The sequence below is a fragment of the Saccopteryx bilineata genome, chromosome 9 (assembly GCF_036850765.1).
Source record: "Saccopteryx bilineata isolate mSacBil1 chromosome 9, mSacBil1_pri_phased_curated, whole genome shotgun sequence".
NCBI lineage: Eukaryota > Metazoa > Chordata > Mammalia > Chiroptera > Emballonuridae > Saccopteryx > Saccopteryx bilineata.
Genome location: NC_089498.1, coordinates 42953582 through 43095258, shown reverse-complemented (window position 1 = coordinate 43095258; position 141677 = coordinate 42953582). Strand labels below are relative to the sequence as shown.

At 46.9% G+C, this 141677-nt stretch overlaps 5 protein-coding genes and 1 pseudogene across 6 annotated transcripts; 2 read left to right on the top strand and 4 right to left on the bottom strand.

Moving 5' to 3' along the window:
• The first annotated feature begins 20039 nt into the window (after positions 1 to 20039).
• COX7A1 (cytochrome c oxidase subunit 7A1) lies at positions 20040 to 21763 on the top strand. 2 transcript variants are annotated; one of them, XM_066242601.1, is made up of 4 exons: positions 20040 to 20145; positions 20941 to 21027; positions 21147 to 21231; positions 21631 to 21763. In XM_066242601.1, exons 1-4 carry the CDS (start codon positions 20131 to 20133, stop codon positions 21684 to 21686), a joined length of 243 nt encoding a protein of 80 aa, XP_066098698.1. In that variant the 5' UTR covers positions 20040 to 20130; the 3' UTR covers positions 21687 to 21763. The 2 variants fall into 2 exon arrangements, with proteins under 2 accessions (XP_066098698.1, XP_066098697.1); XM_066242600.1 differs by having other exon boundaries at positions 20123 to 20240.
• Positions 21764 to 22432: 669 nt separating this feature from the next.
• On the bottom strand, positions 22433 to 30178 carry CAPNS1 (calpain small subunit 1). Its single transcript, XM_066242599.1, has 11 exons — positions 29709 to 30178; positions 28656 to 28879; positions 27645 to 27678; positions 27253 to 27342; positions 27029 to 27086; positions 26867 to 26931; positions 24747 to 24815; positions 24568 to 24646; positions 24314 to 24430; positions 23101 to 23159; positions 22433 to 22974 (listed from the first exon to the last, which is right to left on the bottom strand). The coding sequence occupies exons 2-11, from the start codon at positions 28859 to 28861 to the stop codon at positions 22948 to 22950; spliced, it is 804 nt and encodes a 267-aa protein (XP_066098696.1). The 5' UTR covers positions 28862 to 28879; positions 29709 to 30178; the 3' UTR covers positions 22433 to 22947.
• A 10840-nt stretch (positions 30179 to 41018) lies between these two features.
• On the bottom strand, positions 41019 to 58511 carry TBCB (tubulin folding cofactor B). The gene is made up of 6 exons (XM_066244159.1): positions 58261 to 58511; positions 57767 to 57910; positions 54138 to 54234; positions 53261 to 53452; positions 48032 to 48104; positions 41019 to 47852 (listed from the first exon to the last, which is right to left on the bottom strand). Exons 1-6 carry the CDS (start codon positions 58372 to 58374, stop codon positions 47738 to 47740), a joined length of 735 nt encoding a protein of 244 aa, XP_066100256.1. The 5' UTR covers positions 58375 to 58511; the 3' UTR covers positions 41019 to 47737.
• Positions 58512 to 58710: 199 nt separating this feature from the next.
• Positions 58711 to 60636, top strand: POLR2I (RNA polymerase II subunit I). Its single transcript, XM_066244161.1, has 6 exons — positions 58711 to 59089; positions 59168 to 59222; positions 59525 to 59598; positions 59680 to 59754; positions 60258 to 60309; positions 60532 to 60636. The coding sequence occupies exons 1-6, from the start codon at positions 59031 to 59033 to the stop codon at positions 60592 to 60594; spliced, it is 378 nt and encodes a 125-aa protein (XP_066100258.1). The 5' UTR covers positions 58711 to 59030; the 3' UTR covers positions 60595 to 60636.
• A 9570-nt stretch (positions 60637 to 70206) lies between these two features.
• Positions 70207 to 127957, bottom strand: WDR62 (WD repeat domain 62). Its single transcript, XM_066242472.1, has 32 exons — positions 127747 to 127957; positions 125337 to 125428; positions 124341 to 124403; positions 120515 to 120572; positions 120139 to 120309; positions 118696 to 118833; positions 118114 to 118296; positions 116130 to 116290; positions 114593 to 114782; positions 100425 to 100562; positions 97853 to 98031; positions 96392 to 96483; positions 93670 to 93795; positions 86040 to 86107; positions 85838 to 85959; positions 84882 to 84957; positions 83779 to 83890; positions 83621 to 83684; positions 82718 to 82843; positions 81004 to 81137; positions 78940 to 78992; positions 76097 to 76315; positions 74229 to 74353; positions 73845 to 73948; positions 73355 to 73477; positions 72951 to 73085; positions 72558 to 72669; positions 72304 to 72445; positions 72163 to 72223; positions 71326 to 71949; positions 70613 to 70770; positions 70207 to 70521 (listed from the first exon to the last, which is right to left on the bottom strand). Exons 1-32 carry the CDS (start codon positions 127921 to 127923, stop codon positions 70258 to 70260), a joined length of 4590 nt encoding a protein of 1529 aa, XP_066098569.1. The 5' UTR covers positions 127924 to 127957; the 3' UTR covers positions 70207 to 70257.
• On the bottom strand, positions 126566 to 126745 carry LOC136313711 (U2 spliceosomal RNA; annotated as a pseudogene).
• Positions 127958 to 141677: the final 13720 nt, after the last annotated feature.

Genomic DNA, 141677 nt, shown 5'->3' with positions numbered 1-141677 from the left:
TGGGCGCTTCTCCTATGTGCCCTGGCTGGAATCGAACCCGGGTCCCCCACACACCAGGCCGACGCTCTACCGCTGAGCCAACCGGCCAGGGCTTATTTTTTTTTAAATGACCAGATTCCCTCTGTTACATCCATCTAAGACTCACTCTTGACGCTTGTCTCGGTCACGTGATACATCTATCCTTCCCACCCTAAAGGCCAGTCCGTGAAAATATTTTCTGACATTAAACCGGTCCATGGCCCAAAAAAGGTTGGGGACCACTGGGTTAGAGCATCATCCAGAAGCGTGAAGGTTGCCAGTTCAATCCCTGGTCAGGGCACATATAGGAGCAGATTGACGTTCCTGTCACTCTCCTTCCTCTCTCTAAAATCAATAAAATCAACATTTATAAAAAAACCTCCCCTGAACAGTCAGTGGCGCAGTGCATAGAGCATTGGACTGGGATGCCGAGGACCCAGGTTCGAGACCCCAAGGTTGCCAGCTTGAGACGGGCTCATCTGGTTTGAGCAAAAGCTCACCAGCTTGGACCCAAGGTCGCTGGCTTGAGCAAGGGGTCACTCAGTCTGCTGAAGGCCCGCGGTCAAGGCACATATGAAAAAGCAATCAATGAACAACTAAGGCATCGCAATGCGCAACAAAAAACTTAATGACTGATGCTTCTTATCTCTCTCTGTTCCTGTCTGTCCCTGTCTATCCGTCTCTCTGACTCTGTCTCTGTAAAAACAAAAACGACAAGATCCCCAATAATAATTGTAAATGGTTATCATTTGTGAAGATATATAAGTAAAGTTTCTTCTAGTTCAATCTATTAAATTAAGAAGCTAATTTTAAATGGAATGTCTGGAATTTCCTGTTCTGGATTAATTATGTCTTTAGAATTTTGGTATTGTAACTTCAGGAGATGACAACAATGGGGAAAAGAGCTTTGATCCAATCCCAATGTCATTTGGATCAGGGCTTGTGAATCTGAGAAATCTTAAGAAATAGACCCCCTCCGCCCTTGGGGTAGCCAGGCAGTCTCTGGGGCAGAGGGTCCTGTCGTGTCCCAAATGTTACCCATCTTCTCTGACATGCTTAATGTTCCACAAAAGTATCTGCATTTTCTGCATGTGCCACTGCCCACAACGGATTAGAAAGCAATGTTTTATATATCATTTTCTTTAAGTGGTTTAATGATTAGGATGTATAGTTGGAGAGGCTCAGAGCTATGACATTAAACATTGTCACTTTGAGCCCTGGCCAGATAGCTTGGTTAGTTAGAGCATCGGCCCGAAGCACAGAGGTTGCTGGCTGGTCAGAGCACATACAAGAGTAGATCTGTGTTCCTGTCTCTCTCTCTCTCTCTCTCTCTCTCTCTTTCTTTCTTTCCCTACCCCCTTTCTCTCTGGCTAAAATCAATAAATTAAAATATAAAATTTTTAAAAGTTTTTTAAATTGTCATTTTGAATAGTTAATACACATGCACAGGATTAATTTTTATTTTTAAGCAAGAGAGAGAGGGACAGGCAGGCAAGAAGGGAGAGAGATGAGAAACGTCAATTCTTCATTGCAACATCTTGGTTGCTCATTGATTGCTTTCTCATATGTGCCTTGACCAGGGGGCTACAGCAGAGCGAGTGACCCCTTGCTCAAGCCAGCAACCCTGCATTCAAGCTGGTGAGCCCACGCTCAAGCTGGCAAACTCGGAGTTTCACAACTAGGTCCTCCACATCCCAGGCCAACACTCTATCCACTGTACCACTACCTGGTCAAGCTAAAATTTTTAAGTTATAAACTTTGGTATACAGACAAATTTCCATATCATCTCTTCCCCCTTTTCACCCTATTAACTATTATCTAGCAATCACTGATATTAAGGTTTTCTATATACTTTCTGATTTTTATATTTGCATAAGGTTATATATAACATACTCTTTATTTTTTTTTAAATTATACAAATCTCTATACACTTCTATTTTTACTTATCCATACACCATGAAGATTGGACCATATTAATACATTTTTTCTTTTTAACAGCTGCATAGTATTTCATCATGTGTTTCATAATTTTAAACTTTGTCAGTTTCAATTTCCATCATGTTTTGCACTTAAAATCCTATAATAAATATACTTGCATATAAATGTCTAATGGTGGAAGTGCTCGATTAATATATATGTACTTTTTAACTTTATTGTGAAAAAATGTGAACATACATAAAAATACACAGAATATTATAATGTACTCCAGTGCCTCCATCACCAGCTTCGATAATTATCAGCTCATGGCCAGTCTTGTTTCATCCTTACTCTCACTCCTCCCACCTTCATGTATTTTTTTGTTTGGGGGGGGAGGTTTATTTGTATTTTTCTGAAATGAGAAGCAGGGAGGCAGAGAGACAGACTCCTGCATGCACCCTACCGGGATCCACCCGGCATGCCCACCAGGGGGCAATGCTCTGCCCATCTGGGGCATTGCTCTATTGCAACCAGAGCCATTCTAGCACCTGAGGTGTAAGCCATGGAGCCATCCTCAGTGCGTAGCCAACTTTGCTCAGTGGAGCCTTGGCTGTGGGAGGAAAAGAGAAAGGAGAGGGGGAAGAGTGGAGAAGCAGATGGGCGCTTGTCCTGTGTGCCCTGACCAGGAATTGAACCTAGGACATCCACATGCTGAGCCAACTCTACCACTGAGCCAACTGTCCAGGACTCCTTTGTGTTATTTTTGACGTAAATTCCAGACACATTATTTTGTCCATAAATATCTCAGTATGTGTCTCTAAAACATACCACAACTTTAGAAGATTTTCAGTTCTTAAAAAAATTGACAAGTCTGACCTGTGGTGGCGCAGTGGATAAAGCGTCGACCTGGAAATGTTGAGGTCGCCGGTTTGAAACCTTGGGCTTGCCTGGTCAAGGCACATATGGGAGTTGATGTTTCCAGCTCCTCCCACCTTCTCTCTCTCTCTGTCTCTCCTCTCTCTGTCTCTGTCTCTGTCTCTCTGTCTCTGGCTCTCCCTCTCCTCTCTAAAATGAATAAATTAAAAAAAATTGACGATAGCCTGACCAGGCGGTGGCGCAGTGGATAGAGCGTCGGACTGGGATGCGGAAGACCCAGGTTTGAGACCCCCGAGGTCGCCAGCTTGAGCGCGGGCTCATCTGGCTTGAGCAAAAAGCTCACCAGCTTGGACCCAAGGTCGCTGGCTCCAGCAAGGGGTTACTCGGTCTGCTGAAAGCTCACAGGCAAGGCACATATGAGAAAGCAATCAATGAACAACTAAAGTGTCATAACGAAAAACTGATGATTGATGCTTCTCATCTCTCTCTCAGTTCCTGTCTGTCTGTCCCTATCTATCCCTCTCTCTGACTCTCTCTCTGTCCCTGTAAAAAAAACAAACAAATTGAGGATCTTGCCTTATATCTAATAGTGTTTTCTAGTTATTTTATAAATATCAATTTAAAAAACCAAATATCCGATTTGCAGTTGATTGTCATGTCTCTTAAAGTCTCAATCTATGCATTCTCCCTCACCCTTTTCTTGCAGTGTATTTTTTGAAGAAACAAAGTTGTTTGCCTCATAGCATTTCCAGAGCCCGCTTTTTGCTGGCTGCATCCTTGTGGTGTAGTTTAAAATGCTTCTCTATCCTTGGTATTTCCTGTTAAATTGGTAGTTGATATCTAGAAGGCTAATCAGATTGAGATTCAATTTTTTATTAAAAGCACTTATAGGTGGTTAATATTAAATGACATAATATTTAGGTGTCTTTTTTTTTTTACGATTTAGCAACCACTGATCTTCAATTAAGTCTATTCATGAGGAATTGCAAAATGATATTATTCTTTTTTTGATAGCTAGAATACTTTTATGAAGAAAAACTTCCCTTCAACTACCGTTTGGTTACCCATGTTACAGGAAGAATAGACAATATACATGCTTCTCTCTTATATACTCTATTGGTTTTCAAAATAATGAATTAGTTCTGTATGTAGCATTTTGCCGTGGTAACCAGTGAGTTGGGAGTAGGGGTATGAAGTATATCTAATATGTTTAAATCTATTTAACCTCATTGATGTTGAAATTGTTCCATGTTTGGTGTGTGGATGCCTCTTCCATTTGGCTTCTGTATCCCTTTGAGATGACAACAGTCTTTAATCACTTGCTGGCTATCCGCCACAACAAGATATGCCAAGCTCATCTGTTCATTTCCTGCTTCCCACCTTGAAGTAGCCGTTTCCAAGGAGTTCTCTTTCTTTTTGATATATTGGTACTTTCCTAAATGGTATTTGGAAACCACAACTGAATTGGAAGGAGTGCAATCTCACTCTTCTGGTTGGACATTTTTTTAGAAATATATACATTTTAAGCTGTTTTATACACATTGCTCAAGTGCCTTCAGGACGATTATGCATCTATCTGCAATAGAAGAGATCCCATAGCACCTCGTCTTCTAACCCTAGAAAAACATTTATTTCAAACATAAACTATTTGATAAGTGAAAATGGAAAAGTCACTTGTTTCACTTGCATTCCTTTGATTATGATTAATGTAGAGATAACCATTTGTTTACATATTTGTTGACCAATGTTATTGCTTTTAACATGTGCCTAAAACATAGGCGTTCAATAAATATTTGTCAATTGAATAATAAATTGTATGTTCATAGCCTTTGTTCATTTAATATTGGGGCTAAAAGAGTTCTCATTGACAGGAACAAGTGTGTATAGTTTCTAGCACAATTCCTGAAACTCACAAAGTGTTAATTAGATCCCTGCCTTGTTATTTGCATACATTGTCATTTATGTCTTTTTTTCTATGTAAAGAGTTAAGGTGCCGGACCTGTGGTGGCGCAGTGGATAAAGCGTTGACCTGGAATACTGAGGTTGCCGGTTCAAAACCCTGGGCTTGCCCGGTCAAGGCACATATGGGAGTTGAAGCTTCCTGCTCCTCCCCCCTTCTCTCTCTCTTTCTCTCTCTCTCTCTCTCTCTCTCTCTCCTCTAAAATGAATAAATAAATAAAAATTAAAAAAAAAAAAAGAGTTAAGGTAATTGAGAGTCAAAGAGATTAAGTAGCTAGTCCAAGGCTTATTAAGTGTAGAATCCTAATTTCAAGGACAGGGCAACAGACGGTAAAGTTTCATGTATACAGATTTCAGAATGTGTGACTGGAAAGGAAAAATCAGTGTTTTTTCAAATCTATAAAATGCAGTTTACAGTCCTAACAGAATATGGCAGTGCTGGGAACAAAGATGTGAAAGAACTTAAGGATCTTTATAAGTATATTTTTGTTTTGTCCTTATGAAAATTAAAAATGCTCAAATAAAAGAATACAGAAAACAGCCTGACCAGGCAGTGGTGCAGTAGATAGAGTGTTGGGAGTGGGATGCAGAGTCAGGCTGGAATATTTTTATGGTGAGAAAACATAAGTGAGGAACCTGCCCTTTACAAAAAGTGAAAAAATATATATATTAGATAGGAAATTCCAAACTTAGAAGTCACCATGCCTTCAAATCTAGCCGAAGAATTTCATAAGTCCCTTGACCTGTAGTGGCACAATGGATGGAGCATTAACCTGGAATGCCAAGGTCACCTGGTCAAGGCACATATGAGAAGCAACTACTGCGAGTTGATGCTTCCTGCTCCTCCCCTGCCTTTCTCCATCTTTCAAAAAATCAATAAATAGGCCCTGGCCAGTTGGCTCAGCGGTAGAGCGTCAGCCTGGCGTGCGGGGGACCCGGGTTCGATTCCCGGCCAGGGCACATAGGAGAAGCGCCCATTTGCTTCTCCACACACCGCCCCCCCTCCTTCCTCTCTGTCTCTCTCTTCCCCTCCCGCAGCCAAGGCTCCATTGGAGCAAAGATGGCCCGGGCGCTGGGGATGGCTCCTTGGCTTCTGCCCCAGGCGCTAGAGTGGCTCTGGTCGTGGCAGAGCGACGCCCTGGAGGGGCAGAGCATCGCCCCCTGGTGGGCAGAGCATCGCCCCTGGTGGGCGTGCCGGGTGGATCCGGGTCGGGCGCATGCGGGAGTCTGTCTGACTGTCTCTCCCCGTTTCCAGTTTCAGAAAAATACACACAAAAAAATCGATAAATAGCCTGACCAGGCGGTGGCGCAGTGGACAGAGCATCGGACTGGGATGTGGAAGATCCAGGTTCGAGACCCCGAGGTCACCAGCTTGAGCGCAGGCTTATCTGGTTTGAGCAAAGCTCATCAGCTTGGACCCAAGGTCGCTGGCTTGAGCAAGGGGTTACTTGGTCTGCTGAAGGCTCGCGGTCAAGGCATGTATGAGAAAGCAATCAATGAACAATTAAGGTGTTGCAACGTGCAACAAAAACTAATGATTGATGCTTCTTATCTCCCCGTTCCTGTCTGTCTGTCCCTGTCTATCCCTCTCTCTGACTCTCTCTCTGTAAAAATAAAAAAATCGATAAATAAAATGTAAAAAAATTTCATAAGCCATTCCAAAGAATTCACATATTTTAATTTTTGAAATAATGTTTGATATCTTTGTTAGATTCATAAGCAACATTAATGAAGTAACAGCTTACTGTACTGCTCCATCTAGCTGTCCCTCAGGCATCACAAGTGTAATATATAAGACCAGATTTTTAAATTTTAGTCTTCCTACCTATAGCTCCCAAATCCTTTTTTCTTTCATATTTCTAATATTATCTTGTTTAATGATGCCACAGTCTGCCTTGTCTCCCAAGCCAGAAACAGCTGTCAGCTAAGACTTCTGATACCTTACCTTCCACTTTTAAAATATTAGCTTTAGAATCAGATCTAGACTCATCACTAGGTAGGTGATTATAACCGTGGCTCCTAAACTTTAATTTTGGGCTCTTAATAGTACCTCATGGAGTTATGAAAACTTAAATGTGAAGCACCAAGCAGAGATTTCATCACATACTAAGCCGAAACCCAGGACAGGAAAAGTTTTCCATTACATAACAATTCAGTTACTTAAAATAATTTCAGGCATACTTAATTGAGCCATTCTTAGTCCCATTAAGAAATTCATCTCTGGCCCTGGCCGGTTGGCTCAGTGGTAGAGCGTCGGCCTGGCGTGCGGAAGTCCCAGGTTCGATTCCCGGCCAGGGCACACAGGAGAGGCGCCCATCTGCTTCTCCACCCCTCCCCTCTCCTTCCTTTCTGTCTCTTCCCCTCCCGCAGCCGAGGCTCCATTGGAGCAAAGTTGGCCCGGGAGCTGGGGATGGCTCCTTGGCCTCTGCCCCAGGCGCTAGAGTGGCTCTGGTCGCGACAGAGCGACGCCCCAGATGGGCAGAGCATCGCCCCCTGGTGGGCGTGCCGGGTGGATCCCGGTCTGGCGCATGCAGGAGTCTGTCTGACTGCCTCCCCATTTCCAGCTTCAGAAAAATCAAAAAAAAAGAAAAAAAAATCATCTCTGTCCTCTCTTAACAAATAGCCCCATTGCCCATTCAATTCCCCAAGATAAATGCCCAGGGATTATCCTTGGCCTCCTATCCCTGATAATTTTGAACCCACTAGGACATTTCTGGAACACACATAATCATTTCCTAAGTACCATAAGAATGACAGAATTCCTGAGTTGAAATCCAAGTGCTACAATTTTGCTTGCTGTATGACCTTGAACTAGTTTCATAATTTGTTTCTAGGTGGAAGCTTTGTTGTGAGGATATAAATAATACATGCTTAGAACATGTCTGGAACATAGGAAGGGTTGAACACATTTATTTCAACTCAGTTCAACAATATTTATTGAGTAACTATTATGTGCCATGCACTATTCTAGGCACTGGGGATACAGCAGTGAACAAAACAAACAAAAAAGTCCCTAGCAGGATGGCTCAGCAGTAGAGCGTTGGCCTAGCGTGTGAAAGTCCTGGGTTTGATTCCCGGTCAGGGCACACAAGAGAAGTGCCCATCTGCTTCCCCTCCTGCAGCCAAGGCTGCATTGGAGCAAAGTTGTCGTGGGCGCTGAGAATGGCTCCATGGCCTCTACCTCAGGCGCTAGAATGGCTCTGGTTTCAACAGAGCAACGCCCAGAGGGGCAGAGCATCGCTCCCTGGAGGGCATGCCGGGTGGATCCCAGTTGGGCACATGTGGGAGTCTGTATCTTTGCCTCCCCACTTTTCACTTCAGAAAAATACAAAAAAAGAAGAAAAAACCTACTTTCATGGAGGTTGTATTTCCTTTTTGTTTCTTCTATTATTTATTTATTTATTTATTTACGTTTCAGATTTTTTTTTTTCTTTTTGTATTTTTCTGAAGCTGGAAACGGGGAAGCAGTCAGACAGACTCCCGCATGCGCCCGACTGGGATCCACTTGGCATGCCCACCAGGGGGTGATGCTCTGCCCATCTGGGGCATTGCTCTGTTGCAACCAGAGCCAGTCTAGTGCCTGAGGCAGAGGCCATAGAGCCATCCTCAGTGCCCAGGCCATCTTTGCTCCAATGGAGCCTTGGCTGCGGGAGGGGAAGAGAGAGACAGAGAGGAAGGAGAGGGGGAGGGGTGGAGAAGCAGATGGGTTCTTCTCCTGTGTGCTCTGGCCAGGAATCGAACCCGGGACTCCTGCACGCCAGGCTGTTGCTCTACCACTGAGCCAACCGGCCAGGGCTATGTTTCAGATTTTATTCATTCTAGAGAGAAGAGAGAGTGAAAGAGAGAAGGGGGGAGCAGCAGGAAGCATCAACTCCCATATGTGCCTTGATCAGGCAAGCTCAGGGTTTCGAACCAGCGACCTCAGCGGTCCAGGCCGATGTTTTACCCACTGCGCCACCACAGCTCAGGCCATGAGGTTGTATTTCAATAGGGGAAGAGAGACCAACATACTGAGAATATTTTTTAGTGCATTAGAAGCTTGTAAGGTGCACTAAGGTGAGAAAAGGGCAAGGTAAAGGAGATCACAAATGTGAGGGGAGTTATTACTATTTAATATTATTACCAAGCTATTTAATAATTACTTTATATTTATTATATATATTTAACATTATATAATAGTTATTACTATTATTACCAAGTTATTTAATTATTTATATACATTAATTTATAATGTCTCTTATTTATTATTAACTTGTATTGTTATTATTTGTATTGTTATAATTTTAATGTGCCTAATTTAATTTATTTATTTAATTTTTTTTAAATTTTTAAAAAATTTATTCATTTTAGAGAGGAGAGGGAGAGACAGAGACAGAGAGAGAGAGAGGAGAGACAGAGAGAGAGAAGGGGGAGGAGCTGGAAGCATCAACTCCCATATGTGCCTTGACCAGGCAAGCCCAGGGTTTCAAACCGGCGACCTCAGCATTTCCAGGTCAACGCTTTATCCACTGCGCCACCATAGCTAATTTAGCTCTTTTTTTTTTTCTTTTTTTTCTTTTTTTCTTTTTTTTTTTCTGAAGCTGGAAACGGGGAGAGACAGTCAGACAGACTCCCGGGATCCACCCGGCACGCCCACCAGGGGCAATGCTCTGCCCACCAGGGGGCAATGCTCTGCCCCTCCGGGGGCATCGCTCTGTCAGAGCCACTCTAGCGCCTAGGGCAGAGGCCAAGGAGCCATCCCCAGCACCTGGGGCCATTTTTGCTCCAATGGAGCCTTGGCTGCGGGAGGGGAAGAGAGAGACAGAGAGGAAGGAGGGGGGGGGTGGAGAAGCAAATGGGCGCTTCTCCTATGTGCCCTGGCCGGGAATCGAACCCGGGTCCCCCGCACACCAGGCTGACGCTCTACCGCTGAGCCAACCGGCCAGGGCTAATTTAGCTCTTATCTCTTATTCTCCACCAGCACTGGATCTAAAAGAACATATTTATCTCTTTATTATTATGAAATGTTCTTTGTCTCTTGTTAAAGCATTTGTTTTAGTCTATTTTATCTGATTAAAGTATTTTTTATTTTTTGTAACAGAGAGAGAGAGATAGGGACAGACAGACAGGAAGGGAGAGAGATAAGAAGCATCAATTCTTCGTTGCAGCACCCTAGTTGTTCACTGATTGCTTTCTCATATGTGCCTTGACCAGGGGGCTACAGCAGAGTGAATGACTCCTTGCTCAAGCCAGCAACCTTGAGTTCAAGCCAGTGACCTTGGGCTTCAAGCCAGCGACCTTTGGACTCATGTTATGATCCCATGGTCAAGCCAGCGACCCCACTGTCAAGCCAGATGAGCCTGCACTCAAGCTGGCAACCTCGGGCTTTTGAACCTGGGTCCTCCGCATCCCAGTCCAACACTCTATCCACTGCTCCACCACCTGGTCAGGCTGATTAAAGTATTTCTTTCATGGCATCTTTTTATTTCCTTTTGCATGAAATATATTTTTCCCGTTTCTTTAATTTTAGTCTGTGTGTGTGTGTGGTTTCTTTTATTTGTTTTAATGAATTTAGCAAGAGAGGAAGGGGGAGAGAGAGAGACAGTAACATCAATCTGTTCCTATAGCGCCTTGACTTGGGATTGAACCAGCAACCTCTGCCCTTTGGGACAATGCTCTAACCAACTGAGCTATCCAGCCAGTGCTGTTTGTGTGGGTTTTGATCTGAAGTGGGTCTCGTAGAAAGCATATATATGGGTCTTCTTTTCTTACCCACATGGCTACCCTATGTCATTTTATTTATTTATTTTAATTTTTTTTCTTTTCCCTATATCTTTTAATTGGGGCATTTAACCATTTACATTTAAAGTGATTATTGAGCCCTGGCTGAGTAGTTCAGTGGATAGAGTGCCATCCAGGTGCATCAAGGTCATGGGTTCGATCCCTAGGCACATAAGGGAAACAACCAGTAAGCTAACAACTAGATGAAATAGCTAAGAGGAACAAAGAGTTGATGGTTCTCTCTCTCACCCCACCTTCCTTTCTCTTTCTCTAACAATTGAAAAAAAAAAGATTTTGCCTGACCAGGTGGTGGCACAGTGGATAGAGCATCAGACTGGGACATGGAGGACCCAGGTCGCCGGCCTGAGCGCGGGTTCATTTGGATTGAGCGTAGGATCATGGATATGACCCCATGGTCACTGGCTTGGCTTGAGCCCCCTGATCAGGACATGTACAAGGACCCAGCTTGTTGGCTCAGTGGATAGAGCATCAGCCCAGTGTGTGGACATCCCAGGTTCAATCCCTGGTCAGGGCACCCATGAGAAGTGATCATCTGTTTCTTTACCCTTCTGTGGAGGAACAATACATATATGAATTTGAATTCAATTAAACACGAACAATAAGAGTCACAAGAATTGGTTACAGGAATGACTGAGTCACTCAGAGTGGAGTAAGACATCCTGCTTTCCCGAGGCTGCTCAGGTGTGCAATTTCTCCTGAAACCCAGGAGGTAGGGCCAGGAAGTTCTTATTGCTTGACTACTGGCCTAGTTCATTATTCATGGTGCTGAAATGTGGTAGCCTTTCTTTGTTCTAGAGCAGTGGTTCTCAACCTTTCTAATGCCGTGACCCCGCAATACAGTTCCTCATGTTGCGGTGACCCCAAACCAAAAAATAATTTTGGTGGCTACTTCATAACTGTAATTTTGCTACAGTTATGATTCGGAATGTAAATACCTGATATGCATTATGTATTTTCCAATGGCTTTAGGCGACCCCACCGGGTTGTGACCCACAGGTTGAGAACTGCTGTTCTAGAGGCTATGCATGAAGGGCCCTTGTGTAATGGCCTCCAGGCAAAATTCTCCCAAAAGTGGGTAGGGTCCTAGGCCACCCTGGATGCTTAGAGAACTTCTCCTCGTTGAGTGCACAGTGGGCAGCCAACTTTGGAGCCCAGGCTGAAGCTTCTCGGTCTGGTGATGTGTTCCTCCATGGTTTGGTGAGATTTGCACATCCTCATCATTCTCTTTTTCTTAGTCTGTTGCTTTAACTAGCTATTGTACGCCTCTAGAGCCCAGGCTGATGTTTCTCTCTCTGGTGATGTTGTGTAGCTTATTGTTGTATTGATTATACTAAGCTTTTCTTTTCTTTTTTTTTTTAATAATTATTTATTTATTTATTTATTTATTTATTTATTTATTCATTTTAGAGAGGAGAGGGAGAGACAGAGAGAGAGAAGGGGGGGTAGAAGCTGGAAGCATCAACTCCCATATGTACCTTGACCAGGCAAGCCCAAGGTTTCGAACTGGCGACCTCAGCATTTCCAGGTCGACGCTTTATGCACTGCGCCACCACAGGTCAGGCCCTAAGCTTTTCTTTTATTCTTCTTTAGGTTACATAAATTCAAACCTCTTTTGATTTTGCCTTGATTATTTTTATTATTATTATTAATCATAAATTTCTCCCTAAAATCCATCTGTGAGTAATTGCATTTCTGTACCATGCCTACTGCATACACCCCCTTCCCCTCCTTTCCCTCTTCCCCTCTCACAGTCAGTGGCTGGAGTGATTTGAGAGTCAGTCCTAGGTACTGAGAATAGCTGTGTTGGTCCTAGCATCAGCCTTAGGTGCTGAGGATAGCTCGGTTGATTCAAGCATTGGCCCTAGAGTCTGTCTCACTATCTCCACTCCCCTCATTTAAAAAATAAAAATAAATTCTTCCTGGATATGCATACAATATTGGCCATGTATTGCTAATTGTTGAATCTGGATTGTGATAGCCAGATTTATTTACTATTCTAGTCTCTACTTTTGTGTATTTCTTACCTCCTGACCAATTACAGAAAGGAAGATTTTGCATATTTCCTCTACACTTAAAATGCAGTTGTTTATTTAAGTAAACTAACCATTCTCCTTTTTCCTCCCCATGTTTTAATTTCACTTCTTATACATGAGTTATTGGAAGTTAACTTTACAGTTTAGTCTTTGTGTGTGTGTGAGAGAGAGAAAGAAAGAGACAGAGAGAGGGGGACAGATAGTGACAAACAGACAGGAAGGGAGAGATGAGAAGCATCAGTTCTTTGTTGCAGCTCCTTAGTTGTTCATTGATTGCTTTCTCATATGTGCCTTAACTGGGGGGCGGGGGGCTACAGCAGAGTGAATGACCCTTTGCTCAAGACAGAGACCTTGGGCTCAAGCCAACGACCTTGGGCTTCAAGCCAGCCACCAGGGGTTCATGTCTAGGATCCCACACTCAAGCCAGTGACCCCATGCTCAAGCTGGTAAGCCTGCTCTCAAGCTGGCAACCTTGGGGTTTTGACCCTGGGTTCTCTGCATCCCAGTTCGATGCTCTACCCACTTCACCACTGCTTGGTCAGGCTACAGTGTAGTCTCTAAGTAACAATATTCCATTCCTGAAACTGAAGAATAATTCATCTAGCCTGTGATATATACAGTACAAACTTTTGGGACTGTAGGTCTTTTCATTCTGGGGAAAAGTAAAACTTTTCTTGTAAGGATAGGTAAAATATAGAATTGTTTCATTATTGTAAGAGATTTTAAATGTATGTTGATGGGTCCATATGGAAGGTGCCCAGCCCTAGAGGTAGAATGTGTCATTTATTGCCTCTCAGCTCTGTGATAAACAATGAAATTCCCCAACACATTTCTCCTTTAAAGACATTAAGCTTTCTCAGCAGAGGGCACTAGAGTGATATTGCAGGAGGAAGAGGCTTCCTGAAATTTTCATTGCAGACAGAGGTGAGGTATAAGTAGTGTGGGTGTGAGGACTGCCCACAGAACCTGCCCAAACCTCAGCCTGTCAATAATCTTTCCACAGGAACATTCCCAGACTCCCCCCAAAAACCCCCACTCAACCTGCACCCAGCCACCTCCCTCCACTCCCTTAGAAGCTCCCTCTCAACCTGCACAGTCACCTGCTGGATTCCCGCGGCAGTCCCTGTGTGGCCATCAGGCATCCCCAAACTATGGCCCACGGAACGCATGCAGCCCCCTGAGGCTATTTATCCACCCCCGCCACACTTCCGGAAGGGGCACCTCTTTCATTGGTGGTCAGTGAGAGGAGCACTGTATGTGGCAGCCCTCCAATGGTCTGAGGGACAGTGAACTGGCCCCCTGTGTAAAAAGTTTGGGGACCCCGATGCTTATACACCAACCAGTCATTCCTTTGGCAACAGCTCCTCCCAGCCTCCATGATCCACACAGGATCCAGGCTGACAGCCTCTATCCCAGGCTGAAACCAGACTCCTACTTCGTGCCCCTCCACTGGTCGCTGATTGCCGGCTCCCCAGAGTGCTCTCTGGAGGCTTGCCTATTATTTATCCAGCAACTCCTGACCAGCCCCAGTCTGGCTAAATTAGCAAATTTCTCTTCTATCTGGTGCCAAACCACATCTTCTCTAACAGATTTCAACCCCTTCCCAATTTCTCCTTCCTTTGGTACCTTCTTTCAACCTTAGGGTACTGTTGGGTAAACAAGTGTTTTGTTTGTTTTTTCGGTTGCTTGCTTGTATTGGGGCAGTGCCATGTTCTTATAGTCTATGAAAGGCTGTGTATGCTTGCCCTCAGGGCAGCAGACTGCCAATTGTGGATTGCCTGCCCTTTTAGGGACGGGTGATTGTTTGCTATTGTTTCCTAGAGCAGGAATTTTTGCCCCCAGCCTGTTTTGCTGAGAGAGCAGAGAGTCCAGGAGGAAGAAGTCTGGGCTGTGGAACCAGAGTGTAGAGGCAGAGAGAGAGAGAAAGAAGTGCTAAGGCTGGTGGGGGCCTGTGAGCCCCAGAGTCTGGAGAATGAGTCGGGGCTTTGGGAGCCCTGAGAGGGAAGCGGTCTTCTCTGCCTGTTTGCGGGTCCGCCTATACAAGACTCTAATAAACGGAATGGTCCACCACTCTCTGGCTCCACAGTTCTTTAACCGTCTGCCTGAATCCAATGGGAACTTGCATCTGTGTGGCAATGGCTGCGGCCACCAGCCTTATAGTTACCATATAAAGTTTCCTTATATCTTATAGTTACTCTTTTATCACAGTTAATAAATAATTCTTTATACTACACTTCCTTGTTTAACGCAGTAGGTGATTTCTACTTCTTGATTGGACCCAGACCTACCTCTACAGTGGGTATACCATTTTGCTTTTTCATCAACAGTGTGTGAAAGTTACAGTTGTTCCACATCCTCACCAACATTTGGTATGGTCAGTCTTTTTAATTTTGTCCATTCATTAGGCATGTAGTGGTTATCTCATTGTGGTTTTAATATGCATTTTCCTGGTAATTGGTGGTGTGACACTGAGCATCTTACATTGTGAGAGAGAGAGAGAGAGAGAGAGAAGGGACAGAGATGAGAAGCATCAGTTCTTCGTTACAGCACCTTAGTTGTTCATTGATTGCTTTCCCATATGTGCCTTGACTAGAGGGCTACAGCAGACCAAGTGACCCCTTGCTCAAGCCAGCGACCTTGGGCTCAAGCTGGTGAGCCTTGCTCAAACCAGATGAGCCTGTGCTCAAGTCGGCAACCCTAGGGTTTTGAACCTGGGTCCTCCATGTCCCAGTCCGATGCTCTATCCACTGCATCACCGCCTGGTCAGGCTATATATATATATATATATATATATATATATATATATATTTAGAGAGAGAGTCAGAGTCAGGAAGGGAGAGAAATGAGAAGCATCAATTCTTTTGTTGCAGCACCTCAGTTGTTCATTGATTGCTTTCTCATATGTGCCTTGATCGGAGGGCTCCAGCTGAGCCAGTGACCTCTTGCTCAAGCCAGTGATTTGGGGCTCAAACTAGTGACCCAAGGATTTTGAACCTGGGTCTTCACAGTCCCAGGTTGATGCTTTATCCACTGTGCCATCATCTGGTCAGGCAATAAGGAAATATTTAAGACAGTCAAAATCATGATGTTAACTTTTGATGTATTAAGAAATCTGAATCTGAATATTTTGTATTTAAGTATTTGTAAGATAAAATATAAATTGGTGTTTTCAAATAAGTTAAATTGTATAATTCCAATTTAAAATGTGGAATCCATTTAGTGATTAAAACTTACTGTTAGCTGAAATCTTATTATTTATGTACACTATTGGAACAAATAAAATATAAGATTTGCGCCTGACCTATGGTGGCGCAGTGGATAAAGCGTCGACCTGGAAATGCTGAGGTTTCTGGTTCGAAACCCTGGGCTTGCCTGGTCAAGGCACATATGGGAGTTGATGCTTCCAGCTCCTCCCCCCTTCTCTCTCTCTGTCTCTCCCTCTCCTGTCTAAAATGAATAAAGAAAAAATTAAAAAAATATATATATAAGATTTGCCACGTTTATAATTTTATCATTTTCTTTATTTTTTCCCTTTTTTGTTATTTTGACAAATTTTTTCCTTTTTTTTTCTCTCCAGTTTATCATTTTAGATTTGTAAAACTTATATTAAGTATTGAGGAAGGACTCTTCTGATAACTTTGCCTACTATAGTTCATAAATGGAAAATCCTAATATATTCAATTTACAAACATATTTTGAAAATGTTAAGGGAATTGTTCTAAGTCCTTTTTGAAAGAGAATGTTAAAACATTTTAAAATTTTTTATTAATTGATTTTAGAGGTAGGTAGCAGAAGAGAGAGACAAACATCCATCTGTTCTTGTATGTGTCATGATCGGGGATCAACCCTACAACTTTTGTGTATCCAGACGATGGTCTGACCGATTGAGCTACACTGCTCACAAAAATTAGAGGATGTTTCAAAAATGAATATGAAGCTATAAGATATCCCCGAATTTTTTGAGCAGTATATTTGGCTAAGGGAAGATTGTTAAAACCCTTTAAACTAGGCCAGGATTATCGTTGGCTGCTACAACTGTGCTCAACCCTGGCCGCACATCAGAATCAGCTAGAATTAGAATCAGATAGAAATATATAACTTGTTTCTTAATCATTTTACACTAAGTTACAGATATGATACCGTTTTCTTCCCAATACTTCAGCATGTAGTTCCTAAAACATTGTTACATCATAATTGCACCATCATCAAAATTGTTTAATTCACAAACTTTATTTAAAATTCACCCATGGTACCACTAATCAATAGAAAAAAATTGTTCTTAACATTAAAATTTTTTAAATTAATTTTATTTATTTATTTATTTATTTATTTTGTATTTCTCTGAAGCTGGAAACGGGGAGACAGTCAGACAGACTCCCGCATGTGCCTGACCGGGATCCACCTGGCACGCCCACCAGGGGCGACGCTCTGCCCACCAGGGGGCGATGCTCTGCCCCTCCGGGGGGTCACTCTGCCGAGACCAGAGCCACTCTAGCGCCTGGGGCAGAGGCCAAGGAGCCATCCCCAGCGCTCGGGCCATCTCTGCTCCAATGGAGCCTTGACTGCGGGGGGGGGTGGGGGGGGAGAGAGACAGAGAGGAAGGAGGGAGTGGGGGTGGAGAAGCAAATGGGCGCTTCTCCTATGTGCCCTGGCCGGGAATCGAACCCGGGTCCCCCGCACGCCAGGCTGACGCTCTGCCGCTGAGCCAACCAGCCAGGGCCAAAATTAATTTTAGAGAGAAACATTGATTGGTTGTTCCATTTATCCATGCATTCACTGATTGATTCTGGTCTGTGCCCTGAAGGGATTAATCCCACAACCTTGGCATATAGGGAGGAAACTAACCAGCTGAGCTACTCTGCCAGTAAAAAAAAAAAAAAAAAAATTAAGATTTTATTTATTGCCCTGGCCAGTTGGCTCAGCGGTAGAGCATTGGCCCAGCATGTGGATGTCCCAGGTTTAATTCCCAGTCAGGGCACACAGGAGAAGCGGCCATCTGCTTACCCACTCCTCCCCCTCTCCCTTCACTCTCTATCTCTTTCTTCCTCTCGTGCAGTCAGGGCTCTGTTGGAGCGGCCCCAGGTGCTGAGGATGGCTCCATGGCCTTGCCTCAGGCGCTAAAGTAACCCGGGCTGAGCAATGGAGCAACGGCCCCAGATGGGCAGAGCATTGCCCCGTAGGGGACTTGCCAGGTGGATCCTGGTCGGGGCCCATGCAGGAGTCTGTCTCCCCACTTCTCATGTAAGAAAAATAAAATAAAATAAAGTAAAATAAAATATAATAAAATATTTTACTTATTGCCCTTGCTGGATAGCTCAGTTGGTTAGAGCATCATCCTAAAGCACAGAGGTTGCTGGTTCAATCACCAGTCAGGGCACATACAGGAGTAGATCTATGTCCCCCCCCCCCCTTCTCCTCTTGCTAAAATCAATTAAATTTTTTTTATAGCCTGACCTGTGCTGGCACAGTGGATCAAGCGTCAACCTGGAATGCCGAGGTCGCCGGTTCAAAACTCTGGGCTTGCCTGGTCAAGGCACATATGGGAGTAGATGCTTCCTGCTCCTCCCCCCATTCTCTGTCTCTCTTCTCTAAAATAAATTTTTAAAAAATTTTATAAAAAGATTTATTTATTGATTTTACAGGGAGGGGGTATGAGAAGTAGTTACTTCACTCTAGCTGCTCATTGGTTGCTTATTGTATGTGCAAGCCCAGAGTTTCCAACCAGCGACCTCAGTATTCTAGATCGGGGCTGTATCCACTGCACCACCTCAGCCAAGCAGAAACTTTTTTTTGAGAGAAAGAAAGAGAGAAACAGGAATGGACGGGAGGGGAGAAAGATGAGAAGCATCAATTCTTTGTTGCCACATCTTAGTCGTTCATTGATTGCTTTCTCATATGTGCCTTGACAGAAGTGGGGGGCAACCTCCAGCAGAGCCAGTGACCCCTTGTTCAAGCCAACGATCATGGGTCATGTCTATGATCCCATGCTCAAGCCGACACCCATGCTCAAGCTGGTGAGCCCACGCTCAAGCCAGATGAGTCGGTGCTCAAGCCAGCGACCTCGGGATTTTGAACCTGGGTCCTCTGCGTCTCAGGCCAAACCTCTATTTAATGTGCCACCACATGGTCAGGCAGAAAAAAATTTTTTGATTTTTTTTTTTCTAATTCCTGATTCAATCCATGAATTGTGAGGGGTTAGAATTTTCCTTTTTAAATCCCTATCTGGTAGAGATACATATATAAACATGAAATGTATTGGGGTTTGCTTTAAAAAACACCAATACGGGCTCTGGCTGGGTGGTTCAGTGGATAGAATCCACCCTGCACCCCAGAGGGCGCTGCTTGACATATCAGGAGCAATCATTGAGTACACAACTAAATGAAACAAATATTTATAGTTTTCTCTCCCTCAAGTCAATTGAAAAAATTAAACCAATATAAAAAGAGTTGCGTGGGCAGATATATGAAAAACAATTTAGATTTGGCAGGGTAGCTCAGCTGGTTAGAGTGTCCTTGGATATGCCTAGGTTGTGGGTTCAATTTCAGGTCAGGGCACATATAAGAATCAACCAAAAAAAGCACAAATTTAAGTTTCTTTCTTCCTCCCTTTCTCTCTCTAAAATCAATAAAAGAACAAAGGAAAACATTACAATGGTGATAACTGTTAAAAGTAGATGATGTGTCCCAGATGGAGGTTCATTATAACTTTCTCTCTGCTTTCTGTTTGAAATTTTCCATAAAATTTAAATAAACTAAATACAAAAATATTTTATATAGGAACCTTGCTGCTGGAAAATAGTAAAAATAACAGCTATTATCTGTTTCTGCATAAGTTTTTAGCCCCGATGTAACTTTTAACTTAGTTATGCTCTAATATGAGCTCATTTAATGCTTTCAACAAACCTTTAAGTCTTAGTCCCACCCTGGCTGGGTAGCTCAGTTGGTAGACCATCGTCCTGACATGCCAAAGATAAGGGTTGATCCTGGTCAGGGTACATACAAGAAAAAAATCAATGAATGCAAAAATAAGGAGAACCACGGACCAATGTTTCTTTCTCTTCAAGTTAAAAAGGAAAAAAAACAAAACAACCCAGTCCCACGTTACAGATATGGTATCTAAGGCTCAGAGGTGCAATCATTCAGTGTAAGTAGATAGGTCAAATTCGAACCCTATTTTATCTGCGCCCTCACTCGCTCCGCAGTACCAATCCTGGTGGAAGGAGATCCGAGAGTAGGAGTAGAAAATACACTCGCCCCAGTCACAAAAACAAACCAAAAATATTCCCTAGTACCGCTTTCCTTTCTGCTTAAACCAATGGAAATTCCGAATGGTAACAGATGGATGCCTCAACCACTTGGCGCAGGGAGGTGGGAGCGTCACCTTCTTCCGATTGGACGAATGTGGCCGCCTGCTTTGCCGGGTTTCCCGTGACTCCGCCTTGTGTGGCGCGCCCGGGGCGTGGCCTGGGATTCCCGGGGAGGGGAGGCCACTGTGTGTCCTTGGACCGAGAGGGGAGGTGACTCCAGCCGAAGAGGAGGACGCAGAATGAAGGCCATGAGGGTGAGGGCCCCCACGGGCCGGCCGGGGCCCCAACCTGGAAGCCTTAGTCCTAATACAAGACTCCTAAAATGTCCCTGGATTTGGGGCCTTGGAACGTGAGCACCCTTCAGGGTCCGAGTCTCCCTCCTCAACAACCTGGGACCCCCACCCCCACATCCAAGAGCTTCTCAGATAGCCGGGGACCGCTGACGTGGCCCAAAGCCCCGGGCTTGAACTCCTTTCCTTCGTCCAGGGTCCCCCTTAACACCTTGGAGCCAGGTGCTGGGAATGACACCCCTTTCCTCTTCCCGGACTTTTTAGGCTGTCTGGAAACCTGACTGCCTCACATCCCATTAATCCCGGAAACCCGCACTCTAAAAAACTCCTGCGGACCTGAGTCTCTCTTTTGGGTCCGCTCCTCTTCCAGGACCCTCTAGACAGGCTGCTAACCTCCAAGCCAGACCCTCTAGGCATGAGTACCCCCTTCTTCTGGTTTTTTTTTTTTTTAATTTATTGCTTTTTGCAAGTGGGAGGGAGAGAGACAGAGACAGGAACATTGGATCTATTCCTGTATGTGCCCTGACCGGGGATCCAGCCGGCAACCTCTGTGCTTCTGGGCGAGGCTCTAAGCAGCCGGATAAGGCCAGGGCCTTCTGGGCCTTTCATGACAGGACACTCAACCCCATTCCTGATGGCAATTCTGGTCTTGCCTTTAGGAAGCTCTCATGGCATAGACTCGTCCCCTTATACCCCGTCGGACCCACTTCAAGATGCCTCTCCAGGTACCTCTAATACCCATTCCCCCCCACCCCCCAGGTTTCCCAGGCATTGATTCGCTCCTTCAGCTCATCCGCCCGGAACCGCATGGAGAACCGAGTGGCTGAGAAACAGAAACTCTTCCAGGTAGGCTGAGCGGGGAAGAGGCGAGGGAAGGGCGGGGGACGTTAGACCCTGAGGGAGGCGGGGGATACCGTGGTGCCTACAGCCAGCCCCCTTTTCTTATTGGACACCCCCTATATCAGGCGAACAATGACCTCCCGGTGCACTTGAAAGGCGGGGGAACCGACAACATTCTGTACCGATTGACCATGGCGCTGTGTCTGGGAGGTGAGTGCAGGGCCCAGCTGGCCTGAGCTGCAGGAGGTGGGCAGGAGCTGGAAAGCGAGCTGGTTCCTGGGCTGCAGTTTAGGGAGTGGATTGGATTCTGAGCTGGCCACGTTTGGGGAAGGGACTGGAGTCCAGGCTAACAGATAGGGAGGGAGCACCCTAGGGCTTGAGCGTCTGTCCCAGGAGGGACCCAGGCAGGAGCTGGGTAGAAAGTTCAGGGCCTGTCTGGATCAAGAACCAGGGATTCCCCACCAGAAGAGCAGTTTGGGGAGAGAGCTTGAATCATGAACTGGGTTTGGGATCCAGACTGGTGATTGGCAAATCTGAAGAGGGGCTTAGGAGCCCAAGGGATTCGGGGAAACGATCGGAGTCTCATTCTGTACCCCCCTCCCTCCCTAGGCACGGCCTACACCCTCTATTGCCTTGGCTGGGCTTCCTTCCCCCACAAGAAGTGAGACCCAGAAGCCTACAGGACCTGAAGAACTTGAACAAGCATCAATAAATGTGCTGGCTTCCTGGGGGTCCCAGTCCAGCTCTGGCCTCTGTGTGTGCCCCTCAGCCCGTCCTCCCACGAGCAAGCAGTCTGTCCTTTGGACAGCTCGTTGTCCCAGCCTTGAGTACCTCATTCTAGACCAGGCCTATTCCTAGGATGTCACTGCCTCTCAGCCCTCCCAGGGGGGCTCTAGGGGCCCCAGATGGCACCCTTGGGCTGCCCCTCAGGCTTGAGGACCTAGAGTGGTGTCCTCAAGTAGGACAGGGGCTCTGTATCTTCAGCTAGCACCCCCTCTTCCTGCAGAAGCTCAGGGGTGGAAAGGAAGATGCTAAGCATGGTCATGACAAAACAGGCAGAGGCAAGTTAAGGACAAACCCACTCATGCAGAGAGGAGAGCTGGACAAACATGGCCTTGGCGGACAGAACCAGGGTGGCACTGACTCTCCTCCCTGCCCTGGCAGCAGGAGCAGTGTGCCCAGGCCTCTGGGGCCAGTCTCAGCTTCCACAGAATCTCTGAAGCATCTCCACAAGAATGAGGCTATGAGGCTGTAGCTCAAGGGATCCAGTATGAGAAAGACACACAGATCGAGCCTTAGGATAGACATAAAAGCCCACACAACCACCTCCACTCCACCCCCAGGACCCAGGCGCCCTCTGTCCCAGACAGAGCCTGAGTCAGCCCTCAACTCTCAGAACAGGAGGCAGATCTCAGCAGCAACTGGGGTGCATTTATTTATATTTCCTTCAGGACCTGTCAGGCTGGGAGCAGAATACAAAGGCACTGGGGCATGTGGGCCTGTTACGGCCTGGAGTTCAGCTGCCTGGGTGGTTAACTGAACAGGTGTGCCAGGGTGCACTGGGACTGGGTGATCCTCCCAGAACTTGGAGAAGGGCCCTTGGAGCGTGGAAGCAACACAACTTGGCACAGATGCACGAGAAGAGTTATGGAGTGGGTGTGAAATGATTGTGCTGAGGGTGGAGTGACCCATGAGGCAGGATGTGTTAAGAGTGTCTTAGAGCCAGGGGTAACTTGGGGCATGGCAGGTTGGGACATGTTGGGCCCTTGCTGTTGTTTAATAAACTAGGTGCCAATGGCTGGAAGAACAGAAAAGCTGGTGGGTCAGAGCAGGACCCACAAAGACATGACTGCAGACAGGATCAGCCCTGGGAGAAACCGGAGTCCAAGGTGACAAGGTGATGAGGGAAGAGGTCTGGGTTCCCATTCAGGAATACATGGTCAGCTGCAGCCACTGGGGAGAGAAGAGTGCAGAGAGTGAGGAGGAGGGGAATAGGGAGGATAGGAGGGAGCGAGCCCAGGTCAGAGCTGAGAGGAGGTCCCTTGCTATAAACCTGCATCCCAGGATGGGAGTTCTTACCTCCTGGATGTTCACCTGAATTTGGCCACTGCCATCTTTGTCAAGAGATTTGAAAGCACCTAGAGGAGAAGAAGAGGTTTGGGGTGGGTGACTTTTAGGATAAAAATATACACGGGGTGATGATAACAATGCTGAGTACCTTGTACCAAGCACTATATAAAGTGTATTAACTCATTTAATCCAGTTCTGTGAGATAAGTGTCATTTTAAAATTTGGCGCAGAGGATAAAGCGTTGACCTGGAACGCTGAGGTTGCTGGTTCAAAACCCTGCCTGACCAGGCGGTGGCGCAGTGGATAGAACGTAGGACTGGGATGTGGGGGACCCAGGTTCGAGACCCCGAGGTCGCCAGCTTGAGTGTGGGCTCATCTGGTTTGATCAAGGCTCACCAGCTTGAGCCCAAGGTCGCTGGTTTGAGCAAGGGGTTACTCGGTCTCCTGTAGCCCCTCCAGTCAAGGCACATATGAGAAATCAACTCTCCCACTGGGGCTACTTCTTCTCACCCCTAAGGTCTCAGCTAACACATGCCTTCCTCCAGGAAGCCCTCCTTGACCCCCTTAGGCTGCCTCTTTTTTTTTTTTTTTTTTACAGGGACAGAGAGAGAGTCAGAGAGAGGGATAGATAGGGACAGACAGGAATGGAGAGAGATGAGAAGCATCAATCATCAGTTTTTTGTTGCGACACCTTAGTTGTTCATTGATTGCTTTCTCATATGTGCCTTGACGGTGGCCTTCAGCAGACCGAGTAACCCCTTGCTGGAGCCAGCAACCTTGGGTCCAAGCTGGTGAGCCTTGCTCAAACCAGATGAGCCTGCACTCAAGCTGGCAACCTCGGGGTCTCGAACCTGGGTCCTTCTGCATCCCAGTCTGACGCTCTATCCACTGCGCCACCGCCTGGTCAGGCTGCCTCTTGAGTTTAAAGCCCTCAGAGCTTCCCCTATCACAAACCTAAACCCACTGTGCCCTGAGCTTCCCCTCACAGCCCCCCTCTCTGCCCCGAGCTTCCCGTCTCAGCAGTAACCGTTCTGAGCTCACTGTCTGATGATGTGCCGCTCTTCCACTGACTGTGAGTGCGGTGAGGGCACGCTCTGGGGCTGTTTCGGTCACAGCAGTGCCCCCACTATTGCCCACCTCAGGAATAGGCTCAAAGACCATGGCTGATGGAGGCTGGACAAATAAAATCTCCACCTGGGAAGAGAGCTGGGATGTCACTCACGGAACATGGCATCCAGCCTGACCAGGCAGCTGATGAAGTTGTCAAAGTCCATGTTCCCATCCTCATCTGAGTAGCGTCGGATGATCATGTTATAGAGATGCTCATTTAGGTGGAACCCTGACAACGGTTTAGTCTCTCAGGTGTGGAGGCCACATGGCCCAGCCCACTCCCAGCCCCAGAAGGCAGGCTCAGAGCAGCCTAGTGGGGGCTCACCCATCCAGCCCTCAGCCCCACCATGTTCCCACGAGCCATACCTGCTGCCTGAAAGGCCCCCGGGAGTTCACTGCTGCCAATGGTCCCTGAACGGTCCACATCAAACTGTTTGTAGATGGCCTGTGAGGACAGGGAATTGGGGGATCAACTGAGCATCACAGGGCACAGCATCTCCATGACTTAGGAGTCTTCATGGTAGGAATTTCAGGTCACCACACACCTGCCACTTTTTGATGTTGTTCCACAAGTACTTGAACTCCTCGAAACCCAACTTGCCTGTTGTGTCACTCTGGCAGAACGGTGTTAGGAACAACAACCCAATGCACGCATTGTGTACCCTGTGTATACGGCGGCGGCAACAGCTACGCAGGGAAACAGCTAAAACCCAGCTCCTGTCTCACCTGGTCACATCACTTTGGGTGTGCTGCTAGCTCTTTTTTTTTTTTTTTTAATGTTTATTGTATAGATTTTAGAGAGGAAGGGAGAGAGGGAGAGAAAGACTGGAACATCTATGTACTCCTGTATGTGCGCTGACCAAGGACTGAACCGGCAGGCGTCGTCTGCTTCTGGACAACACTCTGATCAACCGAGCCATCTGGCCAGGGCTATTTCTCATTTTATACTTATTTTACTTTATGTTTCCAGATGGTAAGAACTCTCTTTAAACAGTAATTTATTTATTTATTTATTTATTTTGGGGGGGGGGGGAGAGTGAGAGAGAGAAAGAAGGGGGAGGAGCAGGAAGCATCAACTCCCATATGTGCCTTGACCAGGCAAGCCAGGGTTTTGAACCGGCGACCTCAGTGTTTCCAGGTTGATGCTTTATCCACTGCGCCACCACAGGTCAGGCAAGAACTCTCTTTAAACATAACCATGTGGAATTATAATGAACTTTTCCAAACTATACATTTCTCACCTGAGAATAGTTGCTAATTCATTATTTATAAAATTCTTGATAGTAATTCGATTTCCTAAATGTTAGGACATAGAAAAAACAAGGGCATCTTAGAGCTCGAAGAAAATGAGGTGACAGTGGTGAATACCTGCTGGGTTTGTGACCAGAGCAGAATGAGATACTGACAGAAAGCCATTAGCTCAAGAGCTGGCACTTTATAAATTCTCAATAACAAGGGCCAAGATTTACCAGATTATCTACTACACACCAGACAGTTTTAAGCTTCTCAGGGACATCACTTTTCTCACTAAATCCTCAAGACACCAGCCCCACCAATATTATTCCCGTTAGAGACAGAAGCAGGTTCAAGCTGAAAAATCTACCTCCATTAAGATCACAACAGTTAACACATACAGAGACCACTTACTATGTTATACACTGTGCTAAACCTTTTTTTTTTTTTTTTTACAGAGGCAGAGATAGACAGGGACAGACAGACAGGAACGGAGAGGGATGAGAAGCATCAATTATCAGTTTCGCGTTGTGCGCTGCAACTTCTTAGTTGTTCATTGATTGCTTTCTCACATGTGCCCTGACTGTGGGCCTTCAGCAGACAGAGTAACCCCCTGCTGGAGCCAGCGACCTTGGGCCAAGCTGGTGAGCTCTTTGCTCAAGCCAGATGAGCCCGCGCTCAAGCTGGCGACCTTGGGGTCTCGAACCTGGGTCCTTCCGCATCCCAGTCCGACGCTCTATCCACTGCGCCACCACCCGGTCAGGCTGTGCTAAACCTTTTGCATGTAACTCGAATTCGGTATCATCATCCACCCATTTTACAGCTAGGCAAATTGGAGCACAGCGAGGCTCAGTAACCTTGCTTAGGGACAGAGCTAGAATTGTTTAACCCTATGTCATACATGTATGTGATCACATGATGTGAATACATGTATGTATCTGCACTGACCTATGTGCTAAGTGTGCAGTATATCCAAGATCAAATAATGACTGGACCATGTGCAAATAGACATATGTGTTCTTGTGCACTGCCATCACGTATCATCCTATATATAGGTGTGCCCTTGTGTGTGCATGTGGACACACCTATGGCCGTTATAAGCTTGGGTTCTCAAGCCCAAAAGACCTAGAGTTCAAATACCTATCCTGCCACTTACTCTTTATAACTTCAAATGACTGCCTCTCTCTTAGTCTGTTTCTTTACCTACAGAATGGAATATAATAACTATATATCTAACAGGATGGCTGTGAAGTCCATGTAAGTGCCAGCTGTGACAGCTGAAGTTATTACTGATTGCCACATGTCCATTGGTGGATGTGTTCTAATGTATTCCCGTCCACATCTGCAGGAAAGCTATACCCTGGCTCCCACTCATACTCTCAGAAAATTCCTTCTTCGCCCAGTGCCTCCCCAAGACTGTACTCAAGGATACATCCATCACGGCCACCATGCTGCGACACGTGTCAATGCCAAAACCATCAGTCTTCAGGTCAGGGTCTGTAGGGAACATGTTGAAGATCAGAGGCCAGAGGTCATAGCTATCCCAGCTGCTGTACCTCGAAACCTGCCCTGTGTGTTGACCCCAGTCACTCACGTCGGGTCACAACCTTGTTGAGAATGTTCATGAGTTCTGTGGCGCTGACCTCCATGTCCTGCAGGGAAGTTTAGGGTGGATCAGGATGACTGAAAGGGGTCTGGGCATGTCATGAAGGAGGATAGGAACTTTGGGATTGCCATGGTTGAGTGTGTGTGTGCGAGGGCCACCCACGGGAAAGTATGGAAGAGTCAGGACAGGTCTGGGGACCCAGGGTTACTTACATCTCCAGCCAGCTGGACAAAGAGCCTCCGGAACTGCCGGACCTCCTCACTCTCATTGGCCTCGATGTTGGAGTAATGGGTGCGTGGGGGCTGCAGTGGGAGGAGATCTCAGAGAAGGTAGGGGGAGGGGTGGGGAGGCGTGCCCTGGCCAGTACAGCCCTAGATGGTAAAGTCAGAGTGGACTGGGTGGCTTAGTGATCAAAGGAATGAGAGGTGGTCAGTGAATAGGGAGTGGATAATAGCTAAGTTTGAGGACATGACAAGGGAGAGACTTAATGGACGGGATCTCATAAGATGGAGGAGGAGCAGAGCTTCTCCAAAGGGACAAGAAGGGGTGCTAGAAAAGGCCTCGGAGTAGGAAGAAAGGCCTCAGGTTGTGGAGGGCGGCTTACCGGGGGTTCTGGATTATACTGCGCAGCAGCCTCGCTGGAAGGAAACAGAGGAATTAGCACCAAGGAGCGGGGCCTCCAATGGGCAGCACTAGCCCCCACACCCTAACCCCCCAAACCCCAGCCTGCCACCCTCCCTACCTGTTCCCTCCGCCTGCCTTATCTGTTCTTGTCCTCACCTGTCCCTATCCTTGCTGCCCTGGTTGCGCCCACGAGAAAACTCGGGCCGACCTCAAAGTAGGTTCCATTCCCACCAGGTCACACCTGCCCAATGCCAACTTCCTCAACAGACCCAGCCCCTTCAAGGGCTCACTTCATAAAACCTATGCCCCAGCTTCTCGGGGCTCCAAACTCCTCAGATCCCATCTGTCTAGGAACCTACCTCACCGCTAGAGCTTTCTGGCCGCTGGTGTCTTCCCAGCACCCCACCCCAGCTCCATTAGTTCTTGCCCCTTGGAGAGATCATTGCTCAGTGGCCAAGATTATTTAAGCCCCTAATTAGGCTAATTAGACCACCTGTCCTACCTCCAGGACATCTTTCTATTTTAATCCAGCCAGTTCCAGGCCAGGCTGAGCCCTTTCAAGACCATTTCTCCTATCCCAGTAGGCCTTGGCCTCTTCTGGGAACACCTCTTCATTGACCAACCTAGGACGGCCGCGCCGAGCGCATAAGACAAGCCTTGCCCCCATAAAGTGACACCCAGCCTCACTGGCCCCGCCCCCTTAACGTTCGTCTGCAGGTTAGCGGAAGCCGGCGGTGGCCAGTCCCAGGAAGCCCCACCTCCAAAGCCCCGCCAAGACACAACAGATCCACCAGATCGCCAGCCCCCAAGTGCAGCCCAGCCCCCACGAGCTGCAGTCAGCCTCATTAGGGCCCGCCCCTTCAAGGCCAGCTTCCTAGCCCAGGTCCGGCCCAGCCTAATTAAGGCTCCAAGTCAGCCTCCAGGTTACCCATTCTATTCTTGCGGGACAAACCTCCAACACAAGGACCCGCCCCCTTAGGACCCGCCCTACCTGATGGCACTGATGACCCCGCCCAAGATACGCATGGCAGTTCCGCCTCCGGCTCCGCCGCCGCCGCCGCCGCCTCCTCCGCCGCCCCCACCACCGGCTCCGCTGATCAGGCCTCCGAGCACATTCCCCAGGCCGCCGCCCAGACCACCTCCTCCCCCGCCGCCGCCACCACCACCGCCCTTCAAGAACGAGTTAACCAGGAACATGGCTGCGATTCAAGATTCCTAGAGAGAAAAAAGGGGTTAGGTGGCCACCTCGCCCCGAGCCTGCCCCCTCCCCATAAAAACAAGAATTTCAGGCAGTTGGACGTGGAGAAATATGAGGCCTTCAGGAAGGGGCCTATCCTCCGGTTGGGGCTTAAAGTGTCCATTCGGGAGGGGATCTGGGCTTCTGGGAGAGGGCAGTCCTGGGGGGAGGGGTACGATAGGAACGGAGGATCAGGTTAGAAACCCTCTTTGGAATCAAAGCGTCCCCGTCAGGCTTGAGGGGCCCTGGATTGAGTTTACACAAAGGCATCATTAAGGGTAGGGGTCCGGGTCTGGTGGGGTTCTCGGGGGGCCGCAAGTTAGTGTAAGGCATCCTTGATATATCTGGGCGCTCAAATCTGAATGAGCTCCAGAGACCTAGCACTGGACAACAGGTCTCGGGTCCCCGGGGCAGGGTTTTGAAATTTTAGACACTCCCAGCAGCGGGATTACAGTGTCATGTCACTGGTGGGTCTGAGTTCGTGGGAGTAAGCTCCGGGTCTAAGATAACGGAGTTCCCCATTAGAATTGAAGCATGAGTCTAGAATCGTGGTTCTGGGAGCACCACCCCCACCCCAGGGCATAATTTACAGCGCACCTTCCAGATCCAAGGCTTTGTATTTTTAAACCCTGAGACGGAGGGTAGAGTGTCCAGGGCGGTATAATGGGGGCAGGACAGGTCTGGAGGTCCCAATCTGAGATCGGAAATCTTGGGGACCCCTGAAGCCAGGATTTAGGGTCTCGTCGGGTCTGCGGCCCTAAAGGCTGGGATTACGGAGTACAAGGGTAGTCTGGCCCGAAAGCTCACCTCCTCTCTCACACGTCCGCCAACCCGCTCGCCTGCAGCTCCGGAGCTTCTGGCTGCATCCGGCTCGGTAGGGCGGAGCCGGTGACTCAGGCAGCTTGGACCGGGTCAGCCTCTGCGGGACAGCTCAGCCGGCATCCGCGCGGTCCTACGGCCGCCCTGGAACCCGCCTGCGCGAGCGGCTCGGCCTTGCTGACTGGCTGCGCCACCCCGGCTTTGCTCGATGTGCTTCAGGCGCCGGGGACTGAGCTCTGCGTTAATTTCATTGGTCTGAGGTCTTCCAACACCTCTCCAACCCGGGTGAAGACGTCCAGGGACGGGAACTCCAAGGTCGCTGTTTGAATTTTTTCCCCGAAGTCGGGGTCCCCCTGGCTACAGATGCGGTTTTCGGTCTGCCCCAAACGGGCCTCTTGGCCCCTGTCCTGGTCTTGTCGCGACAATTAGAGACCCCGAGTTTTATTTAACTCATGGTCGGGGACAAGAGCCTGCATCCATGGCGGGGACCAAGGCTAGACTAGATTTACCCCGACCTTGCCTCTGCCTCAGGCGCTAGAGTGGCTCTGGCCGGGTGGATCCCGGTCCGGCGCATGCGGGAGTCTGTCTGACTGCCTCCCTGTTTCCAATTCAGAAAAATAAAAAAAATATAAAAATTAAGGAAAAAAAAATTGGAAAGTGGGAACAAAGGTTCCCATGCCCCCTTTACTAAGTTCCTACTATAACTAAGTCATTAATATAGTAGCTGTTCTTCTGTCTGTACCCACGCTGTTCCCTCTTCCTGCAGCCCACCTGGATTCCTCACCTGGTTGACTTGCCTACTCTTAGATAATACTGATAAAAATAACCCTCCTAAACACTTTACATTTATCAGTTCATATGTCTTCATAAGGGTCAATATATTATCTTCATTTTACAAATAAAAAATCTGACTCTAAGATTAAACTCCCTAGCTTGTACTCTTAACCACTACCCTATTGCATTGATTCTTCAATAATATAATTAATATGATAATAGCTCAGATAACATGATCAAAACAGATAAAACCCATAGTCAAGGTTAATGCTACCTGAGGGCTTGTTGGAGTCAGGACAAGGAACTGCTGCTACACCAGCCTTGTCTATAGAGCAGAAACTAACCAGAGAGGCTCTGGCGGCAGGGTCACTTGCCTCAGGTCACAGAGGGTGTCAGGACCAGGTCTGAACCTGGGCTTGGCTGTGCCAAACCTGGTAATGACTAATCCAGATTCCCTTCTGAACACACCCTCCCTACCACACTGAGCGCTTCTGTTCTTTATCCAGGGCTCACTTGCTGCCAGGCCTTCACATGGGCTGTGCCCTCTATGTAGAATACTCCATCTCACTTTTCTGCCAGGTTTTATACCTACTCAGGCTTTGATGTCAGCTCAGGAGTCACCTCTTCTGGGAAGCTCTCCCTGTCTTCCACCCCCATCAGAGACTGGGTGCAGCTTCCAGTTAACATGCTTATAACTTGTACTTTCTCTTAGCACTCACTACCAATTACAATCATTGTTGATAGATAAAATGACTACTCAACTGCCATCCCAGGGCAGGCCCCAAGGAGGAGGAAACAGAACATTCTCATCCCCCACTGTGAGGCTGTAGTTAATTTGCTTGCTATTCTCTCTTAATGGCTTCCTGGCCTTTACTTTGTAATGTAGCAAAAAGTTTACCTTTACAGGAACGTCAGGAAAAGTTTAGGCTGAGGAAGGAGCAGACACTTAGGGGAGTTGAAATCACAGTAGTTGTTTGTAAAAGCCTAGCCACAGTCCCAGAGGTGTCAGGTCCCAGCTGTTCCTGGAAGACACCTGACCCCTTGGCTATCTTCAAGATTTGTGAGTTCATGCTTCCTCATCTCTAGCCCTTCCCTCAAAAACTAAAGAGTAGAAAAAAAAACAAAACCAAAAAACTAAAGAATAGGAGGCTCTGCAGGCACATCAATATCTAAGCAGCCCCTCTCCTGGCACAACTGAGGGCCACTACTCGACTCCAAGGCCCCCTCTAACCCCACCTCAGTGCCTCACCCCTCAGTGCCTCAAGTCTACACAAATAGTGATCTCAGGAAGTTCCTCTCAGATCTCTGACTAACCCCCCCCCCACTCCCCATCTCATTCCACACTACTGTTACCATTTATCACCTGCTAACATCCTGTCTAGTTTACTTATTTCTCGAGTTTCTTGTCTCTATCACCCACTAGAATGTAAGCTCCACAAGGGCAGGGATTTTTCTTTTGTTCACTACTAGTCAATTCTTAGAACAGTGCTCAGCGCATCTTTGGTACACGTATTTGTTGACTGAATGAAATGTTTTGTTTGGATTTTCTCATTGAAGTTTTAGCACTATCAATGAGATAGTACAGAAAGCATTATTAAAATCTTCCACCATCTTCTAGACTCTTTTGAACTCAGGCATGGTTATGTGACTTGCTTTAGCCAATAAAATGTGAGTGGAAGTGTCTCTTTCCAGACTTTCCGGTAGTAGTTACCTGAAAGGGGACGGCCTAGCCCTTAGCTGGTCTGCCTTGGGCCAGCTAGTGGCTTGTGGGTTCTTGACTTTATGCAGGAACGATTTCACAACATAAGTCCAGGTGATTTTGAAAGCACGTTTATTAAAGCTGGGGACAGTGAAACAAAGGAAAGGCTTAGAATAGAAGCAGCAACAGGAGAGCCAAGGTGGGGCTGACTGGGAAGTCAGAGAAAAGGGGGTCTTAGAGACAGGCTCAGGGCCACTGCCCTGGTTGCAAGTCTCATGGGGACCCTCAGAGTTCCTGTGGGGAAAGAAGGGGAAGGGAAAAGTGCGGGCATACTACCAGGAGAGAAAGCACACGCTGGTTCTCTTGAGGGTTTTACAGGCTAGTATGCAGTTTAGGGGAGGTCTTAAGGGAGGATCTCAATAGAATATTTTTTTTTTTTTTTTTAATTTTTTTTTTTTTTTTTTTTACAGGGACAAAGAGAGAGTCAGAGAAAGGGATAGACAGACAGGAACAGACAGAGATGAGAAGCATCAATCATCAGTTTTTTTGTTGCGACATCTTAGTTGTTCATTGATTGCTTTCTCATATGTGCCTTGACCGCGGACCTTCAGCAGACCGAGTAACGCCTTGCTGGAGCCAGCGACCTTAGGTCCAAGCTGGTGAGCTTTTGCTTAAACTAGATGAGCCGGCGCTCAAGCTGGCGACCTCGGGGTCTCGAACCTGGGTCTTCTGCATCCCAGTCCAACGCTCTATCCACTGCGCCACGCCTGGTCAGGCTCAATAGAATATTAATCAGCTTTTCCTGTGTACCCTTACAGTCGTGGTCTCCACTGATTGGCTAGTGCCAAGGCAGTGGGTCATTGGTCATTGCAGCTGGTGTCACCTGCCTGGTTTTGCTGCTCTTTTGGGCTTGGAGCTGAAATACAGCTGAGGCCTAGATGTTACCTCTGAGGAGGAAAAGTCAAGGAGTCTAAGCTGCACGATCAGTGATATGCCAGGGGAAGAAAGGCCGCCCTGGGGGCGAGGTACGGAGGCACCAGTTTTGCCTGTTGCTAGGCACTGGGGGCTTTTAGCTCTGGTGACCTCCTGTATTTGGCTATAAATTACTTGGCCAGTGTGTTCAACTCTCTGTCTCAGTTTCTCCATTTCATTTGCCAAGGAATTTTCCTCGTTTCGAACTATCTTGCCTCAGGAGCATTTAAAAGCCAGTGCAAGATGTTCCATGCTCTCCTCCCCTGCCCAGGCAACCTTGGGAGCTATGCCAGCACAGAGGTGCCACATGAAGGAAGCTTGCCAGATTACTGAGCCATGACACGGAGGACGTGCCTGTTTCATGAGCAAGAAATAAATTTTGAGGTGTTAGTCCACTAAGATCTAGGACTCGTTTGTTAACACAGTGTAACCTAGCCTATTCTGACTGATGCAAGTGGAAATTATGATATGCCCCTGAGGAAACCAGAGATGGAATTACCTGTCTGAGATCACATAGCTGATAAGTGCCAGAGTTAAAATTCAGACCCAGAAGACTGGTTTTGTGGCTCATGCTTTAATGCTCACAATTTCCTGCCTCAATGATGTTAATTTTACAATGCTATCAATAAACTCGAAATAGTCATAACTACCCTTGCAAATGCCTCCTGAGGTCTTGATGAGAACCAGACTGGGATAACTGCTTTACAGGTATGTCTTGCAAGGTCTCTCACAACCCTGAGAAAGGAACTAACATGAGAGGAAGTGTAGGTTCAGAGAGGTGGAGTCAATTGCCCGAGGACATGGCAGAGCCGGGTCTAAACCCAAGCATGGTTGAAGCTAACATGCAATGACTAATACAGATTACTGTCGCTTCAATGATGTCCAGAGAGAATAAACAGACTAGAGAAAGAGATTTATTATAATCAATTGGTTCACATGATTAAGTTGGCTGAGAAGTCACACAATTAGCCATCTGCAAGTTGGAGGTTCAGGAAAGCCAATGGTTTAAATCCTGGTCCACGTGTGAAGGTCCAAGAATGAGGAGAGCCAATGATGTAAGTTCCAGAGTGAAGGCAGGAGAAGATCCATGTTCCAGCTCCAAGGTCAGCATGCAAATTATTTCTTCCTCTACCACTGTCAATTCACCTATTCCTTCTTTTCAGGCCCTCAAAGGATTGGATAAGGCCCACCCACATTGGGGAGGGCAATCTGCTTTACTCAGCCTATTGATTCTAATGCCATTTCCATCTAGAAATACCCTCACAGACACACTCAGAAATACTGTGTAGCTAAATACCTGAGCAACCCACATCCCAGTGAGGCTGACACATAAAATTAACCACCACTTAGCAGTGGATGAAGCATCAGCCTGGAATGCTGAGGTCACTGGTTCGAAACCCTGGGCTTGCCTGGTCAAGGCACATATGGGAGTTGATGCTTTCTGCTCCTCCCTGGCCTTCTCTCTCTCTCCTCTCTAAAAAAACAAACAAACAAACCACCCCTCTGTTCCTGCTCCTCTTCCCAAGCTCCCTTGCTGCCAGGCTCTTACACAGGATGGCTGAGCCATCCCCAGCCATCCTGTGCCTCTGCGGGAACAATCCTCCTACCATTTTACTTTGGAGTCAATCACCTCACCAAGGAAGCCTTTCCTGACCTCCCCATCACAGACTAGAACAGGTCGCCCTGTTATAAGCTCCCAGGACTTCTGGAATTTCTTCTCCAAGACACTCATAACAAACAATGATCCATAATGTTCAATAATATGTCTCCTGGACTGGATTAGGGGCCTTCTGATAGGGCCAGGGCTATCTTAGGCATGGTATGTCCCAGCATCACCCAGCCCAGGACCAGGCATGGAAAACATGGTCAAAAACTTTTAGCTGCCCTGGCTGGTTGGCTCAGCGGTAGAGCGTCAGCCTAGCGTGCGGAGGACCCGGGTTCGATTCCCGGCCAGGGCACACAGGAGAAGCGCCCATTTGCTTCTCCACCCCTCCGCCGCACTTTCCTCTCTGTCTCTCTCTTCCCTTCCCGCAGCCAAGGCTCCATTGGAGCAAAGATGGCCCGGGCGCTGGGGATGGCTCCTTGGCCTCTGCCTCAGGCACTAGAGTGGCTCTGGTCGCAACATGGCGACACCCAGGTTGGGCAGAGCATCGCCCCCTGGTGGGCAGAGTGTCGCCCCTGGTGGGCATGCTGGGTGGATCCCGGTCGGGCGCATGCGGGAGTCTGTCTGACTGTCTCTCCCTGTTTCCAGCTTCAGAAAAAAAAAAAAAAACCAAACTTTTAGCTATCATCATCTTTTGGGGGATTATTATTATTATTATTTTGTATTTTTCTGAAGCTGGAAACGGGGAGGCAGCCAGACAGTCGGTGTCGCTCTGCAGCGACCAGAGCCACTCTAGCGCCTGGGGCAGAGGCCAAGGAGCCATCCCCAGTGCCCGGGCCATCTTTTGCTCCAATGGAGCCTTGGCTGCAGGAGGGGGAGAGAGACAGAGAGGAAGGAGAGGGGGGAGGGGTGGAGAAGCAGATGGGTGCCTTTCCTGTGTGCCCTGGCTGGGAATCGAACCCGGGACTTCCGCACGCCAGGCCAACGCTCTACCACTGAGCCAACCGGCCAGGGCCGGGATTATTATTATTATTTTGAGAGACAGAGACAGGAAGAGGGAGGAGAGAGATGAGAAGCATCAACTTGTAGTTGCTTTAGTTTAGTTGTTTATGGATTGCTCCTCATATGTGCTTTGACTGGGGGGGCTCCAGCTGAGCCAGTGACCTTGGGCTCGAGCCAGAGACCTTGGACTTCAAGCCAGTGACCGTGGGATCATGTTAATGATCCCATGTTCAAGCCAGTAACCCTGTACTCAAGCTGCCAAACCACGCTCCAGCTGGCAACCTCAGGGTTTCGAACCAGGGCCCTAAGCATTCAGGGTCAACGCTCTATCCACTGCCACCACTGGTCAGATTGGGGGATTATTTATACAATTCAGACTTCCTCATCAAAGTGAAAACTCTGTCAAAAGAGTGTGTGTGCTTTCAAATGTTTTTTAAAATTGATTTCAGAGAGAGTAGGAGAGAAATGTCGATTTGTTGTTCTAGTTATGCATTCATTGGTTGATGCTTGTGTGTGTCCTCACCTGCAACTTTGTTGTATCAAATAACACTCTAACCAAACGAGGTACACGGCCAGGGCTAAGAGTGTGTGCTTTCATGATTGTACAGCAAAACTACCGTATCCTTCTAAATCATGATTCAAATGGCTCTTCTCCATAAGCCTGATCAGTCTGATGCTCTGAGTGTTCTTAATGATTTTGTAGACTGTGCAATTTTTCTTTTTGTAGTTATGCTATATTTCATAATTAAAGGTGTTTAAAATATCTATTAGTGCTTACTTATTGTAGAAAACATAAAAAAAATAGCCTGACCAGGTGGCAGTGCAGTGAATAGAGCATTGACCTGAGATGCCGAGGACCCAGGTTCGAAAACCCAAGATCACTGGCTTGAGCTCGGGTTCATCTGGCCTGAGAATGGGCTCACCAGCCAGCTTGAGCACAGAGTCACCAGCTTGAGCATGGGACCCCATAGTCACTGGCTTAAGCCCAAGGTAGTTGCCTTGAGCAAGGGGTCACTGGCTCAGCTGGAGCTCCGTGGTCAAGGCACATGAGAGAGCAATCAATGAACAACTAAAGTGCCACAACTATTAGTTGATGCTTCTCATCTCTCTTCCTCCCTGTCTCTTTCTGGCTCTCTCTCTCTCTCTAAAAAAACCCAATAAAACATATAAAGCAAAACATATTTTAAAAGAAAAAATATAGCCACTTTTCAAGACAACCTCTATATTTTAAATTTTTATTTATTAATTTTGGGGGTGGGAGAGACAGAAACAGTGATGTTTTCTTTTTTAAGATTTTACTTATTGATTTTACAGAGAGAGAGGGTGGGGAGGGAAAAGTATTAAATCATAGTTGCTTCAATTGAGTTGTTCATTGGTTGCTTGTCATATGTGCCTTGATCAGGCAAGCCTAGGGTTTCGAACCGGTGACCTCAGTATTCCAGGTCAATGCTCTATCCACTGCGCCACCATAGGCCAGTGTGATCTATTTCTGTATGTGCACTGACCAGGGATTGAGATGATGCTCTAACCAACCAAGCTATCCAGCCAGGGCAAGGCAACCTCTATTTAGTTATAGTTCCCTTCTGACTTTTTTCTGAGGGAAAAAAAAAAAAAAAAAAAAAAAATATATATATATATATATATATATATATATATATATATATATATTTTTTTATTCATTTTAGAGAGGAGAGAGAGAGAAGGGGGGAGGAGCAGGAAGCATCAACTCCCATATGTGCCTTGCCAGGACAGCCAGGGCCTCGAACCAGCGACCTCAGCATTCTAGGTCACCATTTTATCCACTGTGCCACCACAGGTCAGGTCTATTTTTATATATTTCTGACCATGGAAATTTGCACCCTGCCCATTTTGCAAACACCTTGTATTACCCTGGAATGAGCAGCTATATTGCCTTCAGCTGCTCACCTGTGACCTTACACATCCACTCTTTGCCCCAGAAAGAAACCAAGGAGATAACCTTCACAGAAGAGAGGGCAGAATAAATTAGACACCAAAGCTATGATTTCTCAGTTTATTTACGCCCTGACGGAGCGGAGTAAGTCCGCTTTCCCTCATTCTCCTTCCCACTGACTGGAACATGGATGTGATGGGAGCCATCCATCTTAAACCATGCAGCCCAGGGTACTGCCATCTATAGAAGCACTTTGGGTACCTGACACTAAGATCTTGAGGCCAGCCCTAGACTGCTAACACTCAGACCCTTTATGGGAGAAAGTTCTATTTTGCATAAGCCACTGTTATACTGAGTTCTACTACAGAGTTTATATTAAATCTAACCAATAGTGCCCACTGTATACATTCTGAGCAATTTACCATGTCCCTAAAAATATAATTTTGTGTGTGTTCATAATATTCTATCATCTGAAAGTTACTAGAATTTTTTTCAAACTCCTGGATGTGTGATGGGGATATAGTAAACAAAACTCATAGAGTTTATGTTCTAGCAGAGGGAGACACACAATAAACAAGGAAATAAACAATGTAACCTTTCTTTATTTTCAGATATAGCATGGTCCAAAATATGCAACAAAGATTGGCTAATTGCTACCAAAACTGCTGTCCTGTTGTTCCACGCACAGCTGAACTATAGTTCCCACCATCCATTGCAGTTTTGTGTGGATATGTAATTGACATAAGGCCAATGGCACTACTGTGTCCAATCTCCAAGCCTGACCTTAAAAACCTTCAATAGGTGGTCTCACTTTTTACCACACCCAGCGGCTCAACAGAGGGAACTCTTGAGACCTAATGAGACCTAAAGGGGGGAGGGAGCCACAAGATGGAAGGAGCCTGGGTCTCTGCTAGACTGTGGAGCAGTGACCCCACTGAGCTGCACTGAACTATTTATGAATTTAAAAAGTAAAATTAAGCCACTGAGTTTTAGAGGTTCTTTAGTTAACAGCAGCTAGTATCATTTACCTTAACTAATACACTCCACGAAGAAAGTGTTCTGTGGTAGAGTGATGACAAAAATAGTCTATAATTTTCCACCTTTACCTGTATCCATCCTTGCCCTGTACAATCTGACCTTACAGCTTCTCACATTAAAGGTGGAGTCTGGCCTGACCTGTGGTGGCGCAGTGGATAAAGCGTCGACCTGGAATGCTGAGGTCGCCAGTTCGAAACCCAGGGCTTGCCCAGTCAAGGCACATATGGGAGTTGATGCTTCCTGCTCCTCCCCCTTTCTCTCTCTCTCTCTCTTTCTCGCCCCTTCTCTAAAATAAATAAATAAAATCTTAAAAATATATATTAAAAAAAAAAAAAAAGGTGGAGTCTATGTCCCAGCCCTCTGAAGCTTGAAGCTTGTCTAGAACTGTCATTTACCAACAGAATGAAGTAAAAGACCTACTTCCTGGCCTAGCTCAAGAGGCCTTATGTGCCCTGAACTGTCCTCAGCGTTGGGAAACCATAATTTACATCTTTGCTGATTTGACAGACAAAAGGAGGTATCTTCAAATACCAGTGGGAGTTGCCTGACCTGTGGTGGCGCAGTGGATAAAGCGTTGACCTGGAAATGCTGAGGTCGCCGGTTCAAAACCCTGGGTTTGCCTGGTCAAGGCACATATGGGAGTTGATGCTTCTAGCTCCTCCCCCCTTCTTTCTCTCTTTCTCTCTCTCTCTCTCTCTCTCCCTCCCTCCCTCCCTCTCTCTAAAAATGAATAAAATAAAATTAAAAAAAAAAAAAAAATACCAGTGGGAGTGAACCTGACTCTCATGTATTTTTGGCCAGTGGTGTTTCTTCTATGAATCGTCTTTTCATATTATATGGCGATTTTTATTTATTGGCTTGTGTTGATTTCACATTACTTTATTAATATCTTTGTTCATTAAAGGTGTTAAGCAATTTCTTTTTTTTTTTTGGTATTTTTCTGAAGTTGGAAACGGGGAGGTAGTCAGACTTCCACATGTTCCTGACCGGGATCCACCCGGCATGCCCACCAGGGGGCGATGCTCTGCCCATCTGGGGCGTTGCTCTGCCGTAATCAGAGCCATTCTAGCGCCTGAGGCAGAGGCCACAGAGCCATCCTCAGCGCCCGGGCAAACTTTGTTCCAATGGAGCCTTGGCTGCGGGAGGGGAAGAGAGAGAAAGAGAGGAAGGAGAGGGGGAGGGGTGGAGAAGCAGATGGGCGCTTCTCCTGTGTGCCCTGGCCGGAAATCAAACCCGGGACTCCTGCACGCCAGGCTGACGCTCTACCAACCAGCCAGGGCCAATTTCCTATCATTTTTTGTTGCAAATATATTTCTCTGAGTATTCAATTTTGTCAATGCCCTTTATAGACATATAAAATACTCTGCTTTCACCTGACAAGGCAGTGGCACAGTGGATAGAGTGTTGGACTGGGATGCGGAGGACCCAGGTTCAAAACCCCAAGGTCCCTGGCTTGAGCACAGGCTCACCAGCTTGAGCGTGGGATTACAGACATGACCCCACGGCCGCTGGCTTGAAGCCCAATGTTGCTGGCTTGAACCCAAGGTCACAGCCTTGAGCAAGGGGTCACTTGTTCTGCTGGAGCCCCCCCTCCCGCCCCAGGCAAGGCACATATGAGAAAGCAATCAATGAACAACTAAGGTGCTGCAACAAAGACTTGATGTTCTCATCTCTCACCCTTCCTGTCTGTCTGTCCCTATCTATCCCTCTGTCTCTGTCACAAAAAAACCTGTTTTCTGTACAGCGAAATTCATCAATCTTTTTCTTAGTGGTTTGTTTCACTATGTTGAAGTTCAGGAAGTCTTTCCCTATACAGAGGTCATTCAATATTTGCTATTCAATATAGCTTTTCGCCTTACCGGTGGTGGCACAGTAGATAGAGCATCGACCTGGGATGCTGAGGTCTCAGGATGGAAACCTTGAGGTCGCAGGCTTGAGTATGGGCTCACCAGCTTGAGTGTGGGCTCACCAGCTTGAGGGCGAGGTCACCAGCTTGAAGCCCAAGGTCTCCGGCTTAAGCCCAAGGTCACTGGCTCAGCTGGAACCCCCCAGTCAAGGCAAGTATGAAAAGCAATCAGTGAACAACTAAAGTGCTGCAACTATTGGTTGATGTTTCTCATTTCTCTCCCTTCCTCTGTTTGTCTCTCTCTCTTACTCGCAAAAACTAAAACTAAATAACCTTTAGCTTTTCACAGTGAATACCCTTCCCTCTACACACAGACACACCATTCTTAAACAACTGGAATTTACTTTGGTCTGTCATGTAAGATGAGGTTCCAAATTGTTCTTTTCCTCCAAATAGGAGAGAGAGTAATCCAAATGATATGACACAATGTTTCTATCCTATTACAAATTCTTACATTCTCTAGTCTGGCTACTGTTCTGTTACATTATTCAGTAACTTGTTCTTCTCACTAAAACCGTACTTTATGTAAACACCATAAAAATAGGGATTTTGTCTGTTTTGGCCATGGCTGTAGCCACAGTACCTAGAAAGGTGCCTGCATGTTGCAGGATCTCAATAAATATGTCGAGTGAGTGAATGAATGAATGAGTGGATGGATGGGTGAATAAAGACAATGTGCCAGGCAGGCCCTATGCAGGCATTATGATTGTTTATATTGTAAAAAACATGTAGTCCCTTCTGCTGCAAAGCCCATAGGTAGCCAGAAAACACTTCCTTAATCTTGGTATCAGTCACAAGAATAGATCAGAGGAGAATTTGTAGAATGAGAAAAAAGCAACTGAGTTAGTACCTTAAGGAATGTTCTGTATAGCAAGGTGGGACTGTTTTTAAAACCTGACCATCGAGGTTTTGACATTCCTTGAATCAAAAACTGGGATTTATGTGGCCTCCTCATCAATTGGGTGGGTTTGAGATCACTTTGATCAAAAGACAGCAGCAGGCCTGACCAGGTGGTGGTGCAGTGGATAGAGCGTCGGACTGGGATGCGGAGGAACCAGGTTCGAGACCCCGAAGTCACCAGCTTGAGCGCGGGCTCATCTGGTTGGAGCAAAAACTCACCAGCGTGAACCCAAGGTCGCTGGCTCGAGCAAGGGGTTACTCTGTCTGCTGAAGGCCCACGGTCAAGGCACATATGAGAAAGTAATCAATGAACAACTAAAGTGTCGCAATGCGCAACGAAAAACTAATGATTGATGCTTCTCATCTCTCTGTTCCTGTCTGTCTGTCCCTGTCTATCCCTCTCTCTGTCTCTGGGAAAAAAAAAAAAAAAAAAAGACAGCAGCAGAAGTGATACTATGTGACGTCTGAGGTTGAGTCAGAAAAGACCATGCAGCTTTTCTTTGGTTCTCCTAGAATACTCACTTTGGAGAAAGCCACCTATCACATAAAAAGTCCAACTACTCTAAGACAGACATACTAGAAAGGCCATGTGGAGGTGATCCAGTTAAAGTCCTCACCCAGCTCCTTGCCAATAGCCAGCAAAGTTGCTGAGTCACTTTCGATATCTAGCCTAGTCAAGCCCTGAGATGACTCTAGCCCCAGCCAACTTCTAGCTCAAACAATGAGAGATCCCAAGCCAAGCCCTCCCCAAATATCTACAAAAAAATAAAACTAAATAAATAAAAATTAAAAAATATATATATATGCAAGAAAAATTAAATGGCTGTTTAACTTGCTGAGGTTTAGACAATATTCAATGCAGCAATAATTAATTAGAATCAGGTGCATTAAATATATATTATTGCTAACAAAACCAAAGTTTAATAGCTTAAAATAATACTTATCTCACATTTTCTATGGCTCAAGAATTCAGGAGTGGCCCCCCCTGGTGGTTCTGGCTCAAGATCTCTCAAGAAGATGCAGTCATCTCATGGCTTGACTAGGTATGAGTCAGTTTTCAAGCTGGCCCATTCACAGGGCTGTTGGCAGGAGGCCTGGCTGACTCCTGGCAGGCCTCAGTTTCTCACCGTGTGGAGCCTTCTATAGGGCTGCAGCAGTGTAATCATAACATGGGAAGCTGGCTTTTCTCAGAGCAGGTGATCCAAAAGAGATAGCAAGAATAAAGAAAGAAAACAAGAAAATAAAAGCACACACACACACAAAATAAAGAAAATAACACAAAACAGAAACATATACAAAAAATACAAAAAGGAACTAGTCCTTGGCCAGTTAGCTCAGTCGATTAGAGCATTGTCCCACGATGAAAAGGTTGCAAGTTCGATCCCTGATCAGAGCACACACAGGAAGCAACCAATAAATGCACAACTGAGTGGAACAACAAATGAATGCTTCGAACCTTTCTCCTTCCGTCTCTCTCCCTCCCTCTCTCTGTCTCTCTAAAAATAAAAAAATAACCTTGGTTGGTTGAAGTGTCGTTGGGAAGTGCAGAAGTTGCTGGTTTGATCCCCAGTCAGGGAGCATACAGAAACAGCTTGATGTTCCTATCTCTTTGTCTCTCTCTCCCTGCCTCTCTCTAAATAAAATTTTAAAAAAGAAGCCTGACCAGGTGGTGGCACAGTGAATAGAGCATCACCCTGGGACACTGAGGATCCAGGTTCAAAACCCCAAGTTTACTGGTGTGAGTGCAGGCTCACCAGCTTGAGCACAGGGTCAACAGGTTGAGTGTGGGATCACAGACATGACCCCATGGTCGCTGGCTTGAGCCCAAAGGTCACTGGCTTGACAAAGGGTCACTGTCTCAGCTTGAACTCCACCCTCATCAAAGAAAATATGAGAAGCAATCAATAAACAACTAGAGTGCCGCAACTATGAGTTGATGTTTCTCATCTCTCTCCCTTCTGGTCTGTTTGTCTCTTGCATGTGCAATAAATAAATAAATAAATAAATAAATAAATAAATAAGATAAAGAATAAAAGAAAAGAAAGGATAAAAATACAATGGCCTTATGACCTGGTCTTAGAAGTCACATATCATTGCCCTATTGGTGATGGTGCAATGGACTGAGCATCAGCCCAAGACACCGAGGGCCCAGTTCAAAACCCTGACGTCGTTGAGCACAGGATCATGATCCTAAGGTCACTGGCCTGAAGCCCAAAGTCGCTGGCTTGAGCACGGGGCCACTGGCTCAGCTTGAACAGCCACGCCCACAAGGCATGTATGGGAAGCAATCAATAAACAACTAAAAGGAAGCAACTACAAATTGATGCTTCTCATTTCTCTCTTCTCCCTGTCTTTTTAAAAAGTCACAAAGTCACAAATCATTACTTCTGCCATATTCTATTTGTTAGAAGCAGGCACTACATCAGCCACATTCAAGGGGAGGACACTTTTTGTACCTTTCTGAAGCTGGAAACAGGGAGTCAGTCAGATTCCCGCATGCGCCCGACCGGGATCCACCTGGCATGCCCACCAGGGGGCAATGCTCTGCCCATCTTAGGGCATCGCTCTGCCACAATCAGAGCCACTCCAGCGCCTGAGGCAAAGGCCACAGAGCCATCCTCAGCGCCTGGGCCAACTTTGCTCCAATGGAGCCTTGGCTGCGGGAAGAGAAGAGAGAGACAGAGAGGAAGGAGAGGGGGAGGGGTGGAGAAGCAGATGGGCGCTTCTCCTGTGTGCCCTGACGGGGAATCGAACCCGGGACTCCTGCACGCCAGGCCAACGCTCTACCATTGAGCCAACCGGCCAGGGCCAACGGGAGGACTCTTAAAGAGAAATGTGTCAAAGAATTTGTGGACATATTTTAAAAGCACACAACAGGGGTTGCAAACTGAACCCCGAACTGGACTCTGGCTGAACGTCAGTTGGTAGTTGCCAGCTGGAACACTAGGGATACCACCCTAATGATCCTCACTTTGAAAACTCCTTGACATGGAAGGGGCCTAAGCCTTAGAAGGAAATCCTAATTTTCTGCAGTGTCCTCTGAAGTTATAGATCTGGTGAGAGAGGGCAGTGAATGCTGGACTCACCAAAACCCAAGGTCCTTCTTCACAGTAGTGACTGGGAGAGAGTCCTTTTCTCAAGTTGTTTCTGTAGGTTGCTGAGCTCATTGCTTATGTTTTTCCCCACTGCCAACTTCTCTATAATTAATTGCAACAAATAAGTAGAGCCCACCGAACAGATATCCCATCAGGAATTCCTTCAAGGAGCTAACAAGGGATTACTGCACAGGCAGACACATGCACGGTGAGACTCAAGCTCCCAAGAATGTATGGTGCACATGTGCATATGTCACATACCTGAGGACACAATATTCTTTGCTATAAAGGGCTTCATGCTACTTCTAACCACATAAGATTTCTTTCTTATTTCAAGTACAGTTGACTCTTCAATATGCAGGTTAGGTAGGGGTGCCAATCCCTAATGCAGTTAAAAACCCACATATAACATTTTTTTTAATTTATTCACTTTAGAGAGGAGAGTGAGAGTGAGAAAGAAAGAGAGAGAGAGAGAGAGAGAAGGGGGAAGGAGCAGGAAGTATCAACTCCCATATGTGCCTTGGCCAGACAAGCCCAGGGTTTCAAACCGGCAACCTCAGCGTTCCAGGTGCTAAGGTCAACACTTTATCCACTATGCCACCACAGGTCAGGCCACATATAACTTTTGATTCCTCAAAACCTTTACTACTAATTGCCTACTGTTGACCAGAAGCCTTACCAATAACATAAACAACTGAGTAACACATATTTTATATGTTAAATGTATTATGTACTGTATTCTTACAGTAAATTTTAAAAAGAGCCTGACCAGGCAGTGGCGCAGTGGATAAGAGCGTCAGAATGGGATGTGGAGGACCCAGGTTCGAGACCCCGAGGTTGCCAGCTTGAGCACGGGCTCATTAGCTTGAGCTCAAGGTCGCTGGCTTGAGCAAGGGGTCACTCGGTCTGCTGTAGCCCCCCTGTCAAGGCACATATGAGAAAGCAATCAATGAGCAACTAAGGAACTGCAATGAAAAATTGATGCTTCTCATCTCTCTCCCTTCCTATCTGTCCCTCTCTCTGACTCTCTCTGTCTCTGCCACAAAAAAATAAATAATTTAAAAAGAGGAAAATGTTAAGAAAATAACAAAGAATACATTTACAGTATTTATTGAAAAAATTCCACATATAAGTAGACCACACAGGTCAAAACTGTGTTGTCCGAGGGTCAGCTATATAGATATTTAAATTTAAAACTTTTTTAAAAATGTTTATTGATTTCAGAGAGGAGTGAAGGAGAAAGAGGGAGACAGAAACACTTATCTGTTCCTGTATGTGCCAAGACTAGGGATCGAACCTACAATTTCTGTGCTTCGGGAAGATGCTCTAACCAACCAAGCTGTCCAGCCAGGGCTACATTTAATACTTTTATTCTTTATTTTTGACAGGGACAGAGAGAGAGTCAGAGAGAGGGACAGATAGGGACAGACAGGAAGGGAGAGAGATGAGAAGCATCAATTCTTCACTGCAGCTCCTTAGTTGGTCATTGACTGCTTTCTCATATGTGCCTTGACTGGGAGGCTACAGCAGAGCAAGTGACCCCTTGCTCAAGCTAGCAACCTTGCCTCAAGCCAGCGACCTTCAGGCTCCAGCTACTGACCATGGGGTCATGTCTATGTTCCCATGCTCATGCCAGCAAACCCACGCTCAAGCTGGTGAGCCCACACTCAAGCCAGATGAGCCCGTGCTCAAGCTGGTGACCTCAGGGTTTCAAACCTGGGTCCTCTACGTCCCAGTCTGATGCTCTATCCACTGTGCCACTGCCTGGTGAGGCTTTTCTTTTTTTAAGTGAGAGGAGGATAGTGAGATAAGACTTGTGCTTGCGCCCCAACCAGGATCCACCTCGCAACCTAGTCTCGGGCCAATGCTCAAGTACCAAGCTATTTTTAGCACCTGAGGCTGATGCACTCAGACTAACTGAGCCATCCTCAGTGACTGGGGCTGACGTCGAACCAATCAAGCTACTGGCTGCAGGAGAGGAAGAGGGAGAGAAGGGGGAAAGGAATGGATGGTTGCTTCTTCTGTGTGCCCTGACCAGGAATTGAACCCAGGACATCCATACACTGGACTGACGCTCTATCCACTGACCCACCAGCCAGGGCCTAAATGTAATACTTTCTAAATTTGATTGATATGGGGGTGGGGGGGGGGAGAGGAAAGAGAGAGAAGAAAAAGCATCAACTTGTAGTTGCTTCACATTAGTTTTTCATTGATTGCTTTTTGTACGTGCCTTGACCCAGGACTCAAGCTGAGCCAGTGACCCCTTGCTCAAGCCAGTGACCTTGGGCTCAAGTCTGCAGCACTCAAGTTAGTGATCTCAGGGTTTCAAACCAGGGACCTCAGTGTTACTGGTTGATGCTCTATCCACTGCGCCACTACCAGTCAGGTAAAGGTCAACTATATTAAGTAAACAGGTAAGGTCTCCCTACCCACAGGGACTCTAGCAGAACTACTTGTTGACCCCCAATATCCTTTCTCCCCAGCTCTTATAGTATAGGAACTTCTGATATTTAGATAGGAACATGGCTTCCCAAAATAAAAACTACATTTCCATCTCTTTTGCAGTTACAAGTGGCCATGGGATAAATTCTGGACAATGAAAAAGGAACAAGTTTTGAGTTGTATATATATATATATATATATATATATATATATATATATTCCTAAAGACAAGGGGTATCCTTTCCTCCTCCCCAATCCTGGTGCCGAGAGCAGATGAGGTGGCAATTATGAGGAGAAGATGGAAGAACAACAAGATACACAGAAATAGAAACTGGCCTCTGACTTGGAGGGATCACCATATTAGCTCTTATGATCACATGACACTTTACATGGAGAGAAATAAACTTCAATCTTGTGAAAGCCACTATTATTGTGTGCCTATTTGTTACAGCAGCAGAATATTATATTGACTAATAAAGGACAAAGAAGAGTCTCCTGGGCCTCCAGCTACCAACTAAAGGATAAAGCTTCACCCTTCCCAAGTTCTACTTTGCCCAGCCCCCTATTTCACCCTCACCTACCCAGCTGCCCCCACCTTTCCTATAATCACCGAGTCCTCCCGACACTTCCGAGGTCCAGCAAATTTAATACACAAGTCTGCCCTTTCTTGAGCATCACATCTCATCCAACTCATAGTCCTCCTCAGGGAAATCTCCCACTGTCACAACTGATGGCTTGACGAAGGCACCGTATTTGGCCTGGCATTCAAAGTAGCGTTTCCCATTCACACTGCCGGGAATGATGAAAAAGTCAGTGGTCAGAGAGCTCCCAACATGGCTCCCTCCCCAGATGCTAGGATGGATAAGCTCTCCCCAGTAGTACATGCATGCATTTACACACATATGCGCACATATGCAAGCACAGACACAGGTACAGACACACACAGACACGAGTGGGAACATTTTTACCTGCCATCATTTTTCCCTAGTGGCTCATCATAGCGGATACCAATCCAGTAGCCAGGCTTGAAATCTGTGAGTCCTGCCCAGGAGAGAAATCCAAACAAAACCTTCAGATGCAGCTCATCCCAGATTTGTGCCTGCCTAGAGCCCATCTTGTAGCCCTGGTCAGATAGCTCAGTTAATCAGAGCATCCTCCCAAAGCATAGAGGTTGCCGCTTCGATCCTGGGTCAAGGCATATATAGGAACAGATGTTCCTCTTTCCTCCTCTTTCTCATGCCCTCTCTAAAATCAATAATACAAACATTTTTTTGTGTGTGACAGAGATAGACAAAGACAGAGACAGAGACAGAGAGAGGGACAGACAGGGGCAGACAGACAGGAAGGGAGAGATGAGAAGCATCAATTCTTCGTTGCAGCTCCTTAGTTGATCACTGATTGTTTTCTCATACATGCCTTGACCAGGGGCAAGTGCAGAGCAAGTAATCCCTTGCTCAAGCCAGCGACTTTGGGCTTCAAGCCAGCGACTTTGGGCTTCAAGCCAGCGACCTTAGGGCTCAAACCAGCAACCATGGGGTCATGACTATGATCCCATGCTCAAGCCAGTAACTCCACACTCAAGCTTGTGAGCCCACTCTCAAGCCGGATGAGCCCACGCTCAAGCTGGCAACCTCAGGGTTTCTAACCTGGGTCTTCTGCGTTCCAGGTTGATGCTCTATCCACTGCACCACTGCCTGGTTAGGCAACTCTTTTTAGATTTTATTTATTCATTTTAGAAAGAAGAGAGAAGAGAAAGAGAAGGGAGGAGGAACATGAAGCATCAACTCCCATATGTGCCTTGACTAGGGAAGCCCAGGGTTTCAAACCAGTGACCTCAGCGTTCCAGGTTGATGCTTTATCCACTGCTCCACCACAGGTCAGGCAATAAAATAAACATTTAAAAATAAATAAATAAAGCCTGTCTTATCGAAAACTATATACCTTACTAGGACCACCATCATCTCCTTCCCAGACTGATATGGTAGCCCCCTTCACTGATCTCCCTGTTCCTACCCCTGACCCCCTATTCATTTGACACCCACAGCCAAAGAGGTCTTTGTAAAAATCAAATGGAAATAGCACCACTCTTGACCCAAATTCCTCAAAAGCTTCCCATCTCACTCAACATAAAATCCACAGTTTATGGTCAAATGATTTCTGAGAAGGATACCAGGACAATTCAGTGAGAAAAAAAAAAGAAGAAAAAAAAAAAAAGTCTTTGGCCCTGGCCGGTTGGCTCAGTGGTAGAGCGTTGGCCTGGTGTGCAGGAGTCTCGGGTTTGATTCCCGGCCAGGGCACACAGGAGAAGCTCCCGTTAGCTTCTCCACCCCTCCCCCTCTCCTTCCTCTCTGTCTCTCTCTTCCCCGCAGCCAAGGCTCCATTGGAGCAAAGTTGGCCCGGGCGCTGAGGATGGCTCTGTGGCCTCTGCCTCAGGCACTAGAATGGCTCTGGTTGCAACAGAGCGATGCCCCAGATGGGCAGAACATCACCCCCTGGTGGGCATGCTGGGTGGATCCCAGTCGGGTGCATGCGGGAATCTGTCTGACTGCCTCCCCATTTCCAACTTCAGAAAAAAAAGTCTTTTCACCAAATAATGTTGGCACAACTAGATATCCACATGCAAGAGAATGAAGTTGGAGTCCTACCTCACGCTACACAAAAAGTAACACAAAGTAGGTCATCGAAGACCTAAACATCAGATATGACACTATAAAACTCTTAGAAGAAAATACAGACATAAATCTTTGTGACCTTGAATTAGGCACTGAATTCTTTTTTGTGTGTGTGGCAGAGACAGAGAGAGTCAGAAAGAGGGACAGAGACAGACAGACAGGAATGGAGAGAGATGAGAAATATCAATTCTTCGTTGCAGCTCCTTAGTTGTTCATTGATTGATTTCTCATATTTCTCATATGTGCCTTGATGGGGGGGGGGGCCTACAGCAGACTGACTGACCCTTTGCTCAGCCAGCAACCTTGGGCTCAAGCTGGTAAGCCTTGCTCAAACTAGATGAGCCCGTGCTCAAGCTGGTGACCTTGGGGTCCCGAACCTGGGTCCCCCACATCCCAGTCCAACGCTCTAACCACTGTGACACTGCCTGGTCAGGCTAGGCACTGAATTCTTAGGTTTAATATCAAAAGCACAGCAACAAAAAATGAATTAAACTTCATAAAAATAAAAAACTTTTGTGCTTCAAAGAACACAATCAAGAAAGTGAAAAGACAACCAATCTACACAACGGGAGAAAACATTTCTGAATCATATATTTAATAAGATAATTGTATCTAGAATAAATCTGACTGATGTCCTTATAGGAATAAATTTAAATTTAAACACACAAGGAGACACCAGAGATGGGTATGCACACAGAGAAAAGACATGTCAGGATACAGTGAAGAGGTACCTTCTACAAGCCAATGAGAGGCCTCAGAAGAAACCAGACCTGCCAAGGCCTTGCTTGATCTTGGATGTCCAGAACAATGGTGAGAAATAAATTTCTGTTATTTAAGCCATCCAGTGTATGATCGTTTGTTATGGCAGCCTAATACACAACTCAACAGAAAAAGACAAACAACCTAACTTAAAAACGGGCAGAAAGGGCCTGGCCTGTGGTGGCGCAGTGGATAAGAGTACTGACCTTAGAATGCTGAGGTTGCTGGTTCAAAACCCTGGGCTTGCCCAGTCAAGCAAGGCACATATGACAAGCAAACAATGGACAACTAAAGTGAAGCAACTACAAGTTGATGCTTCTTGTCCTCCCCGACTTTGTAAAATCAATAAATAAAATCTAAAAAAAAAATAAAAATGGGTAAAGAAGGATCTGAATAGACATTTCTCTAAAGAAGATATACAGATTGCCATTAAGTACATGAAAAGATACTCAACATCATTAGCCAGCCATCAAAGAAATGCAAATCAAAACCATAAAGCTTTACCACTTCATGCCCATGAGATTAACTATAATCATAAAGACAAATAATTCTAAGTGTTGGAGAGGATGTGGAGAAACTGGACCTCTCATACATTCTTTTTTTTTTTTAAGCAAGAGAAACAGATATGGACAGACAGGCAGGAAGGGAAAAAGACAAGAAGCATCAATTCTTTGTTGTGGTACCTTAGTTGTTCACTGATGGCTTTCTCATATGTGCCTTTGGGGGGGGGTGCACTACAGCAGAGTGAGTGACCCCTTGCTCAAGCCAGCGACCTTGGGCTTTAAGCCAGTGACCTTTGGGCTCAAGCTAGTTATCACAGGGTCATGTCTATGATCTCACGCTCAAACCAGTGACCCCATGTTCAAGCTGGTGAGCCTGTGCTCAAACCAGCAACCTCAGGGTTTCAAATCTGGGTCTTCTGCATCCCAGTCTGACGCTCTATCCACTGTGCCACCGCAGGCGGACCCCTCACACATTCTGGTGGGAATGTAAAGTGGTGCAGCCACTGTAAACAGGGGCTGTTCCTCAAAAGGTTAAACAGAGTCACCACATGACCCAGCAATTTCACTCTTAGGTACAGAGAAAGGAAAACAATGTCACAACCTGACCAGGTGGCAGTGCAGTGGACAGTATCAATCTGGGATGCTGAGGACCCAGGTTCTAAACCCCGAGGTTGCCGGCTTGAGCGTGGAGTCATAGACATGATCCCATGGTCGCTGGCTTGACCCCAAAGGTCACTGGCTTGAGCCAGGGGTCACTGTCAATGGCTCAGCTTGAGCCCCCTAGTCAAGGCAGGTATCAGAAAGCAATCAATGAAAAAAAAAAATAAAGAAAGCAATCAATGAACCACAAAGATGCCATAACTACCAGCTGATGCTTCTCATCTCTCTCCTTTCTTGTCTGTTTCTCTCTGTCACAAAAAAATAAAAAAGAAATGGAGTACTGACACATGCTATATCATGGATGAACCCTGAAAACATGCTAGGTGAAGGCAGTTGCCCTGGCTGGCTGGCTCAGTGGTAGAGTGTCCCAGCGTGTGGAAGTCCCAGGTTTGATTCCCAGTCAGGGCACACAGGAGAAACGCCCATCTGTTTCTCCACCCCTCTCCCTCCACCATCTCTCTCTCTTTCTCCCACAGCCATGCCTCAACTGGTTCAAGCGAGTTGGCCCCGGGCACTGAGAATGGCTCAGTGGCCTCCACCTCAGATGCTAAAAACTAGCTCAGTTGCTAAGCAATGAAACAATGACCCAGATGGGCAGCCCCCTGGTGGGCTTGCCCGGCGGATCCTGGTCGGGGCACATGCGGGAGTCTGTCTCTGCCTCTCCTCCTCTCAATGAAAGAAAGAAAAAAAAGAAGATAGTCACAAGACTACATAATATAGTATGACTCCACTTATGTGAAACATCCAGAATTGGTAAGTCTATAGTGGCTGTTTAAGACTAAGGGAGATAGGGTTTTAGAAATGAGAAGGGGCAGCTAAAGGTTATGGGGTTCCTTTTTGGGGTGATGAAAATGAGCTAAAATTGATTGTGGTGGTGGTTGCACAATTCTGTGAATATATTAAAAACCATGAATGAATAGCATACACTTCAAATGAGTCAGCCTTATGCTTTATGAATTATATTTCAATAAAGTTGCTATAAAAAAACAATAAAACCCACACTCCTCTCTATAGTCTCCAAGGCTATGCATGGTCCAGCCCTGCCCATGATCCTGACCTCACTTCTTACCTGCCCCCTAGCCATGCTGACTTTCTTTCTCTGCCTCAAACAGGTCAAGCTCGTTTCTGTTCACAGCATCTGCCCTCACTATTACCTCTGGCTAGAACACTCACCCTCCCTTTTCACCTGGCTCACTTCTCTCTTTCCTTCAGAGAGTCCTCCTCCCCTCTCCCCAAGCACTCTGGATTACTCTCCAGAAGTCTGGTACTTCCTCTCAGCTCACACAGCTTCCTAAGCTTCCCTCATCCCTGCTCTGATCACTTCAGCCAGTGCCTTCCCCATCACAGCCCTAAAAATTCTGCCAGTTTCCCCATGTTAGCTCTGACCACCTTCGCCTCAGAACTAATCGCTCCGGCCTCTACCTCCTCTATCACAACCCAGGTTACTCTGCCTCTGCTTCCCAATTCCCTGCCATGAACACTCCGGCCTGTCATTATCAGCTCTGTGACTGCCTCTCCCATTAAATTGAGATCTCCCGAGGGCTCGGTTCCCAGCGCTGCCAACATCAGGCAGAGCAGGGCATAAGGCCTTGGGGCCACGTACCTACATACATGACAGTGCCCCGGCGAGGGGGCTGCCCAGGAGTCTGCACCTCACAGCGGCTTCCCACAGGGATGACACTGGCCTGCGCCTTCTCCTCTGTGAGGCGCTGGCTGATCTCAGCCTTTTGCTGTGCGCGCTCTTCTTCATTGAATCGGCCTAGCTTGCTGCGCTTCAGGAAGGAGCGGACTGAGTCTGCGAGTGGGGAGGGGGATAGGGGTCAGAACAGTACCAGGGTGGGGCCTCTGGCCCGAAGAGAGAACATTCTACTCACACAGGCTAACACTCAGATCAACTCTTCTGTTCCAGGTGTCAAAGGGCTGTCATCCAAGCCCCCCAAGCCCTGGCCTCTCCCCAGGCTCTCTGGGGTCTCCCCACAATCTAGACTAAGAAGATTCGTGTCTCCAGTCTTTCACATCACCCCATCTTCCCACATCCTTCAGTGTCACATTCACCTCCATCCATCCTGAATCCATCTTTCCCACACGTCTGTACTATTCATTCCACATTTTCTGCCATGCTCTGCCCCACACTGGCTGCCCCATGTGACCCTGACCGTGCTCCCCACACCTGATCCCTCACACCCCAGACCTCCCTCTAATGCCCCTTCCACTTTCCCACGCACTCGTCTGTCTGCCCGCCCACATCCCGACACCTCCAGCCCTCATTTGCATCCTATGCCCTTTCTACCCACACTGCTTTCCCATGCCCTCATCTGTCCCCATAGCAACCTCATGGCACCCCTCCACTCTCCCCCTGCCCACACCACCAATTTCCCCTCAATCTCCCTATCTGTTCTGTCTGCCCCCTAACACCACCTCCCCCCTGCACACATTCCTTTTGGCTTCCACAGGCCCCAATTTACCCATGGGCCGCATACCTTCCCTCTGGTTGTAGGCTTCTTGTGAGATCCTGTACTTCTCCACCTTGGACACATCCTCATACTCCCCAAGGCGGGCACCACTGTGATCAATGACCTGCAGGAAGGGGAGGGGTCAGTGGAGATCAAGGTCTGGTCAGGGAGGCTTGAGATGCTGAAGGTGCTGGTACAGTTGCATAGTGGAGCATTCCATAGACTTAAGTCTCTCCTAACAAAACAATATTCTACCTTCACTTTACCCCAGCTGTCTCTCATCTCCTGAGCCCAGCAGAAAGGACAAGAGCAGGGGTCTACACTAGTAATTTCCCTTTCCTCACCCCATCCAAACCCTGGAGGCTGGATCTGCCCCACACGATCCCCACATATTGGCATCAATATCACTGATGACCCCAAATCACAAGAACCAAAAGGTGGAGCTTGGGTCTTGCTCATGAGCCCTCTGGGTAAGTACATCTGTCCTCTCTGAGCCTCTGGGATCCTCCTAAGCTGGCCCCAACTTCCAGACCCTGGAGCATCTCTTCCTGTTCCATCCTCAGTATTCATGAACTCGTTGCTTGTGGAGCTCTTCCAAGGTGCCCAGTTGGGATCTGTGCTGGGTACTAGGGACACAGTGCAAAAAGCAGATAAATGCCTGACATCAACGAGTGCTCATTCTGCTGGGAAACCGACCATAAACAAAGGTATGTGTCTTAAAACACCGGAAGATAACAAGGTTTGATGTAAAAAATACCAGAGGCTTACAGTGCCTGGGAAGGTAGTCAGGGAAGACTTCCAAAGGGAGGGGATGTCTGAGCCAAGGCCTAAAGAATGAGAAGGAACAACAGGCACCAAGTCCCGGATGTAACCCTTGAGGAACAGCAGGGAGGCGAGCACGGCTGGCATGGAGTAAGCCAGGGAGAGTGGGAGACATAACAGATCCCTGCAAACTTTGCTTTTACCTGGAATGAGGTACAGCTGATGATGGTCTGAGCCAAGAGGGCTCTCACCTGGCTCTGCTTCACAAGCTCCCTTTAGCTGCATGTGGAAAACAGACTAGGGGGATAGGAAAGGAAGTAGGAGACAGAGGCAATATGTCTAGGAGGAAGAGAATGGAGGCTGGGCCAGGGTGGGGCAGTAGAGGGGGAGAAGAGTTTAGATTCTGGACAGATTTTGCAGGTGGACCCCACAAGGCTTGCAGACAGACTAGATGTGGGTGTGAGAGAAAGAGAGGGGTCGGGAAACATTCTCAGGTGTTTGGCCTGAACCATTAGGCTAACAACACACCAAGAGAGAAATGGCTTTTATTTCTGGTCAAGAATCACTAATAATTTCTACTTTCTATATTAGAGATTTTTGTAAGTTTAAAATTACTGTTATTTGCCTGACCAGGCGGTGGCACAGTGGATAAAGCATTGGACTGGGAGGTGGAGGACCCAGGTTCAAAACCCCAAGGTCGCTGGCTTGAGCAAGGGGTCTCTCGGTCTGTTGTAGCCCCCCGGTCAAGGCATATAGGAGAAAGCAATAGAGATGAACAACTAAGGTGCCACAACAAAGACTGATGCTTCTCATCTCTCTCCCTTCCTATCCATCTCTGTGTCTGTCCCCCCCCCAAAAAAAAAATTTGCTGTTATTTTAAGCAATAAATACAGGTAATATTTATAAACAGAAAAAGTAAAAGAAAAAATACAAATTCCCAGAGACTCCACCTCTGGGAAACTTTCTTTGAATGACTTCAGAAGTCACAGGTTTGTCTATATCTGAATCCATGTGTGAAAACCTCCTGTCTTGAGGATGCCACCGGCCATGCCTGGCCCACCAGCACATCCTTAGATTGAAGCAGCCCCGGGCACCTCAGTCTCAGTGCTGAGGCCCAGCCATACAAAGCTGACCCACAGTCCTGACCCACTCCCACTTCGCCACCTCGTCAGGACTATGAAGCAGCCTCCTCCCTTGTCTCCCCACTCCTTTTAGCCTCCAGTCTGCTCCCCACACATAGTACGAGGAAGCCGGTAAACAGCTCAGCCAGACCAGGGCCTTCCTGACTCAGAGTCCTCTCTTGGCTCCCACTTCCGTCTGTCATAGGAGTGGCTACTCTCCAGTCCCTTGCACCCACCATGCTCACTCCCATTTCAGAGTGTTTGCACACGCTGTACCCTTCTCCTGGAGCACTCTTTCCCTTCTTCAGTTAACTCCTATTCTTCAGGTCTCTGCTCAGCCAGCGCCCCCTCCAGGTAGTCCTCTCAGACCTCACTGATAGGGTCATTTCCTCAGAATAGGGTCTCCAGCTCCTCTCTCTCCTCTTGCATTGTCTTCACCTCACCGACTCTTCATATTTGTTCTTGTGAATATTTAGCTAACATCTATCTCAAACCAGACGAAACTAAACAAAGACCTTTTCAAATTTGGTTCACTGGTATACCCCTGGTAACACAGATGCTTAATGAACAGTTAGTAAATAAAAGAGATTAAAAACAAACAAACAAACAAAAACCCAGTTCTCTAGGAACACGTATTTTTGAAGTAATGCGACTGAGGTAAAGATTCCAGCAATAACTCATCCTTAGTTAAGAAAACCAGTTAGAAAAAAAAAAAGAAAACCAGTTAGAAGGTGACGGAAGATAATTGGACTTTGGGTGATGGGAATGCAGCATAATCAGCGCCTCAGACCGCTCGGCCACCCTGACCCGTTGAATGCAGCATAATCAAAAGTCAAAATAACCTGGAGATGTTTTCTCTGAACATATGTACCCTGATTTATCAATGTCACCCCATTAAGATTAATAATAATAAAAAATGTAAAAAGAATAATTCATCCTTAGGATAATAAATTCCATCTTGAAGCTAAATTCTGTCTTCTGCAAAATAGGGTTAATTATACAGTCTTATTTTATAGATTCAATTCATCATCCAACTAAGCACCCTGTCGGTGCCAGGTACTGTTCCAGATGCTGGGGGGAAATGCACAGTATGTCACAGGACGATAAGAGCTAATGACCACCATCAAATGAAGTGAAGAAGGAGGTTTAAATTTTACACTGAAGCCAATGAAGTTCTCACACTTGAAAGCTGACACTGAAAGTAAGGACTGGAAGGAAGGAGTAAGCCATGTGAGCATAGAAAAAAGAACCTTTCAGGCACAGGGTATAGCACATGCAAAGGCTCTGAGGTAGACAGCACCGTGGATGCCGAAATGTCTGAGGAGTATGGCAGAAGATGGGGTATGGGAAGATGAGGACAGAGATGATGTGAGCTGATATATGTAGAGGTCCTTTGTTTCCGTCTTCTCCCAACACATCTCACTGTTCACCCTGACCCACCTCAGGCGACCCACTCACTCTGCTTCCCCCAGCTGGCATGCCTCTCCCACCTCTTCTCCTAAGTCGTCCTTTCCCCATCCTTCAGGTCTCAACTCAGGCCTCTCCTCCTTCAGAAAGCCCCCCTCATGATACCAGACGAAGTCTGGCACCTCTTCCGGATGTCCCCGGTCCCCTGAACTTGCCCCAGCCCAAACCACTCTGGCTGTCGCTGTCTGGGGATGGGTCCGTCTCACTCTACACTGGACTAGGGGCTCCATGAGGATCTATCTTGGTTATCACACAGGGCAAAATATGGCACGCATTTGTTAAATAAATAACGAAGGGAGGTCTCACATGGATGCGGCAGCCATCATCTACGGGGTATGAGCCCAGTAGTGCATCCTCCTGATCCAGCTTGCTGTAGAACTTCTCGTCAGGTCCATACAACTCCAGTTCCATGCAAGACGCAGGGCTGCCCACCACCAGCTCTAGTTTACACTGAGAAGAGTAGGAGATGGGAGAGGTTGGAGAGGAGGAAGGCTGTTGGTGGCCCCACCCTCTGCTCTGAGTCTCTGCTCCTTGTACGAACAACCATCACCCCATCCTTGCTCCTCCACGAGACCATCATTTTAGGACCCAACTGGTTATCCCCGGCCATGCCCCTCCGCTCTTGCCCCCGCCCTCGGGAACCTCTGATTTTCCCAGACCCGCCTCCTTCTCTGAACCCTTCGGTTCTCTCAGGCTCTGCCCGGCAGAAGCAAGGTTCCCAACCTCTGCAACCTCGGTTTATTTCTGGACCCTCCATTTCCCCTTTGTCCCGCCCCCCGGGGCCCCGCCCCCCGCCACACCTTGAATTCAGCTATCGTGAGGCTGCGACTGTACCGCTTCTCGGAGCGAAAGCTGTTGAGGGAGCTGCTGATGAAAACAGTCACTGTGGGCGCGGATAACCCCGTCACCTCCATCTCGTCGGGGCCCTAACCGGGTCCGCAGCCCCGTCAGCCGCCTCACACAGGCTCCGCCGCCGCTACCGCTTCTGGGATGTCAGCCCCTCCCCTGCTCCGGACCTGGCCAATCCGCACTCTCCCGCAGAGAGGGTCCGCCATTCGCCGCCGTCTCCTCACCGCCTGACGCTCTCCCGCAGTCTTAGGTAGGGCCAGCCAATCCTGAGAGGCCTGCCGTGCTTAGTTCTTCCAATAGCAGCCCGGGAAATGGACCGGGCAGGCGAAGGCTGAAGGCGGGAGGAAGGACTGGCAGGATTTACGCGAAACTCGCGCATGTGCACTCACCTCCGGCCTGCAAGGAGCAGTGGTTTACTGTATTTTTTATGCTCAGTGCTTTGCGAGTTACGTGACGAATCATGTTCCTGGCTCTCGTACCATACTATTCTATAAATTGGGAAAACGAGGCTCACAGGTTGGGACCAATTACTTTAGGATATCAACAGATTGAGGCAAGTAATTAATGAAATCTCAGCGCAGAGAGCGAGCACAAAGCCGCAAACTGCCAGTACTTGTGCGCAGCTCCGCCCCTCTTTTGGCGAAGCTACTAAGCCTGACCCTTCTCGCGACCTGTCGTGAGGTGGAGCAACTGCAAAGGGCTTGGCGGGCAGTGCTGCGCTATGGAACCTGACGGTACCTACGAGCCGGGCTTCGTGGGTATTCGATTCTGCCAGGAATGGTGAGGCCGGGGCAGCAGGTGTGGAAGGGGATCAAGTAATGGCTCCAGGACTGATCCCTGACCTCCCCCTCCCCACAGTAACAACATGCTTTACCCCAAGGAAGACAAAGAGAATCGCATTCTGCTCTACGCGGTGAGCGCGAGCCCGCGGGTTCCTGAGTCTTACCCCCATGGGTCAGTCCAGTCCCTTCGTAGCCCCGCCACGTGAACCCTACTCCCTGTTTCGCCCCGACTGGTCCTAGTCTCTTCTATTCCGAAGTGAACCCGACTTCCCAGTCTTTCCCACTCCCAATGTGGTTCTTGATACACTCCATTATCCCAGCCTCGAGACTATCCCCTCCCCTAATCATCCTCTCTCGGGAAGACCCTACCCTCCCTTCCAGTCCCATGAGGATCTCTCGGTAACCCCTTCCTGCCACACTCACTCTTCTGCAGTGCCGCAATTGTGATTACCAGCAGGAAGCCGACAACAGCTGTATCTACGTCAACAAAATCACGCACGAAGTGGAGTAAGTGGCAGTACCGGAGTTTAGGGACGGGGTTGGTTTGGGAGCCCCTATCAGAGCATAATTATAAACCCTTTTCTTCAGCGAGCTGACCCAGATCATCGCTGATGTGTCCCAGGATCCCACGTTGCCGCGGACCGAGGACCACCCGTGTCAAAAGTGAGCGCGCAAGCCCTGGCCGGTCGGCCTGGCGTGCAGAAGTCCCGTGTTCGATTCCCGGCCAGGGCACACAGGAGAGGCGCCCATCTGCTTCTCCACCCCTCCCCCTCTCCTTCCTCTCTGTCTCTATTCCCCTCCCGCAGCGAGGCTCCATTGGAGCAAAGATGGCCTGGGCACTGGGGATGGCTCCTTGGCCTCTGCCCCAGGCGCTGGAGTGGCTCTGGTCGCGACAGAGCTACGCCCAGGAGGGGCAGAGCATCGCCCCCTGGTGGGCAGAGCGTCGCCCCCTGATGGGCGTGCTGGGTGGATCCAGGTCGGCGCATGCGGGAGTCTGTCTGACTGTCTCTCCCCGTTTCCAGTTTCAGAAAAAAAAAAAAAAAAAAAAAAAAAAGTGAGCGCACAGTTGGTATTGGGGAGGGAAAGTGGCTAGTTTGGGCAAGAGTGGAAGAGGGAGAAGGAAGGTAAGGGTATGGTTGGTTCTGAGTGGCTGACTGTCCCCTCAGGTGTGGCCACAAGGAGGCGGTGTTCTTCCAATCGCACAGTGCCCGTGCAGAGGTGAGTGGTGAGAAGAGGGCTTTTGGATATCCTGGGTTTGGTCCTTCTTGGGAAGAGATACCAGTACTGAGGGGAGCCTGCCCTGGCATCCTGAGCTGGACCCTTACCAGTAGGAAGACTCCCTTGTGTGTTTTTTGGGGGTGAGGCTCTGCTGGATGAACGTTCCATATTGCGCCCTCCTGTGGATCCAGACCCTTCCTAACTATGCATCCTTTCTGCCAGGATGCCATGCGCTTGTACTACGTGTGCACAGCCCCACACTGTGGCCACCGCTGGACCGAGTGACCCACCCTCCACGCATAATAAATGCTCTGTTCTTTGCATGTACGTCCTGTGTTTATTTGCCTTTCATGAGTACGAACGTGTGGATGCACAGCCTCAAGCAGCGTGGTACAAGGCACAGTCCTCGCACACTTGCAGTTTCTCATGCTGCTGATGGTAAGAGTAGCTGACTGGCTGCCCGTGCACCTTTGGCAAGAAGCATGTCAAGCGGGTAGCACAGTGTAAATGCTTTCCCACAAGCTCTGCAGCAGAATGGGTGGATGGATCCCTGCATAGATAGGCGGAGGGAGGGAAACAGAGAGGGCAATAACTTCCAGGACAAAGCCAACCCACCTTGCCTTCTGTGAGCATTCCCCCAATCCTACTCCGAGTTCTGGAGATCTGCCTCCATCCCACCATCTACAACCTCAGCAGAAACATGGCCAGGTACCTGTGTCCTCGTCCCCACCAGGATGTTTCTTTCCCTGAGGCCAGGAGGGCTGTCTTTCCCTTGCACTTTTCAATCTGGAACCTGAGTCCTGTAACCAGTACAGTGGTGCCTTGTCTATCGCAGGGGTTAGTTTCCAGAACCCCCCGTGATAGGTGAGAATCCACAAAGTAGCGACCTTATATTTATTTTATTATTTATATATATTTTAAGACTTTGTAAACCCTCCCCACACTCATAAACCTTTCCCACACTATAAACACTTCCTATGCTCTTAAACACTTTCTACACTCTTAAACTTCTATAATTTTTTTTTTTTTTTTTTTTTTTTTTTACAGGGACAGAGAGAGGGATAGACAGGAACGGAGGCAGATGAGAAGCATCAATCATCAGTTTTTCGTTGTGACACCTTAGTTGTTCATTGATTGCTCTCTCAGACATGCCTTGACCACGGGCCTTCAGCAGACCAAGTAACCCCTTGCTTGAGCCAGTAACCTTTGGGCTCAAGCTGGTGAGCTTTTTTGCTCAAGCCAGATGAGTTTTTTTTTTTGCTCAAGCTGGCGACCTCGGGGTCTCAAACCTGGGGTCTTCCGCATCCCAGTCCGACGCTCTATCCACTGTGCCACCGCCTGGTCAGGCTAAACTTATATAATTTTAACAACATAGAATTCTGTATGGGTACTCAGCAGTGAATACTAATATGTCAATATTTTTATATACTTTTTATATTTTCAATTTTTAAAAAATGATTATTTTTTTACAGGGACAGAGAGAGAGATAGAGGGATAGAGAGGGACAGACAGACAGGAACTGGAGAGATGAGAAGCATCAATCATTAGTTTTTCATTGAGACACCTTAGTTGTTCATTGATTGCTTTCTCATATGTGCCTTGACTGCGGGCCTTCAGCAAACCAAGTAACCCCTTGCTTGAGCCAGCGACCTTGAGTCCAAGCTGGTGAGCTTTGCTCAAACCAGATGAGCCGCGCTCAAGCTGGCAACCTCAGGGTCTCGAACCTGGGCCTTCTGCATCTCAGTCAGACGCTCTATCCACTGTGCCACTGCCTGGCCAGGCCGATCATCAGTTTTTCGTTACACTTTAGTTGTTTATTGATTGCTTTCTCATATTTGCCTTGACCGCAGGCCTTCAGCAGACCTAGTAACCCCTTGCTTGAGCCAGCGACCTTGGGTCCAAGCTGGTGAGCTTTTTTTTGCTCAAGCCACATGAGCCCGCGCTCAAGCTGGCGACCTCGGAGTCTCGAACTTAGGTCCTTCCGCATCCCAGTCCCATGCTCTATCGACTGAATCACCGCCTGGTCAGGCTGTTTTCAATCTTTTAGGCTACAAAATGCTTATTTTACCACAAAAATAATTAAAATAATAAATATATAAAAATACCTATATAGTGAAAGATCCTCAATACAAAATTAGATATATACAATTAAAAAATTTGCAATACAGTGAGACCACGAAAAGTGAACTGTGATATGGCGAGGGATGACTTTGTACCTGTCGTCACTCTGCAGCCCCCTCAGCAGGCCCCCTACCCTGGTGCCACCTTATACCCACTTGCTTAAATATGTGGGGTTCCAAGCCTCCTGATGGCTGAGTCTTGGCCCTCCAAATATAGATGAAAACTCCACATCCAGGGCACCTTCCATCCAAGGCCCAGCAACCCCTCCATGTCCTTGCCACTGCTCACTGGTGGAAGTCCTTGTGTGGTACTTGAGGTCAAAGATGTCATGAAAGCCCTTACCACAACAGTGGCTCACATGGCATCATGGAGGGCTGTGGCACTTGGGGTCTTGTCAGCATGCCCTGCGACAGGAAGGCCCTGGGGCAGAATGGGCAGCCAAGCAGCCCAGGATCCCTGGGGGGTGGTGACCAACACGCCCTGTACCAGCCATGGGAGGGACATGACATGGGAGTTAGAGACACACACACACACACACTGGAGAAAATGGAGTACACACACACACACACACACACACTGGAGCAAATGGAGTGCCTATGGGAGGGACATGACATGGGAGTTAGAGACACACACACACACACACACACACACACACACACACTGGAGCAAATGGAGTGCCTAGAACTCAATCAAGGAGATGTGGGAAGGCCAGAGACTATTTGTGTGTGTGTATGGCCAGGAGCCGCTGCCGCTGTTGTGGCCATGCACATGAAGGTTCCCATTGAATTCGGGCAGACGTTAAACAGTGGAGCCAAAGAATGGCCGGCCATTCCTTTATTAAAGTCTTGCACCACCTGATGAGCAACACACAGGGAAAACACTTCCCTCTCACTCACTCAGAGCTCACAAAGCCCTGACACATTCTCCGGTTCCACAACCAGGAGAATCTTCTCTGGTTCCTCTTAGAATCCAACACCTCAGCAGTCTCAGTGGAGCTCACGAAAGTCCCTCACCTCTGGTTCCCCATCTGCACAGTGTGCAAATGCCACCCTTTCTCCAAGGCCTTCCCTGACCATGCCCCATGGCCCTTAACCTTGATTTTATTTTTCCATAGCACATAACTATCTTCAAACATAATATATATTTTCCTAATTTTGTCTATACCTGCAGCCGCCACCAGATTATAAACTCCAGGAAGAAAGGAATTTTTGTCACTCCTGCTAAATACTCATGGTCTAGAACAGTTCCTGGTTCTCAATTCTGAAATAGCCTGACCAGGCAGTGGCGCAGTGGATAGAGCGTCGGACTGAGATGCAGAGGACCCAGGCTCGAGACCCCGAGGTCGCCAGCTTGAGCGCGGGCTCATCTGGTTTGAGCAAAAGCCCACCAGCTTGAACCCAAGGTCGCTGGCTCCAGCGAGGGGTTACTCGTTCTGCTGAAGGCCCACGGTCAAGGCACATATGAGAAAGCAATCAATGAACAACTAAGGTGTGGCAACACGCAATGAAAAACTAATGATTGATGCTTCTCATCTCTCTCTGTTCCTGTCTGTCTGTCCCTGTCTATCCCTCTCTCTGACTCACTCTCTGTTTCTGTAAAAAATAAATAAATTAATTAATTAATTAAAAAAATACTGAAATAATCTTGAGCACACTTACATTTGGCTAGTGCTATCCTCCCAGTGCATGCACAGAATATCCCTTCTGAAAGGTCTCAAGCTCATCCCCATCCGCACCCTGCTTCTGTCACCTTGTCTGATCCTCTGACAAAGCAAATCGTCCACTTGTTGGCTTGAATCCTGTTCTGCCCCATGGAACAGAGAGATCCCAAAGGGTAGGAGCTGTGGCTGCCAACCCTGGGGAAATGGTGCTTGGGATGAGGCCTAATGGCTCACTACTAAAAAAGGAAAGGCATTCCCAGAAGAGAGAACAATGGGTAAAAAGGTCCTGAGACTGGAGAGACAGGTGCAATGGGTTTGGGAAAAGGGACAGTCAGGTTTTGCTGAGGCTAAGAGTGGACAGAAGTGAAACGGAACAGGATCTCGTGGGCCACCCGTGGACTCACCACTGCCCAGGATTCCGCAAGGCCGGAAGATTGGTATGCCAGGCTGCTGCAATCTGAGAAGAAAAACCAGAGGGTGATGCTTTGTGTCTCCCCTGCCCCCCTACCTCTCACCTCCAGGCTTAGTGACAGTCCTAGCTAAGACACAGGTGTCTCCCTGGAGCTGGTCAGGCAGGTGGCCCCAATCAGGTGGTTGCAAATGCCTATTCCTGACCAGAAAGGCATAGGGCATCACCTCTGGGAATGGTAAGATGGTCACACACACACACACACACACACACACTGCCTCAGCTACCTGTGGTAAGATCTCAGCCTCAGAAAGACTATCAGAGGTGGAAAGGGAGGGGGCAGCCATGAAGGAGCCTCATTCCTTCAGGGAAAATTTCATGATAGGCCCAGGGAATAGACTTAGTTGGCCCCACTTACTACCTCTGCCTTGGGGGCCACCATTCTTCCTGCTTCTATGACAGATTCCTAAGGGGCCAACAAGTGCTAGGACCCCCAAGGAGGTCAAACAAGGGCAAGACTACAGCCTCGGCAGCTCTTGTGGGTAGGAAGAGGAAACAAAAGCCCCAGTGGTTTTGAGTGTCTTCCCATCTTACCAGCAGGGCCAAGGACCCAAGGGACTATGTCAGGCAAATCAGTCACTATTGGGCATCCAACATCCTGCTTGGTTATTCAAATCATAGCAGCTGCCTAAGGAATTAGGGAAGGCGGTGACTGTGAATGCTTGCTCCAGGGAATGGAAGGACAGCAGTGTCTAATAGGTAAGAACAGTGAGAATCCAGACTGTGCATCTTCAGTCAGGAAGCTCCACCTCTCTGATCCTCAGATGATCTGATCCTCAGATCAGCCCAGAACTGATTTTTAGCCAGAGCATACAGTTAGGTGTGGCCAGCATTAAAATACTGCTTTAATAGTCCAGCTCCTAGTGAGTGCCTGACTTACTTAGTCCAGTGAGTGACTGCCTGAGACACGTCCCCCCCCACTATCCCACCTTCCAGAAACATAGCCAGGGGCTCTGAGGCCCTTACCTCAGCACCCTGGCCTGGCTGTGTTCTAGACTGGTCATTGGCCTCTTAACCAGGGGTTAAGGATTTGGAACATTCCTCATGCAGTTACTTTCTCTCATTTATTGACCCAACAATTCTCTGAGTTCCAAGTATAGAACAGATCTAGCTCAGCACTGAAAACAAACACACGGTTCAGTCTGTGGGGGAGACACACCAGTGAATGCTCAGAATGACCAAGACATGATGGGGCAAGCACAGGCGGAGTGATCCAAGCCGTGGGAGAACACGGGGCGTCCCGAGGTTGGGGAGAGAGGAGTTCCTGATCCAGCCTAAGGATTGCCAGACAACTTCCTGGGTATGAACCCTGAAGGATGAAGAGGTTTAGGGCTGAAAGGGAAGTGTTCCAGGCCGAGGCAACAGTCTTACAAAGGCTTGGTGGTGAAAGAAGCAATATTTATTCATTTCTGCACGTTCCCTAGAGTCAGTCCTGCCGATTCATTTGTGGAAGCAAGAGAGGCGGCACTGAGAGTCTGCTGCCCAGAGCTTTGCCACTTTTATCTCTTGGGTCAAGTCACTTCTTGCTGAGCCTGTTTCTTCATCTGGAAAATGGAACTAATGAGTTTCCCCATCTCCAGTTTGTGTTGAAGATCCCTGCAGATCCTGTGGGGAAATGCCGAGCCCGGGATCTGACATGCAGCAGACGTATAAACGGAGGGGTTGTTAGGAAGTCTTGAGGAGTCGGGTGGCTAGGCAAGCGCCCGAGTTTCAACTGACCCGTCTGTAAAATGTTCTTTTAAAAAAAATAATAAAATTTATTGATTGATTTTTAGCCAGAGAGGAAGGGTGTGGGGGGAAGAGAGAGACAGGAACATTGATCTGGTCCTGTATGTGCCTTGACCAGGAATCAAACCGGCAACCTCTGTGCTCTGGGCTGGTGCTCCAATCAATGGAGCTATCCAGCCAAGGCAAAATGGAGTTTTAAGTGTTACCACCCCACAGTTTTGTTGGATTTCGTGCAGCCTTGACTGGTATGCCTGGCACAGGTCGGGAAGCCCAGTATCTAGGAGCTGTCTGATGTGGAGTGCAGGGGCCAGGTTGCCCAAAGAAGGAGCTGGTGAATGGGGAGCCATCCTGCTTCTGTTCAGTACCCAGGTTTTCATGCCCAACACGTGTCTCTTGGGGCAACTGATTCCCATGTTGTTGCTGAAAACACAGGAAATAAATCTGCGGTTTGGTGTCTTTATTTGCGCCCAGGCTCCCTTTGCGCCCTGTTCTGTGCTGTGGGAGGCTGACCTGGGTGGACAGCGTGATCTGTGCGCCTGGGCCTTCTGGCTTCCAGGAGGGCATGGACAGTGGGGAGCCCTGCAGATGTGGGAAGGGGTTCCCCAAACTCCATCCATGTGGGGTTACCAGGGACACGAGTCCCCTCAGAACAACCTTCTCTCCAAGATCTGCCCTTCTGGTTTCACTTCACTCCCTGTGCTTTGTGATCTAGGATGGGGGTGACAGCCCCCTGCTGGTACCAGGTCTGAGGTGCTGGGGTTTCCCTCTTCCCTGCCCACTCCTTTGCAAATTACTCCTTCAGTAAACGTTCTGAAATATCCCATGTGAACATGCTCTCCTCTTCCCGCTGAGGTCCCGCTGGTCCATAAACTACCTGCACACACATGCATCAGCAGTGGTTTCTTAACCAGCTGGTCTGTTCAAGAGAAAATCTGGGCCTTGTAGGGCTGAAGAGCTTGGCATTAGGAAGTGGAGAGTGGCAGACTCATTAGATTCTCCTGAACCACCAGCCCACCTCCTTTTGTGCTGAGAATCCAATTTTGTTTAAGCAGTATGTCCAGGACAGGAGAGAATGGTTGGTCCAAGCAAATCAAAGCGACTTCTATGCCCATTGCCCGTGGCTGCTCTGGAGGGAAAGGCACCTAGGAAGGCTCTGCAATTTCCCCGATTACCTTGGAGCTGCCCTGCTTCATGCCTTTACTCCTGGTTGGGAGGCATGCTCTGCTGAGTGCATGGCGGACACGTTACAACTGTGAGGGCCTAAGCTGGAGGGTGAAACTCAGGCTCATAGAAAGGGATACAGCAGAAACATAATCAAGAGTAAGAAATGTCCCTACAGCATGCACCCCCACAAGTCAGCTGTTTGCTATTTGGAGTGGCTTAACTGTAACACAGGGTGGGAGAAAGGGGAAATTTCATGAGGGCCAGTGCCTCAGGTTGGTCCCCTGGGTGTCCAGCGGCCTAGATGCCAAACTTTGCCTCAAGGATCTTTTTTTTTTTTTTTTTTTTGCACCTTTCTGAAGTTGGAAACGGGGAGAGACAGACAGACAGACTCCCGCATGCGCCCGACCGGGATCCACCCGGCACGCCCACCAGGGGGCGACACTCTGCCCACCAGGGGGCTACGCTCTGCCCTCCGGGGCGTCGCTCTGCCGGGACCAGAGCCACTCTAGCGCCTGGGGCAGAGGCCAAAGAGCCATCCCCAGCACCCCGGCCATCTTAGCTCCAATGGAGCCTTGGCTGCGGGAGGGGAAGAGAGAGACAGAGAGGAAGGGGGGGGGGTGGAGAAGCAAATGGGCGCTTCTCCTATGTGCCTTGGCCGGGAATCGAACCCGGGTCCCCCGCAAGCCAGGCCGACGCTCTACCGCTGAGCCAACCGGCCAGAGCCTGCCTCAGGGATTTTAAGTGACTATGGCCAAACTAGGCAAGAACAAGGAGAGTGGGTGGCCTGTGGACCTGGGCAAGAAGTGTCCTGGCACAGGTGGTGCCCCCAATCATGAGCCCTGGACCACCCGGGCTCACTAAGGCAGGGAGAGGGAGCTTTGAAAAATAAACAAGATTGAGCATCACCCCAAACACAAATATCAGGGGCTTTATTTAGGAGAAAATTGTGTTGTGAATGTTTCTTGGATTTAAATGTGAAACAACAAAGCCCTGCCCAGTGCAATCTCATTCTTCCTCCCACTGTCTCTCCCCAAGCTCACTCTATTATGGCCGTCCTGGCTTTGTTGCTATTCCTTATATGTACCTTTGGTCCCCTCATGGGACCTTTGCACTGGTTGTTCTGTCCGCCTGGATACTTTCCTGAGATGTCCATGTGGCCTATGCCCTCTTATCAAGCCTTAACTCAAATGTCACCTCAGAAAGGCTTTACCTGACACTTCAACCAGCACAGTGAATTCTCAGTTTAACTAGTAATACAGTTGTTTTACTTTATTCTATTTTTATTTTTTTGTGATAGAGACAGTGAGAGAGACAGAGAGAGGGACAGATAGGCACAGACAGGAAGGGAGAGAGGTAAGAAGCATCAATTCCTCATTGTGGCTCCTTAGTTGTACATTGATTGCTCTCTTATATGTGCCTTGATGGGGGGCGGGGGCCTACAGCTGAGCCAGTGACCTTTTGCTTAAGCCAGTGACCTTGGGCTTCCAGCCAGCTACCTTTGGGCTCAAGCCAGCGACCATGGGGTCATGTCTGTGATCCCATGCTCAAGCCAGTGACCTTGTGCTCAAGCTGGATGAGCCTGAGCTCAAGCCGGCAACCTCAGGATTCCAAACCTGGGTCCTCTGCGTCCAGTTCGACGTTCTACCCACTGTGCCACCACCTGGTCAGGCTACAGTTGTTTTCATTTCTGTTTTACTCTCTAGAAAGTGAATGCTACAAGGGCTGATATAGTTTGCTTGTCCTGTTCCTCGTCCACCTCTAAAATGTAGAACAGTGATAGGCACTGGGCACCAGCAGGATTTATTTTTAAAACCACATGATTGCTTCTGATGTGACAGTGTTTATGGAGGCAGGAGAGAGGGCCATGTCCTCTTGTAGAAGGGTCTGGCTCTACCACCAGGCAAGCCTAGGTTTGGGTCGCAGCTCTATAGGACCCTGGGTCTCTCTGAGCCTGTTTCTGGTGGGCCATGACCATCAGAGTGGGAAGGAACTCGCTGCAAGTAGGGGCTTAGACCACAGCAGTCCCCATGGTAGGACTGTATTTAGGAGAGTGCCCGGCCCCTGCTCGCTCCCTTTTTATACACCTGGGATAGGGTGGGCTCTGTGGTCACAAGAGAGGGCCTCTTAGCAGACATGCTACAAGGCCAGATACTTGCTGCATGGGGAAGCTGTGATCAGTGCTGGGAGCTCATGGAATGTTGAGACTGGACAGTCCTCCTTGCTGGGAATTACTGTCCAGCTGCTGGGTGGCCTGGGCATGCTGTCTGGATTGTCCAGTGGATAAGCCTGTTTATCTCTCCTCAAGTTACCCTGCTGCAGATGGGGACAAAAGCCTGGACCTCACAGGATCCAGCATGGACCGGCCCAGGGGCCAGTGTTGTACTGGTGGTCAGGGTCTGGCACATGGTGATCGAAGCAGCTCCAGTGGGTTCTTGGGCATCAGAAGCGGCTGGGGAAGGACTGGCCCTTCCAAGGGCAAGGACCACACGTGATCCCTCAGCAGCTTGGTGGGCTGTGTAAGGCACGGGAACCAGGTGCTGGGATCATCATTACTGCAGATCACAAACTTCTTGGGAATGTTGTTCCCATTGACAAATTCTGAGAGCAGGATCTAGCTAGCATAGGGGCTTATGAGAGTTTCCTAGGCTGGTCCACCAGAACATTGCTCTCCACCCTCCGCCCCTGCACACACCTGAAGGGGACTTTGTAGATATGCTAGGATAGGCACCAGGAACCATTCCTTCAAGTTGTCAGTTTATTTGCTTAAAATACATATTTTATCAGAAGATGGCAGAGCTGCTGGCCCTTAGTCCCCCTGTGCCTTCCTCCGCACGGCCTGCACCAGCAGCTCCGAGTAGTGTTCCAGCAGGACACGCAAATCTGGGTTGGCCAGGGGGCACAATGTAGGTGGGGAGGGAGGACCTTGGCTGGACAGGGCCTGGGCTGGGGCCACATCACTTTCAACCAGCCAGTTGCTGGCCTCTAACTGGCTGTGGATCCAAAGGAAGGTGGAGGCCAGCTCAGCCCGTGCCTGCAGCAGCCTGGTACTCAACTGGTCACTGGCCATCATCTGCAATGGTGCCAACCTTGTTAGCAAGCACCAGTCCAGGCAGTCCCGGGGCACCCCTCAGCCCTTTCCCCAACCCTGGGGCTTGGCTCACCAGGTGGTAAAGGTCCAGGGCTTCTTGGAAGGCAGTCTGCAGTTTGTACACAATGGTCCCCACACTGCTCAGCTCAAGGGGAGCTGAGGACAGGACTCTGGCTGGCACCCTGGTCTCCCCCCAGTGTCCAGGGCTGTCCCAGACCACACGGGATGCATCTAGGGGTAGAGGTAAGGGAATGAGAAAGACATCTCTTACTTTCTAGATTATCGAAGAGAGGCCAGAGTGGCTGGGCCAATCCCAACTATTGTTCCTCTGCCTGGAATACTTTCTTCGGTCCCCAAGGCTCCCTTCCCTCCCCTCCTGCAGGTCTCTGCTCAAATACCACCTGCTCTGAAGCCTTTTCTCATCATCCTGTTTAAAACTGTAACCGCTACTCCAACTTCTCACTCCCTAAACCCTTTCTCTTATTTCTCTCCTTATCACATATCATTTCATGATAAACTTAACACTTTCCTCATAGATTTAGTTTGGGCATCTTCCCTAATTAAGGTGTTAATTCTCTGTAGTCCTGTTTACCACCACATCCCATCCATGTCCTCAGGGCCTAGATCAAAAAGCCCAACATATACGAAGTGCTCACTAAATAGTTCAGTAAATGAATGTATGAATGGTTCAGCCTGTGGCCAGGTCAAGTGCCCACCTCTGAAGCTGAGCTTACATGGGATGAACTTAGGAGACAATCAATCCCTTATCCCATGGGTGACACTCACCAGGGGTAAGCTCCAGGCGGGAGGTGATGCCAGGGACCCCAGGCTTGGCCTTGGGAAGTGGAGAGCTGTCCAGTTGGGCAGGGGTGTTAAGGGGCTTAGGGGTCAGAAGCCTCGGGAGAAAGGTGGAGTTGTGAAGCCTCAGGGAGCTCACATGTGCAGGGCTGGGAGACGGGAAGCTAGCTGTTGTGACTGTGCCATCGGACTGGGTGGCCACAGGTTCCTGGGACCAGGCACAAGCAGTAGATGGCTCAAGTGGAGTTGGGGACAGTAGGATTCCATCACAGACGCTTGACAGGGTCGGTCTGAGGCTGGCCCGGGCTGCATGGTTGTCCCAGGAGAGCAGGGCAGGCTCCTGGCCCTCGCTGTCAGAACTGGGTGCTGCTGCAGTGGCGATGACCTGAGGCTTCTGGCCCAGGGAGGCCAGCTCCCCCATGGATAAGGGCCTGCAGAGGGGCCTGCTCAACTCAGCCAGGACAGGGTCCTCACTGTCCTTAAGGGAGATGCTGCGTGACATCTTGGCACAGGAGCTGGCAGTGGCCTCCACGTAGAAGCAGGTGGAGGGGATATGGAGGCCTGGAGTGGGTAGGGCTGTGGGTGTCAGAGGCTTCCTGTCTGTGGGCAGCACTGAGGAGGGGGGGACATGGGAAGGCAGGGGGTTGTAAAGGAAGCAGCCAGTTCATTCTCACACCCCAGCCATAGAGCTAAAAGACAGGGCCCACTACAGAGTGGCTGCAGGGTCTGAGGGGACCCTGCCCATCCCTACCCATGCTTTAGCTGGACACCAAGGGCCATTTGCTGAAAAGTCCAAGGCTATTTTCTAGGGATGGAGATACTCACTCAGTGGGCACCAGGCCTCCAGGTTGCCAAGGGGCTCCTTGGCCCTCCCTCCAGAGAAGACCTGCAAGCACAGCCCTGAGGTGAGGACGAAGGCTCCTGGCTCCCAGCCCCAAGTCCTGAAGAAGTGGCCCAAACACTCACACTGGTCCTGCCTGGGAAGGCATAGCCAGTAGCTTCTCTCAGGGGCTCTACTTTGGGCTGGTTCCCGCGGAAGTCTAGGAGTTTGACCTCGGGGGACTTTGTGAGGTGCAGGGGCAGCCGGGAAGGGAAGGCGTGATTGAACCTATGGGGAGGAAACCAGTCAGTTGTGTTGGCCCTGGGGGTGCCTGAGAGGACAGAGCCCACCCTGGGGGAGTAAAGAAGGCTGGACAATTCACCAGTTTACCAGCTCCTACCTGGATGTCTTCTGGAGGCGTGAGAGGAACTGGGCGGAGATGCTTAAGCGGGGGTTTAAAAAGTCCTCATCCTCAGAGGCCGTCACATCTCTTAGGGATCTGTGAAAGAGCTCTGGGGGAAGATGCCAAGGGAGATCTCAGAATCCTTCCAGCCAACCAGTCCTAGGTGTGCGCAGACCCGCAGAGTAGCAGGCAGATCCTCAGAAACCCCCATTAAGACAACACAGAACAACTGGAGCAGGAAGAGGAAACTTCAATTCAGTCCTTAAGATAAAACATATGCCCCCCCACGCCCCTCAGCAGCCCTGCTGGGGAAAGGCCTAACCCAGAGAGGTCCACATTGCCTAGCACTGGACAGCCTGCTCAAGGAGGACTGAGGGAAGAGGGCCCTACCCTTAGGGTGCATGTCAGTAAGTGTCTCAAAGTGGTGGTGGAGAAACTTCTCTTGCTCGGGGGTTTGGGGCAGGGTGCCATTCGATATGCCTGGCACCTCAGGGTGGGACAACTCATCTGCAGGTCCAGGACATTCTGTGGAAAGACAAAGGGGACGGGCAGGGAAGAACCTTTAACACCAGGAGTCATGGCAGACACCAGGCATTTAACAATGGAGAAAGCTGGACTTACCCAGCATACACCCTGTTGCCACCAGACTGAGGAGCAAAGACTAATGGCTCTGGCTTCCAAGAGAGGCTCGGTGGGCGCCAAGTGCAGGGCTGATGTGGGACCGGTGTTTATGTATCATGGCCTCCCCTTAAACCAGGCCCATGCACTGCCCCCTCATATCTGCCCCTGCTTACCTGGTATGGCGGTCACTGTCATGTCAAACTGAGGGTCAGGGTCTGGGTCTGGATCCCGCTGTGGAGGGGAGGAATGGACGGTGGCGAAGGTACACTCTAAGTAGGCCTCTGAATCCCCTGAATCTAAAAGAGCAGAGAGGGGATGAGGGAGGGAGTCAGAAGGCCAAAGCCAGGCCCTTTTTGAGTGAGTCAGGTAAGTGGCTCAGTTTCTCTGGGCTTCAGTTTCCCCATCTGGATAACGGGGATAATAATACCCACCCCCTATTTTTATGGACCAACAAGGTTACACTTGGAGGGAGTGGTGGAGCTGGGCTCCCATCAGCGGGTAGTTGGGCTCCAGAGTTCTCAGGTAACATCCAAGGCTCTGTCTGTCTTCTGCAACAGACGCTTGAGTTTCAGGAAGACTGGGTCAAGGTCATCATCAGTGCCCGGAAAGGGGCCTAGCTGAATGAAGAGACTATGGCAGGGCCCTTGCCTGGCCCTCACTCACCCTCAAGTTTGCTCTGATTCTTCGAGCCTGTGGAGGAGACCCTGAAATAAGGGTCACCTTGCTGGTCTCTAGGCTCCCCCTCCACCTCCTTCCAGCCGTAACTGCTGCAGTGCCAATAGGGGCAGGGGTGAGGAAATAGCATATTAGTTAGTAAACAACTGGCCCTACCCAGAGCCCGGAGGCACCTGCACCCTGCTCCTCTCGGGAGCACTACCTTGCCTCTCCTGCCTCCTCCAAAGGCTCCCTTCCCCTGGAAGCCCCTGCCATCTGGACCATACCCCTTCCAACCCAGCCCACCGGGAGAACAGCTCTTCCAGAGTGTGCCTATCAATGCGCAGGACGCTTTCTCCAACTAAGGCTCCTGTTGGGACAAAGGACACCCACCTCTTTGTCCCTGGGATGGTCACCTCCGCCTCCAGGGAGATGATGACCTCTCTGGCTTCAGAGGACTCCCTCTGCAGGGGCAGGAAGGAGGGATTCCTACAACCATCTTCCTGCGGATTCTCAGACTGTGAGGTGAAAAGGCACAGCCACCTGAGGCAGCCGTGGCAACCAGGATCCTTGCAAGTTTCTAAGTATTATATTTATAGTAAAGATGCTGGGAAATAATGGCAGCCCCCGTTGGATGTACACTGTGCACCAGGGCCTGGGCCCAGCCCTCTGCTCACCATGAGCTCACTCTGCGCTCAGCTGCACTATCATCAGCTCCTCCACAAACCAGGAATAGGTATGGCCCCAGCCCTCTAGAGTCCATTCATATGAAACTCAAGAACAAGCAAACCAGCCCATGACGAGAGAGGCAAGAATGCTGGTTACCTTGGATGGAAGTACTGACTGGGAGGGGCACAGAGGGCTTCCTGGGGGTAGAAAATGGTCTATATTTTTCCCTGGGTGGTACATCTTCATAGGTAACAATTCATCAAGCCATTTACCTAAGATTTATACACATAACTGCATATATATTATGCCATTAAAAAAAAAAAGAAAGAAAGCCTGACCAGGCGGTGGTGCAGTGAATAGAGCATTGGACTGGGACGTGGAGGATCCAGGTTTGAAACCCCGAGGTCGCCAGCTTGAGCAAGAACTCATTTGGCTTAAGCACGGGCTCACCAGCTTGAGCGCAGGGTCACTGGCTTGAGCAAGGGGTCACTTGCTCTGCTATAGCCCCCAGTCAAGGCACATATGAGAAAGCAAAAATGAACCTGCAATCAACAAACAACTTAGATGTTGCAACGAAGAATTGATGCTTCTCATCTTTCTCCCTTCCTATCTGTCCCTCTCTCTGACTTTGTCAAAAAAAACAACAACATATATAGTAGAATACAGAAGAATTTTATTTGGAAAATAATAAGAGCTAAAATTGCTTTAGCACCTCTAAGAGTACTCAGGCCCTGTTCTTAGCCTCTGAGGGTATTTTTTTTATTTTTATTTTTTTTACAGGGAGAGAGAGAGAGAGAGAGGGATAGACAGGGACAGACAGACAGGAACGTAGAGAGATGAGAAGCATCATCAGTTTTTCATTGCGACACCTTAGTTGTTCATTGATTGCTTTCTCATATGTGCCTTGACCAGGTATGTGTGGGGGGGGCTACAGCAGACCAAGTGACCCCGTGCTCAAGCCGGCGACCTTAGGGTTTTGAACTTGGGTCCTCTGCATCCCAGTCCGACACTCTATCCACTATGCCACCACCTGGTCAGGCATTTTTTTACATGATTAAAAAAAAAAAAGATTCTAAAGATTTTATTGAATTATTTTAGAGAGGGGAGAGAGAGGGAGTGAGAAGCATTCATATGTGCCTTGACCAGGCAAGCCCAGGGTTTCAAACCGGCAACTTCAGTATTCCAGGCTGACGTTCTATCCACTGCGCCACCACAGGTCAAGCTTTAATGACCATATTTTTGAAAACTGAAGCTCAGAGAGGCAAGCTTTGCTCTAATTCACACAGCTGGGAAGAGGGCCAGGCTCCAGCTGTTCAAATGGCTCCCACTTAGGCACAACCTGCTCTTGAGCCCAAGCTCTTAACCCCTCAAAATGACCCACCTCCCAGATTCCTCCTGGTCTGCCCTAGGAAGTCTTTTTCTGCACCAGGCCTGGGGCTCACCTCCTGCCCCCTACCATCCCAGGTAATCCCCTTGTGGCCCTGGACTGGACTGGGAAAGTCAACTCTATTTTCAAATGAGAGTGCTGAGGCCCCAAATCCTGAGCCCCTGGTTCAGGGGCTACAAGCCAGGCTGAGCCAAGAGGTCCTTACCTCACTCAACAGGCCTTCCAGGTGCTGTGGCTCCACTGAATCCAGAATGGAGTTCTCCAGGCTGCTGAAGCTCATGGGGGTAAAGTGGTAATCCAGGTCACGGACATCCAGGATGGTCTTGAGGGGCTCCTGGTCAGCCCGCTCTGCCCAGCGGCCATGTGGCTTGTAGCTGTGCTTGGTGCGGAAAGCTGAGACATCCACCATATCGTCATCACCTAGCTGAGGGTGACGGGATGGTCAGCCAGCCAGCCAAGTGATCACCAACTCCAGTGAGGGCCAGGACATTGCACCACGGACCTCATCTAGTCTCTTGCCTTTAAACACTACTCAGAAATAAATTCCACCCCCAGCCACGTAGCTCAGTTGGTTAGAACATCAACCCAATACACCACAGTTGTAGTTCCGATCCCCTGTCAGGACACATACAGGAATCAACCAAAGAATGCATAAATAACTGGAACAAATCCATGTTTGTCTCTAAATAAATAAATTAATTAAAACAAACAAGTAAAAAACTTTCAGACATCTATCTCCAGCCTGAACCTTGCTCTTAAACTTCAGAAGTGCCCATGCAACTGCTCTACAGCTCCACAGAGATGCTTAGTGGGTATTTCAAAGTGAACACGTGGAAAACTGACCTCTGCGCTCCCAGACCTGCTTTTCCTAAAGCCGTTCCTCTCTCAGCTATTGTTTCCAGGTGCTCAGGCCTCAAAGCCTGCACAAACCTTCATTCCTCTCTCTTACTCTCTCCCTCATACTTCACATCAGTTTTCTTTTTCTTTTTCTAGTTCTTATTGATTTTATAGAGGAAGGGAAGGAGAGAGGGAGACAGAGAGAGAAACACCCATTTGTTGTTCCATTTTTTATGTATTCATTGGCTGATTCTTGAATGTGCCCAATGGGTGATCGAACCCACAACCTTGTATCTGGACAATGCTCTAACCAACTGAGCTACCAGGCCAGGGCCTCGACATTATATGTCTCCAACAAATTCTATCACCTCTGCCATTCAAACACATCCAAGATACAGCCACTTTTCTCCCCATCCTGGTCCAGCCCATTGCTGCCTACTATCAAGACTGTTGCTTGAGAGACAGTGGAGGCTGGGGGTTTGAGAATTTAGGCTCTGGAGCCAGCTTGCCTAGGGTTGATTCCATGTCCTCTAAATCCTAGTTGTGTGACCTTGGACAAGTAATTTAACCTCTTTGGGCCTTAGTTTCCCTATCTGTGAAATGGGTATATGAAAATACCTTACCTCAATGAGAATTAAATGAGATGATACATATAAAAGACTTAGAACAAAGCCTGCACAAATTAAGTGTATAGTGATTACCTGTTGAATACAATTCCAATTACAATATACACTGATAAGAGGAAGCTTGGGTATCTGAGAGAGCATGGCCGGACCCTGACCTGGTCTGCAGGGAAGGGGCTGGCAGGGGGTATTTCCCTGCAGGCTTTGATCTGAAGTCTGACACTGTTCCTGAAATAAACTGTCTAACCTAGGGTTTAGGATTCTACCAGCAACTTCTTTTTTATTTATTTTTTGTATTTTTCTGAAGTTGGAAACGGAGAGGCAAACAGACTCCCCCATGTGCCCGACCGGGATCCACCCGGCACGCCCACCAGGGGGCGATGCTCTGCCATCTGGGGCGTCGCTCTGTTGCAACCAGAGCCACTCTAGTACCTGGGGCAGAAGCCAAGGAGCCATCCCCAGCGCCCGGGCCAACTTTGCTCCAATGGAGCCTTGGCTGCGGGAGGGGAAGAGAGACAGAGAGGAAGGAGAGGGGGAGGGGTGGAGAAGCAGATGGACGCTTCTCCTGTGTGCCCTGGCCGGGAATCGAACCTGGGACTCCTGCACGCCAGGCCGACGCTCTACCACTGAGCCAACCAGCCAGGGCCTCTCTACCAGCAACTTCTAACCCACCAGTTCCTAGTCTGCCCCTCCTATAAGATAACAATCATTCATTCAATCCTAACATTTCAATCCCTCTCTTTCTCTCACAATCCAATCACTTGGCTCTACCGTCCAAATCCCTCTAGAATCCAACCATTTCATCTTCTTCCTGGTCCAGCCTCCAATCTCTCCTGCCTGGATTACTGCAGCAGTCTACAGCCTGGTCCTCCTGCTTGCCTCTCAGTCTGTTTCCAACAGGCAGCCATAGATCACGGCCGTCCTCGGCTCAGAGCCCTCCTGCGTCTCTACCTCACTCAGTGTAATGGGGAAAAAATAAGTAGAGGAAGACCACGAGGAGCACTGAGGGAGTGCCCCCACATCCCCCACGTCACCTTGTTGCCATTGCCTCTCGGAGCCCTCTCCTTCCATTCTGCCCCTCGTCCACCCTCAATCGGGGTACCTGGGTCCCCCTGCACTTTCTTGAACATTTTAAGCACAATCCTGCTCATGGTTTTTGCCCCTGCAAACTATTTATTCTCTCTGCCTGCGAAATTCTTTATCAGGACCTGCATGTCTCCCTTTCCTCACTCTGGTCAAATATCATTTTCCCAGCGAGGCCTTTATTGTTTACCTGAAAAGTGTCACCCCTTCCCCAATACTACTTATTTTCCTTCTCCGTTTTTTCCTTTGTAGCACTTAATCAGCTCCCCAAATAGTTTACTGTAAATACTGTCCATCCCCTACACAAAAAGTGAGCTTGTGAAGGTAGAGATTTTGTCTGCCTTGATCACGGCTGTGTCTAATGGCCAAAACAATGCCTAGAAGAATGACGGGGTTCTCCAGGGAAAAGAGATGTGGAGGGGAAAGGGCTAGAAGAAACAAGAGCATGGACAAGGGTACCCATACTTTGCCACCCCCCGGTGTCCCAGCCCCCAGGCAGACTCACCAGCCGCTTCGCCCAGAGCGGCAGCTTGCCATTGGTCAGCAGGCACTGAGGATCTGGAAACACATGGAACCCATGAAAATAGAATAAAAACAATCCAACACACAAATGGGCAACATACATAAACAGGCAATTCTCCAAACAGACAACATAGAGACCCACAGACATAGCAAAAGATGCTCGCCTGTCCAGCGGTGGCACAGCAGATAGAACATCGACCTGGGACGCTGAGGTCCCAGGTTCGAAACCCTGAGGTCACTGGCTTGAGTGTGGGATCACAGACATGACACCATGGTCGCTGGCTTGAGCAAGGGGTCACTGGCTCAGCTTGAGTCACCCCCAGCCCTGGTCAAGGCACACATGAGAAGCAGTTGATAAACACCTCAAGTGCCACAACTATGAGTTGATGCTTCCCATCTCTCTCCTTTCCTGCCTCTGTCTCTCTCCCTTAAAAAAAAAAAAAAGCTGCTCAACCTCATCAATTGTCAGAGAAATGCACATTTACATAATGAAATATGTTTTACTCATAAGATCTGATCAGAAATAAAATGCTTCATACTATTGAGTGAAGGCAAAAGTATGGGGGAAGGAAGGGCTTACCACTGACTGCTGGGTGGAGCAGAAACGACTAGATTCGGAGGGCCTTGGGAGTCTCTTCTAAGAGAAAAGGTGCACTAAGCCCGAGGCCAGCAGTGTCGGGCCTCGGCCTCCGTCCCAGAGAAGCACTCCCATACGTGCCCAAGGAGGCCCACGAGCAGTCGGCACAGCCTCCTTCACAACAGCATCAAGTTAGAAAAAACCTAAATGCTCACCCGGAGGAATTAACTTAAAATATCCTACCATCATGCTGGTTAAAAGAGGGGAGCCTCTGCTTTATATCCACCAACATACTTTTGAGAGGAAAAAGATATAGATATCTGTAGCTTAATATCATTTATGGACATAAATATGTGTTTCCTATGAATATGTACATATATATATTAATGTTCAAGAAGAAGTCTAGAAGCATTCATACCAAACTGATAAGCTTGGCCACCTTGGAGAGGACACTGGATAGGGAGTGAGGGTGGTGACAAAAAACTAACTTACCCTGATCTTTTTCCAAGGCTGAATTCTCACATTGCTGTTGCCTACCAATGTGCCATCCAGTTGGCCTGTGCCTTTTGGCCCCTCGTTGGTAAAGCCTACCACCCACACTGAAAGCACCTGGTGCTAATCACTGTTCCCAGTCCCTCTCATAGCTGGAACAATCCCGGTCAGTGGACCTGAGAGAAGCCTGTCAGGGGTTTCTGGGAAATTTTTCCTTTCTAAAGGAGATTCTAGGAGGAAAATTAACCATGCTTCTGATGCCTGGAACTTAAGCAGCCCTCTTGCAACCATGAGGGCCTGTGCTAAGGCAATATGCAAGAGGGGCAGAAATTTATGGAGGGCCTGGCCTTTTATAAAGTCATTAAGCTACTACTTTCCCTTTTGCCTGAACAACAAAATCTATTCTGTTCTCTGGTTAACATGCTGCTTTCCCCCGGGACATCTCTTTAAACCCCTCCCAAGAAGAGTCTGCCTGATACAAAGCCAATTTGGAGAAAACTAGAGGGTATGAGATAGAGAAAAATACATTCCTTTAACATCACCTGACTACCTGGATCCAGCTATGCCTGAAGCTAACCCTCTCACATGAACCAATAAATTCGCTTTCCAGCTCATGCCAGCGAGAGTCTGGTTGCTGTTATAGTGAGAGAGTCCTGACCAATATGACTGTTGAGCTTCAGTATGTGCCAGGCACTGAAAACAAAGTAGTGAAACCCAGCAATGACCCCTACTTTGACAGAGGTCAAAAGAGGGCTCCTTTGTTTTATTTTCTTATTTGTTGATTTTAGAGAGAGAAGAGAGAGAGAAGGGGTAAGAGTGGGAAGCATTAACCCATAGTTGTTGCTTCTCGTATGTGCCTTGACCAGGCACACACAGGGTTTTGAACCAGCGACCTCGGCGTTCCAGGTCAATGGTTTACCCACTGCACCAGCACAGATCAGACAAAGAGGTCTCCTTTGGATAGGCGCCTTTCCCAACCTGGATCCAAGCTCTTTTTGGATGGTGTCTTCAGCAACTCTTCAGATTCACATTCTTGATCCAGCTCATCCTCTGTCTGCTCTCCGGGGCTTAGAGAGCAAATCTCACTGGGCATGGATGCATACGTTTCCTGCCTGAAGCCAGAAATGAGAAAAGCAGGGAAAGAAATAGGTACATGGGGTGCTAGAGGGACCTGCCTAGGGCCAGAGCCCTGTGCTAGGTTCCATATGAACATATTACTGACTCTGGTCAAGATGGTGCTAGGAGGTCTCACCCACTCTGCTAGGAAGCTATCACTGTAATAAATGAGAAATAAGGAAGGCTCAGCTCAAAAAATAAGACAAACTTTCCAAGGGCCACAGTAATGGGAACTTTGAAAAGCAAAGCAAATAGTGGGGCTTGAGTACTGAGCTGCTGGGTTCTGTTTTGGGAAGTAGGGGGTAGCAATAAGATTTTAGTTCCTTTGCTTGAGCAGATGGTGGTGCAGTGGATGAAGCGTTGGCCTGGGATGCTGAGGACCCAGGTTCAAAATCCTGAGGTCACCGGCTTGAGCACGGGCTCATCAGCTAGAATACAGGGTTGCCGGTTTTAGTGTGGGATCAAAGACATTATCCGGTGGTCACTGGCTTGAGCTCAAAGGTTGGTGAATGAGCAAGGGGGTCATTGGCTTGGTTGGAGCCCCCTGGTCAAGGCACATATGAGAAAGCAATCAATGAACAACTAAGGTGCCACAACTATGAGTTGATACTCTCATCTCTCTCCCTTCCTGTTTATCCCTATCTCACTAAAAAAAAAAAAAAAGATTTTAGCTCCTATAGAATACAGGAGATGAAAACACAGGGTGGGCACTGGAGCCAGGACCCTGCTCCAGCCCCAGGATAGAGTATGAGACTCAAAACCAGGAGCCAGCCTGACCTGTGGTGGCGCAGTGGATAAAGCGTTGACCCGGAAATGCTGAGGTCGCCAGTTCAAAACCCTGGCTTGCCTGGTCAAGGCACATATGGGAGTTGATGCTTCCAGCTCCTCCCCCACTTCTCTCTCTCTGTCTTTCCCTCTCCTCTCTAATGAAAAAAAAAAAAAAACACCAAAAAAATAAACAAACCAGGAGCCAAAGGTAGCTGCTGTCTCACTGGTGCCTATACCTACAATACATGCAAAACCACAGAAGGATAGGCAGTGCATGTCAAGGCCTTGACCCCACAGGGAGACAATGACAAAGCTTTAAGAGAGAGACAGGGACAGCTCAGGGGCAGGAGAGAAAAAAAAGCCACAATCTCCCACTAAAACTGAAACCTCCATATCGAAATCCCAAATAAAAAACTAGGGTATGAATTCATTCATTCAAAAAAAAAGTGGTCTTACAGCATAAAAACTTTATAGAGTAAGAAGACATCTCAATACCACTGATCTTTCCCCGATCGCCTCCCTCCCCACTCCCAGCTGGGGCAGGGCCTTCCTCTGGTCTCCACAGCGTCCTGGGGCTTCCCACATCACAATGCTCACAGGCTCTCCAAGGACTTTGCTTTTCCATTCCAAAACCTTCCTCATATGTGTTATCATAACTCTGTATTCAAAGCCCATCGCCAACCCCAGGCGGGGCCAGGGCTGTCTTGGCTGTGGCTATATCCCCAGCATTGTACCTCTTGGGGCCTAGGGCAGGAAAATACTTCTCTAGGGGGAGGACAGATGGGGATGTACAGGTGGCTGCTAGGACCTGGGGTGGCCGCTCCACTTCAAGTCCTTTGTCGTCTGCTGCTCCCGCTCCCGATGGTCCATTTCCAGCAAGTGCTGCTTCATGCGATTGGTGATCTCTGGGCCCAGGTGCCAGATGAACACACAGCTGTAGAGGCCAGAGAGAGATGTGGGGAGGGAGAGGGACAGTAACTATGGAAGTCATCTGACTCTGGAGCCACTAAATCACCACAGCCAAGACCCTATTCCCTGGCACCTCCCGGAAAATACGCCCCATCAGCTTAGTGCAGGGGCTCCGGAGCATGCCAGGTTTACACAATGGGCAGGCCCCAGGGCACCCCAAATAACCACCAGGTTTACACAATGGGCAGGCCCAGGGCACCCCAAATAACCACCTGCTCGGGAGGCCTACAGACCAAGAAAGGGGGGACTGTAAGGAAGGGTTTTAAGTAAATTGAGGAGAGTGACAAAAGGAACTTCCTTGGGCACCAATCATGTGCTAATAAATTTATTTTTATTTCTTATAAATTATTATCTATACATAATTTATATATAATATATATAAGAAAATATATTAGCATGATAGATATATTATATAATCATCTCATTTGATTCTCACATATAATTTTTAAGGTAGATAATAGCATCAACTCTTAAAAAAGGAGCAAACTGAGGCTCAGAGAGGGAAAAGATCCGGTCAAGGTCACAGGTAAATAAGTGGCAGTTCTGGGATCTGAACTCAGGGCTGGTGTGCCATCAAGGTACATGCTGTGTAAGGAGAAGCTGGGACACGCAGAAGAGCTCTCTGCACAGGCAGGCGCGAGTCTGGTGCTCCCAGTGTCTAAGCCCCTACTCTCCCCACAGTGTAGGCCTCACACACTCCCAGCGGGAGGCCAGCCAGGGGCAGCCTCGAGGCCTTTCCAACCTGTCTCCAGACACTGTGATCAAGTGACGGCAGTCATAGGTGAACTTCATGCTGGTGACGATTTCTAGAAGCAGAGCAGAGAAGGTGCACTGACCGTCTGAGTCAAAGGCTATGTGGGGGCAGGAGGGGTGATGTTCCAAGTAGAGAGGCACACCCACCAGAATGGCCAAACATTTTGGCAACACACTCGCCCGAGTAAAAGTCAATCACAGAGATGCTTTTGTCAGAGCAGCTTGTGGCCAGGAAGGTGCCTGAGGGGTCCACGTGGACCTGTTGAGAAGAGGATGGAAGTGATACTTTGTGCTGCCTGCTTCTTCCCTACCATGAAGCCGGGGTCAAAGAGCACAGCCCGCACTGATTGAGGATCGCAATTGTGCTGTACATTGGTACATGGACTCGTCCCAGATAGCCCTAACGACACACACCCTGGTAGGGTAGGAACTCCTGCTCCCATTTCTCAAGTAAAGAAATTAACAACTGCCTGACCTGTGGTGGCGCAGTAGATAAAGGGTCGACCTGGAACACTGAGGTTGCAAGTTCGAATCCCTGGGCTTGCCTGGTCAAGGCACATACAGGAAGCAACTACTAGGAGTTGATGCTTCCTGTTTCTCCTCGCTCTTTCTCTCTCTATTGCCCTCTCTAAAAATCAATCCATCAATCAATCAATAATTCTAAAAAAAGAAGAACTTAACAACCACAATGGTATTGATGGCAGCCAGGCCCCGTGCTAAGCAATGTACATGTGTAACTTATTTTCTCCACGGACTAACGCTATTACAGAAGCTCTTTGTATCCACATTGTAGGATGAGCCAGACTAGAGATGCTGCTTGCCCAAGGTCACATTCAGCCTGAGGCAGAGCTGTGTGGGAGGGGGAAGGGGGTTGGCCCTGGAGACTGAATTCTTAACTAGCCCAGAGGCTCTGAGAGGGACACTGCCTCGGCCTGGATAACACAGGTAGGGGAGCCCTGGCCTTTCTGATTCTTCCCTCCACACTCTGTTGCCACTCAAAATGGAAACCACTTACAACAGTCCTGCTTGGGGAAGGGCTCGGGAAATAAAGGTGAAGCAGTCTGGGCCACCCCTATCTCCCAAGCATCCTTGGTCAGCCAGGCCAGAGTGGGTGGTGGGCCAGCCTGTGATCCCTGGATCAGGTGCCAAGGAGGACAGGTCTAGGCTAACCCATCAGGGCAGCAGACACAAAGGGGCCCTTGGGTGTGGGATCTGTGTATCGTTTTCACCCCCGGACCCTGACTGCTCACCTTCAGCAGGGACCCTTCATCACCCTGGGAGCCCTTGTAGCACTTCTTCTGCTTTCCATTCATGGTGTTGTAGACTCTAGGGAGGTGGTTGCAGAACATGGCCAACATGGACCTGCCACCCACCCCTTCCTTTCCCCTGGAAGACCACTGCCACCTCTCATCCCCCATTTGATGCCTGGACTGAAATCCTATCTCAGAGAATGAGACACCATCTCAGGTAGAAGTCATGGAAATGATGTATTAGGGTGTCAGTTGAGCTAATGCCCATCTCCCCTGCCACAGAGCAAGCCGAGTGCCTGGCATCCAATTTGAATGAGCAGATGAAGGAGGTAGAGAACCTCTAACACATGCTGTGCCCTCTGTGCACTTCCTCTCCCCTCCCTTAGCTTAATCCTCCATGTCCTCGAGAGTCTCCGCTCAGACACTCCTTCCATCAAGCCCTGCTTGACCTCCAGCTGGGGTCAGGTGTTCCCCAAGGGCCCCTAACTCCCTGGGCTTCCCCTATTCCAGCCTGACCACTCCATGCCGTCAAGGTCCGGTGAAGTGGTGAAGTGTCTGTCTCTCCTCCACCGGACTGTGAGCTCTGCGAAGGCAGGGCCTGGGGCTGCCCGGCTCACTGCTGTCACTCCTGCATTGTCCACCCCAGACAGATGCTCAGGGAATGCAGACGAATGAAGAAGTTTATGAGCCACGTCAGCACCTCTCAGTTGCCCCACATAGGCTTCTGGAGAGCCAGCAGGAACCCTCTGCTGGCCCAGAGGCTATGCCTCAGTGAACTCAGCTCCTAAGAAGCACCTCCTGGGTCCCTCTACCCACTCAGCTCCTCAGGGACCAGATGAGCACGGGGAAGGAGAGCAGACAGCTTGGGAGTAAATAGACTCAGCTAGGTCCCATACAGGCCCCACTCCTAAAGCAGCTACGGTCAGGCTGAGGAAGGGCCCAGGGAAGCTCCTCACCTCACATTGCGGTCCTGGCAGGCCACAGCCACGTACTTCTGGGTGATGTCAATGTCCATGTCATACAAGGTGGTCTTCGCTGCCACATGGTGGGTGCGGACAAAGTGGAGCCCATCCGAGCCCTGGCAGGGCAGGCAGGCCCTTCAAAGGACAACTCTGACAAGTCCCCTCCCTCACCCCCAAGGAGGCCACCCCACTTTACCCGCTGGGCACTGCGAAAGTAGATGCTCTTGTCGGCCCCACAGCTGATCATCTGGATGTCTTTGTTGCCTAGAAGAGGAAGAGGCAGTGTATTTAGATAGAGCTGGGCCATCACTGAGCCTGACTGGGGCTGGGATCCTAGATTGGGAACTCCCCCTACTGCAGGGAACTCTGCTGGGGGTCAGGTATGCTTCCCAGAGGTGGACACTGGGTACACGTAGGAGTCTGTAAGATGTAAACTATGCATGTGAGGGGGTGAAGATGGAGCAGCTGCAAAGGCCAGGGACACAGGAGGCACACTGTGTCTAAGACAGACAGACCACTGTGAGGCTCATGCCATCAAGATCAGAACATCACACATATCTCAGGCCAGGCCCCGCGCCACCTGTGTCTGTCTTCCTGACTGCTCACCAGCCACTCCACTGTACAAATGTGACCCAGGGCCTGACCTGTGGTGGCGCAGTGGATAAAGCGTTGACCTGGAAATGCTGAGGTCACCGGTTCAAAACCCTGGGCTTGCCTGGTCAAGGCACATATGGGAGTTGATGCTTCCAGTTCCTCCCCCCTTCTCTCTCTCTGTCTCTCTCTCCTCTCTAAAAATGAATAAATAAAAAAAAGTGGTACCTTTAAAAAAACAAACAAACAAAAAAAAACACACACACACAAAAAAAACAAATGTGACCCAGGGACTGAGTCACACAGTTCTTGTCCCAGGGTGCACAGAGAATCAGGACAGCGCCAGGGCTGAAGCCAGGAATTCTCTAGTTAAACATTGTGCTTCCTGTCTGTATAAGAGGCCTATAACAGCCCTGCCCCAAGAAATTGTGTGAAACCCTCGGAACAGTGGATTTATTAGGACAACATTGGTTAATAAAATTATACAGGTTTCAGATGTACAATTCTTTATCATCTGTACATTGCACTGTGTTCACCACCCCAAGACAAGTCTCCTTCCATCACCATTTCCCCCCCTTTAATCTCTTCTACCTCCCCCCACCCTCTCTTAGAATAATAGCACAGCCTGACCAGGCAGCGGTGCAGTGGATAGAGTATTGGCCTGGGATGCTGAGGTCCCAGGTTCGAAACTCCAAGGTTGCCAGCTTGAGTGTGGGCTCACAGACGTGACTCCATGGTTGCTGGCTTGAGCCCAAGGTCACTGGCTTGAGCAAGGGGTCATTCACTCTGCTGTAGCCCCCTCCCCGCAAGGCACATAAGAGAAAGCAATCAGTGACCAACTAAGGAGCTGCAGCAAAGAATTAATGCTTCTCATCTCTCTCCCTTCCTGTCTGTCTGCCCTTATCTATCTCTCTGACTCTGTCTCTGTCAAAAAAAAAAAAAAAAGCTTACATTGGGAGGAACCTGACACTTAGGGGAGTTTAAATCACAATGGTTGTTTATAAAAGCCTAGCCACAGTCCCAGAAGCCCCTGGATCCAGCTGTTCCTGAAAGATTCCTGATCCCAATTGTCTTGAAATTTACCAAGGACACCAGATAGGACAATGCGGGTTAGGCCTGTGCTACATCAGAAGATGTTGCAGAGGAGATGTTTCTGCCACTGAATCCCCTTCCTCCTGCTCATTGTCAAGTCAGTGACCAAGGCCACAAACCAAGATATGCTAATCTGAGCATGTCTAGGTGCGCCCAACCCAGTGCTCCCATACCTAACGCTCCCTCCCACAGCTTGGGCTGAAACCCTTTGTTGGTCTCAGCTCACTGGCACCCAGGTACGTTTAAAATAAAATTCTCATGTTTTTGGTTTGGCCCACGATCTCTGCCTTTCACTGATTCTGAACCTCGATGTAGATGTTCATTGTATTATAGTCATGCACTACTTAATGATGGGGACATATTCTGAGAAATAGGCTGTTAAGTAGTTTTGTAATTGTGATAATCTCACAGAGTATACTTACACAAATCTAGATGACATATATTATAGCCTATTGCATACCTAGGCTACACAGGGTAGCCCACTGCTCCTAGACTATAAGCCTGTGTAGCACGTTACTGTACAAAAAGACACAGATTAAATCAAGCACTAGAGAAAATGACAGGATCAAGAGAGTCAGTAAACTGAGCTAGCTGTATAAGGCTGCTGCCCATGTAACAGTGCATACTTAAAAAAATTTTTTTTTTGACAGAGACTGAGAGTCTGAGAGAAAGACAGATAGGGACAGACAGACAAGAAGGGAGAGAGATGAGAAGCATCAATTCTTCATTGCAGCACCTTAGCTGTTCACTTTTTTCATATGTGCTTTGACAGGGGATGGGGGCACTACAGCAGAGCAACTGACCCCTTGCTCAAGTCAGCGACCTTGGGCTTCAAGCCAGCTAGCTACCTTTGGGCTCAAGCCAGCAACCATGGGGTCATGTCTATGATCCCATGCTCAAGCTGGTGAGCCCGAGCTCAAGCCGGCAACTTCAGGTTTCAAACCTGGGTCCTCCGTGTCCCAGTCTGACGCTCTATCCACTGTACCACTGCCTGGTTAGGCTTAAAATTTTTTTTATTATAATTCATTTTAGAGAGGAGAAGTGGGGGGTGGGGAGAGGAGCAGGAAGCGTAACCTCCCATATGTGCCTTGACCAAACAAGCCCAGGGTTTCTTTTTTTCTTTTTTTTTTTGTATTTTTCTGAAGCTAGAAACGGGGAGAGACAGTGAGACAGACTCCTGCATGCGCTGGATCGGGATCCACCCGGCACGCCCACCAGGGGCGAGGCTCTGCCCACCAGGGGGCGTCGCTCTGTCGCGGCCAGAGCCACTCTAGTGCCTGGGGCAGAGGCCAAGGAGCCATCCCCAGGGCCCGGGCCATCCTTGCTCCAATGGAGCCTTGGCTGCAGGAGGGGAAGAGAGAGACAGAAAGAAAGGAGGGGGTGGGGGTGGAGAAGCAAATGGGCGCTTCCCCTATGTGCCCTGGCTGGGAATCGAACCCGGGTCCCCCGCACGCCAGGCCGACGCTCTACCGCTGAGCCAACCAGCCAGGGCCCCCACAGTAAACTTCTTATAGTAAACTTTGTTTTATAAGTATAAAAAAAGAGTACATGTTAAAATAATGGTTAAAAGTACAGTAAGTACATAAACCAGTAACATAGTTGTCTAATATCACTATGAAGTATGATGTACTGTATATAATTATATGTACTATACTTTTATATGACTGGCAGTGCAGGTTTCTTTACTGCCATATCACAATAAACACATATTATGACCTGTGGTTTGCACTGTGACATTACAATGGCTGTGTCACTAGGTGATGGAAAATTTTCAACTCCATTATAGTGTTATGGGACCACCTTCATATAGGTGGCCCATCATTGACCAAAATGTTGTCATGTGGTATATGACTGTATTCTGTAAACAGATGTACTGTATTTGCCTGTTTGGACACGCTTCACAGAAGAGTTAAGACCGAGTCGTTCTTTAGCAAGGTAGCTTCAGACAGGTTCAAATTGATTGGTGCCTATTTTATACTGACTGCATAACCCCGAGTGAGCCAGCTCAGCAGAGCGGAGCACTCAGGAACTGGGTCTAGGTGCTGCATCCTCTCAGACCAGCTGGGGCTCTAATGAAAGCCCATACCCTTCAGAAGGTGGCCTAAAGACCCAAATAATGGGCCGCCCCCTGGGCCAGTCATCACCTCTCTTGGTCTAGACCATTTATTAAAGGTGAGGTCACTGGGGCCAAATTGCCATATACTGATTTATTCTAACTACCTCTAGCCAATGGAATGAACAGGTTATTTATTATTATTATTTTTTTTATAGGGACAGAGAGAGAGTCAGAGAGAGGGTTAGATAGGGACAGACAGGAACGGAAAGAGATGAGAAGCATCAATCATCAGTTTTTCATTGCGACACCTTATTTGTTCACTGACTGCTTTCTCATATGTGCCTTGACTGTGGGCCTTCAGCAGATTGAGTAACCCCTTGCTCGAGCTAGCGACCTTGGGTCCAAGCTGGTGAGCTTTTTGCTCAAGCCAGATGAGCTTGTGCTCAAGCTGGCAACCTCGGGGTCTCGAACCTGGGTCCTCCGCATCCCAGTCCGACGCGCTATTCACTGCACCACTGCCTGGTCAGGCTGGAATGAACAGGTTTTTAAGGATGTCTAAGAGGCCCTGGCCGGTTGGCTCAGCGGTAGAGCGTCGGCCTAGCGTGCGGAGGACCCAGGTTCGATTCCCGGCCAGGGCACATAGGAGAAGCGCCCATTTGCTTCTCCACCCCTCCGCCGCGCTTTCCTCTCTGTCTCTCTCTTCCCCTCCCGCAGCCAAGGCTCCATTGGAGCAAAGATGGCCCGGGCGCTGGGGATGGCTCTGTGGCCTCTGCCTCAGGCGCTAGAGTGGCTCTGGTCGCAACATGGCGACGCCCAGGATGGGCAGAGCATCGCTCCCTGGTGGGTAGAGCGTCGCCCCTGGTGGGCGTGCCGGGTGGATCCCGGTCGGGCGCATGTGGGAGTCTGTCTGACTGTCTCTCCCTGTTTCCAGCTTCAGAAAAATGAAAAAAAAAAAAAAAAAGGATGTCTAAGTTTTAGCTGATGAACTTTTGTTAGGTCTTTATCAAGATATAGCAAACATCATTAACTTGTTTTTGTCCAGCTCCCTATAACCTTAGCTAGAGAGAGGCAGGGCAGGAAGTAAAGAAGACCAAAATATATCTCAGTCATAGAAGTATGTGTAAAAACAGTTCATAGGCCTGACCTGTGGTGGCGCAGTGGATAAAGAGTCGACTTGGAACACTGAGGTCACTGGTTCAAAACCTTGGGCTTACCTGGCCAAGGCACGTATGAGAGTTGATGCTTCCCCCTCCTCCCCCCTTCTTTCTCTTTCTCTTTCTCTTCTCTCTAAAATGAATAAATAAAGTCTTAAAAATTTTAAAACAGTTCATAGTCAAGTACATAGTACATAAATGTATTCCTCCAGCGAATATATTCTTATAGTTTTGAACATATTCTTGTGTTCTGATCAGTTACACCCCAAAGGGCCTGCCTCCCCTTTCCTTGGAAGCCCTTAGGGCCAGGGATCTCCATGCAGAATCTTTTCAGTCTTGAAGGAATCCCTTTGATCTTCTGGATGAGCATGGTCTTTGGAGAAGGACAGCTTTAGGCCAGATCCTAAGCCTGTACCTACTAGCTCTGTGACTCTGGCTATAAAGTGGGGTAAGAAAGGGGACAACTGCTGCTATGGTACAAGAATAATTCCCAGCAAAGAATTAGCCGCTAGCAACAGTCACTGTCACCTATGTTTCTGTCAAGGTCATCAGTGTCCATCCTGCCCTCTCACAGGATTGGCACCCTGATTTCTTTTTAGGGACCAGCACCCACCTAATGCCAGTACTCTCTCTCTCTCTCTCTTTTTAAATATTTTTAAAACATAATTTATTTTAAAATTTTTAAATTTTATTCATTTTTAGAGAGGAGAGAGAGGGAGAGAGAGAAACAGAGAGAAAGAGAAGGGGGAGGAGCTGGAAGCATCAACTCCCATATGTGCCTTGACCAGGCAAGCCCAGAGTTTCGAACCAGCGACCTCAGCATTTCCAGGTCGACGCTTTATCCACGGCGCCACCACAGGTCAGGCCTCTTTTTTTTTTTTTAATTCATTGAGAGGAAGGGAGGCAGAGAGATAGACTCCTGCATGTGCCCCAACCAGGATCCACCTGGCAAGCCTGCTAGGGGGCAATGCTCTGTCCATTTGGGCTATTGCTCTGTTGTTCAGCAACAGAGCTTTTCTTAGTGCCTGAAGGGAGGCCATGGAGCTATCCTCGATCTCCAGAGCCAACTCACTCCAATTGAGCCATGGCTGAAGGAGGAGAAGAGAGGGAGAGGGAGAGAGAGAGAGGGATGTAGAAGCAGATGAGTACTTCTCCTGTGTGCTCTGACCGGGAATCAAACCTGGGACCTACACACAACAGGCCAACGCTCTACCACTGAGCCAACTAGCCAGGGCCTGTTTTTTGTTTGTTTCCTGAAAATTTTTATTTCTTGATTTTAGCGAGAGAGGAAAGGAGAGAGACAGGAATATTGATCTGCTCCTGTATGTGCCCTGACCGGGGATCTAAACTGGCAATCCCTGTGCTTCAGGACGATGCTCTAACCAACTGAGAGCTATCAGGCCAAAGCTAATGCCAGTACTATTGGATCAGGAGTGGAGGTAGGTCATCACTGGGCACATGAATCAAACCTGGCTGAAGAGAACAACCCAAAACCCTGGCACCAATAACTGTTCTAGAAAGGGCAGGTACCTCAAACCAGCAAAAGAAAAGTGAGCTCTCAATTTCTGTCAAAATGGATAGGAAGAGGTGAAATCTCTTTCTAGTTGTCCAGTAACAACCAAGATCCTGCCCTCTGGAGAAAGGCACAGCTCACAGAGGGAGAGAGTCCTGATAAAATTTTTTAAAATTCATTTTTATTTTTTAATTAATTAATTAATTAATTTTTTACAGAGACAGAGAGTGAGTCAGAGAGAGGGATAGACAGGGACAGACAGACAGGAACGGAGAGAGACGAGAAGCATCAATCATTAGTTCTTCATTGCATGTTGCAACACCTCAGTTGTTCATTGACTGCCCTCCCATATGTGCCTTGACCGTGGGCCCTCAGCAGACGGAGTAACCCCCTGCTGGAGCTAGCGACCTTGGGTTCAAGCTGGTGGGCTTTTTGCTCAAACCAGATGAGCCCACGCTCAAGCTGGCGACCTTGGGGTCTCGAACCTGGGTCCTCTGCATCCCAGTCTGATGCTCTATCCACTGCGCCACCACCTGGTCAGGCTTAAAATTCATTTTTAGATAAGAGCGAGAAAGAGGAAGAGAGGGAGAGAGAGAGAAGGGGAGAGGAGCAGGAAGCATCAACTCCCATATGTGCCTTGACTGGGCAAGCCTGGGGTTTCAAACCGGTGACCTCAACATTCCAGGTCAACTATTGATGCCATCAGAGGTCAGGCTGAATTTTTAAAAATTAATTTATCAGGACTCAGTCTGACCTGTGGTGGCACAGTGGATAAAAGCGTCGACTTAGAATGCTGAAGTCACCGGTTTGAAACCCCAGGCTTACCCAGTCAAGGCACATATGATGACCCTATCCAGTGGCTCAGTGGATAGAATGTAGGCCCAGACTATGGATGTCTCAGGTTTGATTCCCAGTCAAGGCACACTGGGAGAAGCAACCATCTGCTTTTCTCCCCCTTCTCTCCCTCTTCTGCTCCTGTAGCCAGTAGCTGTATTGGTTTGAGCATGGCACCAGGCACTGAGGATAGCTTAGCTGGTCCAAGAGCCAGCCTCAGGTGCTAAAACTAGCTTGGTACTCAAGCATCGGCCAGCCCCAGATGGGATTAATGGGGGGATCCTGGTTGGGGTGCATGCAGGAGTCTGTCTCACTATCTTCCCTCCTCTCTACTTAAAAAAAAAATCATATACAAGAAGCAACTAATATGAGCTGATGCTTTCCACTCATCCCTGTCCTTCTCTCTCCTCCCTCTAAAATCAATAAAGATCTTAAAAAAAAAAAAAATCAACCTTTGACTCCAGCTGTGCCTGAATCCAGAGCTTGGTTCCCTCTTTTTTTGTTTAAGCTACAGAACAGTTTTTGCTGTTACTTGCAGCCAAAGGAATCCATCTGAGATGCTAGAAGTGAGAAAGAAGGGGCTTACCTGCAAACTTGATGGCGGTGATGGAGGAGGAGTGGTCATCCAGGGTCTGCTCCAGGTTATAGTTCTTCTCCACATTCAGCACATGGATCAGTCGGTCCCGACTGGCTGAAGCCAACAAGGTCAGCCCTGTGAGTGGAGAGGGTGGACCTAGGTTCCTGGGAGGCTACCTGACGCCTTGGCCTCATGGGAGCAGATGGCTGAGATTTCCAGGCCCTGAAGAAGCAATCTTTGATTCCATAACTGCTGCTAACTTACCCCAGACCCAGAAGGGGACATTCCCTCAGCTCTGTGTAATCTTTCTCCAGACACTGGACCCTGGCATTTCATATCCCACGCCACGAGTTCAGGGAGGACTAATCTTCACCCATGGACACTCCTTCACTCGTGCCCACACAGACATTCTAGTAGCGCCCAGCACTCCTTCCTACCAAGTCCAAATCTTTTTTTAAAAATTGATTTTGAGAGAGACAGGAAAGGAGAGAGGGAGAAAGGGAGGGGAGAGATAAGAAGTATCAACTCATAGTTGCTTCACTTTAGTTTTTCACTGATTGCTTCTTCTACATGCCTTGACCAGGGGGCTCCAGTCAAACCAGTGACCCCTTGCTTAAGCCAGCGACCTTGGGATCATGTCGATGATCCTGCACTCAAGCCAGTGACCCTGTGCTCAAGCTGGCTACCTTGGGGTTTTGAAATTGGGACTTCAGCATTCCAGGTCAACACTCTATCTGTTGTGCCACCACTGGTCAGGCCCAAGTCTAACTCCTTGACATGCCATGTGAAGCCCTACAAACTTCTCAGCCTCCCCAAAACACAGCCCCTTCACTCTGAGCTCTGGCTACACAGGCTTGTCCAGGCCCTACTGACTACCACCCACTGCCACACTGCCTCTGCCACCATGCTTTCCAGGCTGGCCCCTCAGTGCCTATACTGCTCACCTGGTACGACTGAGGCCTAACATACAACCTGAGGTGGAAGGGAGCTCCGGAAAGGTATACTGAATGAAGAGAAATTTAAAGAAAATTTGGTGGGACAAGGTGTGGAGAAGGAAGAAGGAGAGAAAAGCACACGAAAGATCACTACTATGAGGATATAACTCTGTCTATATTACAATTCTACCGAGAGTGTATCAATGAAATGCAGTTATGAGGAAAACAGACACCCAAATTGAAGGGAATTCTATAAAATGACTTGTCTACACTCTACAGTAAGCCAAAGTCATCAAGATAAATTAAGTTTGTAGAAATGTTCCAGAATAAAGGTGACAAAAGATCCATGACAACTAAAGTGTGAACTGGACTGGAAAAACAAAGATGCTAAAAGAATAATATTGGGACGACTGGCAGAAAGTGAATAAGGACTGTAAGATAGATTATCATCTTAGCATCAAAGTGAAACTCCACATTTGATAAGCCCAAATGGCAAAAGAAATAAATAATGTGAGCCATGGGCTCACCAGTCTCGGCTATTATTTTATTATATGTATGTATGTACACATAGAAACACAGAGAAAGAAAGGGAGAAATGGGACCTGACCAGGCAGTGGCACAGCAGATAGTGTCGACCTAGGACGCTGAGGACCCAGGTTTGAAACCCCGAGGTCGCCACCTTGAGCATGGGATCCTAGACATGACCCCATGGTCTCTGGCTTGAAGCCCAAGGTCGCTGGCTTGAAGCCAAGATTGCTGGCTTGAGCAAGGGGTCACTGGCTCAGCTGGAGCCCTCCAGTCAAGGCACCTACAAGAAGCAATCAATGAACAATTAAGGTGCTGCAGCTACAAGCTGATGCTTCTCATCTCTCTCCCTTCCTGTCTGTCTCTCTCACTAAAAAAAAAAAAAAAAGAAAGAAAGAAAGAAAGAAATGGAGAAAGGAGAAGCAGATAAAAGTCATTATACAGTCACAGGGTCAAATAGAATTTAAAAGGAAAAACTTGGGGGATCCAGGTAAAGAGCATGTGGGTATTCATTATAATATTCTTGTAATTTTTCTGTAGCATTAAATGTTTTCAAAATAACATGTTTAACTCTCAATCTAACTTCATTAGCAGAGAATGAACCCATTCACATTCACTCATTCAACATTCACCTCTTTTTTTTTTTTTTTTTTTTTTTTTTTTTTTTTTTTTCATTTTTCTGAAGCTGGAAACAGGGAGAGACAGTCAGACAGACTCCCGCATGCGCCCGACCGGGATCCACCCGGCCCGCCCACCAGGGGCGGTGCTCTGCCCCCCAGGGGGCGATGCTCTGCCCATCCTGGGCGTCGCCATATTGCGACCAGAGCCACTCTAGCGCCTGAGGCAGAGGCCACAGAGCCATGCCCAGCGCCCGGGCCATCTCTGCTCCAATGGAGCCTTGGCTGCGGGAGGGGAAGAGAGAGACAGAGAGGAAAGCGCGGCGGAGGGGTGGAGAAGCAAATGGGCGCTTCTCCTGTGTGCCCTGGCCGGGAATCGAACCCGGGTCCTCCGCACGCTAGGCCGACGCTCTACCGCTGAGCCAACCGGCCAGGGCAACATTCACCTCTTTACTAAACAAGTCCAGTCCAGTCCTGCCTGCTTCCTGGAGTCCTAGCCACCTTGGTTCCAGGGCCAAGAGACAGGAACTCTTACCAAAGACAGGACTTCCAGCTGTCATTCACAGCCCTACCAGGTACCAGCTACCCCTCTGAGTGGCTCTACAGAGAGGGCTACTCCCCCGCCTTCCCCCTGCCGCCCTGCCATGGGCTCACCAGTCTCAGGCTTGGAGTATTCCAGGCATAGTACCTCAGCATCATGGGCCTCCATCTTGACCAGCTCTTCCATGAAGTGCAGCTCGTGGATCCTGGGAGACATATACTGTCTGTTGTACCTTCTTGGAGGGCCCCACCCCAGGCACTCTGCCACTGCCAGATAGGTGACATGGGGAACTAGTTAGAGGCACCTAACCACTGTTATCATCTAGAAACCTGCCACGTTGAGGGAAGCAGTGCCAGACCTGAGTACCCCAGTGAGCACTCAGCCCCTGTGGCCCCACGGGCCAGATCCGGGACACTTCCCTGCGGGAACAAGGGCTAGGGAATGCTGTACAGCGGTGATCCCTGGGGGTTCAGGCAGGGGTCAGGGGTCAGATGCAGGGGTGAGGCTCAGGATATGACCTATGGTGGGAACATTTGATTCCAATCCGTCATTCTTAAGAGTCTCAAATCTAGACTTTCCCTGTTCTCTCTAAATGAAATAAAACAATCAAAAGGTCATCCAGGGTTGAAATCAGAGACACTCATCCCAGTTTTTCTACTCTCTACCCTGTGCAATCTTAGCCTAGCCACTTGGCCTCTCTCACCTCAGTTAACTCATCTGAAAATGGAGCTGATAACAGCACTTACATCAGAGGGACTGTGAGAGGACTAAATTGGTCGATATACACAGTACTAGGCCAGGGGCCAGTCCAGGGGAAGAGTGCCATGCCCATGTAGCTCTTGTTACTATTTCCACCATTTATGGCAGAGTGCTGTCAATGTAAGCAGCCCCCTGATACGTTCAGTTTGCCTCCCTCATGCAGTGTTGATATGAAAACAGTTGTCAATATTTAAAAAACAGAACTTTCACAGAAAAAAAAGCTGCACTTTTTATTCCTCTTGGACAATGATAAAACATGGCAACTTGGAGGACATGCTCTCCAGTTTCCCAAATGCCTTCTATCTCTCGAAAAGCCCCAGCACCTACATGATCACAGCTGTCATTCATCAACTTAAACCTGGTCCCTGTCAGCATTTTTGCACCAGTAACATTTCAAAAAACCTCTGCAGTGTGAACTGAGCTCTCCAATGTCTTATCCTCCTGGACCCTCTTCCAGGGCTACCAGGACCCTACCAGCTCCAGCTGGCATCTTCTCTGATGGTTCAGCAGTGGTACCTCACAGCTGGTAAAGTGTCACCCTGTCCGAGAGTCATGCAAATTTGACTGTTCATTCTGTAGGCAAAGTTCACACATCCCAGCTGCTGAGGTCCTAGTAGCTACCCTCATCTCAGCTCTTTTGGAAAACACTTTTTCGCTTAAGTTCACAGGGGTGGCTGGTTACGAGATTGCTACTCATAGCCCTTCATTCCCAATGAGTAGCTGGAAGTGCAAAGGCCAGGGTTGCTCCCCACCACCCTAAGTACCCAAGCCCACGCTGGGAGGTTTACCCTAGACACCCACCAAGATCCACTTGCCTCAGATTTCCACTTCGGTCGCCTGAAGCCAAGTGTTGACCGTCAGGACTGACCTGCATGACTCGTACCCCGGCTTTCACGTCCACAGGTGTCCCATTCTCACTCCCCCTGTCTGGGAAATGTGACGTGTCCTGCAGGTGCTGGATGTCATTATCTACATACACTACCTTCAGTAGGGCCTGTAGGAAGGAGAGGGCTAACGTCAGTACTGTGAGAAGTTCTGAAACACCACTAAAATTCTGTATCTCAAAGCCAGCCTCCCATTCATTCTTCATTAGTAAGAGAACTCCGACTATGGGAGGTTCACCACTCAGAACAGCAACCATGTTTCTCAACGTCCCTTGCAGCTATGAGCCAATTCACGTCCCATTGGCTCTGTGAATAAGTTCTGGCCAATGAGATGTAAAGCAAGTGAGAACCTTTCTGCTTCCTTCTTGCTGCCTGAAACTCACTGATGTAATGACTCCAGAAACCATTTTGGATGAGGAAGATCAGAGCCACCCCTTCAAGATGGTCAAGTGAAGAGCTAGAAGGCTTTTGGATTGCTGAAGGCTTCCTACAGCTGCCATAACAGCCTGAACTGGTTACCTCTAAACTATTTTTATGAGTCAGAAAATCAAACTTTTCCCTCTTGCTTTGAGGTTTCCTATTGCATACAGCCAAGTATAACATGTATACCACAGGAGCAGAAGAAAAGATGGTAATTCTGGGGGCGCGGGGGAAGGGAGTAGAAAAGGAATACCTGCTATACACTCCCTGAATTAAGGGCCTTTATTGCTCCAGCCCCCTGACTGCTCAGGCTTCCCAAACCACCAAGCTCTTTCCTACCTCAGGGCGCTTACTCCAGCTGTTCCTTTGGCATGGGGTACTCTCCCCTCCCCCTTTCCTCCTCCCAATCCTTCATATTTCAGCTTAGTCGTCTTTCCTTCAGGAAGCTGCTCCTGATGCCACAAATAAGATCAGATGACTCTGTTACATTATATCTCAACACTTTTCAACTCTCTTTCATGGTGCTTACCACACTGTGATCCTATTGTAATTTGTGCACTTATTAGTTCACTCTCTCTCTCCCCACCACTGAACTGTGAGTGTCACGACTATAGGATGAGGGCCTGTCTTAGTCACTGATGTGTTTCTAGCATGTGGCATAGCACCTAGTATAGCCCTTAATAAAGAAGCTCCCTTACTGAACCTACCAATACCAATCATTTCTTTAGCAAAGTGTTTTCCACTCAGCCTCACATCACAGCTCTCTTTGGGGTTGTGGAGGAACAGTATATAAAAAATATATGAATCTGAACTCAATTGCACATGAACAATAAGGGTCACACACACAAAAAAATGGTTACAGGAATGACTGAGTCGTTTACTCAAGGAGATGTATGACATCCTGCTGTAGTTTCCCAGAAACCAGGAAAGATGTTCTTACCCCTTTGAGTAGTGCATTTTTTTCATGCTCACTGACCCCCGGGAGTGAGATTTTTTTCAAAAAATGAAATTAGTTCCAGTTAGAGTTTTATTAATTTAAAACCATGTTTGCTTGATAACCAATTTATGGAAACAAGAAGAACATACATTTGCCTTTTTTAAATGTTGCCTTACACATTCTTAAAAAAATTTTTTTTGTACAATTGTACTCTGAATGGTCAAAAGGTACAAGGACAAACATGAACATTAGTACTACTGAAAGGGTTCATCACTTGACTGTGGGCCTAGTTAACTATTCTGGAATGTGGTGACCTTTCTTTGTTCCTAGAGGCTATGTACAAAGGGCTCTTGTGCAATAGTCTCCAGCCAAAATTTTCCCATAAAAATAGGTAGGGTCTCAGACCACCCAGAAGCTTTAGAGAACTCTTCCTCATCAATGTGCATGGCATTGGCAGACTTTGGAGCCCAGGCTGCCGCTTCCTGGGCTGGTGATGTGTTCCTCCATCGCTTGCTGAGTTAGTCTATTGCTTTACCTAGCTATTACTCTAGAGCCCAGGCTGATGTTTCTTTGTCTGGTCATGCTGTACAGCTCATCGTTGTGTGGATTCTTTTTCTTTATTCTACTTTAGGTTACATAAGTTCAAACCCTTTTTGATTTTGCCTTGATTATTTTTTATTATTAATAACATAATAATAAATTTCCCTCTAAAATTCACCCGTAATTGCAACTCTGTACTGCACCTCCTGCACAGCACAGGGGTCCTTCCAGCAACGCACCCACGGCCTCACTGAATGGCAGCTAGCTAGGCAGGGGAAGCCCCAACCTGGTTTGGTTGGTGGACCAAAGAGCTCTCCCAAGGAGCTCCAACCCAAGACTTGGGGAGCAATTTCTCTTCTGTTGAATGACTATTTCAGGTTGCTAGACAGCAGCTGCTGATTGGCAGAGAGAGCTATGCTACTTAAAACAAAGGGAGAGAGAGAAAAACAAGAGGGAGAGAAACACAGTGACCTGCCCTGGTTCCTGGTTCCTGCCCCTAGTGAAGCCTAATAGCAAGATTTCTATAAGACTCTCTCCTGCTTCAATGTCCTGCTTAAAGTAGGTCTTTGTTCTTCCTAAAAGATGGTTCACAGTGAAATCACTCACATTACTGAAGATGTTTTTCTGCCAGACAGAGTCAGGGCTGCTATCCATGTTCCAGAAGCGAATGGTGTTATCTGAGGAACAAGTCAGAAAGGATCCCGATGGCAGACAAGCGCTCTGATCTTCAAACTCAGGATACACCTACAGGTCCAAAGGGCAATTCATTACAACCACTTCAATGACAGCACTACGATATACTGTTGCATTTTGGTGGGGAAAAAGTAAGTTGCAGATAAACAAGCACATTTTAATGCTTTCTATGCTAAAAATAAGAGAAATGGGACACAAATGCTACCATATATCGTCCATGTCCCATCTTCATCCCAGTCTGTAAGACATTCCCCACAAATAAATTTCCAGAGAAAACAGGCAGCTCACTGAACACAAAAGGAAACAATGTGCCATGAGCAAGAAGTAGCAGAAACAACAGTCTAGCTTCAAATATTCGAATTGTCAGACAGAATATAAAATAATTATGCTTAATAAGTTAAAAGAAATTGAAGAACATTGACAAAATTAAAAGTATGAGTAGTCAACCAGAAATCATAAAGAATAACCTAGTAGGGCTAAAATAAAAATAAAATAGGCCCTGGCCGATTGGCTCAGTGATACAGCATTGGCTGGGCATATGGATGTCTCAGGTTCAATTCCCGATCAGGGCAAATAGAAGCGCCCATCTGCTTCTCCACACCCCTCTCTCTCTTTTCTCTTTTTAGCTTTCTCTTCCCGTCCCTCAGCCAAGGCTCTGTTGGAACAAGTTGGCCTCAGGCACTGAGTATGGCTACATGGCCTGGCCACAGGCATTGAAGATGGCTACATGGCCTCACCTCAGGTGCTATAAAATAGCTCAGTTGTTGAGCAACAGAGCAATGCCCCAGATGGGCAGAGCATTGCCTAGTAGGGGGCTTGCTGGGGGGAGCCTGGTTGGGGCCCATGCAGGAGTCTGTCACCTCCCTGATTCTCACTTAAGAAAATAAAACAACCTGACCAGGCGGTGGCGCAGTGGATAGAGCGTCGGACTGGGATGCGGAGGACCCAGGTTTGAGACCACAAAGTCGCGGCTTGAGCGCGGGCTCATCTGGTTTGAGCAAAAAAAAAAAAAAAAAGTCCACCGGCTTGGACCCAAGGTCACTGGCTCCAGCAAGGGGTTACTTGGTCTGCTGGAGGCCCGCAGTCAGGGCACATGTGAGAAGGCAATCAATGAACAACTAAGGTGTTGCAACGCGCAGTGAGGGACTAGTGATTGATGCTTTTCGTCTCTCTCCGTTCCTGTCTGTCTCGCCCTGTCTGTCCCTCTCTCTGACTCACTCTCTGTCTCTGTAAAAAATAAAAATAAATAAATAAATAAATAAACAAAACAAAACAAAACAAAACGAAAAAACAAATAGAACTGTTTATAGAAGTGAAAAATAGAACAAGGGAAATGAAAAAATAAACCAATGGGACTACAACAAAGGAAACAATCAACAAAATAAAAAGACAACCCATTAAACAGGAGAACATATTTGCCAATGATACATATGATTAAGGGTTAATATTCAAAATTTATAAAGAACTTATACAACTCAAAAGCAATCCAATTAAAAAATAGGCGAAGAGGCCCTGGCCGGTTGGCTCAGTGGTAGAGTGTCAGCCTGGCGTGCAGGAGTCCTGGGTTCGATTCCTGGCCAGGGCACACAGGAGAAGTACCCATCTGCTTCTCCACCCCTCCCCCTCTCCTTCCTCTCTGTCTCTCTCTTCCCCTCCTGCAGCCAAGGCTCCATTGGAGCAAAGTTGACTCAGGCGCTGAGAATGGCTCTGTGGCCTCTGCCTCAGGTGCTAGAATGGCTCTGGTTGCAGCAGAGCAACACCCCAGATGGGCAGAGCATTGCCCCCTGGTGGGCATGTCGGGTGGATCCTGGTTGGGCACATGTGGGAGTCTGTCTGACTGCCTCCCCATTTCCAACTTCAGAAAAAAAAAAAAAAAGGCGAAGAACCTGAATAGACACTTCTCCAAAGAGGACATACAGATGGCCAATATGAAAAATGCTCCACAACATTAATAATCAGAGAAATACAAATTAAAATCACAATAGATATCATCTCACACCTGTCAGAATGGCTATCACCAATACATCAACAAATAATAAGTGTTGGAGAGGGTGTGGAGAGAAGGGAACCGTTGTGCAATCCTGTGGAAAGCAGTATGGAGTTACCTCAAAAAATTAAAAATCAAACAGCCTCATTACCTAGCAATTCCGCTTCTGGGAATTTATCCAAAGAAACTCAAAACAGTGATTAGAAAAAATGTATGGTCTGACCTGTGGTGGTACAGTGGACAAAGTGTAGACTTGTAATGCTAAGGTCACTGGATTGAAGCCTCAGCTTGCCCAGCCAAGGCACATGCAACTATTACATGTTGATGCTCCCCCACCCCGCCCTATCTCCCTCTCTCCCTCTCTATCTCTCTCTCTCATCAATAAATAAAATCTTTAAAAAAGAAAGAAAGAATACATCCTTAATGCTCACTGCAGTGTTATTTACAATGGCCAAGATTTGGAAGCAGCCCAAGTGCCCAACAGTAAATGAGTGGATAAAAAGGTTGTGGTACATTTACGCAAAGGTAATCTTACCTTTAGCAACAGCATGGATGGACCTGGAGAGTATTGTGCTAAGTGAAATATGTCAGTCAGAGAAAGACAAATACCATATGATTTCATGAACAAAATAAACTAACAAACAAGATAAATAAACTTTAGAAAGTGAAAAATAAAACGTTGAAAACCGAAGACTAGACAGAGTTGAAAAGAAAAGTAAGTGAATTAAAAGACAGAACTAGACATTACTCAGAATGCAGCTCAGAAAGGCAGAAACGACATATAAAGAGACTTCAGAATGCAAAAGACTGGTTTCTGAGAAGACGATGATAGCACCAGCACAGATTTATAAATTCAAAATCATCAAACAAAAAAAAGAACAACCAGACAGCAAAACCAAAACCTTATGGACAACATTTACCACAAAACTAGGTGACAAGATACTCTCATGACTGCTAAAATACAAGCAGGTAGGGACAAACTAACTCCACTCATAAGACCTACATGTTATCAACATGTATATGGGAGAGGCAACTGACAGACCTAAGAACAGGATAACCCAGGTAATTCACTAGAAAGCATGATGGGCCAACTGACCTGCCCTGAAACTGGGAGGGTTTTATCTATTCCAATAGTGCTCGAGTGCAAGGACTTGGCAGTAAGGTCTGAGGAGGATGGAGCGCTCAAGGCCTTGGGATCTCTGAAAACCACCTGACAGGGCTCCCTTGCAGAACAAAGGCCTACAAAGCAGGGAAGCTGCTGGGGGTGAAAATAAAATTGGTCAGGATAGGGACAAGGGAGACAAAGGAAGGAGGAGGCTCAGATAAAAGCAGGGATATAATACATAAATAGGAATATAACAAGGAATATCAAAAAGAAAGCTGCCATATTTTTAAAAATTATAAAAATCAGAGTTTTTTCAAGGGAAGTTAGGTTCAACCCCCGGTCGGGGCACATATGAGTCAACCAATGAATGTATAAATGGTTGGAATACTGGGTCGATATTTTTCTCTTCTTCTCTCTACCTTCCCCTCTCTCTCTAAAAAATCAATTAAAAAACCAAAAGAATTGCCTGGCCTGTGGTGGCGCAGTGGATAGATTATCAACCTGGAATACTGAGGTGGCCAGTTTGAAACCCTGGGCTTTCCCAGTCAAGGTACATTTAAGAAGAAATCAATGGGCCCTGGCCAGTTGGCTCAGTGGTAGAGCATCGGCCTGGCGTGCAGAAGTCCCGGGTTCAATTCCCGGCCAGGGCACACAGGAGAAGCGCCCATCTGCTTCTCCACCCCTCCCCCTCTCCTTCCTCTCTGTCTCTCTCTTCCCCTCCTGCAGCCAAGGCTCCATTGGAGCAAAGATGGCTCGGGTGCTGGGGATGGCTCCTTGGCCTCTGCCCCAGGTGCTAGAGTGGCTCTGTTCACAGCAGAGTGACGCCCTGGAGGGGCAGAGCATCGCCCCCTGGTGGGCAGAGCGTCGCCCCCTGGTGGGCGTGCCGGGTGGATCCCGGTCGGGTGCATGTGGGAGTCTGTCTGACTGCCTCCCCGTTTCCAGCTTTGGAAAAATGAAAAAATACAAAAAAAAAAAAAAAAAAAAAAAAAAGCAATCAATGAACAACTAAGGTGAAGCAACCATGAGTTGAAACTTCTTGTCCCCCCCGCCCCCCCTCTGTAAAATCAATAAACAAAATCTTAAAAAAAAAAAGAAAAAGAAAAACTGTTCGGAACCACACCAACTTCAAAAAATTCAGAAAAACCATTATCACATAAAACTGAATAACAAAAAGAGGACCAAGTCCCAAACAAAGTTACTCTTTAAAATAACAACAAAGGGCACACCAGAAAAACATTTCCATAAAACAGATCAAAACTATAATTTATTATATCAAAATAACCTAAAAGACATTAAGAAAATTATCTAAATATGAAGAACAATCTAAATCACAATTAGAAAAACTTAAGAGTTAATGACAGAATTCAAATGGAAATAAATGAAGAAATTATTTCAGAAATAAAGGCCAAACTAGCACTGGCTGGATAACTCCATTGGTTAGAATATTATCCCAAAGTACAGAGGTTGCTGGTTTGATCCCCAGTCAGGGCACATACAGGAGCAGATCTCTAAGTATGTTCCTGTCCCTCTGTCTCTCCCTCCCTTCCTCTCTTGCTAAAATCAATTTTTTAAAAAAGAGCCTGACCAGGCAGTGGCACTGCTGCTAGAGCGTCGGACTGGGACGTGGAGGATTCAGGTTGAAACCCTGATATCACTGGCTTGAATGCAGGCTCATCTGGTTTAAGCAAGGCTCACCAGCTTGAGCCCAAGGTCGCTGGCTTGAGCAAGGGGACTTGGTCTGCTGCAGTTCCCTAGTCAAGGCACATATGAGAAAGCAATCAATAAACAACTAAGGTGCCGCAAGGAAGAATTGATGCTTCTCATCTCTCTCCTTTCCTGTCTGTCTGTCCTTATCTGTCTCTCACTCTGTCTCTGTCACAAAATAAAGAAAATAAATAAAGACCAAACACAGAAGGAACACAAGAATGAATAAACAAAAAAGATAAGGCTTTAAGAAATAGGTGGGGAGCCTGGCCTGTGGTGGCGCAGTGGATAAACCTTCAGCCTGGAGTGCCAAGGTTGCCGGTTCGAAACCCTGGGCTGCCCTGGCCAAGGCACATACAACAAGCAAGCAATGAACAACTAACATGAAGCACCTATGAGTTGATACTTCCCAATCCATGCTCCCCTTTCTCTCCTGTCTCTGTAAAATCAATAAATAAAGTATTTAAAAAAAAAAAAAAAAAAAAAAAAAAGAAATAGGTGGGGAAAAAGAAGGAAATTATTAGAAATCAAAAAGAAACTAAGAACTAAAAAGACTTGAGAAAAAGTGACAATATTGAAGCTAAGTGAGGAAGAGTCAGGATACATACCATGGAAGTCCCTGAAAAAAACTAAGTCAAAGGAACAGAAAAAAAATACAAAAATCTGCAATTCAAGAATATGTCTACCTATAAAAATCAATACCAAGACATACTCTAGGGGGCCCTGGCCAGTTGGCTCAGTGGTAGAGTATCAACCAGTGTGTGGAAGACTTGGGTTCAATTCCAGGCCAGGGCACACAGGAGAAGCACCCATCTGCTTCTCCACCCCTCCCCCTCTCCTTCCTTTCTGTCTCTCTCTTTCCCTCCCGCAGCCAAGGCTCCATTGAAGCAAAGATGGCCCGGGCGCTGAGGATGGCTCCATGGCCTCTGCCTCAGGTGCTAGACTGGCTCTGGTCGCAACAGAGCGACACCCCAGATGGGCAGAGCATCGCCCCCTGGTGGGTGTGCCGGGTGGATCCCGGTCAGGCACATGCGGGAGTCTGTCTGACTGCCTCCCTGTTTCCAGCTTCAGAAAAATACAAAAAAAAAGAAAAAAAAAAAAAAAAAAAAGAAAAAAAAAAGAAAAAAGAGCCCTGGCCGGTTGGCTCAGTGGTAGAGCGTCGGCCTAGCGTGCGGAGGACCCGGGTTCGATTCCCGGCCAGGGCACATAGGAGAAGCGCCCATTTGCTTCTCCACCCCTCCGCCGCGCTTTCCTCTCTGTCTCTCTCTTCCCCTCCCGCAGCCAAGGCTCCATTGGAGCAAAGATGGCCCGGGCGCTGGGCATGGTTCTGTGGCCTCTGCCTCAGGCGCTAGAGTGGCTCTGGTTGCAATATGGCGACGCCCAGGATGGGCAGAGCTTCGCCCCTGGTGGGCGTGCCGGGTGGATCCCGGTCGGGCGCATGTGGGAGTCTGTCTGACTGTCTCTCCCTGTTTCCAGCTTCAGAAAAAAAAAAAAAAAAAAAAAAAAAAAAAAAAAAGAAAAAAGAAAATGGACTAACAAGAGCAGCCCAAGATGGCTGACTTGTGGGATTGGGTGTCAGATGAGGAGATGATTCTGGATCGCCTGTAGCTCCAAGGTTGCTGAGGGCCAGTCAAAAGTGGTGACTCCCACTGGTCTTTGCCAGTTTCCAGCCTGTGAGTTCCAGGACCAGTACATCCAGCAGCCAGAATCAGAGCATCAGCTCAAGACCTAACAACCATAGTTAGAGTGGCATCTTAAGAAAAGGCCCCTCACACCTGACCCAGCTAAGGTATAGAAACGTTGTCACAAACAGCAAAAATAGCAGTAGCAGTAGACAAGTAGCCCACAGTGGATTACAAACAGCTGAAGCCATCTCAGGAAGATTTAGAAATTACACAACTGAAAGCTGGAGTCAGACAACACCATCCCTATACTCAGCTACACAAACAACATATTTGAAGGAGCAATCTATATAGAGACAAAATGGGAAGACAGGGAAGTGCAATTCAAATGAATCAACTAAAGGAATCGCCAGAAAAAGAACTGAATGAAATGGAAATAACTAAAATGCTGGATGCAGAGTTTAGAATAATGATTGTGAGGATGCTCAAGGATCTTAGAGCAACCAAAGATAGACAACATGAGCACCTAAACAATGAGATATCTGGCATCAAAAAGGACATTGAAATCATAAAAAAGAATCAGACAGAAATGACAAACACAATATCAGAAATGAAGACTACACTACAAGGAATGAAAAGCAGTCGGGATGTAAAAGAGGATCGAATTAGAGGACAAGATAAGCAAAAGCACGGAAGCAGAACAGCAAAAGAAAAAGAAGATCAAAATGTCTGAGAAAACTCTAAGAGAGCTCTGTTACAATAGGAAGAGAAACAACATCTGCATCATAGGGGTTCCTGAAGGAGAAGAGAAAGAACAAGGGATAGAGAACCTGATTGAAGAAATCATAGCTGAAAATGTCCCGAAATTGATGCAGGAAAACTTCACACAAGTTCAAGAAGCACAGAGAATTCCATTAAAAAGGAACCCAAATAAACCTAAATGAAGACACATCATAATTAAAAAACCACAGCTAAAAAATAAATAAAGAATACTAAAAGCTGCAAGAGAAAAGCAGTCAATCACCTACAAAGGAGACCCCAAAAGGATGACATCCGACTTCCCAACAAAAACACTTGAGGCGAGAAGGGAATGGCAAGAAATATTCAAATTAATGCAGAACAAGATCCTACAACCAAGACTTCTTTATCCAGCAAGGCTATCATTTAAAATAGAAGGAGAGTGCCTGACCTGTGGTGGCGCAGTGGATAAGGTGTCAACCTGGAAACACTGAGGTTGCCGGTTCAAAACCCTGGCTTGCCTGGGTCAAGGCACATATGGGAGTTGATGCTTCCTGCTCCTCCCCTTTCTTTCTCTCTCTTTCTCTCTCTCTCCCCCCTCTAAAATGAATAAATAAATAAATAAAAATTAAAAAAAAATAAAATAAAATAGAAGGAGAAATAAAAAGCTTCCCGTACAAAAAACAACAAACCCTCACGGAATTTATTACAACCAAACCAATGATGTAAGAAATGTTAATGGTCCTGTTGTAAACAGAACAAGGGGTGGGGGAATCTAGTAAAGAGGAATGTAGATTTAAGATTTTAGAAATGCATCCAAATTGAAAAAGAAGAAGTAAAACTGTCATTATTTGCTGATGATATGATACTGTACATAGAAAACCCTAAAGTCTCAGTAAAAAAACTATTTAAGACCTAATAAATGAATTCAGCAAGGTGGCAGGATATAAAATTAATATTCAAAAACCAGTGGCATTTTTATACACCAACAATGAACTGTCTGAAAGAGAAATTAAGAAAACAATCCCCTTCACTACTGCAACAACAACAAAGAAAGTACCTAGCTGTAAATTTAACCAAGGAGGTTAAAGACTTGTCCTCAGAAAATTATAAAACATTGATAGAGAAATCATGAAACATAATCGAATCAAAAATGGGCAAAATAAATGAATAGACACTTCAAAGAGGACATTCAGATGGCCAATAGGCAAAAGAGAAAATGTTCAACATCACTAATCATTAGAGAAATGTAAATTAAAACCACAATGAGATATCACCTCACACCAGTCAGAATGACACATTAACAAAACAAAACATAATAAGTGCTGGTGAGGATGTGGAGTCAAGGGAACCCTCCTGCACTGCTGGTGGGAATGCAGACTGGTGCAACCACTGTGAAAAATGGTATGAAGATTCCTCAAAAAATTAAAAATGGAACTGCCTTTTGACCCAACCATCCCACTTAGGAATATATACTAAGAACACCAAATCACTGATTCAAAAGAAGAAATGCACCCCCATGTTTATGGAAGCATTGTTTACAATAATGAAGATCTGGATACAGCCCAAGTGTCCTTCAGTGGACGAGTGGATTAAAAAGCTGTACTACATATACACATGGAATACTATGGGGCCATGAAAAAGAAGGAAATACTACCTTTCGCAACAACATGGATGGACCTGGAAACTATTATGTTAAATGACATAAGTCAGGCAAGAAATAAAAATATCATATGACCTCACTCATATGAGGAATCCAATGAACAATGTGAACTGAGGAACAGAATAGAGGCAGAGGAGGGATCAAAGGGACCAGTGGGAAAGCGGACAGAGGGAAAGGGGATGAGAGGGTGAGATCAGAGAAGGGAGAGAGCTTGGTGAAATTATATACATAACAGCATTATAGAGAGCAGAAGAGCAAATCCTGGAGGAAAGAGGGGAGGGTGTTAGGGGGAGGGGGAAGAAGGATGTTGAGGAGAATTCGGGGGTGTGGGAGGATGTATTCAGTGGGACACTTGAATCTATGTAAACACAATAAATTTAAATCAATAATAAAAAAATAAGCCTGACCTGTGCTGGTGCAGTGGAATAAAGCGTCGACCTGGAAGTGCTGAGGTTGCCCGTTCGAAACCCTGGGCTTGCCTGGTCAAGGCACATATGGGAGTTGATGCTTCCAGCTCCCCCCTTCTCTCTCTCTGTCTCTCCTCTCTCTCTTTCTCTCTTTCTCTCTCTCTGTCTCTCCCTCTCCTCTCTAAAATGAATAAAAAAATAAGAAATAAAAAAATAAGAAATAAAAAAAAGAAAAGAAAATGGACTAACATATTCAAGATAGTGAAGGAAAGAAATGTGAGCTAAACATTTTCCATCTAGCAAAAGTGATTTTCAAGTATAAAGGGCACAGTCAAACCTTTATCAACATGCAAACATTCAGAATATACTGTCCCCACAAACTGTTCCTGAAAAATCTTCTGGAGAATGGGCCTCAGACAACAAAAATAACTAGAGAGACATTGACACAGGATTAAATATAGAGGTGCCTGTAGAATGAAGGATGAAGGTCAAACTGACCTCACTGAAAATGGCAGAGAAGAGAAATCCAAAAAGCCACTCCTCCACCAAAGTAACCTTAAGCTGGTAAAATTGTCAGAATTGACTTTTTCAGAACTCTGGAATCTAATTTACAACAACCAGGGGATTCCTTAATGAAGAAAAATTCTGCTAAATATTAATATTTAGGAAAACTGTGCCTGACCAGTGGTGGCATAGTGGACAAAGTGTTGACTTGGGATGCTGAGGTCCCAGGTTCAAAACCCTGAGGTTGCTGGCTTAAGTGTGAGCTCATCTGGCTTGAGTACAGGCTCACCAGCTTGAGTGTGGGGTCCCCAGCTTGAGCATGGAATTATCGACATGACTCCATGGTTGCTGGCTTGAGCCAAAAGGTCACTGGCTTGAAGCCTAAGGTTGCTGGCTTGAGTAAGGGGTTACTAGTTCAGCTGGAGCCACGCAGTCAAGGCACATGTGAGAAAGCACTCAGTGAACAACTAAAGAGCTGCAACTATGAGCTGATGATTCTCATCTCTCTCCCTTCCTGTCTGTCTGTCCCTGTCAGTCTCTCTTTTTCTCTAAAAAAAAAAAATTGTTGTCAAATCACTAGATGACTTTAAAATAACAGCATAGAGACTTCAGTAACCACACACAAAAAATAATATAATCTTTACAAAAATAATTCAGAAAAGTCACTGAACCAACAATTATAACCTACAACAAGCACTGGGGATGGGAATAATTTGATTTCCAGAGTTACCACAATATAAGAGTGAAAATATACAGTTTTCAACAAAAATAAGTGTAAGACAGGAATGCAAGAAGAAAGTATAGTCCATTCACAAGAAAAAAAAGAAATTGACAGAAATTAAGCCACATGACTTATCAGACAAAGATTTAAATCAAATGACTAAAATATACTGAAAATTATCAAGGATATGATGGCTAAGGAACTAAAAAAAACCAGGTGAATAATAATGTCTCACCAAATAGGAAATATCAATAAAAATAGCATTATTATAAAAAGGAACCAAATAGAAATCTGGAGCTGAAAAGTATAACTAAAATGAAAAATTCACTAAAATTCAACATCAAATTTGACAGGCAAAATAAAGAATCAATGAACCTGAAGATATAGGTTAATTGAAATTACCTAGTCTAAGGATCAGAAAGAAAAGCATAAAAAGAAACCAAAAGGAAATAAGAGGACACATTTAAAATACTATAAAGAAAAAAAACTATCAACCAAGAATTCTATACCCAACAAAACTATTCTTCAAAAAATGAAGGAAAAATGAAGACTTCATAGATAACAAGAATTGAGGAAATTTGTTGCTAGTAAAACTGCCCACAAAAATACTAAGGGAGTCCTTCAAGGTTAAGTGGAAGTCAGGGGACAGTGACTTAAAGCCATATCAAGAAATAATAAGCCTGACCAATGGTGGTGCAGTGAATAAAGCATCAACTTGGAATGCTGAAGTTGCTGGTCTGAAACCTGGGGCTTGCCAAGTCAAGGCACACAGAAGCAACAACTACAAGTTGATGCTTCCTACTCCTCACCCCATTTTTCTCTTTCTCCATCTCTTTCTCCCCCAACCTCTAAAAAAATCAATTAATAAAATCTTTAGAAAAAGAAAAAAGAAAGAAAGAAAGAATGAACACTGGGAAAGGTAACTTTCCAGTTACCTTTTTTTAACCATAAGAAAATAGAGTAACATATTCAAGATAGAGAAGGAAAGAAATGTGAGCTAAACATTTTTCATTCAGCAAAAGGATTACTGTGTTTTTGGTTTGTAACTCCTCTTTCTTTCTCTATATGATCTAAAAGACAAAGGCGTAAGACAATAATTATAAATCAATATTAATTGGTACACAATGTAAAAATATATAATCATGACAACAACATAAAGACTTACAAAGCCATATAAGGAGGAATAGTTATATAAGAACAGAGAATTTGCATATTATGGAAACTAAGTTGGTAGGACTTTATTATATTAAAGTAGTTTGTTATAAATTTAAGATGTCTCTTGTAATCCTCTGGTAAGAAAATAACTTTAAAATAATACAGAAGAGAAAATGAAATCAAAATGGGAAACTACAAAAAATTAACTAAAAATACATGGTGGTGATAGAAGAATTAAGGAATATAAAAGATACAGGATATCTAGAAAGCAAATAGCAAAATGACAAGGGTAAGGCCTACCTTTTAAATAATTACTTTAAATGTAAATAAACTCTCCAACCAAAAGGAAATAATTGGCAGAATGTATAAAAAAAGATCCAACTATAAGTTGACCAAAAAAGACTCACTTTATATCCAAAGAAACATACAGGTTGAAAGTAAAGCTATGGAAAAATATATTACATACAAATAGTAACTAAAAGGGAGTTTTTTATGTCTATAGTGATGTCAGTCAAAATAGATTTAAATAAAAAATATTACAAGAAAAAAGGGCATTACTGTATATATTGATATAATGGTCAATTATCAAGAATATACAACAAATACAAACATACGCATGCCTAACAACTATAAAGACCCAAAATACATGAAACAAAAATTGACAAAATTAAAGAAAGAAATATACAGGTCTAGAATATTAGTTGGAGACTTTAATATTACATTTTCAGTACAAGATACATCCAGAGAAAATATCAATAAGGAAATAGAGGACTTAAAAAAAACACTATAAACCAACTAGACCTAACAGATTATATAAAGAATATTCCAGCCCAATCACAGCAACATAGACATTCTTTTCAAGTAAACACAGAACATTCTCCAGAATAGACCACATATTCAGTCACAACAAAATCTTGATAAATTTTAAAAGACTGTCAACATACAATCTTCTCCAACCACAATGGAATAAAACTACAAATGAATAATAGAAAGAAGTTTGAAGAATTAACAAATACGTGGATATTAAACAACACACTCTTACACAACCAGTGGGTCAAAGAAGAAATCAAAAGAGAAATCAGAAAATACTTTGAACCTGACCTGTGGTGGTGCAGTGGATAAAGCTATGACCTGAAATGCTGAGGTTGCCGGTTTGAAGCCCTGGGCTGGCCAGGTCAAGGCACATACAGCAAGCAACAAGCAATGAACAGTGAAGTGAAGCAACTATACTTCTTGCTCCCCCCACCCTCTTTCTCCTCTTTCTGTAAAATCAATAAATAAAATGTTTTTTAAAAAAGGGGAAAAGAGCCTGACCAGGCGGTGGGGCAGTGGGTAGAGCACTGGACTGGGACAAAGAGGACCCAGGTTCGAAACCCCGAGGTCACCGCTTGAGCGCAGCAGGCTCATCTATCTGTTCTGAGCAAGGCTCACCAGCTTGGACCCAAGGTCGCTGGCTTGAGCAATGGGTCACTCGGTCTGCTGTAGCCTCCCCTCCCACCCCCGTCAAGGCACATATGAGAAAGCAATCAGTGAACAACTAAGGTGTCGCAACAAAGAATTGATGCTTTTCATCTCCCTCCCTTCCTGTCTGTCTGTTCCTATCTGTCCCTCTCTCTGTCTCTGTCACATAGAAAAAAAAGAACACAATTCTTTCTCCACTAGGTGTCTAATCTGTAAGGAGTACTTATAACAGCTTTAGAGAATGAAAAAATCCCCAGATTCATTCTCAGAAAATAAAAACTCCCTGAACACCTAAATAAAAAAGCACTAAACAACAGAAACGCCTCCACAGAAGGCTCTCTCTTAGGTACACAGGCTCCTGCTCCAGGACCTTTGCTCTCGCTGTTCTCCCCTGTGGTAAAATGCCTCTCACCCTGTCTTCCTGCAAGTCTGCTTGAGTGTCACATCCTCAGAGAGGCGTTCCTTGACCACTCTCCTCTCTAGAATAGCAAGCACCCTTCCCCTTTCTCCCTACTCTGCTTCTTTTATTCTTCTTAATTTAAATGTTTTTATTTATTAATTTTACAGAAGGAGGACAGGGTGGAGTGAGAAGCATCATAGTTGCTTCACTTTAGTTGTTCATTGCTTGCTTGTTGTATGTGCCTTGACCAGGCAAGCCCAGGGCCTTGAACCGGCGACCTCAGCGTTCCAGGTCAATGCTCTATCCACTGTGCCACCACAGGCCAGGCTACTCTGCTGCATTTTTATTCTGTGAGGTATTGCTACTTGGCATGTTTTATACTGATGTTTATGGCTTACTCTCACACCCAAATGTGAACTCCATGAGGGGCAGGACTTTTGTCAGTTTCCTTCCCAGTTGTGTCCCCAGCACCTAGAACAGCACCTGGCACGTAGCTGGAGTCCATTGGAAGGAATGGAGTATCTTTTAAAGGAATGGCTGAATGGGTTCCCAAACTGCAGAAATTTTCCTCAAGTGGGGGCTGAGCAAGGGGAGGGGAGGGAGAGAGGACTCACCTCCACGTTCCAGACATAGGAGCTGTGGAAGAGCTCCGACCACATCTTCTCTACTTTGTCGATGTCTTTGACATCCCAGATATAGATGCTGTGGTCCTTATACACGCAGGACAGCCACTGGTGGGTGGGGTCAAAGGTCAGTGCCACTGTATCCGGGTAGACTGCTTCTGCCTTCCTGCAGAAGAGGAAGCTAACAAAGCAAGACAGGGCATCAATCACTATCAATGTCACTGTGGGTAGTGCCAGCCAACCGTAGTAACACTTGAGCTATCTCGTGTCAGTGCTATGGGGGTCTACCTCTCCCGCTCTAACTCCACTTCTTCCTCCTCCCTATTCTTTCACTTTGTTTCTAAAACAGAGGTTGCAAAGTAAAGCTACTTGATTCCTGAGAGTATTTGAATTTTCAGATCGTTACTTTTTTCTCCCTTCATTCCACCCAACCCAACCTCTGTCTTCTCCCTCTGAACATGAAAGAATATGGGCACAAACCTCAGGCCTTCTCTCTCATGGGCGCCATCAACACATGATCAAAAAATCTCTGTGCCTTCCTGGGGCCTTTCTGCAAAGGCTATAGTTTACTGATCACCTAGTGTGTGCCAAGCAAGAACTTTAGCTGAACTGAATCCTAACCTTTGTAGGTAGGTACTATATTTTATAGACAAAGGAATTAAAGCACAGATGGAAAGAGTAGCCTGCCTGAGGCCACAGAGCACAAAGCAGAGCTGGCAGAGTTTGGCAGCCTAGCTAATATAACACACCACTGTCTGTGGGTTGCTGATCCACCCTCTCTTTCTTTTGAGACACTCAGTAGCCCCCTCTAGGCTATTAAAAAAGGCACTCAGGAGGTAGTGTCCAGCAATGTAAAAAGAAGTCACCCCTCATACCCAGCACCCCCTGGTTAGATAGCTCCCCTAAGCCCCCAAAATGACTACAACAAAGAGAAATTAAGTTATAGCTCAGCCCTTCCGCCCACTTTCAACATGGCAGCAGAGGGATCTATGCTCAAGGCCTTATCACATAATACCAATGCCTGAAAGCCCCAGTGGCTGCCATGGACCTTGGAATAGACTACAAGCTCCTCCTACCAGCCTCCATCAATTCTCAGACCCATCTCCTACCATTCTCCTACCCCCGGAACCCCGGGCTCCAGCCACACAGCCCCTAGGTGTGCTATAAGGCCCTTCCCCTTGCTGTCAGGATCTTGTTCTCCATACAACTGACTCTTTCTCACTAGAGGGTTCCCCTGGGTACCCAAATAATCCAGCCCCAATCCCCAGACACTATCTTCTTGAGTCCCCGTTTTATTTCACAAAAGCATTTATGACTGTCTAAAATAACCTTATTTCTGTACTTATTTATCATCAAACTTCCTCACTAGACGGAAGACTTCACGGGGGCAAAGATTTTGCTGCCTTATTATAGCTGTGTCCTGCTTCCTGCCTAGGGCTGGCCAGGAGGTCGATGGATCTGGAAACAGGAATGCACACCAGCAGATAGACTTGGGGGCAGGGGCTCTTCCTGCCACTGTGGGTAGTACCTGGGCTCCAGGCCTTGGGCCACATCCACCCCGAGGTAGTGCGGCTTGGGCAGGTTGGTGAGGTAATGTAGGTTGTGGGCCTGGAAGATGCGAATTATCCCATCTGTGCAGCCGCAGAAGATGAGGTCCTGGCTGACACATAGGCAGGAAGACAGGGAGACCTGTGTGGGCAAAAGGGACCCAAATGTACTTCGTGCTTCGTGTGGCCTGGTTAAAAGACATGGGGACTAACAGAACAGCCTTGGGCCTCCAGAGAAACCTTATAGTTTCTTGGGTCTAAGAAGCCTTTTTTAGGGCTTCTTATGTGAACTGAATCAAACAAATTTTAAGGTTTTTGAAATCAGGATATAGCATGCATAAGGTCACTATTGAAGGATACGTGCCAGAAGGTAGACAGAGGCACAGATGGGACAGAGTTGTCATTGCTACCCACAGAGAAACACAGCTACGGGTGGAAAGTATCTGTTCAACAGACCACGACCTCAGATAGGTCACTTGCAGTAACAGGGTTGAATTTTAGGCCAAAATTTTATACCCTACTGCTTAAAAATAACTTCATAGAAACTATATTTCAAAGCAGCATAGAAAAAAGTTACTGTATATAGGAAGGGCTGTCTATCCTGCCAGAACATGAAGATAGAAGCACAGTAAGTGACAGAACTCTGGACACAGATTAGAGGAGTTTTTTCAAATCTACAGACTTAATTATGAGCCATTTATAATAACTGCTCAGGAGCTACACATCTATCTGTCAAAGCTTATGACTTGTTTAAAAGCTGCGTAAGTTCTAGCTAGAGGATTCAAACAAGAAAAACAAAGAACCTGCAACGGAGAGAAAACCTCAGAATTCTTTCACATGCCTGATGATTCTTTCACATCACAGGCATAATGCCATTAACCCTAATGGTGAGTTCTGGAGGAGAGTCACAGAGCAGGAATAGAAAAAGGAGGGAAAACTGAGCTACAACAGCCAAATGGGAATCCAAATCTGGGACTAGGAAGATAGCTCAGACTCAACCCTCAGATCCTAAAGAAAAGTGGTTCTGCAGTTTATTAATATATCATCCTTTAGTTGAAAATGTCACTGATCTGGAATGCTGAGGTCGCTGGTTCCGATCCCTGGGCTTGGCCTGGTCAAGGCACATATGGCAGTTGATGCTTCCTGCTCCTCCCATCCCTCCCTCTCACTATCTTTCTCTCTCTCCCCCTTCACTAAAATAAATTAAAAAATATTACTGGGGCCCTGGCCAATGGCTCAGTGGATAGTGTATTGGCCCAGTACACGGATGTCCTAGGTTTGATTCCTTGTCAGGGTACACAAGAGAAGCAACTATCAACTTTTCTCCCAATCCTCTCCCTCTTCTCCTCCCACAGTCGGTGGTTCCACTGGTTTGAGTGTAGCCCTGGGCACAGAATAGCTTGGTTGGTCCGAGTGTGTCAGCCTCAGGCACTAAAAATAGCTCAGTTGATTTGAGCATTGGCCCAAGACAGGGTTTGCAGGGTGGATCCTGCATGTGGGAATTGCTCCCACTATCTCCCCTCCTCTTACTTAAAAAGAAAAAGGGAAAAACATGTTGTTATGATTGTCAATGATACTTTAGATTAAAAAAGAAATACAGTTGTCCTACTAACCAAGAGTACTCAATGAAGAAGGAAATGTGAACTGAATCAAACAGCAATGAAAGCAACAGCAACCTTGACCCCATTACAGGGTACTAGGCACTGTGCTGAATACCCACCTATATTATCTCATGTACTCCCTTATCGACTCTGTGAGTCAGACAGGAGTATTTCAGTTTTTACAGATGAGAAAACTGAGGCTCAGAGAGGGAAAGTCATTCACCAGAGTCACACAAGCAACTTGAAGTGAAACCCAGAGATGGTGTAACCAACTACCAGGCAGAAACATTACTAAGTGCCCCAGGAGACCATGCCATGGAAACAGTGTTTCCCCCATTGATAGCAGAGAGGTGAGGTGACTTACCTTCAGATTGATCCACTTCTCCAGCACCCTCTTCTCATTGAACTGGCAGAGGAGGCCCGAGTAAGACACACAGAAGGTATTGCCTGCCATCTGGCCCCGGCCACAAGCCACATCACAGAAGACATTGTTGTGCAGCTCACCCAGGATGCCTGAGCGCCCTATGAGGGGCACTGTCCCCGTCACCTGGAGGCACAGCAGGGCACAGTGAGACAATGTCCACCCAGCCTGGAGCCTAACATCATGATGGCTCACTCATGACCAGAGGAACAACAAAGGAGGACTCTAAGAAACTCCTCCTAGTGGAGGAGAAGGAAAGGAAACAACAAAACACACTTCCAAACACAGTGGTTGGAAGGCAGCAGTCCAGGAACGAGGCCTGGGGGAGGAGGGGAATGCAGTGGGGAGACTCCTGGAAGGCCCTGCCAGTTAGCACCGGGAAAGCAGGCCCGAAGCACAAGCCACACCCCTGAGAGGCCAGACAGCCTGAGACCACTGCCCATATCTCAGTTGGAAACACAAGTCCACACTTCCCCTGATAGTTACCACCCAGCCCTGGCTGCGGAAGCAGGGACAAAAACTCACCTTTGTTTCAGTGGACACTTCCAAGAACCAGAACCTCACATGCCGGTTACCAACTGTGACAAAATAGCTACTGTCCTCTGAGAAAGAGAGGGCAATGACCCTGCACGATACCTTGTTGGAAGCTACCACGACATCTTTCTGAAAGAATCAGTACAGAAAAGTTCATGCAGCACCCACCCTATTGGACTCCCACCCCCAGCCTTCGCTCTCGGCCCTTGTCTCCCCGCTCTCCCTTTCTCCAGGTCTGTTTGCCCTGACCCCGTCAGTGAGCTACTTTATGGGAGAACCGATATGGCACCCTTGTTCCCACCCTTTCTCCAGGTCTGTTTGCCCTGACCCGTCAGTAAGCTACTTTACGGGAGAACCGATATGGCACCCTTGTTCCCACCACAGTGGGGAATGAGGCTTGGAAAGGTTCCCATGTGAGAGTAGTTCCAGAGCTCCGCCTAAAAGTCCAAGCTCTACAGCCCACAAATGATGCTGAGGACAGCCACAGCTGGGCAGTATGGATAACACAACCATGGCCGCCATCTCACTCTTACCCTGCTGAACCCTTCACAGGATAACTGGGAATCTCCTCAACAGCTCTGTGAAGGAGGGGCTTCTCCTCCCACTCTGCCATGCTCAGAGGGAGGGTATCATGTGTTCAAGGTCACATAACAAATTACGAAGAGAACCAGGACTTGGTATCCGCTTCTGCCAACTCCAAGTCCTCCCCCAGCTATTCCAGAGTCCACTGTTTCAAATCAGCTCATTTAATTCTCACAGTTCAACTGTGTGGATACTAAAATATCCATTTTATAGATAAGGAAACTGACCCACAGAGAAGTCACTTCATCAAGGCCATAGATGGTCAACATAAAAATAATTATATATTCCACTAATTGAAAACTTGTTGCCCTGGCCGGTTGCTCAGTGGTAGAGCGTCAGCCCAGAGTGTGGATGTCCCAGGCTCAATTCCCGATCAGAGCACACAGGAGAAGCACCCATCTGCTTCTCCACCCCTCCCCCTCTCATTTCTCTCTCTCTCTCTCTTTCTCTCTCTCTCTCTTCCTCTCCTGCAGCCATGCTCGATTAGAGTGAGCTGGCCCCAGGCCCTGAAGATGGCTCTATGGCCTCCGCCTTAGATGCTAAGAAGAGTTCAGTTGCTGAGCAATGGAGCGACACCCCCCTAGTGGGTTTGCTGGGCAGATTCCAGTCGGGGCACATGTAGAAGTCTGTCTCTGCCTTCCCCTCTCTCAATGAATTTAAAAAAAAAAAGAAAGAAAGAAAACTTGTCATATGCCCTTCAATAAGTGCCTAAACCAGGGATCAGGTGCTCAATAAATATTTGTTGAATTTATGAGCATTTGAACAAGTAACTTCATTCAGTTCTTCCAATGCCTGAGACTCAGGATGCTCAGGCAGCTGGCTGCCTGCCCACACACCCACCAATCAGCTCACCTTCCAGTCCCAGACGTTGAGTACCATGTCGTGCTGGTAGCCCATGGACACAATGTGCTTCATATTGGGGGAAAAGGCCACACAGGCCACGCCGTACTTGTGGCCCAACATCTCCGCCACCTGGCTCTTCTCATCCACATCCCAGATTCGCACAGTAGGCCTGTGTCCATTCTAGGGAAGGTGGGGCTGTTACTGCTGCTGGGTTCTATACCAGGCAGGGCTGAAGGTGGCTTTTTGGAATGTGCCCAAAAGCCACCTTCCCCGTCTGTCATGAAGTTTTTCTGTCCCAGGAAGGAGCTATTCCCTAGGCTCAGTGGGAACAGAAGGAATGGCCCCAAGACCCCTCCCCACCTATTCAATCACGATCACAACTCACCTCCCCTGTCACAATGTACTTCCCATCAGGGGAGAAGGCCAGAGAACTCAGAGACTTCCTGAGGGCAAGAAAAGGGGTTGATCATGGATTCCACAAGGGGGCGCAGCCAGACCCCAGCCTGGCTGTGCTTACAGCACTCTGCCCACTCCTCCCAAGCCCGAGAAAGGCCAGGAGAGGTGAGCAGCAGCAGCTACCACAGAGCCAGTGCTGCCTGTGTACAGCATGGCCAGCACACAGTACATTCCTGCATTCCCTGCTGCGAGAAAGGGGCCACAAATTAGAAACATGGGGTTTGGTAAAAGCAAAGGTCTTCCTCCCTAAAACGCCAGGCTCAGATGGGGTGGACACTGAATGGGGACCCTTCTTCCCTTCCCTTTCCAGCAGTAGGCTCCTACGACCCTCACCAGCCCTACAATCCTGAGAAATTCAGATGCAGGAAATGGGATAGATCTGGCCTAACTATGGAGGTGGTGAAGGGAGGACCCTGACAGACATCGCACTGAGACAGCCACAGCATGTGCTCCACTGCTAATCGCTTAACGTGTCCTAGGAAACCCAGTAACAACCAACATGTTTCTGATACTCCCCAGTAGCCTTCACGATGACGAAATGACCAGACTAGTTTGCAGGATTTTGGCAGCAAGTTTCACTGTTCCCAGACTGTATTGGTTTTTCCTCTATCCACTTTCCTTTAATGTTGTTTTTATATCTGCTCTTAATAGTCTAGTAATTATCTCTCTCACATGAATAAACTGGTGTGCTGACAACTAAGTGAATGCCTCAAGTAAGTCTTGGACAATCTCACAGAACATTTATCCTCATAAACTCAACCCTCTGATGGCTTCCCATTGCTCCAACAGCAGCGGACAAGCAAACTGCCTACCCACCAGCCCCTTACCCCTCCTTCCTCACTGATAGGGTACCAGTTTTAATTAGGATGGCAATGTCTCCAGCAAGAGTACTTTTCCTCCTCTCTTGCAGCTACACAAGTACAGCTATATGACTTAGTCTGGCCACTGAGAGGCGCTATGTTTAATTTCCAGAAAGCTTCTCAAAGGGAACTCTACTCCCCACTTGTTCTCCTTCTGAAAAAAAGGCCATGACAGCCAGAACTCCATCCTGAGTCAAGTGGTGACTTCAAGAACAGAAGCCACATAAGTATGGTAGAACAGAAAGACAGAAGTGGGGTCCCTAATGTCAGAGACAGCAGCCCCCTGCGTGCCCACCTCCAGACTTATGTGCAGGAAGAGCATGCCCTTGTGTTTAAACCATGTTTGTTGTGGGGTTTCCACTGCCTGCAGGTACTGCTGACCTGTGCCCAGCCCTCTGCCAAATGCTATATGGGCATCAGTACACTGATTCTTCACATACATGCCATGAAGTCAGGACTCTCACTAGCTAGTTTTTGAGATGAGGAGATTTCAACACAGGGAAGTCCCTTGCCCAGGATTACCTAACCAGACAGGGCTCTAGGTCAGAGATTCTCAATCCTGGCTGCATGTCAGAGTTCTCTGGGGAGCTTTTAAACATGTCAAAGCCATGCTAAGACTAGTGAGGAAAAGTTTGGTGAGGAACCCGCAAAGTTTCAAAGAAGCTCCCCTAAGATACTCACTAATCACAAAGGAAAAAAGAGGTTTCCTAGTGGAGAAGCCTGGCAGACAGCAAGGTTCAAAGTGAACACTACCAGTTACGAGAGAGCAACATCATGAGTTTCCTGATAGAATGTACTGAAAAGAACATAGCATTCCTGAGGAGATGTTCTTGCCAAAGTTGTAGACCCTGAATCTATGTGTGAGGAAATATCAGACAAACCCAAATGTTGGCACGTTCTACAAAATACCTACTCAAAAGTGATACTCAAAAGTGTCACTCACAAAAGTCAAGAAAAGATGGAGGAACCACTTCAGACTGAAGAAGAATGAAGAGACAATGATATGCAATGCATGATTCTGGATAGAACCCTTTTGCTATAAAGGACACTCTTGGGACAAATGGTGAAACTTGAATGAGGAATAGATAGTAGTGATGTACCAATTTTAATTTATTTTAATTTCCTGATATTGTTGAATATATTGCAGTTTTAAGGGACTATGCCATTTTTTTAAAAAAAAAGAAAATACAAGTCGAAGTATTTAGAGATATAAGAGCATCATGTCTGCAACTAACTCTCAAATGATTCAGAGAAAAATTAATATGTATATAGACAGAGACAGAGAATGATAAAGCAAATGTGGTAAAATGTTAACATTTGGGGAATATGGATAAAAGGTATACACACGCTCTTTTACTATTCTTGTTAAGTCTAAACTTATTTTAGGCCCTGGCCAGTTGGCTCAGTGGTAGAGCATCGGCCCAGCATGTAAATGTCCCAGGTTCAATTCCCGGCCAGGGCACACAGGAGAAGCGCCCATATGCTTTTCCACCCCTCCCCCTCTCACTTCTCTCTCTCTCTCTCTCTCTTCCCCTCCTGCAGCCCCAAGCACTGAGGATGGCTACGTGGCCTCTGCCTTAGGCACTAAGAAGAGCTTGGTTGCTGAGCAACAGAGCAATGCTCCAGATGGGCAGAGTATCACCCCTTAGTGGGCTTTCTGGGTAGATCCCAGTTGGGGCTCATGTGGGAGTCTGTCTCTGCCTCCCCTCCTCTCACTGAGTAAAAAAAAAAGTTAAATTATTTCAATATAAAAATTTTTAAAGTTGCCAATACCCAGGCCTCACTAGGCCAATGATTAGGCCTTCTCTGAGAGTGAGGTCCAGGGATCAAGTGACTGAAATCCAGCCAAAATGAAAACCTCTACTCTTATCACACCACCTCCTAAGACAGACCCATCAATCATTAAGAGTGGACCCTTCCCATGCCACCTCCTGAATGACACAGTGATCAGTCCTACAGCAGACCCCTGGGAACCAACTTGGCTTACTCAGGGCCAAGGGCCTTTCCTAATAAATTGGCAGCTAAGGGATCTTTATGAATCACATTCATTCATTCATTCATTCAAAGTGCTATCAATGTGCTAGATACTGCTCTAGGTGAAAGGGACATAGAAATCCACTAAGAGAAAGTCCCTGTCCTCAAAGAGCTCACACTATGGAAGGGAGACAGAGAGTAAATATTATCAGTGAGGAAATCAGATGGCATATCAGAAAGAACACTTTGTGGAGAAAAGTAAAACTGGGAAGGAAGATTGAGGTGCTGGAACACTGAATTATGGAAAGCATATCCCTAGCCTATAAATGCCCCCCAGTGGCTTCTCCTTGTAATCTGTATCTAACTCCCTCCCCAAGGCCCATGTGATGTGGCTTCTGCCTGCTCCAGCCTCATCTCCACCTCAGCCACTCCTCCATTCCAGGCACATGAATCCTTGGCTGCTCCTCACACAACCCAAGATTCTTAAGCACTGTCAGGCCTTTGCCCCTGATACTCCCTCTGCCTGAAATGCTCTCTCCTCACTTTCACATGGGTCACTCCCTTACTTCCTTCAGGTCTCAGCCTCAGAGAGAACCTTCCAGAGCCCTCTGATACGGCTTCTCTCCTACTCTCTACCTATAAACCTGCCCTAACACATCCCTCATCACTTCCTCATAGCAATGGTCACAATTGGCTAGCAATTGGCTTGGTCTGTCTCCCCCGCTGAGCTGTCAGCTCTATGGAAAGCAGAAATTCTTGTCTCTTTTGTTCACTGCGTGTCCCCAGCACCTGGGACAATACTTAACACAGATCAGACACTTGGTGAGTGTTGCTAAACTGATGGGTGAGTGAATGAGTGAGTCACTGAACCACAAGCATTTCTATAGTTCCACCCCTACCCATGCGCAGGCCCCAGCCTACCTGGCAGTGTTAAAAATATGCTGTTGCTTGTTCTCCTTGGGGTCCAAAATCACCACCACACAGCTGAAGAGAAAGAAGAAAATGAGCCCAAACGGAGGGGAATATTGGGATATTCTGTTCCCAATAGAAGAGAGCCCACACATAAACAAGGCTTCCTCTGAGCACAATATTCTATCTCTGTTCACCTCCTCCTCCAGGTGTATATTCTGAGAATTCTAGAAACTTCACATTATTATTAATACATCCTTAAATAGAAACCAACACTTCTATGGTAACTATTCTGCCAGGCCCTGGGTTAATAAAGACCTATGAATGCAATCTCATTAAATCCTTACAACTGCCAGGTAAGGTCAGGAATCTTAGTTCCATTTTATAAGGGAGGAAACTGAAGTCCAGGGAGAGAAAGTCCTTTGCCCAAGGCTATCCAACAGGTCTGAGACAGAGTGAGAATGTTAATCTATACCTCTCAGATTCAAAATCCCTCCCTTGTCCTCTGTCCTGGACTGTTTACTTCCTCAAGACTCAGTAACAGATGCAGTTCATCAGGAATGACCATGAGTCTGCCCTGCCCTGCCCCCAGGGTTGGAGAGGAGTGGCCCCTTTGGTGTCTAGAACAGTGCCATGCTAGAACAGTGATTGTGGAATAAACAGTGGCAGAATGTCCTTCAGTACTCTAAACTATCTAAGGGGAGGGTATCACTATTTCTGTTTTATAGACATAGAAGTAGAGGTTCAAAAAAGGGGCACATGATGGTGCTGGGACATAAATCCAGGTTGTCTAATACAGCTTAGGTTTTAACCACCTGTCTTTCCCATAATCACTGCCACCTCCCAGCTGCATTCACAATAAGGCTTTCATAGTGCTCACTACATGCCAGGTACTATACTAGATACAGACGAGCCCAAGGAATCCTCTCCACAGCCCTCAGAGGTAGGCAGCACTATCCATTTGTGCATTCTACAGATGGAAAAGCCAAGCCCCATCCCCTCACTCACCCTGCTAGGTAGGCCACATGGCCTGTGCTGGGGTTACAGGTTAGGCCACTGCTGTTCTGGGCTGTGATGCCAAGCACCTTCTCCAGTGACACCTGCAGGGAAAAGGTCCAAGTCAAAAGTACCTGCTCCAGGAGGCCCCATGTGACATAGCTACCTCAGTTACCCATTCTGTTCCTGTTATATTCAACACCCTCACTGAGCTTCTATAGTTATCTACTAGCAGCTAACATTGGTTTTCCTTAACAATCCTTTGACAAATACGCAATACAAGGTGAAGAACATAGAATGGTAAGGAAAACAGACAAAAATCCCTGCCCTTCTGGAGCTCACATTCTGGTGGTAATGGGATAGAGGACATTCCAAGACAATGAACAGAATAAAACATGCAAAATAGAGATCAAGTGATGATATGAGTAATAAAGAAAAACAAAGCAGGGAAGAAAATTGGGAGCACAGAGGAAGGGAGGAGGCCTCACTGAGAAGGTGACCTCTGAATAAACTCCTAGGTATTTTATATGGATGAGGACTTGAAATCCCACAACCCAAGGAAGAAGGCACTATTATCAGTCCTGTTTTACAGATGAAGACATTGAGATCCAAAGTTCCAAATCAGCAGAGTGGCAAGGTAGGGATACAAACCCAGGAAATCTGCCTCCAAAGCCAGCACTTTGGGCTCTGCAGAGGAGACACAATAGTGAGCAAAGGTGTACACTGTCTATTCCCTCATCAAATCTATAGCCTAGAGGTTCAACAAGTGAAGAAACAAGTGAACAATCAATCAAATTTAAATTTAAACACTAAGTGCCTGATGTGTGGTGGCGCAGTGGATAAAGCGTGTACCTGAAATGCTGAGGTTGCTGGTTTAAAACCCTGGGCTTGCCCGCTCAAGGCACACACAAGATGCAAATACTATGAGTTGATGCTTCCTGCTCCCACACTCCCTCTCTAAAATCAATAAATAAAAAATAAAATAAAATAGGCCCCGGTCAGTTGGCTCAGTGGTAGAGCATCAGTCTGGCATGTGGATGTCCCAGGTTCAATTCCTGGTCAGGGCACACAGGAGAAGCGACCATCTGCTTCTCCACCGCTCTCCCTCCCTCTTTCCTCTTTCTCTCTCTCTTCCCCTCCCACAGTGCATTGGCCCAGGGCACTGAGGATGGCTACTTCCAGCCTCTGTTTCAGCTAAAAATAGCTCTGTTGCCAGCACATGGTCCCAGTCAGGACACATGTGGGAATCTATCTCCCCTCCTCTCACTTGGAAAAAGGAAAAAATAAAATAAAATAAAACAAAACAACTCTCTAAGCAAAGTAAGTTAAATGGACCAGTCCCCATCATGGTTGATCAAAACAACTTAAACTGATAAGGACAGATACTACACTTGATCTTAGCCAAAAGGCAGAGAAGCGATGATCAAAACAATTTAGATCAGTGGTAGTCAACCTGGTCCCTACCGCCCACTAGTGGGCGTTCCAGCTTTCATGGTGGGCAGTAGCGGAGTAACCAAAGTATAAATAAAAAGATAGATTTAACTATAGTAAGTTGTTTTATAAAGATTTATTCTGCCAAACAGTGAAAATCCAACATAAAGTCCTTGGTAAGTAATTATTATTATATGCTTTAACTTGCTGTAACTTTGCTTTATAAATTTTATAAAGTAAAGTTACTTCCCTACTTAATAAATCACCATTACTGTGGAACTGGTGGGCGGTTAGAAAATTTTACTACTAACAGAGATACAAAAGTGGGCGGTAGGTATAAAAAGGTTGACTGCCCCTGATTTAGAGTATGGACTCATAGAACAGTGGTATTTTGCCTGACTGGTGGTGGTGCAGTGGATCGAGTGCCGACCTGGGACGCTGAGGCTTTTTTAAATAGTTGCTGTGCAGATGACATTACCTCTGCCTACTCTAAAATCATCTCCCCAGACAGCACTGCTAACATTTTACAATTACTCACATCCTCTTCATAATTTTGAGTGGCGACATGGAATAAGAATCCCATCTTGGAGAAGGAAAGAGAAGGCAGGAGGCGAGGGAAGGCGGGGTACAGCTGAGGAAGTCAGGGCAGACAAGGCTCAGGACCCTAAAGTCTCAGCCGGGGCGAGGTCAACAAAAGTGAAAGGGCCCAGATTGATGTCTAAAGACTAAAGGGATACGAACGCAAGAGAACTGGGACCACGAAGGAGCCTAGGAAAGGTTCCAAGGGCTGATGGTGGGGCCAGACTTGAGGGGTGGGGCTAGGAATTACGGGCAGTACCCGAGAGAGAAGACGAAAAGTGGGAGGAGCCTCAAGTAAAGGGGTGGGGCTTAGGGACTGGACCGGGGTCAGAGAGCCAAAAGCCGGGAGCTGATAGGCGGGGCGAAAGACCTAAAGGAAGGACCTGGGGAAGGGAGGACAGGCCCTCGTTACCCGGTTCAGTACTGTGTCCTCTGGCGCCGCCGGGAGTCGCGTCCGCCTCCGGAGGCTGAGCGCTGGAGCGGGGGGCGGGGAGGATTGGCCTCTCCGCGCTGGAATTCCCGCTATGACAGATGGTAGTTTCTCGACTGCATCGTCCCGCGCGTAGTCTCCGGGCCCCAGGGCCGCCATGGTCACCGGGGCCAGGTGGCCGTTACACTCTTCTACCGCCGCTGCCAGACCCTCTCGAATAACAAACCGCCGCGGGAAAACCGGCGCCACCGCCTATTGGGTGCGTAGGCTGCTGGTCTAGCCAATCTCAGGGCTGCCGAGCGGCGCTTTTGACCAATGAGGGGTAAGAGGAGGAGCGGAGGGTTAGGCAGGTGGAGTCAGAATTAGGGTCAACCGTGGTGGCGCTTTTTATCCAGTCTGCCTTTTCATCATTCTCTAGAACGTACTGGTTTAAATTTTTACGTGTCTAAGACCAAAGCTGCCTCATCTCACTTTTTGCTGTCCTCCCAGGGTAACTAACCACGCAGTGGCAATCTCCCGGAAGTAGGCTAGGATGGAGCCGAAACAGACTTGATGAATTAGCGCAGGCTCAGAAACTTCCTGACGCCACCTCTCCCTGAATTGTGATAAGGTCTGGGTCACCGAAAGACATTCGCTTTTCCCCATTCGCCACCGTGACCAGGGCGTAGCTGTGGTAACCCGGTAGGGTGGATAATATAGCATCCTCGTCATTCCCACGAACATGAGGAGGCACCAGGCACGCTCAAGTGAAGCAGGAGGAGAAGGCGGGGCAGGGTTGTTCCCCAGAGTCACCAACCATCCAAGTGCGGCTGCAGACCTGGAAAAACTATGGGGCTGTATAGCCACGCCCAAGTGATGCTGGGCTCAGAACTACTCTTAACACTGCAGGCCTCCTGGCGCCAACGCCCCGTCCTGTGAGGGTACAGGAGTGTGGGGTAATCCTACAGCAGGCAGAAGGTAAATGCTTCTGTTGGCACCTGGTCCAGCTTGCAGTCTGTACAAGTAGGGTTTAACAGTGTGGATGAAAAAGGGACCACATGCTGAACCAGACAAACTCCAGACAGACCTGCATGGTGGCCTTAGAAACTCAAAGACATAAAGTAACTACATAGGATGGTCTGAAATTAAAACTTTCTAACTAAAAGCAGTTCCTGGTGGCTAGTCATTGAAAGGCAAAAACTGCGGGCTGAACCAAAAACACTAGGTGTAGGGCCAGTAGGCACGGCCACCATCACAGCCGCCTGGCCCGTGCAGGTTCGCATTTGATTCAGACAGATGGTAATGAAACAACGGAGCCAAGAACTGGTGGGCTGTTAACTTTAATCCTAGCTTACACCCAGCGGGCAAGTAAAAACACACAGTGGGCTCCAAAACCCACTCATTCAGTGCTCACAAAGCTACTGACTTATCCGAGTTTCCTAGAATCAAAGGTTTGTATTTCACTAGCCTTATTCACCTCTGTTCCCCATCTCCTTCTCTCTGTACAAACTCTGCACAAACTGGCTTCTCCCTCAGCATTCTGCCATCTTGGCTGCTTCTCCTCTCCTAGACGTGGCCTTTCTCTGCTCTCCTCCCTGCTCTCTGCTCTCCTAGAACATAATCACTCCTCTCCCAGAACAACGTGATCTCTCTTCCTTTTAAAACCTTTCGTCGCAAAAGCCCTTCCCCAACACATATTAACATAATCATGCCCTCTAAGCAATCACCTGGGCGACAGGCTTCCACATGGGCAGCACCATTTTTAACAAAGTGAGCATAATATATTTTTATCTGCCCAACACTAGGCTAGTGTGTTCCAAAAGGAAAATTAATTTTTAAAACACCAGGATGCATCCTGACCTGTGGTGGCGCAGTGGCTAAAGCGTCGACCTGGAATGCTTAGGTTGCTGGTTCGAAACCCCGGGCTTGCCTGGTCAAGGCACATATGGGAGCAGATGCTTCCTGCTCCTCTCCCTCTTATCTTTATCTCTTTACTCTCTCTCTCTCTCTCTCTCAAAGTGAATAAATAAAAATCTAAAATAAATAAATAAATAAATAAATAAATAAATAAATAAATACACCAGGATGCTGGCGGGCTGAGATCAGCAAAGGGTGTCAGCTCCGAGCTGTGGGAGGGAGCAGTAGATATAGGGGCTAGGGGCAGATTAGCATATTTTGGTTTATAGCCTTGGTCACTGACTTGAAAATGAGCAGGAGGGGAATTCAGCTGCAGAAACACCTCCTCTGCAAGTTTTTCTGATGTAGCACAGGCCTAATCAGCGTGGTCCTATCTGATGTCCTTGGTAAATCTTCAAGACAGCTGGGATCAGGTATTTCCCAGGAACAGCTGGGTCCCGGCCCCCTGGGAATTATCTGTGAAATTTCTCACATGGACTGTTTTTTTCAGGCTAAAGTGAACAAAAAGCAGAAACCACAGGCAGAACCAAAAACAGGAGGCTAGTGTGTTCCAAAGGGAAAATTTATTTTAAAAACACCTGGGTGCCTGTGGGCTGTGATCAGCAAAGGGTGTCAGCCTCAAGGGAAGGATGGGGCAGGGGTTAATGGATTTGTCAAAGGAACTTGGGCAAAGGCAGCTGCAAGATAACTTCTATTTATGGTTGGAAGTGGCACCACAGCTCCACAAAATTGTCTGCACTCTTTGATTCAATTGTCCCTTGTCAGCATCCAGCTATATGGGAGGTCTGAGCCGGGTTACTGAGTAGGCAAGTCCTTCCTCCTCCAGGCCTGCATTGTTCTTAAGAAAGATGGTAGCTGAGTAGCCATTTTATCAATCAGTAAGGATTTAGGATTCGTGATCTAAGTTGTTTTTTTTTTTTAATTATTTTTTTAAGTCTTTATTATTTATTTATTTATTTATTTATTACAGAGACAGAGGGTGAGTCAGAGCGAGGGATAGACAGGGACAGACAGACAGGAACGGAGAGAGATGAGAAGCATCAATCATTAGTTTTTCATTGCATGTTGCAACACCTTAGTTGTTCATTGATTGCTTTCTCATATGTGCCTTGACCGCGGACCTTCAGCAGACTGAGTAACCCCTTGTTGGACCCAGCGATCTTGGGTTCAAGCTGGTAGGCTTTTGCTCAAACCAGGTGAGCCCTCGCTCAAGCTGGTGAGCTCGGGGTCTTGAACCTGGGTCTTCTGCATCCCAGTCCGACGCTCTATCCACTGCGCCACCGCCTGGTCAGGCCGTGATCTAAGTTTTTAATTATTTTTTTTTAACAGAGACAGAGAGAGAGTCAGAGAGAGGGATAAATAGGAACAGACAGACAGGAACGGAGAGAGATGAGAGGCATCAATCATCAGTTTTTCATTGTGACACCTTAGTTGTTCACGGATTGCTTTCTCATATGTGCCTTGACCGTGGGCCTTCAGCAGACTGAGTAACCCCTTGCTCGAGCCAGTGACCTTGGGTCTAAGCTGGTGAGGTTTGCTCAAACCAGATGAGCCCCCGCTCAAGCTGGTGACCTCGGGGTCTCGAACCTGAGTCCTCTGCATCCCAGTCCAACGCTCTATCCACTGTGCACCGCCTGGTCAGGCTAAGTTTTTAATTAATTTTCAGGCTTTAACTTTTTACAGTAAATCCTGTGGCTGGTCCTTTATAAACACTATTGTGACTTAAACTCCCCTGATTGTCAGGTCCCTTCCCGATGTAAACTTTTCCTGACATCCCTGCAAAGATAAACTTTTTGCTACATTTCAAAGTAAAGGCCAGGAAGCCATTAAGAGAGAGAATAGCAAGCAAATTAATTACACCCTTACTGTGGGTGGGTGGGTGGGATGAGAATGTTCTGTTTCTAGCCCTTCCTCCTCCTTTGAGTCTGATTTTTCTCGGGATGCTACTGAGTAGCCATTTTATCTATATAAGTCATGTCCTAGGGAGATATTTTTCTCTAACACAGGTCAATGCTTGCCTTAATTGACCCTGTCTGTTTTCTCTTGCAGCTACAATAATGTACCTGATAACATACCTTTGAAATATAAGGGTAATCTTTTCCTGCCCACCTCAGGGCAGGCATCCACCAGAGCAGGAACCAACAAACCCCCTCATTGCTGTTATTATCAGTTTAACTATTAACTGTCTTATTCTTGCCTTTATAAAAGTGATAGATATGTGAATTCCAAACTGCCCTCTTGATGTTCCGCTTATCTGTCAGACCTCACCCTTACTGGACTATTGCCCCTGAGACAGAGGAATTCCAAGAAACTGGCAAGCCACCCCAAGGAGGAGCATTCCGAACATACCAGGACTTTTGATTCAATACCCACTTGCTCAAGATTCTTCCTTACCCTATAAATTTGTCCCCCTAGCTTGTACTGGTGCCCTTCTCCCTGGAGAAGTGCCGGGCAGGGTTCCTTTCTTCCTTTCAATAAAGCCTGTTACTCTAGTCTTTTCGGACTCCCATGAATTCCAACAAAAAGTAGTTCCATTATATATTTTTACATTTTACACAATCCCAGAGATTTTTCTGCTTTGTTTTCTTCTGACTCTAATCTATCACCAATCAATTTCAGGTAACGCCCCTAACATCTTCTAATGTATACAGTAAGTGGAAAACCCGTCATTTTCCAGTGCATTTTCTCAATCCATTGCGACTTTGTTTCGCAGTAAGTGTCGACAGTTTGGCCCACATAAACTCATAAAAATTATTACAGGTTTAGAAGTTTCTTACGCCTGAACAGGCAGTGGCGCAGTGGATAGAGCGTCGGACTGGGATACGGAGGGCCCAGATTCGAGACCCCGAGGTCACCAGCTTGAGCGCAGGCTCATCTGGTTTGAGTAAAAAGCTCACCAGCGCGGGCTCATCTGGTTTGAGTAAAAAACTCACCAGCTTGAACCCAAGGTCACTGGCTCCAGCAAGGGGTTACTCGGTCTGCTGAAGGCCCACGGTCAAGGCACATATGAAAAAGCAATCAATGAATAACTAAGGGGTCGCAACGAAAAACTGATGATTGATGCTTCTCATCTCTCTCTGTTCCTGTCTGTCTGTCCCTATATATCCCTCTCTCTGACTCTATCTCTGTCCATGTAAAAAAAAAGTTTCTTACATTGACAGCAGGGTGGAGACAGTATTATCAGCATTTCACTAGCAAGCACTGCACATACAAAGGTGCAGATATGTGAAACAGTAGGGCTAGACGATTAATCCTACTGTATGTAGTAAGGTACCAGAAAGCTGCAAAATTAATATTGATATTTTAGGAGGAAAAGTCAGGCTTTTCTGTCCCTTCCTTCCTTTGGGGAGGGGAGGGAGAAGAATGTGGATGTTTCTGGCTTGCAAGAACAATGGGTCATTTAGTTTTAAATCTAAAATAAAGTTTAACTGAGAAACTTTTTCTCTTTCAATGGGAGACAGAATTTACATACCACCTTACATTGATTGAAGTTCCTTCCCCCTTCCTGGAATCCTGAGAGCAACATACCTCTAGGCAAAAAAGGGAAGATGAACCCTAAAAGATTTGTAAACATCTTTGATTGTGTTACCTTGGAAGTATTGTTTCTGTGTATCCCCTAAACAAATATTGTAAACTTGTGTCATGATATCATGCTCTCCCCTGCCCGGATGTGATCAAGGGTATATAATCAGCCCCTGAGATGTATTTGGCGCACATGATCTGGGTTTGCAACTGCCCCATGTCAGCCATATGTGGCCGGCATATTTAATAAATCTCCTCCTTTAATAAAACCCTTCAAAATTCATCTGGACTTGGTGTTTCTATGTAAACCCGCGGAACTGAGGTACAGGTACTTTACAACGTTTGGTGCCCAATGGGGGGCTGCGGTGTTTCATGTTACTGGGTAGAGACACCCCGAATCAGTCTCTCCGAGGAGCTGCCTGACCCCGCTTGAATCTCAAGGAGAGATGCCACCTGAGACATTTTCAGGGCTCCCAGTTTTCCTGTGGATCCAGACCATTCTTCAGTAGACACCTCCGGTTCCCAAATTCGACAATTTGGACAATTCGGCAGAGAAATCAAGGAGGTAGGTAAAGCAGCTGTAGGTAAAGCAGCTCTTTTGCTTTACTGAATTCTGGCTTTCCTCTGAATTCTTGCTTTTGCTTTTCTGTTTGGGACTGGTACTGGACAGTTTGTTTGGGACTAGGATGTAAGTAGGGTAGATTTGTGGCTTTGCTGAGTTGAAACTCTGGAAATTTGTAGGTAAAGCAAATCCTTTGCTTTATTGAGTTGGAACTTCGGAGGTGAAGGTAAGGCTAGTCTTCTGCTTTGCTGAGTTGAAACTAGTCTGTCTGGATTGGACTCTTCAAAACCGAGACGTCAGTGGGGAGTTTGTTGGTCCTGCCTTAGGATTATCTGGGATGCATCTGGTTGTACTCTGGAAAGCGGGCTTCTGGAGATGTCCATTTGTGTTTGCACATTTAATTGTAGTCTAGAAAGACAATTAGTGGGAACTGAGTTGACCAGGTTAACTAGTTCTTCCTTGGGCTTTCGGAGATGTCTAGTTTTGTTTGCACATTTGTACATTTGTTCATGCTCTAGGAAGACAATTAGGGGGGACTGAGTTGAGACACTGAACTTCCAGAGGCATCTAGTTGTGTTATGCTCTCAGAGAAAGACCTGAGTGGGGACATTTGGTGGCACCACATTTTGTGGTGCTCTCGTGAAGAAACCTGAGTAGGGACTGAGTTAATACTGAGCTGATCAGTTCCATCTCAGGACTTTCAGGGACACCTTTGTATTTGTCGAGATCTTGTTCTTTGCTTTCATTGTTTCTGTCTGAAACCCCTAAGTTTGTGTCTAAAGTCCTTCCAGGGATGCAGCCTGCGAGCACCTGAGAGGCCACTAGGGGGAAACCTCTCGTCTATGGAGCTTTGTCTTTGTCAGAAAAATTAAAATAAATAAAGTGCGCTCATTATTTGTGTATGTGAAGTCTTTGTTTAATGTCTAAATGTGTCTGTTTTTAAGGCCTGGCTTGATTTTTGTGTCAAAAATTGAAGGTTTCTGACTAGAAGGCAATCTTAAATGGTGAATTGTTTATTCTCTTTGTTCTTGGATTCAAGACTTTTAGAGCACTCTGTCTGATTTCTCCCCTGAAGAAATTATTCTCTTCTGTTGGCTCCTTCCCCTGGTTTTGTGTAAAAATTAATACCTCTGTAGTCAAACACCCTTTATTCTGGGTGCTAGTTAATTATCTGTCTTATCTTTCTTTCTTTTATTAGTGCACTAATTCCTAGGTTTTCCTGAAACAGTTTTAATTTTGTAATAGGTGGCCAGCGACTGGGACTCTTAATCCCCAGATAGTAAGGGCAGTCTGGAATATCGTGACTGGGAATCCAGGCTGTCCTGATCAGTTTCCATACATTGATCTGCCACAATGGCTAAACGCTTGTTCAATACAGAAAGGGTGCTACGTCTTCCTAGTCCGGCCAGACTTACATCTAGGACAGAAAGGGGATTTGAGAGAAAGAATTAAAATTCCGCTGGGAAAAATCAATGTGCTTATTGCAACAGGGAATAAACCTGGGAAAGTGTTTCACCAGCCTCTGGGGGAAGGGCTGGCAAGTAAGCGATTTGGGTGAGAGAAAAGCGGAAGGCAGGGCTGGGACGTGCTCTGTGCGGAACGGCGGGGGAGAGAAGGGCGCTAGAATAAGGGTGAGGTGACTAGAGGAAATATAGAGTAGAAACTAGTTTTAAATATCCACCTACTGACCAAAAGAAGTTTTGCTCATTTGGAAAATACAGGGTAGAAATAGTATTAATAATTGGAACTTTGCTTTAGAAAAATCTTAGAAAAAAAAGATTTAGAAATTAACAAACCACAGGTATGGACCTGGCTAGTTATCAGTTTCTTGAAATAAATTGCAACTCCAGAAGGAGTGATAGAAGCATAAGTAATAGGATTATAGAAAATGGAATGATCAGAAACAGGCCCTCCATAGGTTGGGGATAGTGGCTTGTTGCCCTTCACTGGTGTAAAAAATTAGAGAAAGGTTCCAACACTTTCTCGTGGGGCCGAGGCGGGTGTTGGGGCCTCTCCAAGTCTCCCAGTTCCTTCGTGTGGCTTAATTGTCATCTGATGAGGGAGGTGTGGAGTTCATGGGGAAGACCCGCTGCTTTAGCCATAATAGTAAAAACTGTAAAAAGGATTTTCAGAGAATTGCAGGAAAAATAAAACCTTATATAGGCTGAAGCAACCCACTATTGGGAAAGTAATTTTGTAAAATTTGTATTTTACTTAGCTGCTCAAAGCAAGGCAGTTAGTTACAGGTAGTAGGTTACAGAACAAACGGCAGAAAAGAAAAAAAAGGTAAAAGCGGCAGGCTCTTCTCCCAGTTCCTGGAGTCTTGGCATCCCCTTTGGCATCCCGCCTGTCATATTGACTTAATAGTGTAAATTACTGTGGGTCAAAAGAGGATTAGTATCGCTTTGCCAGTTGGGTAGTTTGTACCAAAAATCCCTTATTGTGTAAAAACTATTTTTCATGTTAGAAATGTATATATTATTTCAAAGGCCTTTTGTTAATTCTCCTTTTTATTTGCTGTCTTGTAGCCCTGTAATATTGAAATCTTGGTTTACATTAAGAAATATGTAATAATTGTTAATAATGTCTTTTTATGTAACATTTAGTTTATTACCATTTTGAAACAGTATTGTTAAAATTTTATTTTAAATGCTAATGTATTGAGTTATTCAGCAGTGGAGAGACTCTGGAATCCTAAAGGAGACACCAAACCTGTTTCTCTTGCAAATCTCTACCCTCTTTTATTTGATCCAGCTAATAACACTGTTTTTGTCTTTTTCCAAGAGTTTATATAGACAGAAAAGGGCCCTTAAGCCTCTCAACGAGATCTTCTAAGCATGGCTTTTAAGGTCTATAATGACCAAGAAAGGAACAGAGAAAGCAAATAGAGCCCAAAAGAGATCAGGAAAATACCAGCTCTTGGCATACGCCCTTAAAGGCTCCAGCGCCCTGAAGGGGCTTCATAGGATTCCATCAGGGCCCTGCTTCAAGAGCGGAAAAAAAGGTCATTGAGCTAAAGCCTGCCAGGCTTCTCAGCCCTCATGGGGGGACATGCCTTTGCTGTAGAAAAAAGGGACATGAGAAGATAAGCTGTCCCCTTGCTCCTCAAAGGGAGGGTTCAGTCTCTTCCAGCCCTGCTCCAGCCACCTGTGACCTGACCTTGCCCAGCCTGCTGGGACTTGTCACTGAAGGTTAAAGGTGCCCAGGGCCTTTGGCCCCACTCTCACGACACTGTGGACCAGCCTAGGGTATTTCTTCCAAGTAGCAGGTAAACTGACTTCATTTCTTGTAAACACAAGGGCCACTTATGCCTTGCCTAATATTTGAGTTTTATATATCCCTCGAAGATCTCTATTGTGGGTATTGACAGTCTTATTTTCTGTTGCTTTGTTTAATGTATAGTGTCTCCTTTATTCCTCTTGTCTCAATGCCCCATGCCTATTTTAGGCTGGGACCTGCTCCTAATTCCAGCTAGAAGCAGTGGTCATTAGGACTTGGACTCTAGCTGCTGAGTGTGGAATGTGACCACAACTCCAGTGCCATATGTACTTTTCCTGAATATATGTGACTCCTGTTCTTTGGGACAATTCTCAGACTGAAGTGGGAATTGGGTTACATTTGCAAATAATATAAAGCAGTGATGGTATCAACATAAACTTAGTGAAATTACGTTAACATGTTAAGGACATTTAAGACTGCAAGAATTTTATATTGAAACCTGTTATATTGGTTAGAACTTTGTTCAATAATCTAGTGGGCGTTGGTCACTTTATTGTATTAGGACACTTGTTATAGTATTTGTTAACATTAGCTGTTTGAATTTTATTGTTATTTTATATTTTTGCAGTCTGCCTCAAAATCAGAACATAGGAATTTGAAATTCAAATGAATAGAAGGATGCCACCCAAAACCAGTGGGGTTTTGGAACCCTTATTGCCAAAGGTTTATTCAAAACCAATTAGAAAAAGATTTTGCTAACAGGAAAGAAATAATTAGAAAAGCCAGACTTAGAATCTATTACAGAAGGCGTAATATCTGAGTATTTAGTTTGTGTCCAAGTGAATACTAAGCAAAATAAGGAAATTATAGAAAGAAACAGGGAGAAAGGAATTTTCCCAGGTAAACATTTAGAAATAAACTTTAATAAAATAATTGACAAGTAAATAGAAGCTTTTCCTTCTAGAAGTGGGGCCACAGTGACAGTTGTTAGGAAATTGCTATATAGAATTCTTTCCAGGTTTAGCTTGCCCATTCTAGTGTGGGGCCTGCATTTATATCCAAAGTCTCATAGCTGATAGGAAAGGAATCACATATTAATTAAAAGCTAATTTGAAGTTACATTGTGTCCACAGGTACCAAAAGGTTCAGGGCAGATAAGATGTATAAACCAAATCATAAAGGAAACATAACCACCCCTTCCTTAAATACTTGCAGGATTTACAGGTTACTCAGCAAACTGTTCAAAGGACTGCCTGAGAGACGCTTCCAGCATTGTCAGGAAATCTAGTACATCCTTTTCAGCCTGAGGACTCAGTCTGGGTAAAGAAGTACATCACCCAAGGACTGACTCTCACATGGACGGGTCCACACACCGTGATTGTGACCACTCCCACTGCCGCCAAGGTAGAAGGCGTGCCCTATTCCAACCACAAACCAGGAGCTGGTTGGTCTACGTATGGTGAATGCATGAAGAAACTCACTAAGGACTCCCTTTTTAATCAGACTTTTGGGAAAAAGGGAAACTAGGGTGAAAGAAAGCCAGCTTAATTGTCACTAAAGGTTAAAGGTTTTAAAATTAAGAATTCTGACTAAAAGTAAATTGTTATAAAAGCTAATTAGTTTTATGTAAGTTGCAAAAGGTTTGTACAGTTTATAGGAAATTGATCGGTAACATTTGTTTCTTTAGTGAACTATATTGCTATTAATGCTGTCTGTTAAATATCTGTTACATGTTATAAGTTAATATTCCTACACAACTTGGACTCTAGCTGCTGAGTGTGGAATGCTCAGCCTCACGCTCTTCAGTAAAGTAAGCCAAGGATTTGACTTAGGATATAAAACCAGTGAGGAATGTAGTAAGGTACCAAAAAGCTGCAAAATTAATATTCACATTTTAGGAGGAAAGGTCAGGCTTTCCTGTCCTGTCCTTCCTTTGGAGAGGAGAGGGAGAAGAATGTAGAAGTTTCTGGCTTGCGAGAACAATGGGTCATTTAGTTTTAAATCTAAAATAAAGGTTAACTGAGAAACTTCTCTTTCAATGGGAGACAGAATTTACATACCACCTTACATTGATTGAAGTTCCTCCCCCCTTCTTGGAATCCTGAGAGTAACATACCTCTAGGCAAAGGAGGGAAGATGAACCCTAAAAGATTTGTAAACTTCTTTGATTGTGTTACCTTGAAAGTCTTTTATTTTTTTATTATTTTTTAAATTTTATTTATTTATTTTTTACAGAGACAGTGAGTCAGAGAGAGGGATAGACAGGGACAGAAGGACAGGAACGGAGAGAGATGAGAAGCATCAATCATCAGTTTTTCATTGCGCATTGCGACACCTTAGTTGTTCATTGATTGCCCTCTCATACATGCCCTGACCGTGGGCCTTCAGCAGACTGAGTAACCCCTTGCTGGAGCCAGCGACCTTGGGTTCAAGCTGGTGGGCTCTTGCTCAAACCAGATGAGCCCGCGCTCAAGCTGGCGACCTCAGGATCTCGAACCTGGGTCCTCCGCATCCCAGTCCAACGCTCTATCCACTGCGCCACCGCCTGGTCAGGCTCTTTTTTTTTTTTAACAGAGACAGAAAGAGAGTCAGAGAAAAGGATAGACAGGGACAGACAGACAGGAACAGAGAAATGAGAAGCATCAATCATTAGTTTTTCGTTGCGCTTTCCGACGCTTTTGTTGTTCATTGATTGCTTTCTCATATGTGCCTTGACCACAGGCCTTCAGCAGACTGAGTAACCCTTTGCTTGAGCCAGCAACCTTGGGTCCAAGCTGGTGAGCTTTTGCTCAAACCAGATGAGCCTGCGCTCAAGCTGGCGACCTCAGGGTCTTGAATCTGGGTCCTGCCACATCCCAGTTTGACACTCTATCCACTGCACCACTGCCTGGTCAGGCACCTTGAAAGTTTTAATGTTTCTGTGTATTCCCTAAACAAATGTTGTAAGCTTGTGTCATGATGTCATGATCTCCCCCACCTGTGTGTGATCAAGGGTATATAACCAGTCCCTGAGATGTATTTGGCGCACATGATCTGGGTTTGCATCTGCCCCGTGTCAGGCATATGCAGCTGGCATATTTAATAAATCTCTTCCTTTAATAAAACCCTTCAAAATTCATCTGGACTTGGTGTTTCTATGTAAAACTGTGCATTTGAGGTATGGGTACTTTACAACACTACATGCCATTTCCAGGAATTAGAGACACCTCAAACTCAAAACATCCAAAACAGGGCTCCTGATTTTGTCTCCACCAAATCTTCCACATTGTCCTCTCCCCTCCTTTTTTTTTAAGAGAGAGAGAGAGAGAGAGAGAGAGAGATGAGAAGCATCAACTTGTAGTTGTGGCACTTTAGTTGTTCATTGATTGCTTCTCATATGTGCCTTGATGGGGGGCTCCAGCTGAGCCAGTGACCCCTTGCTCAAGCCAGCAACCTTCGGAGCATGTCAATGATCCTGCCCTCAGGCCAGAGGAGCCAGCACTTAAGTCTACAATCTCAGGGTTTCAAACTTAGGCCCTAGGCCAAGGTTGTATCAACTGTGCCTCTACCAATCAGGTTTTTTTCTTTTTTTTTTTTTTGTCTATATATTTTTATTTGATACAAATAGGTGCACCAAGCAAGCGCCTATTTTCTCCACTCCAAATTAAAACAGCAAAGTAAGTGCAAACATCATTTGGCAAGTCAGTTCCAATATGTAAACATCTTTCTACATATGTGGCTGGGGTAACTTTACTCATAAGCAGTTATTACACAAAATATTAACCCCAAAGTACTAACGTCAAACAAAGGAAGTGTTCTTACTTTCATGTGTAGGATAGTACGTTCCATAAATATCAAAAGGTGGGAGAAGCACAAACACAATCCACTCTTTAAAAAAGATAGTTCAAAATAGAATTTTCCATCCCACCCCCTTCTCCCATAATAAAAAGTAGTGCTATGATCTGACACCTAGATTTTTTTAATTGACTTTTTTTAGATGGGGTGGGATGAAAGTATCAACTCATATTAGTTGCTTTCCATATGTGCCTTGACCAGGCAAGCCCAGGGTTTCAAACTGGCGACCTCAGTGTTCCAGGTTAACATTTTATCACCAGCACAGGTCAGGCGACACCTAGATTTTTTATCTGGCCGATTTACAAAGTGTTCCCCTATATGATTTGCATCATCAGGGTTATGGATAGTAGTCCATTCACTGTGAAGGGAGGTGTATCTATTCTTTCCTCCTTGTCCCCTCATGCTCATATTCCTTGGGGCACCTGCTCTCTGAGGGTCCTGATGATTGTGGAAGCCTCCACACTAGTGCTGGTCTGCCATTGTCTGTACTTGTTTTATATGAAAGAAAAAGTCTGGGGTAGACTGTATTGTATTATTATTATTTAGCAAGAGAGAGAGACAGGAAGGGAGAGCGATGAGAAGCATCAACTTGTAGTTGCAGTACTTTAGTTGTTCATTGACTGCTTTCTCATATGCGCACAGAGGTGGGGGCAGGGCTCCAGCCAAGTCAACAACCCTGGGTTCAATCCAGTGATCTTTAGGGTCAAGCCAGCAACCATGTGGTCATGTCTATGGTCCCACGCTTAAGCCAGCGACCTAGTGCTCAACCCAGTGACCTGGGGGTTTCAAACCTGGGTCCTCAGCATCCCAGGTCAAAGCTCTATCCACTATGCCACCAACTGGTCAGGCTGAGGTATTATTGTCCAAGATATTTGCTGCT

Excerpts from the sequence above, each read along its gene's own strand:
- COX7A1 (XM_066242600.1), top strand. The coding sequence starts at position 20,214 with ATGTCCCTGGATTTGGGGCCTTGGAAC. Across the intron at positions 20,241-20,940 it reads TGGATTTGGGGCCTTGGAAC|GTTTCCCAGGCATTGATTCG; the intron begins GTGAGCACCCTT and ends CCCACCCCCCAG. Across the intron at positions 21,232-21,630 it reads CATGGCGCTGTGTCTGGGAG|GCACGGCCTACACCCTCTAT; the intron begins GTGAGTGCAGGG and ends CTCCCTCCCTAG.
- CAPNS1 (XM_066242599.1), bottom strand. The coding sequence starts at position 28,861 with ATGTTCCTGGTTAACTCGTTCTTGAAGGGCGGTGGTGGTGGCGGCGGC. Across the intron at positions 27,087-27,252 it reads TTGTCCAGCTGGCTGGAGAT|GACATGGAGGTCAGCGCCAC; the intron begins GTAAGTAACCCT and ends ACTTCCCTGCAG. Across the intron at positions 24,647-24,746 it reads ACAACATCAAAAAGTGGCAG|GCCATCTACAAACAGTTTGA; the intron begins GTGTGTGGTGAC and ends CTGTCCTCACAG.
- TBCB (XM_066244159.1), bottom strand. The coding sequence starts at position 58,374 with ATGGAGGTGACGGGGTTATCCGCGCCCACAGTGACTGTTTTCATCAGC. Across the intron at positions 54,235-57,766 it reads ATGATGGCTGCCGCATCCAT|GTCATTGATCACAGTGGTGC; the intron begins GTGAGACCTCCC and ends CCCTTCCTGCAG. Across the intron at positions 47,853-48,031 it reads CTAGGGAAAAATGATGGCAG|TGTGAATGGGAAACGCTACT; the intron begins GTAAAAATGTTC and ends CATTCCCGGCAG.
- POLR2I (XM_066244161.1), top strand. The coding sequence starts at position 59,031 with ATGGAACCTGACGGTACCTACGAGCCGGGCTTCGTGGGTATTCGATTC. Across the intron at positions 59,755-60,257 it reads GAGGACCACCCGTGTCAAAA|GTGTGGCCACAAGGAGGCGG; the intron begins GTGAGCGCGCAA and ends CTGTCCCCTCAG. Across the intron at positions 60,310-60,531 it reads CGCACAGTGCCCGTGCAGAG|GATGCCATGCGCTTGTACTA; the intron begins GTGAGTGGTGAG and ends CCTTTCTGCCAG.
- WDR62 (XM_066242472.1), bottom strand. The coding sequence starts at position 127,923 with ATGGCGGCCCTGGGGCCCGGAGACTACGCGCGGGACGATGCAGTCGAG. Across the intron at positions 83,891-84,881 it reads ATGAAGGGTCCCTGCTGAAG|GTCCACGTGGACCCCTCAGG; the intron begins GTGAGCAGTCAG and ends TCTTCTCAACAG. Across the intron at positions 82,844-83,620 it reads ATCACAGTGTCTGGAGACAG|CTGTGTGTTCATCTGGCACC; the intron begins GTTGGAAAGGCC and ends TGGCCTCTACAG.